At 36.2% G+C, this 142,016-nt stretch overlaps 3 protein-coding genes, 1 long non-coding RNA gene and 1 pseudogene across 7 annotated transcripts; 2 read left to right on the top strand and 3 right to left on the bottom strand.

Annotated features, from left to right (window-relative positions):
• Nucleotides 1–5,599: 5,599 nt before the first annotated feature.
• LOC127843699 (uncharacterized) lies at nt 5,600–8,065 on the bottom strand. Of its 2 annotated transcripts, none has more exons than XR_008032293.1 (4): nt 7,940–8,065; nt 6,424–6,559; nt 6,216–6,270; nt 5,600–5,688 (listed from the first exon to the last, which is right to left on the bottom strand). It is a non-coding gene; the product is annotated as an uncharacterized LOC127843699 (long non-coding RNA). The 2 variants fall into 2 exon arrangements; XR_008032292.1 differs by lacking the exon at nt 7,940–8,065 and adding an exon at nt 7,767–7,925.
• Nucleotides 8,066–15,381: 7,316 nt separating this feature from the next.
• LOC127845511 (dual specificity protein phosphatase 22-like) lies at nt 15,382–26,918 on the top strand. 3 transcript variants are annotated; one of them, XM_052376494.1, is made up of 6 exons: nt 15,382–15,464; nt 15,713–15,779; nt 16,221–16,337; nt 17,935–18,059; nt 20,910–21,081; nt 25,219–26,918. In XM_052376494.1, exons 2-6 carry the CDS (start codon nt 15,759–15,761, stop codon nt 25,624–25,626), a joined length of 843 nt encoding a protein of 280 aa, XP_052232454.1. In that variant the 5' UTR covers nt 15,382–15,464; nt 15,713–15,758; the 3' UTR covers nt 25,627–26,918. The 3 variants fall into 3 exon arrangements, with proteins under 3 accessions (XP_052232454.1, XP_052232456.1, XP_052232457.1); XM_052376496.1 differs by having other exon boundaries at nt 15,393–15,478; XM_052376497.1 differs by having other exon boundaries at nt 15,398–15,516.
• A 26,891-nt stretch (nt 26,919–53,809) lies between these two features.
• LOC127844161 (ribosome biogenesis protein bop1-B-like) lies at nt 53,810–98,676 on the top strand. The gene is made up of 18 exons (XM_052374187.1): nt 53,810–53,953; nt 55,070–55,225; nt 58,344–58,505; nt 58,842–58,993; nt 60,030–60,150; nt 64,187–64,288; nt 66,665–66,790; nt 67,355–67,465; nt 70,943–71,104; nt 71,910–71,990; nt 72,732–72,934; nt 81,431–81,534; nt 83,098–83,180; nt 83,804–83,989; nt 85,255–85,357; nt 92,972–93,056; nt 94,078–94,185; nt 97,325–98,676. Exons 1-18 carry the CDS (start codon nt 53,891–53,893, stop codon nt 97,476–97,478), a joined length of 2,262 nt encoding a protein of 753 aa, XP_052230147.1. The 5' UTR covers nt 53,810–53,890; the 3' UTR covers nt 97,479–98,676.
• Nucleotides 98,677–107,428: 8,752 nt separating this feature from the next.
• On the bottom strand, nt 107,429–109,080 carry LOC127844172 (iduronate 2-sulfatase-like; annotated as a pseudogene).
• Nucleotides 109,081–135,606: 26,526 nt separating this feature from the next.
• Nucleotides 135,607–141,606, bottom strand: LOC127844171 (uncharacterized). Its single transcript, XM_052374228.1, has 4 exons — nt 141,459–141,606; nt 139,858–140,053; nt 138,581–138,734; nt 135,607–136,602 (listed from the first exon to the last, which is right to left on the bottom strand). The coding sequence occupies exons 2-4, from the start codon at nt 140,044–140,046 to the stop codon at nt 136,538–136,540; spliced, it is 408 nt and encodes a 135-aa protein (XP_052230188.1). The 5' UTR covers nt 140,047–140,053; nt 141,459–141,606; the 3' UTR covers nt 135,607–136,537.
• Nucleotides 141,607–142,016: the final 410 nt, after the last annotated feature.

Genomic DNA, 142,016 nt, shown 5'->3' with positions numbered 1-142,016 from the left:
AATATTATCTTGTAAGTAAAGCTCAAGGTCTTCGTCAAATAAAGAAAACAAAATCGGTGACATTACCTCCCATTGCCTCAGTCCAACCGCATAACTAAAATAATCTGAGTAAGATGAACATGATTAAACACGTGACTTAACATTGGCATACATATCCTTCACAATTCTAAGCAATTTCCCTTGAATACCAGACTTAAACAATTTCAACCATAATTCATTGCGGTATATGCTATCAAAACATGTCGACGTATATAACATATAGACGTTTATCTTCATTTTAATAAATTTGTACAATCGACATCAATATATAAATAGCATCAACAGTTTAATAACCTTTCCTAACTCCGACCTGCGCATCCAAAATAATGGTATTCTCATTGCAAAAAGATTCAATACGTTTGTTTAAAATCGTGGTAAATAATATGGAAAAGCAACTCACTAAAGAAATCCCTCTATAGTTATTAACATTATTTACATCAACTTTTTTATGCAAAGGGATTATAATTCCTTCTTACCATTTATCGGGAAAAAACCGATACAAAAATACCGTTAAACATATCGCACAAATGTGCAGACAAAATATCACTACATTCAAGAAAATACTCATTCAAAATACAATCCCTATCCGATGATTTATTGCGTTTTAAATGTTTTATTGCATTTGTTACTTCTTCAACTGATATGGGTACGTCAAGTTCTGGGAATGCAGAATTTTCCATGCTAAAATCATTATTTAAACAAAAATCTTCGGCTTCTTGATTACAAACATCAGACATGTTACTACTTAGCTTTTCAAAAAGCTTTGTAAATTCCTCAAGAGATATTTTATTTTTTATGGCTTTGTTCTTTGTTTTAAAAAATCGCCAAAAGTCGCGTGGTTTATGCTTTCGTAAATTTTCAATATCCAGCATTTTTGTCTATAGCAAGAGGCTTTCTTCTTTCGGATTAAGTCATTATAATACCTCTTACTTGAACTCAAACGTTCTCTGTTCATAACAGTTTTATCTGTGTTAAAAACACGAAGGGCATCTTGGTACAAATTAAGTGCATTATTGCACTCTTGATCAAACCAATCAGCATTTTGTAGACAGTTTTTAACGTGGAAACTAGGATTTGTTTTATAAAAACATTGTTTAGAAAATAACGGGTCACCAACACTGCGAATTGTATCAGTAAATCTATTCAACATTTCATTAATTGATGTTCTACTTGAATAATCAATATGTTGAACAATAGTATTAAAAACAGGTAACATACAAATAATACCTGAACAAAACTTCTCTCGTAACGTATCATTCCATTTATAATTGACATCTGTATATGACTGATAAACAGGTGGGGCATTATTACATAATAACGAAAAATGCAACGGGGCGTGATCACTAAATACGTTAAAATCGTGCACGGTAAAATCTGATATATTAGAAAAACTGTGTTTGTTTTTCAATAAATAATCAATAACAGAAGAACCGTTATGTGAATAAAAAGTTTCTTTACAACTATTTCCCACTCTTCCATTAACAATACGGAAACATGTATATTTACATAAGTCGAGTAATCTTACTCCATGATTATTAAGTGAGCTATCTACTGAGGCCCTAACAAAGTCGTTATCTGGGTAGTAATCAGCATCGTCGTTAACCGTATTAATTCTATCATAAACAATATAACCGCATGTATTACCAACTCTACTATTGAGGTCACCAGCGACAAAAACTTTACCAAATCCAGAACAATAAGTAATATCATTTTTTACAATTTCGAACAAAACTACATTAAAGGTGTTTTATATTGGACTCTCATGTCCCCATATGTACGTTGCACATATATAAAATCATATGAAGTATTAAAAAATGTGTGGTCTAGTTTTATCCAGATAATAATATCATAATGATTTTTAACAATGACAATTCCATCGGCTAATTCTTCTTTAATATATATATATATAACAAGTTATTACGGAATATAACAAAGCAAATGATTTATGTTATCTGAAAAATCACGATCCAAAGTTGAAATAGTTTGAAATAGTAACATGAAATAGTGGTTCTCTAACATGTTTGTTTTAAATCAGATCCTGGTGTGAATATTAATATGAATGTATTAACATTTAATGAAAAACAGTTCACTTTTTTCATGTATCGCTTCTTATGCTTTTTGTCTTGCCGTTTGCTGACATACGTATACACAATGTGAACGATGCACGTATATTACCATATTTTTTGCAAGAATATATATTTCATATAAAACATGTAAAATTGCTAAAACAAGGCTTTTTGTATCATAACCTAAGAAATAAATTTGCGATATTTTACTCTAAGTATGGTGATTTAATTTCAAAATATAATGTTTCTTTAAAATGGCATTTAAATAATGGAATCTCCCATCCATCATTTTACGGAGATGTTTTGAAGCGTGTCCGCAAATTAAAATATGTTAAACCAAATGTTCATATTAAACTTTTCAATTTAATTAACTTGTTTTTATCAAAAGGATACGATGCATATGTACTAAAAAACACGTGTTTGATGGTTTTCGATTCACTATATCTTTCTTTCCTTAAAATTTGGAATCATTAGTGATATTATAAGCATTTTTTACTGTTGAATAAAATTGTGTCATTGTGTCGTATGAACAAATCTGCATGAAAACTACATTATAGGCATTTTTCACTGTTATATAAAATTGTGTCATTGTGTCGTATGAACAAATCTGCATGAAAACTACATTTGGACTCAAATCGTACATCTAATCATTTCTGTCATCAGTTGTCAAAACACCTATATACTGTTTGATTCCAATAATGTCGCTTTAATGGAATTACCATTTTTATTCATTTGCTTCTTAATATTAAATCACCTAAACTTGTTTTATTAGTAGCACAGCCCCATTAATATTTTTATTTAGTACTGCCCCTGGAATTTGTTCACGTCATTATGTCATTATGGATTTTTGTGACGTCATACGACCGACTTTCCCAGTTGTAATCAACATGCATAGGTCATTGGGTTTATAACGTTCCATTTTATTTATATTTTCTCTCTGATAGGCGTTTCTTGTTTGATTTAATTATTTTTATTTTTTTAGCAGTCACATAAAGAACCAAGCTATGTAATATGGAATTTTTACACCCATAATTGCTGCTTGTTCCTGTATTTGCGCGATGATTATCTGAGATATTAACTCCATGACGCTATATTCTCAAATCTTTTTCTATAAAGAAGGAATGTAGTTGACAATTGTTAATAGTTTTATTTGATCGTTCGTCAAAAAGTTGTAACTCTGTTACTCTTGTATCTTCAATGCAATTGAGTAATTAAATAGTAATTAAATTGAATGCGTTTTAATTCCCTTTTATTATTGTTTAATTTGAGTTACAATGCTATGACGTTAAATTTTATTTACACTTAAATGTATTATGAATATTGCTGGGCCAAGTGTGAGGTTGAGCGCTCTATAACCAGGTTTAAACCCCCAATGCTTTGCATTGACCGTTTCAAGGCGGTGACCCCAGCTTTATTCATATTTTGTGTTTATGTTGGTTTGTATTGTGCTGTATTGTGCTGTTTTGTACTGTTTGGGCAATCGGTCACTTGCCTTAAATAAAGGACCAACTAATTGTTTTAATGAAAATTCAATACTGCTCCAGCAGCTGGAGTTTCACTTCTTTATAATGTATACAAATCACATGGGCGTTGGTGGCAATAATACAATATTTTCTGTAGTCTAAGTCATTAGATCATTTTTTAACGTGATAGTGTTATTTGATGGGCAGCTTTGAATGATTGCATATTAAGAAAGATTGACCTTCAACCCACTCTATGTTGATAAAATAATTAGGCGACACATTTTGAAACATTTTAACGGTACAGTTAGTGATTTTAGCTCTAACGCGGCGGAGGTTTAGAGCTGTATTTTGAGATCTACGGCGTGCATTGTGATATGTACATCATGGATTTGGGGGTCTATGGTAGAGATTTGTGGATGTAGCGTGTATATTTGGGGTTTAAGATCGAGCATTCGGGGGCGATTATCCAGTGAAACATCTAAATGGTTATGGCTAATACGTGCATTTTGAAACTACTTTTATTTCATATTTGTTAAACATCATAATAATATAAACATATCTAATTGAGAAGTTGAAAATATGTTGAAATTATACCTTGAATATTAGTACATTTTGTATAAATAAACTCCAAAACATCATTTATTGAAATTCGTGGGTTAATTATTCTAATTGATTCTTAGACACATGCACGTGTAATGATTTGTTTGAATGTATAACCGGTAATCTTTCGTTTACATAGCATGAATATATTATTTGCGAAACTTATAAAACATATTCATAATTAAAACCACAAGAACGTGAAGTGGATATTTAAGAACCACTAAAGACATCTGTACTTCTGTCTGTCGATACCGACTTGTGCGATGGCATTATTCTACACTTTTTTAAAGGCGCATACCATCTTAGTGTTTAAATCAACGTCGCCTGTCTTTTTAAAGACATTTCTTGTTGTTGTTGTTTAAGGACAATTATTTGTTTAAACGTAGATCATTGTTTGAATATACTACTTACATAGTGGTGATGAATATGTACAAAATGACATTGCGTTAATTATAAATTCTGACATCTCATAAGTGAATAATGGTTTCAAAAACGTCTCTTGAATATATTTAAAAAATCAATTTTTCAAAATAAATTACCTTAATATGAAAATTAGCTTTAAAAGCCTGATGCACGATCAGCATCGCAACGCAACTGACAAGAATCGTCAAAAACCACATGGTCTATTTACTGACCTCTGCCGATTAAATAAATATTGACGAAAAACGAATTTCAAAGTTCTTTTATAACTTAGAGGTCAGTGACTGAATTACTAAACGTCGCAATTATAAAGGGTTGACGGTGGCTAGCGCAATGGTTGGTACACTCGCATCTCACCAAGGCGACCCGGGTAACATTCCGGTTCCCGGCAGCAGGTTTGGTTAGTGGTCACCATACCGGACAGATGGGATTTCTTCCGGGTACTCCTGCTGCCCCCCCCCCCGCCCCCACAACACAAGATCACAACAAAATGGAAAAAAAAATCAGCAAGAACGTTAAAGCTGGACATTGCAGCTATAAATCGAAATTCGTCTCAACGTTCGTGAGTCTAGTTATTTAATTTAGTAGGAGTGCAGCGGCACACTCCGGGTCCGCACAAAATGGAACCTCTAGCTCGGAACGTTCCTCATTAATTCGAAATACAACTTTGTCTTAATACATATAAAATGGGAATTAGAATATTTTGTGTTCAATCTCACTCTTAAATAACTCATGACATCGATCTAAACGCCCATATGTATTGGTAGTATGGTAACATCTAAACACGAAATAAGGCCTTTACATGAAATCAAACTACACGTAAAATAAATCTGTTAAATGTTAAACCAATGATCTTTATTATAGTGTTATAATTAGTTAAATCTGAATTACTACTGTGCATCGCACAACCACTGTACGTATCCTGGAACTTAAACTGTTACAAAACATCTCGAGGTGATAGCCAAAGGTCAAGGAAAGTATTTAGTATATATATTAAAAATCAACAAGATATGCATCAAATGATGTTTTACTGACGCAACATGTTACACGAATCATACATTTGAATACTATTTCTCTCTGCTTGTTCCTTTTGCTGTTTTCTGAAATGCAAATAATAAAACGAATAATTATAATGTTAATGAAATTTACACGTGAACGATGCCAATATCTTCATGTATAAACAAGTCGATTAACAAATTTGCCTATAGCTTTTGCACGCCATAAACGAATTTCGGCTGTGATCGATATTTATCACTTGTGGCATATTTAATAGACTTTTGTTTCAATTTGTCAATTCTGTGCATATTAATATTTGACTCAATTCAAAAGAAGATTGGTGCTGTTTTTAATACGAACAATAAAATTCATTAACAGGAAACGTTGAGACAGCAATCATTAATGCATGACATTGCTATTACAAGCATTCATAATAAAATGAAAAGAAAAGAAAACTTAAGTAATAAGGCTGGTACTACGCATGGTACCATTTCACTGATAAAACTAGTAACGTAGCGAATAAATAATACATTCAAAATTGACAAATACCGGTAGATAATTTGGTTGTGGATAGTTGCAATAGCAACATTATTGTAGCAAAAGTAGATTGTAAACTATAAATTGTCGTTACCTTGACGTTGCAGAGTCACACATTATATTGTCGCGTTTTCGTTCTTTGCTAGTTACTTCGGTGTTTGATATGAAAAATAAATAGTCTGAATGTCTTAATGCAATTGTTTACTGCGTGATTTGTAAATACAAGAGACATACTTGTACTTGTTTAAGAGAAGTTGTGTTAAGTAAATTAAAATTAACGATGTGTTGATGACAATACATACACTTTCATTCCGTACATTGAATGGTATTAATCCTGACCAGTCCGTCTCGGCTCTGCGGAACGACGTCCTCTAGGGCGAGGCATTGGGATCGGGCGTATAGGCCTAGGGCGAGGCAGACGACCGGGTCCATCCCTTGCTGTAGAAAGACGATCAATGCAAACTCTGTTCAGTGTTGTATAATCATTTCTATTACAATATTCAGAGAATTTTTGCAGTTTGGCGCTCAATTGCATAATAGTGCAATATCAACATTATAATACGAGTAAAATGAAACCAACTGTTATTATTATAACTAAATTATGTCTTCCATTGTTAACTCCTATATACCAATCTCGGCTTTATTTAATACGCAATGACGCTCGACGCAATACAGTCCGATAGGGCTATACATTTGTATACACTCCGCGCGTGGGTCTTAAAATAGTAAAACGGGGTTTCCGAAAATGGTATTAACGGTAGACGCTCATTAAATTATAGTCACAAACAATAAAAATCATAAGAGCGCGATCTTTTGTTAACTAAAATATACACGCATGCTTGGTTTCCTGTTTAAACGAGAGCATGTTCGTATACTAAAATGATAGTAAAACGCTGCCGCCTCCTCCCCTCGAAGAGTAATTTCAACCTCGACTTTTGGCCTCGGTTCACATCACTCTCCTTGAAGTGCAATATTTATTTTATCCATCAACCGCCTTTGATATTTATATAACATAATGCACACTTCATATGGAATACAATAAGTGTTCCTCAATATAAAAACAGTGTGTAAAGCATTTAAATGGTTTCGACATAATACAGAAAAAAATATAATATAATTATTAAGGCAGGTTATATATATTTTTTTTAATCTATTGAAGAGAGAAACTAAGAAGTTAGTGATTCGATTCTGAAATCTCTTCTTTATATAAAAACAACTTTTGACTAGATCTATTTTAAATATGTTTCACAAATAAGAGAAAAGTCTTAGTTAATGTAGCAATAACTATAATAGTTATTCCTGTAACAATTATATTATCCGTTCATCTGACGCAATGAACAAGCAAAACTTATGTATGCAGAGATAACTATTATTTGTTAGCGCTTAAAACCACATTAAATTTAAATAATTATATTGGTCGTACATCATCGATATTTGAAACCTAGAATCGCCCCTTTCTTATTGAAATGTCAAACGTTTAAACAATTATCAATACAAAATAACACTTTATGTTTATGAACTCCCAGATTTAAAAAAATGCGAAACGAGTTATATACTTTTTATTTCATATATGTATATCTAGTTGAAAACAAATTCTTAAATTACTAAAAAAGAATTAATCTTATCGTTTTTTCACTCAACAAACCTTCAGCAGCCTGCGGCATAATCAGTACTGCAGCGCAACAGAAAAGAATCAACGTCAAACACAATTTGTTCATTTTGACGTTTACAGCTTACAAGAAGTTGTCGAATGCGAATAAAGCGCCTTTCGATAGGTATTATATATATGATCAGAACGACAGACAGTGAGCCAGTTACCGTATGCCTTAAATCCGGGACAAATTTATCTGTCATCGTAAACAAGCAGCATTTTGTATGTTTTTACAATGTTTCGGCTTAAATCCGGATCCGTTTGACAAATTGAAGATTTTGCACAAAACCACCTATCACTGACAGCGAATAAACACCTTAAAATATACATGCTATTCGCTTTTTACCAAGTGCAAACCGTTTAACGTATTTCGAAATATCAAACGTACTTCTATCAAAAAATCCCATGACACACACTGACTTTATTTTACGTATTTCAATTGTTGACATTCACGAACGTAACGATATGTACACCAGCATTAATTGCGTATGCATTTTGTTGTGAAATGCCATTTAATGCTATATATAATTGTAAATTACATCGTACATAATACTTGTTTTTCATTGGCTCTACCAGTTCGCATGCATATGTAGATCCGTTGCTTTTGATATTACATTACTTACGTTAAAGGTAATGCCACATGGATTTAAACAAGACGACGTTATACCATGTATATGTCACATTTCAATATATAGATATCTTTAATTGAATATGTAAGTATTTCGGTTAATATAGCTCTATTATTAACAGACCCTTAAAGCTTACAAGCCAGTTTGAATTGCATGAATAATAACTCTTAAAAATTGGGTCTAAAAAAATACATGTATTACAAATACTACAGAATGCATGTTCCAAAAAAGGAAAATAACAAATAAACATTGTTGATTATTGAACAATTATAAATAACATTGAAATTGTTGACAAATTTACTTACCTTGCTATCACATTTAATCATAATCGGTCGCTGTTAAAACCCCGAATGAGCAAGCCCGTAAGGCATTAAATTCTCTTCAGCTCATATTTAGTAGAGTAAAAATCGATGTAAAAATAAAATTGTTTCTTTTTGAGGCGTTATTGTTACGTACTAACAGTGCGAAGTTTGTCGGTCTATCAAAACAATGGTTGAAACAATAAATCTCGAATTCTGTAAATAAATATGTAAGGTGTCCGCCAACAGATAACACATGCAGCCGTCTTAAGAGGCACTATGTCGTTTTCCATGATCTGTTATCTGTAAAGAGATGTTTATTAGATTCAGGTGTAAAAATCTTAATTCGCCAAACTCACGTATATGATGTATTTATAGTAAGAATATACACTGTATCAGATAATACACTGGCTAACATTAAAACTGTGCTGGACAAAAGTTTTTAAAAAGCTCATTGACAATTTAGACTTTAGCTATATATTGCATTAAAACGTTAACTCAACATGCCATTCTCCAAAACTTAAAGAACGACTACTTGATCAATACGTCCACTCGTGGTCTGTTATAATAAATTTGCAAAGGAAATATTACTATTATGTTAAATTTAAAAGCTTTATGCATTTGAAAAATATTTAGATTGTGTTGATAATGTTTGTCAAAGAAAAGCTAAGACACAATTTATAATAAGTGCTCACTCATTGAAAATAGAAACTGGTAGATAAATAATATTGCGATAGAAGACTTTAAATGCAAATTATGTAGCGGTTACATGGTTGAGTCTGAATATCACTTCTCATGTAGATGTAAGCGTAATCGTGATTTTAGAATTAAGTATAAAATAAACAAATCTTTTTCACTGTTTACAAGTACACATTTATGATGTCCAGCAATAGCACTAGACAATTCAGAGATAAAAATATTTTTATTTACAATACTGTATTTAAAAGAATACTTTTATAGTTTCTTTTTAATAAAGCCCAGAATGTAATCCATTTTATTTATGTATGAACTTAATAATGTGAAATGGTTTTTGTTTAGTATTTCATTTGTGTGATCGTCTTTTTTAATATCTGTTAAGAATGTGGCCAAATGTAAGTATAATTGCCGATTTTGTCAATAAACTAATACTAAATAATAAACGAAAAAGAAATAATAGATATCTTTAAATAAGATTCCAGATTTCAGGAGTTCATTTACAATATTTCCAGAAGGCTAATTGCCCATGTGGACACATTGAAGTACATTCAAGTAATAACAACATTTATAATTATCTAATGAGTACTATTTAGTTATGAGTAAGCGAAGTTGTTCAACATTGTACATACGGCATACATAAATAATATCAATCAATAATTATCTGAAGTTAATAATACATGCATTTACTAATCGCATAAAAGCATAGTAAGACTATAAAAAGAACAAACACAAAACTACTGAAACTACAGAAGAAATTGGGTAATACAAATACCATAGTGCATTGCATTGATTAATTTGTTTTTTAGAAAATGCAATACATGAGATTTAGAATGAACCGTGTTTCATACTAATAACATACCAAATTACGTGTTTATTTCGCAACAAAAACATATGATAGATGACATGCAAAGTGTACATCATATTATAAAAATTCATAAAGACACACATTTAATTCGATCTTTTTGTTAATTTAAGCACTATATACTTTTAATAGCGTATAAAATATATGTACATTTTATTTACATAAAAAACAAAAACAGAAGCAATTTACATATTTGTGCTAGTGAAAGAAGTCGATAACATTAATAGATAGACGACATGTATGGAATATGTTTAATGGGTAGATTTTCATCAAATGGACAGATACGTTTTTGTTAATCTAACTGAAATTGCGGCATGAACAAAAGCACTATGTTTCCTTAACACAGATTCACTATCAGAAGACATAAGTTCTATAAATGTGTGCATATTTGGTCTGTTTCTAAAATATGATGGAATATATTTACATCTTAAATCTGAATATAAGTTGCATTCAAGAACAAAACAAGATAAGTATTGATGCAAAGCATCAAAGGGCGTCGGGAATTTCAGTGTAAAAGGCACTCAATGAAGTTACATGGAACGATTTTTTTCTACTGTAAATATTAATATATTGACCGATTATTTTTTAAAAAAATAGAAAAAGATACTGGTATAACCATTATCTATGATTTTGTGTTATAACCCCTAAATAACCATTATTTATGAATTTGTGTTGTAACCCCAAATAGTTCATAGTTCATTTTATTTACATTGGTTTCCTTTTTTTACTGGCATCCGTGTTCAGTTTTCATTAATGGAACAGAACTGTGAAGGTTTTAAAAAATCTGCTTCATCTTGTAAGCGTAATTTCATATTTTTCTCAACTTCAAGGGGAGATGAGTCTGAACTTATTCTTACGTTGCTCATTTACGATAGGGGTTGAGTACTCATTGATATGAAAACACTGTTAAAGTTTTAATGTGTTTACGAACCCCCCCCCCCCAACCTCTCACACATTTATTTCATGGGCATAATAAAAACAAAAAATGGTTACAATAAAACAGCATATTTATTTAAACTAAAATGTCTACATCAAAACAAAAAGTTAACAGAGAACACAAATAAAATAATTTGATTCTACTGGGGCTTGAACCTTAGACCTTTCCCATGTGAAGCGAGCGTGTAACCACTACACTACGGAACCGCTTGAAAAATCACCTTCTAACTAAGATATTGATAAGTGACTGTAGTGTAACGGTTATCAATAAAGCAATAAACCGTGTAATCGCTGTCGTCTTGTAAAATTGAAGAAAATACGCGTTAACCAAAACTCGAACAGCAAAAGTCTGCGCTATTGTTAGAAAATCCACAAAATAAATATATTTTGATTATGTTTTGTTTTTATACAAAACCAGAAAGTTTCACCGGTTCGCATATTTGCCAAGTCCCTGTGATATTTTATTATTGCCCAGTCCCTATGATCAGTAATTAATTAAAAGAATTAGCTTTGCATTATTGGCAATAAATGTTGTAGTAAATGTAATAGTCGCAAATGCAGTACTTATTTACACTAATTTACACAAAAAATCACCACTATGCAAGATATTCTGACAACAAAAATATATATATTGATCCGTAAAATAACTTCTCCTCCCATAAGCGAAAAAAAACGTATTACATACTAGTCGCCGCACTTCAGTGCGACGCCAATGATATTCGTCTTTGAGGTGGTTACAGGTAATACATGCCCTATGCTCAACAGGTGTAGGATTGGGTTTAGACCATCTGCCACTTTCTATTCTTTATCTATGAGAAGATAATCGTTACCCAGATAAGCTAACTCTGTACTTTAATATTACATAATACTTTATATTACCAGTTTACCGATCGACCGTTCCAATTTTGAATAAAATTATATGTTAATCTTTGTTTAATAGCACCTAGAATTATAGTATCTTTACCGACATCCTGAAAATACCAAAGGTGGTTTGCGTGTGGCTATGATATTACTTAGTGAAAACATCATTTTGAATGATAAAATATCATATTATAACGAAAAATCAACTTTTCTGGAAAAACAAAAATTCACTATCAAATATATATATAACAAGGTATCCAACTCGAAATCACCCGAAAACGAGGTGCATCGCTTTGAACAGCCATTAATTCATCAATTCTGCAGCGATTTTCACGATCTTGGTCTTATTCAACGCCAAAAATGAATTTCCTTTCTGGAAATGTATATGTCTTGCAATATTTTTACAAATACAGGGTTTAATTGTTGATTTAGTCTACTCTAACAATGAATGCAAAGGTATGTTATGTTTCTAGTTGCGAGAGAATAGTAATCTTCAAATCCTATAATCATGGCCAATATATCACAAAGATTTATTATTAAATTTCCAAACTTCATTTATGTTATTATTATTTCTAACATTCAAATATTTTCTTTATAGAACCATTAATATTTTATTTAACATTATATGCTGTTACGTTACAAAATTTCTGAGCGTTATTTTCACAATAATTATATCATCTGCATAAAACACAAGAAAGAGTTTAAAATTATTTATATCTATACCATAAATACCACTTTCAGAAAAGAATTATTCTAAATTATTAAAATAAATAAATACAGGAACGGCGGTAAACAATCTTATTGCCTTGCACCTAGCAAACATTCGAAATCCCCACTCAATTTGTGACAATGTTTTACTTTATATTTAACAGTTGATTATAAAGATTATGTAGATTTTTCTGTATTGAACTCTTTGCTTCGTCGCCCTAGTTTAACGAGTTTTCTCGAACCACATGATCAAAGGCTTAACTATGTCCACAAATACACAATAAGTTGTTAATATAAGGTCAGTAGCTTTTGGTTGAAATTCCATGAAGTTAAATGACGTCTCACAAGTATACAAGCTAACGTCATTAAATATAATATGCATGTACCAATAAACAATAATGTTCCCCATTTATTACGTTGAATTTTGAGAAACAAAGGTATAATCGGTAAAATAAATTCATTACAAGGCTATTTAATGTTAAGTTAATATGGGCTCGAGTCATATGTTCTTTTTGTTGTGTTGTGTTTAAAAAGTAAATGTCTGTTATCTTACTTTTAAAAAAGATGTTAAATTCAAAACATATGTTTCCTTCTATATTGCAAAATGACGAAAATGTACAGCGTTCTCCGTGGTTTTAAGACTGTTTATTGTTTACTTGTAATGTTGACTTGAAAACAAAGATTCTTTAAACAACACATTTATCAATTCTTTTGTAAGCCGATTTGGTTTAGTAGACTCTTCATTTTGCATCTTCTTTGTGAGAAATATTCGGATGCTTAGTGAAAGTAAAAAAGGGTATTATTGCAGTTACGATTTAGCATATAAATTTCTTCTGGCTTATATAAATACACTATTTACTGGAATAATTATGTGTCTGGTTTATTTGGAAATCAAGTACCGGTTATCAATTTTACGTTCAATATTTATCAAAAAAAGTGGAATGGATAACTTTTTACAAGATGTATTCAAATTGATACAAAAGAGAAAATAATGTATAGCATACATTTCTGAGTAACGAAGTCCCCTGAAGAAAAGTACCATGGACTTCCTCTCAACGCTATTTATATTAAATACCTTTTAATTCCGTCAGTACCATTTGAATCATCCCGTGTGAAAGGAACGAATACTACTCACAAGTTTATTTGATTCGTGTGCTTAACACTACAAAACCTAAATCAATTTAATACCGAACTTACTCTAAGTTCTTTTCAAACACTTTACGAATTCGGACACCCTCTTTTAAGCAAAAATAATTATTGTGTGTGACTACAATTTTCGGACCCCCAGATTTGCTCAAACCTTATTACTATAATAAAACCGAGCAGAATAGTGTGAGTATCCACGGGGCCGTTATATGTGCGTTATTTGGATAAATAGATATAAGCTTGCTACTAGACAGTTTTCACTCGAAAATTAATGAAGTGATTATAGCAAGGAAACAAGTTCTTATTATAATATGTTTTATGTGTAAAACTATTCAGGAAAATCTTCATGATGTCAATAAGAACCAAATTTGTTCATTTTATTAAATATAAAAAAAATTAGCCATTTCATTCAGTATTGCCATATAGCAATTCACGTAGCATCTTCACCTTTTTATGTTCCTGCTTATATGTGACAAATGCACACATTTTATTTCGCCATATTTTGATGTGTTCAAGACAAATAAAAAAAAAGTTCTACTGTTATTTTGGGTGCAAATAAAAAAATCTGTATATAATATATAAAATATCATCGTTTTCTTTTGGTCAAAGTAAAGCGGTGGAGTATCTAACTTTTAGCAAAACAAAGTAAAACACAATGAAACACATCCTTTCGTAAGTATACTAAACGGTGTGGTTTATGCCATTAAACTCTATTATTTTAGTTGATGTTATGCATATAAATATGGAAACATCTAATTTATTCGTTTTATTGTTAGTGTGATTGTAAATATTCGGCCATGTATTTTAATAATATTTTTAGTATCCCAATTTTCGGACACGAACAAAAAAAATAAAACTATCCCGAAAACTGAGGAACCGTTGCACAAACGCGATCCTCGGTGAAATCAACACGTGAATTCGTCGAGATCAGGTATACACTGTTGTATGTGACTAAAATTCAAGGACGAATTTCAACAGAATACGATGTTAATGTACAGGAAGCTTGTATATATATATACGCTGTTTACGCCGCCCTTTTAGCTCACTAGGGACGCAGCTCACTCGCTTTAATAGCGATTGGTTCCGGTATCATGTACAAGGGGCGAACATTTTAGATCCGATAAAACATGTCCTACAGTTCTTATAGATCGTAATGATAAAATTATTGTTTCAACAATGGAAATGAAATAAACCTTTTTAATCTGTTTAGTCCTTCTAAAATCCGTGTTTTTATATTTTTCAACGGATGTCTGTTCATGGTTGAAATCATTAGCATGCTTTTTGTTATTTATTTTTCATATATCTTTTTGTTATTTATTTTTCATATATCTTTTTGTTATTTATTTTTCATATATTATAAGTTATTCCTGTTTCATAGTAATTTGTATATTTTCCTTCTTCCATATTTCAGAAAATGCGATCAACATCCGAATTGCCCTTGACAATTCTGACAAACACGACTTATCTCTAGCTTTGTCATTTTAGCGGGTTCGATGGGATTAGTACTCCCAATTAGGAACAATATTTACTTAACATGATAACATGTTGATTTAAAGTAAATAAGTTATCGTATGTCATTAACACTATTTAGTTTCTAGAATCAGTTGGTTAGCATTAAATAAGCCAATTGTTTTTTTCTTATAGAATATGTTTACTTTTTGGGGACGATATTAATGTGTTTTCTTTTTTTGAATACGATTCGGATTGACCAGGCAATTCGGATTTTTGATGTTATGAGTAAATTAATGTTCAAATGGTTCAGTTGTTATTGTTGCTAAAAAATGAAAGACTTTAATATTTCAGGAATTCTGCTATTACATGACGTAAGGAGATTTACTATCACAGCAGCATGGGGAATGGAATGAATAAAGTACGAAGTAGAAGTATCGAATTATGATTATATATTGTTTAAATTATATATTTGCTTAATTGTCCACCAACTGTTGTCTGCATCAACCTCATCCTCTCTTTGAGGGGTATTGACATGAAATTTATTTTATTTATTGCAGTATGATCTATATCTTTGTAAAAAAAATGTCAATCATGTCGATGATTTTCTTCAATTTATTGATTTTATAAATGTTAGAATTTTGCTCAAGGTCCAATTTCATGAATGATGATAAAAGTATTTAAAAAAAGAGATTTAAACTCAAACCCATTGAGTTGGTATACATTTTGATATTTAGAAAAAAGTGGCATCTTAACAGTTAAAACTGTATTAATTAATTTAAAAAATCCATTGATACATGCTTATAATCTATAAAAAAAAATACAAATGTAGTAATTAAAAACATTTCCATTAATTCTGCAGATTATCAGCGGGGTATATGTGGGGAATTTCCGAGATGCAAAAGATGTTGTACAACTGACAGACAATGGCATCACCCACATCTTGTCCATCCATGATAATGCAAAGGCTTTATTGGATGTAAGTGTATGCACATTGCAGCACCGGGCAATTAAAGACTAGGCATATATATTCAGTTATTTCAATTGAAGCAGAATCCGGCATTTTGATGCAAGCAAGTTGCAATTTTCTCATTTTTGACTCCAGCAAAAATTAGCCTCGCATAGTTTTGACACATTTGTTTTCCACAATCCAACTTAAAAAAAGAACCAGAAGTGGTCATTTATGGAAATAATAAAGCTTTTGTGAAAATTGTTTATTCATTATTATGATAAATAAGCTATGACGAAACCTTTAACATGCATTTAGGAACATTTCAAGTGACTGTATTTGGACCATTATCATTTTTATTTTGACCTCTCATTATTTCATACATGCCATAAACTTTCAGACCAATTCCTGGACATTGAGCTCAATTTTCAGGGACTTTTGCCGATTTTCCGGGACATGTATACATATAGCGGGTTTTTTTTCACATCGTAAATTGAGTACGTTACTTATAAATATGTTGTTAGCATCTAAATCGATCTTATGCATCGTTGATTATCACAGGCATTTCATTCATCTTTTCTTAGTGTATGATCTCCATCGTTAATTCGATCTTTTTTTGCCATGTTTGCAGAGTCACAATTTATTTTTTTTACATTGATGTAAGAGGCAGGTGCGCCTAGCAACGTTAAATCGTATAATATATCCGCCTAATAGGCGATTCGCATTTTGTTTAATTAGTGTACGTTATAATAACTGGTTCAATAATTAATAATCTTAAAGACGATAAAGTTACTCTTTTTTTTAATAAATTTAATATTGTGTACAAATAAATGTTTTCATATAGATCTGCAAACTGTTACTGAACTATGCATGAAATGCACAATTTCCACAAAGAAAACATCGATGTTTTCATCAAAAGTCTCCGAATTAACGGTCCACGATTTTATAGTGGAGGAGTACACAATACGGACCGATGAGTGTGACATAACAAAGCCACTGAAACTATAGATTGATAGTGACACAGGGTTATTCACTCATGACTAATTCACAACCCCAAGAATCAAATCAAGGAACAACTCCTTTGCCCTTATGCAGAGGGAAATTATAACGTAGTAACAATTAACAACCACATTAAACAATGCCGCCTTTTCGGTTTTACTGCAAACCTGAGACAATCGATATGATAACAGGACCCCTGTTAATTGATCGATTTTGACACGTAGCGTAGTCACCCATTCGGGTAGGCATTGTCATGGAGATGCTGCGGATTAGTGGGAACACCGACTCGAGGTGCAGTTAAGCATAAGGTACATGTATATATGGATTTTGTAAAATCCGGGACATTTGACAGATTTCCGGGACTGCGGGACACGTCCTTCATTTCCGGTACAATCCAGGACGTATGGCATGTATGCATTATTTTGAGGCCTTGGGTCAATTTGACTCCAGGTTTTCAAAATCTATTGAAATTCCTGATATTGTAAAACTTTGACATGGTTTAAATTAGACTATAATAATCTTTTGTTCGCCTAATTTTGTGTCTGTTATTCCTAAATCATTACTTGCTATTATCATATTTTAGAACTAGATGATTAATGATTAAGGATACTGTTTGATTTTGTTTCAGGACAAGGAGTATCTCTGCATCATAGCCAGCGACACACCAGACCAGTGTCTCACACAGCACTTTCCAGAATGCATAGACTTCATCCATTGTGCAAGACTCAAAGGGGGTCGTGTATTAATTCACTGGTATACAAATGAATTATTTTCCACTAAATGTTAGATTGGAAAGGTTGTTTTTCAAACCAATAACATTTTAGTATTAGTATTTTGTTTTTATGCCTCCAGTTCGAATGATCGGGAGTATAATGTTTTTGGCCTGTCTGCCTGTCTTTTTATCTGTCATTCTGTCCCAAAAGTTTAACCTTGGTTAAAGTTTTGCGATAACTTTTGCAATATTGAAGATAGAAATTTGATTATGATATTTGGCATGCATGTGTTTCTCATGGAGCTGCACATTTTGAGTGGTGAAAGGTCAAGGTCATCCTTCAAGGTCAAATATATGGCTTCAAAGCGGCGCAGTAGGGGGCATTGTGTTTCACAAACACAGCTCTTGTTATTGTAATATTATAAAGCATTCGGACTTATTGCAGTTGAATTACTGTTATTGCCTTTGAAAAAACAAAATCAGGTTCAAAATACATTTTATGTACCAAAATTTACACCAAAGATGTCTTATTTGTATTAATAAACAAAAAAACATTTGTATCACAAATGGAAATGCATTGATCACAATTTTGGCAAAATTCACCCTTACCCATGAAATTGAGCAGAAGTTAACCTAAAACTGGAAAAAAGTATAGTTGCAATTGTTGATTCATAAATAAAATTTGAAGATCAAGTCTTTTAATATAACTACATACATTTTGATTTTTACGGGTATTCCTTTTTTTCAGAAACTTTATGAACAATTTATTGCAACTTGAACAAATCTATATCTCTACACAAAACCAATTTTATTTTCGAATATCTGAAAGTGAAACCACCTGTTAGAAATTTTGGGGATTTTCTTTTTTAAACAAATGGTTAACACATTTTGGCTATAAACTAAGTCAGAAGAAGCTCTTAATACACATATGATGAAAAAAATCAACATATTCATGTGTTGTTGGCTAGGAACCTGAATTTTTTGTTAATCTGAGCATGAAGTTTTCAAAGTAAGTAATTGTGCTCTGTGGTCTGTTATCTTTTAGCGCATTACCTCACTTAAAGCCACATTTTTCTTCCAATCTTGAGGAAAGTTGGTCAGAATGATTATATAATTATATTGAAATAACTAAGTCAACTTTGAATCTGAGTCACATGCGTTTAAAGTTGGTCAAAGCTTAAATAAAAGGAAAACCTTGATACTGTGAAATCATTTATTTTCGCCAGCACGAAATTTCGTCATTTTTATAAAAATGACGTTTTCGTCAGCACTTAAATTCCCCAATTCCTGACTGGAAAAAAAATGCTTCAGTCAATATCCTGTTCAATAGGCATCATTTATGACTCAATCTTGATGAAACTTGGTCTGAATGTGTTTATCATTATTGAATTAAGACTGATCAGAAAAGTGAATCATATGCCTGTAAAAAACTAAGACACAAAACTATGTATCTCTTTATCACTCTTTAGTAGGGATGGAAGAGGTTAACTAGTTAACATGGGGATACGACCAATTATCTGGTTACATTTTCTGGAAAAAAAGTTTAAATTATGCATTTTTCATGGAACAATAAGTATGATTTTACGTTTTGAATGCGTTATAATGCCAACTTGTTTGTGGTTAAAACAACATGCTGTATGTTGACGCGATTGTTAATAACATCTCAACAAACCAAGTAACACAGCAATAAATCAGTTCCACTGTGGTTACAAACATGAGATTCATTTTGATAATAGGCACTATTGTTTTCTTTTACTTGTTAAATATTTGACTAGCAAACTGCGGGGAGTGGGGGCAATTACCGGTTGCGAAGACGTAATTGACTCATGTATCCAACTCGCCAAAACAATCGGTCGAGAAGTTGGACTGCTTGTTTTGATGGTTATTTAACCACAATTAAATACAGATTGCTTGCAAAAATAAAGTGTTTAGAAGTGTTTTTTAAAGAATTGCATTTGTAGTTAAAGGGATCTTTTCATGGTTTGGTAAATTGACAAAATTGAAAAAGTTGTTTCAGATTCGCAAATTTTCTGTTTAGTTATGATATTTGTGAGGAAACAGTATTATTTGCCATGGTCTAATATAGCCATTATATGCATCTTTTGACGATTTAAAGACCTAAAAAATATAAAGCGTTGCAACGCGAAATGATTGAATAATTTGGAGAGTTCTGTTGTTGTCGTTAAAATTTGTGAAACTACCAAGATTGCTTATATAACGTATCAAATACGCTTATTATGTATGCTTGGCAGGATAGGTCAATTGGTTAATGTGTTTTTACTTAAGGATTCCGGGGGTCACTGGTTCTAGCTCTGCTGCTGGCGACTTTTTTTTCTTTATTAAATTTTACTTTTGAATTTTTACTGGAGCTTTTAAAATTTATCAATATAAAGCATTTAATGACAAACTTCAAAACATGCCAAAAACTGTGAAAAGGCCCCTTTAAAAGAAAATTATGTTAACTTTTTTTTTTGTTTAATCAGGAATTAATAGTATTATTACTAATTTAGGTCACAAACGATGCCACCACTACCGTCTGAGGAAAGTTTTATTTAAGTAAGCAATTTATTAAACTCATTTAAGAGTCTTAAGGCAAAATGTATGACTCAATCTTAACAATATCTAGACCAAGATTGAATCTGGATCATGTCTTTGGTCTACAAAATATATCACTAGCTCTTTTGTGAAAAAAGTTGTTGCCAATCTTACGCTTTAATTACGACTCACTCTTAATGAAAATTAGCCAGAATGATAATCTTGACAATATGAAGACCGTTTTTGAATCTGGGATCATTGTGGTCAAAAACTAAATCACCTGGTCAAGTCTTCAGCAATGGGTGTCTGTGAACCGAGGCGGGGCATCATGGCTTTATTGTTTATTTCCCCTTCAGCCTGGCCGGAATATCCCGCAGTGTGACAGTTACTGCAGCTTACATCATGACGGTCACTAACCTCGGCTGGCGGGACGCAGTAAACTGCATACGTGGGGCCCGCAGCTGTGCCAACCCGAACTTTGGCTTCCAAAAGCAGCTCCAGGACTATGAGAATGAGGGCCTTAAAGAGGTTAATCTCAGAACACACTTGGTCATGAGATTTCCAATAAGAAAGAGGGAAAATGAATGAGTTTGCTTGGTTAAAAAAGCTGTTAAATGCGTGTGCATAAAGTGTCGATCCAGATTAGCCTCACAGGCTGATCAGGGATGACACTTTCCTCTTTTATGATATTTTTAGCTCATCTATTTTTTGAAAAAAAATTATGAGCTATTGTCATCACCTTGGCGTCAGCGTTGGCGTCGGCGTCCGGTTAAGTTTTGCGTTTAGGTCCACTTTTCTCAGAAAGTATCAATGCTATTGCATTCAAACTTGGTACACTTACTTACTATCATGAGTGGACAGGGCAGGCAAAGTGAGATAACTCTGGCTTGCATTTTGACAGAATTATGTGCCCTTTTTATACTTAGAAATTTGAAAATTTTGGTTAAGTTTTGCGTTTAGGTCCACTTTTCTCAGAAAGTATCAATGCTATTGCATTCAAACTTGGTACATTTACTTACTATCATGAGGGGACTGGGCAGGCAAAGTTAGATAACTCTGGCGTGCATTTTGACAGAATTATGTGCCCTTTTTATACTTAGAAAATTAAAAATTTTGGTTAAGTTTTGTGTTTAGGTCCATTTCATTATTTAAGTATGAAAGCTATTGCTTTCATACTTGCAACACTTACTAACTATCATAAGGGGACTGTGCAGGCAAAGTAATGTAACTCTGACTGGCATTTTGACATAATTATGTGCCCATTTTATACTTAAAAAATTGAAAATTTGGTTAAGTTTTGTGTTTAGGTCCCCTTTATTCCTACAGTATCAAAGCTATTGCTTTCATACTTGCAACACTTATTAACTATCATAAGGGGACTGTGCAGGAAAAGTTATGTAACTCTGACTGGCATTTGGATGGAATTATGGGCCCTTTATACTTAGAAAATTGAAAATTTGGTTAAGTTTTGTGTTTTGGTCCACTTTACCCATAAAGTATCATAGATATTGCTTTCATACTTGGAACACTCGCAAACTATCACAAGGGTACAGTAAAAGGACAAGTTGCATAACTCTGGTTGTCATTTTTACGGAATTATGGCCCTTTTTTGACTTAATAACTTTGAATATATGGTTAAATTTTGTGTTTTGATCCACTTTACTTCTTAAGTATCAAGGCTATTGCTTTCAAACTTCAAATACTTTCATGATATCATGAGGTTACTGTACCTGGCAAGTTGAATTTTACCTTGACCTTTGAATGACCTTGACTCTAAAGGTCAAATTATTAAATTTTGCTAAAATTGACATAACTTCTTTATTTATGATTAGATTTGATTGATACTTTGACAAAACTACTCTTACCTGATATACCACAATAGACTCCACCCAAACCATCCCGTGTGCCCCCCTCCCTCCCCCCCCCCCCCAAATTTTTTTTTTTTTATTTTTTTTTAAGATCATCTCACAAATGACCACCACACCCTCACACTATATCCCCCCCCCCCCCACCCCACCCCCAAATTTTTTTTTTGAAACGGTTAAAAAACAAATATTTATTTATATTATTTTATGTTTGAAAAACCGTCCAACCATCGCACCCAAGAATCCCTCCTTCCTTTGTGATTGAAAATGAGAGTCCCTTCACCTTTAAAAAGAAAATAGATGAGCGGTCTGCTACTGCAAGGCAGTGCTCTTGTTTATTTCAAGTAAGTCTCTTCTTAGAAAAAATCTAGTTTAGGCGGTAAGTGTCATCCCTTATCAGCCTTAAAGGACTGCACTTACTAATTTTGGAGGGCACTTTACGCACATGCATTTAATCCCCTTTTTACAGAGCACAGCTCAAATGATTTTTAGCTCTGCTGTTTTCGTAGAAAACCCGAGGTATTGTCATAGCCAGCTCGTCGTCAGCCTTTCGCTGTAGGCGTCGTGCTAAAACCTTAACATTGGCTCTAAAATCAAAGTGCTTCCACCTATAACTTTGAAACTTCATATGTAGATGCACCTTAATGAGTTCTACACGCCACACCCATTTTAGGGTCACTAGGTGAAAGGTCAAGGTCACTGACCTCTATTTATAAACTTTAACATAGGCTCTAAATTCAAAGTGCTTCCACCTACAACTTTGAAACTTCATATGTAGATGCACCTTGATGAGTTATACACGCCACACCTATTTTTGGGTCACTAGGTCAAAGGTCAAGGTCACTGTGACCTCTATTACAAAACTTTAACATAAACCCTTACATTCGCTCTAAAATCAAAGTGCTTCCACCTACAACTTTGAAACTTTATTTGTACATGCACCTTGATGAGTTCTACACGCCCCACCCATTTTTGGGTCACTAGGTAAAAGGTCAAGGTCACTGACCTCTATTATAAAACTTTATCATAGGCTCTAAATTCAAAGTGCTTCCACCTACAACTTTGAAATTTCATAAGTAGATGCACCTTGATGAGTTCTACACGCCACACCCAATTTTGGGTCACTAGGTCAACGGTCAAGGTCACCGTGACCTCTTAAAAAAATTAATATTTCTGACAAGCTTTCGCAGCCGAGCGTTGGCGCCCGTTATGCGGTGCTCTTGCTATAAAAGCAAAAGGCAGCTGTTATTTTCAACTATCTTGTTTAAAGTGGGATGTTGATTTTTCCATCTCTTAAGTCTTAATTAAAGCCTTGCAAAATCATTTAACATGTTGAAGTTTGATGTATAATTCTATTTGATGAACTATTAAAAAATTTCGGGGAAATAATTTCCTATATGTTTCTCTAAAGCCTGTAAGCAGAATACTTTTTAGCTCACCAGAGCATAGATTGTAAATATGCTCATAAAGCTCCGCCTGGCGATTCGGAGGTCATGGGTTCAATCCCCACTGCGGGAGGGTTCTTTAGATTTCCCCCATAGACCCCAAGTACTGGTTCTAGTCCCAGGAAATGGACTTGAGAGCGTTTGAAATAAGCCTTAGGCTGCCTATGCAATCTAGCTAAGATAGGTTTAAACTAAGAGCACAAAAACAAGGCATATAAGAATAGCAAATTCAATTAGTTTTAAAGCCTTTATTGAATTAAGGTGAACAAAGAAATATGTTTTTGACTGCATGTGTTTTTATATTTATAGTTGCCAGTTTGAGGTTATTTCCTTCCTTCCTTCTGTCACACTTTTGTTACTGTTTCTAATAGGGCCTTCAATACTTTACTGATCTCTTTCATATTTGGCATGTAGGTACTAGTACCTTGCATGTACCTCTACCTTTGGATAAGGCTTGAGGTCACTGGGTTTAAGGTTAAGGTCACCAAGGCTAATAAAAGATTTTCTGTCACGCTTTTGTTACAGTTTCTAATAGCACCTTCAATACTTTACCGATCTCTTATATATTTGCAATGTAGGTACCTTGCATGTACCTCTACCTTTTGATGAGGTTTGAAGTTACTGGAGTCAAGGTCATCTAGGCTAATAATAGATTATTTTCTGTCACACTTTTGTAACAGTTTCCCATAGAGCCTTCAATACTTTACCAATCTTTTTCATATTTGACATGTAGGTACCTTGCATGGAACTTTTCATGAGGTTTGAGGTCACTGGATTCAAGGTCAATGTCACTGAGGCTAATAATAGATTTTCTATCACGCTTTTGTTACAGTTTCTAATAGCGCCTTCAATACTTTACCGATCTCTTATATATTTGCAATGTAGGGTCCTTGCATGGACCTCATCCTTTTGATGAGGTTTGAGGTCACTGGGGTCAAGGTAACGGAGGCTAATATTAGATTTTCCGTCACGCTATTGTTACAGTTTCTTATAGCGCCTTGAATACTTTACCGATCTCTTACATATTTGCCATGTAGGTACCTTGCATGGACCTCTACCTTTTTGATGAGGTTTGAGGTCACTAGGGTCAAGGTCACTGAGGCTAATAATATATTTTTTAAAGGTCATACTTTTTTTCCACACAATTTAATCATATATCGACAAAACATCATTAGGGAGCATCCATCAGTTTTACTGATATCATTGTTTTTTAAGGATGTTCAAGAAGTCATTTTATTGTTAAAGAAAAGATATCAAAAGTGTACTATTTCATGCACATGTGTCAATACATGGACTAAGATGGGGGGGGGGGTTTCATGCAAAAATTCAAAAATCTTCAATAATTTCACATTCAGGCACGTGAAAAACTGAAAGAAAAATATCCAGACAGTGTTTTTGATGATGCCAGAGATTGTGAGATCAACCTGAAAAGCTTCCGCAACTACCTCCAGACAGGCCAGACGGCCCTTGGGACCGAGTTGTATTCCTTACCGCATCGGGCGTATGGGGAGAGGAGCAGACCGTGTCAGAAATCGCCAACTGTAGGTTCAGGTGCGCACAAAACAGACTCAGGGAACATGACCGCCCAGTCAGGTACTGGTACCAAGAAGGCTGTAGACACAGATGGTGATCCAGGCGACTCAAACTCAAATAGTGCTGGTTTTAGTCAGTCAGATGTGCAGAATGGATGTAAACGATTTGATTGCGCAGATTTAAAGCAGTCTTTGACTGTTGAATCAACAGCAAGTGAACAACATTCTTGATGAAATTATACTTAAGGTCAAGTAATGTTCTTGCAATAATATAAGGTGCAAATTCTTTAGATAGCATGTGATAATTAAAATTTTTAGGTCAAATATTGCGATTCAGAGCTTATTCAATTGAACATCACTGAGTAACTGTACCGAAAGTACTGGTATTAAAAATATAGATAAAATCAGCTCTTTCAGACAGGAACAGTAAGATAGATATGAGTCATGTTCTGAGAAAACTGGGCATAATGCATGTGCGTAAAGTGTCATACCAGATTAGCCTGTGCAGTCCGCACAGGCTAATCAGGGACGACACTTTCCGCCTAAATTGGATTTTTGCTAAGAAGAGACTTCATTAAAACGAAAAATGTCATAAAAGCGGAAAGTGTCGTCCCAGATTAGCCTGTGCGAACTGCACAAGCTAATCTGGGACGACTCCTTACGCACATACATTATGGCCAGTTTTCTCAGAATGCGACTCATTTATAAAAGAGTTTTCAATATCTTTGTTAATAATCATCATGACAGGGAGGATGTTAAATACAAAATCGTGTAATGAAATAATTGAAGCCAGAAAGGGCTATAAGAATAAGTAACTGTTTTTTAAGTAAGAAAGGTAACAACTTTCGGCTTTTGAGTAATGATTTATGTTTTATAAATATTTTACGTTTTTTTCTTTTCTGTACCAGTTCATCTTGAACTCAGGTGAACTACCAAGGGCACACATGGCTCTCTTATTTTACATGTGAAACTTATTTCCTGTCAAAGTAAAGTTATGATACTTTTAAGAATCTTTCATTTGTTGCAATAACCCTTAGAACAAAGTTTTTATACCCGAAAAACAAAGTTTGACATGGAGTATAAAGGAATGACTCTGTTGGTTGGTCCCTTTAGTTTTTGTGTTTGTTTAATGGTCTGTTTGCATGAAATATTCTTTTTTTTACAGCAAAGTACTTTCTCAAGCAATTTATTAAAAACTCCAAATATTTCAGCGGAATGAAGTGTAAATGTGTTCACGTTCCTGAATTTAGTGCCTTTTGCTAAGCCTTGAACGTTGATGCTTTTCCTGTAACAATGTTATGCTGGGGTGTTAAATCTTTATATCACTTTTGTGTTCAAGGATTTTTTCAAACAATGATATTTTGTAATTTGAACTTTAAAAAAAAACATGTATTGCTAATATTTGAATCTTTACTTTGCTCTATAAAAAAAGCATCAGTGCCTTACTTGTTGTGTTTACTTATTTAAGGTTCTAGTAAATTTTGTACTCTTTAAATCATGTGAATAAAGAACATCATATTTTACTGTTCACCTTTATTATTGGCTGTTTAACTATGGACCACTAAGTGCATGATTAGAAACACATCGTCAAGTTATATGGGACAAGTACATATATTTACAGAGTATACACATCGTCAAGTTATATGGGACAAGTACATATATTTACAGAGTATACAGATGCAGCTAACTTGAGCGCTGCAGACATTTCTTTCTGCCCAATTTGATATATGTTTAAAGCTGGTTAAATACAACAACATCATAAGCAGTATTAAATGACATAGAAACCTAACATAGTAACTGTCTATTTCTTTCAATAACCTTTCCAACTCCCATAAGAAACCATGATACATCGTTTGACAAAAGATAGAATAAGATAGAAACAGAGTTTACTTTTAAAGCATTTTACCACACAATTATATGCTTTGATTTAAATTTACTAGAGAAGATTTCCATGATTGAAATGCAGTAGATGGTATGCCATTCACTTGTTGTATATGCCTGTTGCTACTGTGCCTTCTGACAAATTGAAGGCATTAATCTCTCAGAATACTTGACGTATTGTACTGTTTGATGGCTTCCTTACAGAAGTGTGTACCTTTTGAAAGCTTCATAAGAGGACTGTATACCTGTTAAAGGCTTCATTAGGGAACTTTGAACATGTTGAAGGCTAATACGACTATTTACTATTTTAAAACATCATATGAGAAATGTGTACTTGTTGAATCTTTATAACAGGATATTGTACTATTTGATGTCTTCACAATACTTTTTTTGAGGACCTGAATACATTGCTTGCATACTGGCATTCAATCCAAATTAGGATATGATATTGACAATTCAACAATATAAGTTATTTTTGTCTGAAGCCAAAACCGACACGTATACTCACATACGTTGCAAAACCAAACTAGAAATGGCGCGGCAGCGGCCGACGCGTATCCCCACGCAGCAGGGGTCAGATCAAAATTCCAAATACATGTAGTGCACTGTCGCACATATGCTCATAGCCACCATGTGTTTAAGTTTCAAGGTTCTAGTGCTAATAGTGTAGGAGGAAATAGTGGCCAGGACGGACAGACAGATGAAAAGGCAATTTTGGGTGGTTGTGGCCTATGTGGGCCCTGGGGTCGATAATGTGGACATGGATGGTCGAGATAGACCGTGTTGTCATAAGAGATGTCCAGTATTAATTTGAAGTCAATTGGTGAATGAATTATGTTAAAACAACATTTTGAGTGGGGTAGGTCTATGTGTGTGTGTGGGGGGGGGGGGCGCCCCAGAGTTGGTAATAGGGCCAACAAAAAAAAATTGGGTACGAAAAAAAATTGGGTACGAAAAAATAAATTGGGTACGAAAAATTTTGGGTACCAAAAAAAATGGGAGTACGGGGAAGTAGTACCCGAGAACCTCTCGATAAATTTGGAAGAGGATGGGAACCAAGCGGCCTTTACCTTTATCAACGGCCCTGAGGTGGGTAATGTGGACATGGATGGTCAAGATAGACAGTGTTGTCATAAGAGATGTTCAGTATTAATTTGAAGTCAATTCGTGAATATTAATGAAGAAGTTATGTTAAAACAAATTTTGGATGGGCGTGGTTTTCCTTTATCTCCTACAGTATAAGCACTAGAACCTTGAAACTTACACTCATGGTAGCTATGAGCATATGTGCAACGGTGCACTATTTGGAATTTGATCTGACCCCTGGGTCGAAAGTTATTATCATGAGTCGCATGTTGTTAGTAAAATGAGTGAAATGGCCTCATTTTACCCCATTTTACCCCCATAACTTTTGACCCAGGGGTGAGATCAAAATTCCAAATAGTGCACCGCCGCACATATGCCCATGTGTTTAAAAGCGTGAGGATAAAAATGTGTCTATTCGACGTATGAACAAATGTACAAAAATAGTTGGGATTTTCTTATGGTGTCCATCGTTTATGATATACGAGGAGAACGTTTTCTGTTTACTTATGTTAGGTATTTTAAACTAAAACGAAAGTTTCAGTGAACAGGGGTTTGATTTTTCGGAGGATTTCCGCGGATCGTGTTGTCCTGGTGACATTTCCGCGATTCGCGTAAATTTGTAAAACACGAAACCGTCGGAGACGGGTGATGCTCCCCAAAGTTTTTTTGTCACAATATTGCACTATATATTCAGGTAAAAGGAAACGTTTTGAGGGGCAAAGCTTTGGACAAATTAAAACGATGAATGGTTTAGCAACTTAAAAATTTCAAAGGGCCATAATTCTAAATAAATCATCAAACCAGAACCCACAAATAGCATGCGCATCTCCTCAAGGTAGTTAAGCTTCCAATAAAGCTTCATTGAATTCCAGTCAGTAGTTGGGGAGAAATAGCCCGGACAAGAATTGCACTATATGTACAGTTTGTAGAAAATTTCAAAGGGCATAACTCTGTGAAAAATCATCCGACCATAGCCGGCTGATAATATGCACATCTCCTGTTGGTAGTGAAGCTTCCCATAAAGTTTCATTGAATTCCCGTAATAAGTTGCTGACAAATAGCTCGGACAAGAATTGCACTATATGTACAATGGAAAATTTCAAAGGGCCATAACTATGTGAAAAATTATCCAACGAGAACCGGCTAATAATATGCACATCTCCTCTTGGTATTGAAGCTTCCCATAAAGTTTCATTGATTTCCGGTCATTAGTTGCTGAGAAATAGCCCGGACAAGAATTGCACTATATGTACAGTTAATGGAAAATTTCAATGGGCCATAACTCTGTGAAAAAATCATCCGACCAGAACCGGCTGATAATATGCACATCTCCTTTTGGTAGTGAAGCTTCCCATAATGTTTCATTGAATTCCGGTGATTAGTTGCTGCGAAATAGCATGGACAAGAATTGCACTATATGAACAGTAAATGGAAAATTTCAAAGGGCCATAACTCTGTGAAAAATCATCCGACCAGAACCGGCTGATAATATGCACATGTCCTCTTGGTAGTGAAGCTTCTCATAAAGTTTCATTGAATTCCGTTCATTAGTTGCTCAGAAATAGCCCGGACAAGAATTGCACTATATGTATAGTTAATGGAAATGTTCAAAGGGCCATAACTCTGTGAAAAATCATCCAACCAGAACCGGCTGATAATATGCACATCTCCTTATGTTAGTGAAGCTTCCCATAAAGTTTCACTGAATTCCGGTCATTAGTTGCTGAGAAATAGCCCAGACAAAAATTGCACTATATGTACAGTTAATGGAAAATTTCAAAGGGCCATAACTTTGTGAAAAATCATCCGACCAGAACCGGCTGATAATATGCACATGTCTTCTTGGTAGTGAAGCTTCCCATAAAGTTTCATTGAATTCCGGTCATTAGTTGCTGAGAAATAGCCCAGACAAAAATTGCACTATATGTACAGTTAATGGAAAATTTCAAAGGGCCATAACTTTGTGAAAAATCATCCGACCAGAACCAGCTGATAATATGCACATCTCTTGGTAGTGAAGCTTCCCATAAAATTTCATTAAATTCCGGTCATTAGTTGCTGAGAAATAGCCCGGACAAAAATTGTGCACGGACAAACAGACAAACGCACACACACACACGCACGGACAGACGAAGCGGCGACTATATGCCCCACCCCCCCCCCCCAAAAAAAAATTAATAATTTGGGGGCAGCATAAAAATGGGGAATGGGTACGACCGATTCCGCTATTATATCTTTCCCGCTACTGAAATTCACTTTTTGATACCCATTTATATACAAGAATGACATTTATCATACCCATTTCGATACTGAAACTTTCAAATCTATATGCATTTATATACAAGCAAATTTCTGATTTCAATACCCATATCTATACTTAGATGCTCAAAACCATACCCATATCTATAATTTTAGTCGAAAAACACATCCCATAAAATCGGCACACCCCTATATACACATAGGAAGTTATCCTCCCCCCTATCTTAAATATTGCAAAAATTATCGCAAAACTTTAACTAAGGTTAAAGTTTTGGGACAGAATGACAGACAGACAGGCCAAAAACAATATGCCCCGATCATTCGATCCGGGGGCACACAAATGACAAGTGAACATAAACTAGTACCTGTGGAATGCATTTGCTAATAATAGGATCACAATAATGTAAAATATATAAAAGTATCCATAAAAAATATAACATAAACCAGTACATCTGGAATAAATTTGCTAAAGAAATGGAAAACAATACTAGATATCAAGTAACTTTCTTGGTAAATAACATAGTATGATAACATGTTACAACAAGAGCACCGCATAACGGGTGCCACGCTCGGCTGCAAAAGCTTGTCAGAAATAAATTTTTTTAGAGTTCACAGTGACCTTGACCTTTGACCTAGTGACCCAAAATGGGTGTGGCGTGTATAACTCATCAAGGTGCATCTACATATGAAGTTTCAAAGTTGTACGTGGAAGCACTTTGATTTTAGAGCCAATGTAAAGGTTTTAGCACGACGCCGGCGGACGGGGAACGACGAGCAGGCTATGACAATACATCGGGGTTTCTCCGAAAACAGCCTCACTAATAATAGGATCACAATAATGTAAAATTAATGTAATAAAAGTATCCAAAAAATATAACATAAACCAGTACCTCTGCGATAAAAAATGGTAAAAAAATGTAAAACAATACTAGATATCAAGTTAAATTTTTGGTTAATAACATATTATGAAAATATTTAACAATAATAGGTGTTGATAGATATATGTTATATTGGAATGTAACCGAATGTAACCGGTAGCCAGTCTACACAAGTTGTTATACAAGATTTATGTCCCTTTTGTAGTCTTCGTAATAAGGTAATCAACAATAGGATTACAATAATGTACAAATATACAAAAGTTTCCGCTTCAGCCTCTTTGCCAATAACTGTGCAGAGCATCCGTGCTTTTTAGGACCCATCCGTGAATACTTGACAATTATCTGAAATGCAAATCACAGCATAAATACACATTAAAAATAGGATAAATATTTATGCCCCCTTCGAAGAAGAGGGGGTGTATAATATTGTTTTGCACATGTTGGTCGGTCGGTCGGTCCACCAGATGGTTTCCGAATGATAACTCAAGAACGCCTGGGCCTAGGATCATGAAACTTCAAAGGTACATTGATCATGACTGGCAGATGACTCTTATTGATTTTCAGGTCACTACGTCAAAGGTCAAGATCACAGTGTCTCGAAATAGTAAAATGGTTTCCGGATGATAACTCAAGAAAGCGTAGGCCTAGGATCATGAAACTTCATAGGTACATTGATCATGACTGGCAGATGACCCTAATGATTTTCAGGTCACTAGGTCAAGGTCACAGTGACTCAAAATAGTAAAATGGTTTCCAGATGATAACTCAAGAATGCTTACGCCTAGGATCATGAAACTTCATAGGTACATTGATAATGACTGGCAGATGACCCCTATTGATTTTCAGGTCACTAGGTCAAAGGTCAAGGTCATAGTGACTCGAAATAATAAAATGGTTTCCGGATGATAACTCAAGAATGCTTACGCCTAGGATCATGAAACTTCATAGGTACATTGATCATGACTGGCAAATTACCCCTATAAATTTTCAGGTCACTAGGTCAAAGGTCAAGGTCACAGTGACTCGAAACAGTAAAATGGTTTCCTGGTGATTACTCAAGAAAAATTAGGCCTAGGATCATGAAACTTCATAAGTACGTTGATCATGACTGGCGGATGACCCCTATTGATTTTCAGGTCACCAGGTCAAGGTCACAGTGACAAAAAACGTATTCAAACAATGGCTTCCACTACAAATGACAGCCCATATGGGGGGCATGCATTTTTTACAAACAGCACTTGTTACATCTTATATGAACGAAAATGAACAAATTATTTATTTATTTTTTCTTTTTCGGCGCCAATTCGGGAGACACCGTCGGGAGACCCGAAACGGAGCTCCTTTTTTGCCCAAGTGTATCGATGAATTTCAGTAGTTGAATGTATATCCTTCAGCCAATCAAATAGCGCAGTTTATCACTTACAGTCAATGAAGAATGCAGTTTAGCTGGGGAAGGTTAGATTGTCTGTACACATGCCTGGGGGTTTATCACACAAATCGACAGCTGTTTATCATAGGCGCTCGATGGCAATGTTTTATTTATTTTTTGTTTTAGTTACCCGTTGTTTATTATAATGCATACATATACGTAATCAATAAAAATCTTTCGACAAAACGTCTTCTTAAAAAAAGACGGGATTTTTTAAGGGGGGTGGTGGGAGGGTACTAGAATCAAAGGCTACTAAGGATTATAATAAGAAATACATGTATAAATATGCTTTGTTTGCTTGATATTATATCTAATATGAACAAAAATGAACGAATTTTTATTGGCATATAACACATGCATGTTTTTGTATTTGTTCACTTCCGAAATGTGTATGTATTCATTAAGAGGGCCGATACTACTTATAGACATGCTCATACTGATGGCTTTGCATAATAATATTAAACTACTATTAATAATATGTTAAATGTGAATGTTAAAGGTTTTCATACATACATCTTGTTAATAAGTTAAAGATTGTGATTATTTGAATATCTGTTTTAAGGTTTGTCATTGCGTTATGCACGCAATTCGCGTGTAAGTCAAAAATATTCTACAAAATTTTCCTCCCCTCAGACTTCACCTCAATTACACCCCAGGCACTGATTCATTCGCCCCTACTGGCATGAAATTTATGCAATATTTTATTGCCGACAAAGGTAAATTCAGGTAAAAAACTGGGTAAGACAGCTGTGCCTGAGACATATAAGGAATGCAAGCAATACACTTTTGTATTGCTTTTACATAATTAATTGTGTCCTTTGGATGAAGTGCACAAGTCTGAACTTGAAGTTGTTGTTCAAGCCGATTGTCTTTTAAATTGTATCTATACAAAGATGTGGTGATTCATGAATAACTACTGATACATGTACTTGATGGGTAGTTTGTTTTCCATTGGGGTCTTAAAACTCAAAGCTGTTTTGAAAAACGCCCGTTATAAATCAAAGCTCCGAACGCGAAAGCCACATGGCTTATCAGGCGTTATAATAAAATGCATTTTCAAGCATTTCTACGTGAAAGATCGGTCTGAAAATTGGCATGCACATAGAAAATAGGTTTATAAGTATCGAGAAGTGCTTATTTTTCGCGATGTTAACAGTTAACGTTGTCTTATAGGTTACAATACACTAAATGATCGCTTCATGTAGGGCTGTACTCTCTGAAAAATATCATAGTTGACGGGAAGGCATGTTTTACACTTTTTACCATTATTCGGGTGTTATCTTGCCGAGATAATGGTAGGGCATGAATAGGTGTTCACTACTGAATCCCTGAAATATGATACACGTGAAGACTATAGTAAACCATTGCACTAGAAAAGGTTACATTCCACTAAGAAACGACCGAAAAAAAAAGTTGCAAAAACAGTCGATTTTGATTTGTGTCAAGTTCTTTCTTGCTTTGTACATGACATATCTTTTTTATTGCATAAATCGATTCCGCTTAGAATGGCCTTTAAGAAAAGGTATGGTTATGGGGGTCTCTATGTGCAAAATGTTGCATTTATTTTCGCTCAAAGTTGTCGCTTTTACATTGAATTATATAGGGAAACTATTTAGTGTATTAAGACCTAAACGCAAAACCAGGCCTAGTCACAAAGGAGCTGTATTTACAGAAAATCATCATTTTTTTAGTGGGATATGACGCGTTTTGGCAAATTTCACGGAATAAATGCGTCTGTTTCACGAATTTAAGGAGCATCGTGAGTCTTTAAGAAGAAAATACGTTTTCAGAGGAAAATAAGAAAAAAAGCTTTGAAAGTAATTTTAGTGATCATGAGTCACAACGTAACCAAGACAAGAGTGTTCAAAACGCTATAGCTTCATTAATAATCAAAAGCTATATTTGTTAGTTTTTTATTTTTTTATTTCAGGAAGGACGTCATCAGATACATTAGATATAACCAATGCGGAGATCTGCAGGTCTACAGTCTGCGAAATAAGCGCACGCCCGTTGGCCTGGGCGTGTAAATTATGGCTCGGGCCTATTAAAATTGCCATATCGTACGCCCGTCGGGCCAGTAGAAATTCCGTGAATCAATATTGTTTACATTTTTAAGTGTGATAAACGTCATTATTTTGTGAGTACTTCGCGAAGATTTCCGACAGAACTTCGTTCAACTTCGCCTAAAATACGAGATTTAAACGAGTTGCAATTGACCTTTCGACAGCGAGAGTGAAGCCACGCCCACCGATTTCAAGGGGGGGTCACTCCGCCGAAGTCCGTCATAAAAATGGCTACGCGAATCGGCCGCATAAGTGAACCAAAAAGGCCTCATGGTATACCAGAAAGGCCATACACTAGTTTTTATTATCATTGAATAGTGGTGCTGAATATAATTATCATATCTATTAAATAGTCAAAACTTTTTTATTAGTCTACTTAAAAGCCGTTAAATTTATCATCAAAGTCGGCAAAATTATCGCCAATTATCGCATACAGTATGAATTGTTCGTTAGTCACAATATTTTTCCTTGAGTAATAGATGTTTCAGTTTTTTAATTAAAAGCCGTTAATTTTTGCAACCGATGGCAACATCGCAAATGTGGCACAGGTAAGTAAATTTATTATAATAGAAGACGAAATACGTTTCTATTGAAATCCGATATAACACATTTCTACAATGCGTTTGGTCAAAATGACCCATGCGCATTGTTATAATCGTATAACAAAGTCAAAGTCGTCAAAAAAGTAACATACACAATATATTATTATATATTATTATTTCCTCGAAAACTATCTTCTGCAATGTTTAAAATATAAAAAGTTGAAAGAATTTTCATGTACAAAAAAACTCGCTAATCAGACCGGGTTTTCAAAGGGTCATTCACAGTTTGCGGCATCTGTTTTGATAACGGATTAGTAGAAAGCCCACATATGGTGTAAAATGACACTTATTGGCCCCTATTGATAATTACTTGCGCATTTGAAAATAGTTTCTTAACTTACATTAAATTTGGAAGACTTAAACCGAAAGAAATAAAAAATGTTTTATTCTATGTGATATTATTAAAAATAATAACTGATTGTCTTTATTATTACGATTTCATTAGCATTAAAAAAATCTAGCAAAGTTTATAATGTCTTATTTATTTGCCGACTGCATTAGAATGTCAAATTTATTTAACGTTGGCCACCTTTGAAAAATGGTTTTAAATGTTCCTTTCTAATTTGTCTATATAGAGGATAAACAAGTACAAAGTTATACTCTTTTTTATAACGTGTCCGTTGCAAAACTTACATTTTCTATTTTCGCGTAGTATCTTATTATAACGACTGTGTTTTGCTTTCGGGCGATCGCTTAATATGTTGAGATTAAGCTGTTCGTGTGGACGACCACAAAGACGAATCCAACGTTTGAATTTTTCAAGATTAGTACCCGGTTGAGGGAACGGAAAAAACGTACTTCCATCTTTTAACCGTTCTGGATACCTTGTGTCTGAATAACAAGTGCCATAACAGCACCTTTCAACCATTTTCTTTGTTTAAAACACAGAATTACGTATAAGCTTATGTGTCGGACAACGGCGAGTTTGACGGACAAAATGGCGGATAGTAACGGGCCTAATCTATGCTGTAATCTGATTGGTTAATAAGCCTGTCAATCAATCGGCTGTCGAAAGGTCAATTGGTCCATACATTCAACGGTCATTTTCGAGTCGTAACCCAGACCACGTGGTGAACAATTTAGACTGGTTATTTACTTTTGGCACACGTCATGCTGATGTACGCGGCTTGCATTTCCGGAATAAACATCGTTTTACTTTGTAACCTTGTTTGTGTATTTATTTCCAAAGTTGCAAGTCCCTACGCGCATAAGGCTGCATAATGCTTAAATACGTAGCTGGAGCGAAGCCTGGCAAGAAACTGCCCACAACTGATCGTAAGTCAACAAATGACTATGAAAAATCACGGAAACGTGAATTTCAAGAAAAGTGGTTAAAAATTCAGTAATGAAGGAGAAGCTACTTCTGTAAGACAGAGTTTAATAAGCTACGCTTAAAAACACAGCATAAGAAAAAAGTCAACATGTATGATAAAAGTATGCCATCTATGCCTTCACTTGTCATGTAAACTTCTGGAACATAACTATCAGGTTGCTTGTTTTACAGGATATGGTTTCTGACAAAGAGGATCTCCAGGATTGCAGTGATGATGAGATGAACGAAGAAGTTGTTTATCACATGTTAAAGACTTATAATTAATAAAGGACATAATTACATTGACTTTTTATATTGTGTTGCAATTGTTTTTGCAATAGGCTTTACAGTTAACATACCCTGGATACAATTTTACTTTTAATAAATTATCTGCTATTGATGAAACCCTTTACCAGGGTGTATATTTTAACAAATTTACTTTGGGCTAGTAATATTGCTGCTGGGCTACTTGTCTTTACCATTCCTGTAGCCCGAATGGCTAGTGGATTAAATGAACTATCGTGAAGACTGCGGTCTAACCTCTGGGACAACAGACAGCCGAAAGATGTGGACAAGTTCACTTAAAATCTGGGGCTCTTTACTTGCACAAACAAGGAGCTCTCTCATACTCTTTCCATACAACCAACTCCACAGCGATTCAAATCTGGGCTGTCCAGTCACAGTACCACTGTTGAAAAACCTAAAAGGGACACGATACGTCCCTCTCAGAAAGTAAGGACGTCTGAAATAGAAAGATGTCCGTATGCCAGACATGAACAGGACAAAGACAGTTCCTACAAGAAAGTAAGGACGCATGGAAAGGAAAGGGATACGGCACGTCCTTCACACAAAATACAGATGTCTGAAAGTGACAGAATGCGTCCTTACAAAAAGGCAAGTATGCCAAAATCGAGGACGTCAGATAGAGACCGAATACGTCCCTACGCAAAGGAAAGTATGCCTGAACCAAGATATTCAGAAAGAGACAGAAAACGTTCTTACTCAGAGGTATTTAAGACCAGAACGGATAAGAAACGTCCCACTGACAGAGCCCGGATACAAGAAAAGGAAAGGGCATGCCCCTATGTCAAGGTCAGGACACAAAGAAGGGACAGGAAGCCTTCATACGCCAGAGATACGACGAAAGCTATGGACATAGAAAGTCCCTCCAAAATTTAAAGCAGCTGAATAGGACCTAGAACGTCCCTTTCAAATAAAAGTTGATGCTGCTGCAAGGGACATAGAAAGTCCCTATCAAAAACCCGTTAAAGCAGCTGAATGGGACAAAGCACGTCCCTATGAAAAACTAGATGAAGAAGCTGAAAGGGACAAAGCAGATCCCTATCATAGATCAGTTGAAGCAGATGCAAGGGACATAACATATTACAATTCAATACCAGTTGAAGCAGCTGAAAGGTACATAGCAGGTCCCTATCATAGATCAGTTGAAGCAGGTGCAAGGAACATAACATATTACAATCCAATACCAGTTGAAGCAGCTGCAAAGGACATTACACGTCCTTATCAAAGACCAGTTGAAGCAGCTGAACGGGACAATGGACATCCCTATCAAAGACCAATTGAAGCAGCTGAATGGGACAATGGACATCCCTATCAAAGACCAGTTGAAACAGATGCAAGAGACATAACACATCCCAATCAAAGACCAGTTGAAGCAGCTGAAAAGGACATAGCACGCCCCAATCAAAGGCCAGTTGAAGCAGCTGAAAAGGACATAGCACGTCACTATCAAAGACCAGTTGAAGCAGCTGAAAGAGATATGGTGTCTCCCTATCAAAGACTAGTTGATAAAGCTCAATGGGACATCCCTATCAAAGACCTGTTAATGAAAATGCACGAGACATAGCTCGTCCCTATCAAAGATCAGATGAAGCAGCTGAAAGGGACAAAGCAGGTTCCTATCATAGATCAGTTGAAACAGGTACAAGGGACATAGCAAATCCCTATCAAAGACAAGTTGAAGCAGCTGAATGTGACATGGCTAATCCCCATCAAAGACTAGTTGAAGTAGCTGAATGGAACAAAGCTCATCCCTATCAAAGACCAGTTGAAACAGATGCAAGAAACATTACACATCCCAATCCAAGACCAGTTGAAGCAGCTAAAAGAGACATGGTACCTCCCTATCAAAGACTAGCTGAAACAGCTGAACGGGATGTAGCACGTCCCTATCAAAGACCATTTGAAGAAAATGCAAGGGACATTCCTATCAAAGATATGTTGAAGCTGCTGTAAAGGATATAACCCATCCCTATCAAAGACCAGTTGAAGCAGATGCAAGAAACATAACACATCCTAATCAAAGACCAGTTGAAGCAGCTGCAAAGGACATATCACGTCCCTATCAAAGATCTGTTGAAGCTGCTGTAAAGGAGATAGCACGTCCCTATCAAAGCCCTGTTGTAGCAGCTGAAAGAGACATGGCACCTCCCTATCAAAGACTAATTGAAGCAGCTGAATGGGACGTAGCACGTCCCTATCAAGGACCAGTTGAAGAAAATGCAAGGGACATAACACATTACAATCAAAGACAGTTGAAGCAGCTGCAAAGGACATAGCATGGCCCTATCAAAGATCTGTTGAAGCAGCTAAATAGGGAATAGCTCATCCCTATCAAAGACTAGTTGAAGCCGCTGAATGGGGAATAGCTCATCCCTATCAAAGACCAGTTGAAACAGATGCAAGAGACATAACACATCCCAATCAAAGAACAGTTAAAGCTGCTACAAAGGTCACGTCACTATCAAAGACCAGTTGAAGCAGCTGAAAGAGACATGGTACCTCCCTGTCAAAGACTAGTTGATGAAGTTGAATGGGACATAGCACGTCCCTATCAAAGACCAGTTAAAGAAAATGCAAGAGACATAGCACGTCCCAATCAAAGACCATATGAAGCAGCTGAAAGGGAAATAGCAGGGCCCTTACATAGATCAGTTGAAGCAGGTGCAAGGGACATAACACACAGCAATCCAATACAAGTTGAAGCAGCTGCAAAAAACATAACACGTCCTTATCAAAGATCTGTTGAAGCTGCTGCAATGGACGTAGCACGTCCCTATCAAAGAACAGTTGAAGCAGTTGAATGTGACATTGCACCTCCCTATCAAAGACTATTTGAAGTAGCTGAATGGAACCTAGCTCATACCTCTAAAAGACCTTTTGAAACAGTTGCAAGAGACATAACATATCCCAATCAAAGGCCAGTTGAAGCAGCTGAAAGAGACATGGTACCTCCCTATCAAAGACTAGTTGAAGCAGCTGAATGGGACGTAGCACGTCCCTATCGAAGACCAGTTGAAGAAATTGCAAGGGACATACCACGTCACTATCAAAGACCAGTAGAAGCAGCTGAAAGAGACATGGTACCTCCCTATTACAGACTAGTGGAGGCTGCTGCAAACGACATAGAACGTCCCTACCAAAGATCTGTTGAAGCTGCTGTAAGGGAGATAGCACGTCCTTATCAAAGCCCAGTTGAAGCAGCTGAATGTAACATGGTACCTCCCTATCAAAGACCAGTTGAACAGTGATTTTTTTACCTCTGCCTCCTGCGTCCTAGACGCAAAACAACTGCCGTAGACGCAAAGTTTAAGAATAGGTGCATCCAAAGGATGCATGCTTTTTTCAAGTAACGAGTCCGTCCGAAATCGTTTTTGTTATTATTGCACTTTCCGTTCGGGGTACAATGTAGGTAAACACGGTGTTCCGTCAAAATTGCACCGCTCGTAATAATCGGATAATCAGTTGCTTTGAACCAATGAAATTTGTCGTTAGTTAACTGTCTAGGGGTGAGCGGTGTAGTAGTAAAAATTTACATTGTAAGTGACGTAGCGAATATCGTCTGCAAAAATGGGTCCAAAGCGAAAACACAATAGCGAAGGCCAGCGGATTTTATTCCTTTTTTTTCAAAGCGATTCAAACGCATCTACAACGACAACCAGTACGACCGTTTCCAGCGAAGACCACATAATGAAAATCGTTCTAAAAAGCTAGAAAATAACAGACGGAATGGTAAAAACTGTTTAGCTGGCTTGCCTTTGACGAGTGCACAAATATTTATGTATTGTAAATCATGCACTGATGCTAAAAAGTTAAATGGCATGACAAAAAGTGCACCATGCACAAATTTTCAGCAATCAACTCTAACAAGACATGCTTCTTTACCCGAGCACAAAATGTTTATCGAAGCACCCGTCTTGCAAAAATACCTAAGTGTATGTTTAAATGCCTTGTGCGTGATAACTAGTCAGCATATTTGTAACTGCCAACATTACATGTATGTGTTATGCTCTTCCTTAGCTAATAGACCATTTAAAACCTGGTTACTGCTTCTCATTTGTTATGTTTGTGTTTTTTGTTGCTAAATTCATCAATGGACAATACTTGGGACTCACACTTTCAGTTTGGGACTCACACATTTTTAGTCCAGCGAGTCCCAGGACATATATTTAATTGTAAAAAGATCACTGGTTGAAGCAGCTGATTGGGACAGAGCACGTCTCTATAATAGACAAGTTGAACCAGCTGCAAGGGCCATGGTGAGTCCCTATCACAGACCAGTTGAAGCAGCTGAAAGGGACATAGAACTCCCTTATCAAATACCAGTTGAAGCAGCAGAAATGGACATAGCACTTCCCTATCAAAGACCAGTTGAAGCAGCTGAAATGGACATAGCACGTCCCTATCAAAGACCAGTTAAAGCAGCTCGAAGGGACATAGCGCGTCGCTATCAAACACCAGTTGAAGCAGCTGCAATGAAATAGCACGTATCTATAAAAGACCCGTTGGTGTGCATGGAAGGGACAGAATACGTCGCTCAGATAAAGCAAAATCTCCTGAAAAAGACACTACAGTATACGTCCTGCCACGACTCCTAGAATGGCTACTGAGGTCAGGGATATTAAAGTAAGGCCAAACACTAGTGCCACTGGCAGAAAGTTGCCGCCTCTTAAGACGACTGTGAGTGCGTCAAAGTGGCAACCAACTCGCAAGTCCAGAAGATTGACACTCATTTGCTAACTAGGAATCAAAGGAGAAAAGTTGTTAAATGTATCGTTCCTGGATGTCCTGTGGAACACAAGTATGCCAAACTACATGCATATCGGAATCATATTCCTGAAATATTCAACGAAAATCTTCCAGAAGATGATCAAGTGATTATCCAAACCCGCATCAAGGCGTTGGAACAGGTGATCGCATGGTTTAAGGGGCGTCCCGGTACTTTGGATGATATGCTGGAGTTTGTGAAAACGCAAAATTGTCTTGGAAACACTGAAGTATCGCCAAGGCTGTCAGTGGTGATGAACAAGTTCCGTGGCTGTACTGCTCCACTGGAGAGTGTTATACGGCCTGTGCGCTCGCCTTAACGAAAGTGAGCGGGAGTTTTGGAAAGGGTTTTAGTCTAATTCTCCAAAAAGAACACCAGAGTCCGAAAAACAGTGTTAACGCACTACAACTTTCAATTTGTATGTGAGTTATTATGAAATATTACTTCCCTCCTACGACCAAACCGGAGAGCTGCGCGAGATGGGGTAGGCAGACAATTATCACGAAACGAAGAGGAAATATCTGAATTCTACCTGTATTTAACGAGATTAAACAGTGTTTTTGTAATTGACAAAGGACTTAAGTTGTTCTCTCATAAGAAATACTTTATTTTAGTTTAGTACAATACGGTCACTTCCTAGGCGTAGGGCTTGCTCTTTTGCGACGCGGTTTGAGCGTCTGGTTACCACTTGGGAAACCGTAGTTCAATCCCCCTTTGGAGCTATAGATTTTTCACTTAATATATATATATAATGAAACATTGTTTACATTCTTAAAGTAACATTTTATTTTGATATTGACATTGAAAAAAATAGTTCCGGTGTGTTGGAAAAAAAGACCGCAATTGGGCGGGGAAATTTTCCTTTAATAGCTTTAGTAAAACCTTGTTAACACTCTAGAAGTTACATTAATTGTTCAATCTTCATAAAATTTGGCCAGAACATTTCTTCAAACTGTATCTGAGCTTAGTTTGTAAATGGTTCTGTTCTGGTAAAAAAAAACATGTCCGCCGGGTTATTTGGCAGATTCACTTTTTTCATAAGCAACAGCTTTATCGGCGTAGCTGTCTAAGCCAGCTTTTCACCTTACCTGACCTTTGTAAGTGTCCAATAAAATTTTCCGCGGCTAGATACGAATGAATACACTTCATTTATATCATTGGCTGATATGAGCATAATCCCCCACCATTGGAAACATGACCGCGTCTTTTCAATAAAGCGTGTAACAATGTTTTACTGCGTGTTCAGCATGAACAGTTTTATCTAATGAAAAGGCTTGATGGATAAAACGGTTTTACACCCAACTCTTGACATCATTACAGTATTGTGTGCCCCTTTATATTCAGAGGATTGTCAGCGCAAGAGAGTTTGTACTTAAAGGCTATGTTCTCATATTGAGTAATTACTACCATATTGCTGCCTGTGTGCTAGTATATTTTAGTTCATAAAAGTATCGTTTTTCTTATCCTGATATTCGTTTTGGCCTAACTATTTGTAATTATTTTCGAAACTTAACATAATACATGTAAAAGTATAACGTTTGAAACAAGCCGTCGTTCCAGCAGTGGAATCTTGACCTCACTTTAATGCATTGCATTCCAACCCGCAAGGTATTAGGGTCAGTTCGCGGCCAGTAAACTAGTCGTTATATAATATAGGCGCCTAGGTGAACTGTATTTAGACCAGAAATATGTTAAATTAAGATATTCGGCGACATAAGTTACCTATGATAGGTCAATCATAGATTCATAATGTGTTTTAAAGAATTTTAAGCATGAGCGCGATGATTCACGATACTGTTAATAACCAAATCACATAGCAATACCCGACACACCACTAAAACAAGTTTGTTCGAAGAACGCGCATAGGAATATTTAAAATATGTACGGATACTTTTCCTGTGGCCGGTTGACATGTATGTTTTAATTTCGCATCCATTATTTTGTTTTTCTGTTTTGTATCTATATAGATATATGATAAGCGATATATAATAATGTAAAATAAGCCGCAAAATCTCAGCATAACATCCCGTTCTCCGTGTGATGCAGCTAAAAACTGCATGGAAAAAGACATTCGCTCTTTGATCTCATTTATTAAACTCTTTCACCAAGTCCAACCACAATCAACGCCGTATATCTTTTTAGCTCACCTGATTGCTCAGGTGAGCTTTTGTGACCGGTCTTTGTCCGTCGTCCGTCCGTCCGTTAACATTTGTTCGTAAACACTCTAGAGGGCACATTTCTTTTCCGATCTTCATGAAACTTGGTCAGAAGCTTTGTCCCAATGATATCTCGGTCGAAACTGGGTCATGCCGGGTTAAAAACTAGGTCACTTGGTCATAAAAAAGAAAAAAAAACTTGTAAACACTGTAACATTTCATGCCCAATCTTCATGAATCTTTGTCAAAATGTTTGTCTTAATGATATGTTGGTCGAGTTCAAAAGTGGTTCTGGTCCGTTGAAAAACATGGCCGCCAGTGGGCGGGGCAGTTTTCCTTATTTGACTATAGAGAAACCTTGTAAACACACTAGAAGTCACAAATTTTGCCCAATCATCATGAAATGTGGTCAAAACATTGGTTTTATTGATATCTCGGACGAGTTCGAAAATGGTCCAGATCGGTGAAAAAACATGGCCGCCAGTGGGCGGGGCATTTTTCTCTAAATGTATATAGTGAAAACATGTGAACACTCTAGAAGTCACATTTTTGGCCCAATTTTCATGAAATTTGGTCAGCACATTTGTTTCTTTGATACGAGAGTTGAGTTCAAAGTTTTGCAAAATCATGAAACTTGGTGAAAAGATTGGTTATATATATATTTATATCTTAGATGAGTTCGCAAATGGTCCCGATCGGTAAAAATTTCATGGCCGCCAGGGGGGTGGGGCAGTTTTCCTTATGTGACTAGAGAGAAATCTGGTGATGGAACACTATAGAAGTCACATGTTTTGCCTAATCATCGTGAAACTTAGTAAATACATTGGTTTTATTGATTTCTCGGACAAGTTGGAATATGGCTCAGATCGGTGAAACACTTTTTAGGTCACCTTATTGCTCAGGTGAGGTTTTAGGATTGGTCTTTGTCCGCCGTCCGCCCGTCCACATTTGGTTTGTAAACACTCTAGCATTCACAATTCTCAAGCATTCTTTATGAAAGTTGCTGAAAGATCTCAGTCAAGTTTGATAATGACCAAATCACATAATTAATGCCATAATGATTGCCCTTAGATTGTCCAAATTTTCATTGTATTATACAAAATTCTTGTAAACATTCTAGAGGTCACACTTTTGTTTCAGATTTTATTAATCTTGGTCAAAATATTTATTTTTGTAAGCAAAGTTTGGTGTTTGATAAGGGGGGTCAACTCATAATTTAGGTCACCAGGTCAAATCTTACAAAAACAAAAACACTCCATACGCCAGAGTTTTGGTTCAATAATGATGAAACTTGACCAGGATGTTTTTCTGGACAATATCTAGGTCAAGTTTGACGTTAGGTAAAGATTGAATGAACCAACTCCTCTCAGGTGAGCGAAATAGGGCCATCTTGGCCCTTTTGTTTAAAGATATTTCTTGTTAACACTAAAAGTCACACTTTTAGTCCTTCTTCTTGACACTTGGTCAGAACCTTGTTTTTATGATATTTGGGCTGAGTTTCGAAATCGTTACTGGATAATGGGCAGTGTTCCTTACATGGCCAAAGTGAAACCTTGTTAACACTAGAATTCACATTTACTCCAATCCTCATGGATGTTGTTAAGTAATTTGTTCAAATGAAATCGATGCCGAGTTTGAAACTAGGTCATTTGGGAAAAAATATCATATGGGCAATTAAAGAAAAAGCTTGTTTAATCTAGAAGTCATATTTTTAGTCATGAAAGATTATTATCTTTGTTTCTCGTGTGAACTACTTGGGCCCTCTTGTTAAATTAGTGTTTTGACATGAATTTCGTTTTCTGTCAGAACAATACCTTTCTTATTTTCTTTTGTTTCGAAGAGGTAAACCTTGATTTATACAATATGATATTGAAAATCCCAGTCTCATTCAAATTTGACTTTTAATACAAATTTGATAATTGTAAGTAGTGTTTCTTATTTTACTAAAGAAATATTGTTAAGTGGCATCAACCAAAATTTCCAAATCAAAACTGATGCCATTTCAGCACGGATTGGATTATTTGTGTTGGACATGGAATACCTGTCTAAGGCATATCCGCCATGTAATGTTTGCCCATTACATTACTTAGAATTCTATTCAGTATTTTCTTTCACTTGACTAAGTATTAAACTAAGCCTGTAACGCAACAAAACAGTCAGCTTTTACAAAATATTTCTTAAGAACTGTCGCAGTAGATTTTAGTCTAATACATAGAGTATTTATATGTAATGATACGGTATATAATTACTAAAAGGAAGAAAGATCTTTTACAAAAGATATTCAGCGCATATAAGGAAATTTACGTTTCTTAATATTATATTTAAAACAACTGCCTAATTGGTGTTGTAGATTGTATCACTTGTTAGTCGTATATCCACACCGTGAAATGTTTGTTATGAAGTGCACACAATAGTGTTCGCCCTTACCGAAAAATAGGCCTCCTGCAAACTGTTCTTTCTAATTTGCAGCAAAGTTGCCGAAAAAAATGCTTTCTTGCAAACTTTTACCATGCAAATGAGTTTGCGACAACTTTATATGGTAAAAGTTTGCTGCAAATTTGCCGCAAAGTTCTTGCCATGTTCCTGCAAACTTCATTTGAATATGGGAGTTTGCGGTAACTTTGCTGCAAAGCTCTTGCAGAGTTGCCTCAAAGTTCTTGAAAACTTCATTTGCATACGAGACTTTGCGGTAACCTTGCCGCAAAGTTCTTGCAAAGTTGCTGCAAAGTTCTTGCAAAGTTGCCGCAAAGTTCTTGCAAAGTTGTCACATGGTGAAATTATATGTTCTGTAAATAGAATTTCAAGGATACAAATACATAGCTTTCTTTTGTAAATGTTAGAAATGTCATATGAATGCTTCACCAAACATAAAACTAAAACAGAAAAGTTTTATGGTTGATTGACTATTGTATAATTTTGATTAAGTTACAAACTATATTATATAAAGTTTTTGCTTCACACATTTAAACGATAGCAATAGCTTTCTTATACATGTCACTGAAAAAAAGGTTTAATATTTCGTGGCAGAGTAGTTATTCATAGATAAATTTAAGTATTGGTTACGATGCCATTTCATTTGATCACTGATTGTGCAATTGATTGTTACAACTATGTTGGTTTTGTAAGATAGAGATACGTTTGACTGACTTTATATGTCTTTTATGTGACTTTTTGGCAATCGGTCACTTGCCTTAAATAAAGGACCAACTAATTGTTTTTAATGAAAATTCAATACTGCTCCAGCAGCTGGAGTTTCACTTCTTTATATTACTGCAAAGATAAATTGTTTCATCATGTATTTATTATTTTAAATGTAAATCACCCACCAAAACAGGTATTTAAAACTGTTAAACAATATCATTATATTAAACTTAACATTATAAGAAAAATAATATAAACCTGTTTAATAGTTCAAAGCATTTTCAAAAGAGCCACTTCATAACTCACTGAATTCCTCCTTAACACTTGTTGACACACAAAAGGTTGATTTCCACATTCTACCTAATTGTTTAAGAATGTTCATCAAAGTCGATCAGTATTTTAGGATATTGTTAAAACTTAAACTTTAAAAAGTCCTAACTTTGCTTTCAAACTACATTTCAACCTAGTAACAGGCCCTGCGTGGGTCTATTCATGTTTACACATCCAAATTTGGCTCACAATCTGCAATGAACCTCAGAAGAGATCCCTTCCAGAAACGGAATGTTTGCTGCAACTTTGCGGCAAACTTTTTTTGCGGGAAGGTTTGCAAGAAAAAAAGTGCAGCTATTGTCCTCAATCTGCCATCTGAGTCGGCGTGAATTGTTAAGATTCTTGACTAAAGAGGAAACTTTAAAATCTGGGATAACGATAGAAAATTGTAGTATTATATACTAGTATATTATTTACTGTTACAAGTTGAAATATACAGTGACACGTGTGAGGTCAAAATTTAGATGAATTATTTTTTTAAGTCAATTTTGTATTAAAAACTATTCTAGAAATCCACTTCAAACTTGGACCCAGGACATCTGTCCACTTCATATTGGCAAGGCTGGCAACCCTATGACCTGTATTCATAAAGTAGTCTACCCTTGTTTTGACGTAGTACTTAACTATAATGGCCATTTTCAACTAAGTTGGATTCTCAAAAACTATCAAATCTTTCAACTAGAAACTTTCTGCACATTATAATTCGATGATCTATACTTCTATTGACTTGAGACGACAACTCAATACATACGGAATATTACGCTAGTCAATTGTTCCAAGACTTTGTATCACTCGAGTGGCTTGTGTGATGACGTATCACACGAGAGGCGAGTGTGATGCGAAATAGCACAAGCCACGAGAGTGATACAAACTCTTGGAATAATTGACAAGCGTAATATTCCTTTTATTATATACAACAACTAACGAAAACAGTTAACAAATGTATTTTTTACTTTAACAAAACTGACAAAACAATTACTAAAACGGTACGCCATAGTTTATTTAAGACGCGTATGAATACAGTTTATGTAAATTAACGTGTAAACATTCGAACCGGGAAAACACAGGTTTCCGATACGCTTACCTTAATGCCATCGTTAATCCAATTTCTATAACAATTAAGTTGACAACTTTAATGCGATGTTTATAACAAAAACGATTAAACGATATGCACTTCCACTTCTATCTTCCATGTCTTTATCGAAACTTAGTGTAAACCACACTATTTTATTGTATTCCTATCGAAATATACATTTATGCATGATGAACACACACTCCAAAATACGGTTTTTTACACATAGTTTACTGTTAAAAAACACCACGTCCGACATGTCCTTACAGAGTTTAGATAAAACTATTGTGTTTTGTCACAGAAATTACGTCACACGATGTACTACGTAATATATTTCGCAATATAAAATATTTCTATTTTCGGTGCGTGTAATGTGACGTCATTAAATGGGTCTAAGTAGTCCGGCTAGTATGGTAATACGAAATTGGAAACAGCGAGTAGCGTAATAGGGGAATTTTTATTTCAACGATTGATACAACCTGTATTTTGTTAAAAGCATTAAACAGGTATATTATAAATTCATGTATGGTGAGGAACGAACGACAACTCTGCTAGGAGAATGTTTTTAAATGTGAGCAAATTTTACAAAATAAACGATCATGTTCGGGTAATTCTTTAAATAAATCAGGAATAAACCAATATATACGTTAAATGTATTTATTTTGAATGTTTCATCAAATTTGATAGAGAAATCACGCTTTGAGTAACGTACACGTTGCGATTTCGGATATTTTCTAAATGATGACTTGTGTTTGTTTTATGTAACAAACTGGATACTGGTAAATTACTTGTGCTGCTTTATGCTTTAAAAAATATTTTGCCATTTTTAATCATGTTTATCGAAAAATCATCCATTTATATTAACATTTAATCCAAAATAAATCTTTAATTATGATGCTTTTATTTAAAAAAAACTCTAGGAGGTTGTTGTACTGATTTGCAGTGATAGAAAATGTCAGTGGCATATAAAAACAAATGCATTGTTTGCGAACATTAAATGAGTGACGTTACAGGGGCGGATCCAGGATTTTTAAAATTTGAATCCTGCACACTTTTTTGGTACCCGATTAGTTATTCAAATATTAGTTGAACTAATCTGACAAACATAGTTTGTTTTTATATTTTGACATTTCAAACTGTATTGGGATGGCGGCTTATGTAAGAATCGTAAAGCATCCGTCCCAGCGACGGCAAGTTTATTGAAATAAACATGATCTTAAAGTGATATTATGGGCATTTTTCACCGTTGAATTGAGCTGAAAAGTATGGCGCACCAAAGGGGTCGAAACTTTAACTTCTGCTCGAGCAGTAATTTGTTGGTCGAGCAGCATTTAAATGCTGGTCGAGCAGCATTTTTTTCTGCTGCAGCAGAAGTATTGACCCCTTTGGTGCGCCACAGAAAAGAATTAACAGGTCAAAAAAGTAAGTTAAAATGTGGTTACTGGCCAATTATCTGAAACTAATCTTGCTACCAGTTGTTAATAAAAAAAAAAATTATATTCGATATTTTACGTGACTCACCCAGGCCTGTAAGCCGAAATGATCCGTAAAACATAATTGTGTCTTTGTGTCTTATAAACGAATCTGCACTAAAACTAAATTTAGGTTCACATTGTACATGCATGATCAGTTGTCAAACGAAAGTACGGCTGATATTCAAATGCATTATTTTTCTCTTTCCGGAATTGTTTTAGTATGTTGATGCTGCATTAACAAATATAATTGTATATGTATTGAAAACACTAAAAATAAACAACGGTTGCGATAGACACCTATAAACTGTTAGATGCACCTTAACATTGCTCGGGTTAATGTATTATTAAGCAACAAGGTGAGCAAGATTTATCTACACTGGTTTTTGCCGAGTCAACTTTGATTGTTGAGGAATTATGGGGGCATATGCAACTTCAGCCCCCTCAGGATCTGCGCTTGATGTAATGCTTATTCACTTTGAGTACATCCAAAATCTAGCCACAATGAGTTGGATAAAATCCAATGATACCCCTGCCTAAGAGCAGATAATACTCCATGCTTTATTACTATTTATATGGACCTGATAATGTTGCTATCCAAAATAATAAAGAACATGGAGGAGGACTAGAAATCCTGGACATGTTTTGGAAAAAAATTATTATCAAGAATTGTGAAATCATTAATTAATGTTTGTTGTGGTATAATTAGCCGCACCAAGCTAGATTGAGCTAAAGCCTTTGAGACCAGTTATTTCAAATGATTTGGTTTAGGTAGCATGCCAATATCAAATAAGTAGGGTATATGTCGGCTATCAGGTCTTCTTATTTTATTTTTATATTGAAATATACTTATAATAGACATCCTCCTTTAAGTCCTTACAATTTACAATTTGTTTCCATTAAGTATTAAGAAGGTCAGGTTACCCAAACCATACCATTTATGTTTAGGCCTAACAAATGGCTGTTTTATTTTTATTTTTTAGGACACAAAATATTCGCAAGCTTTGCTAAATTACAATCAAACACACAATACTGAAATTCTTACTCTTAAACATCTGCATGAAAAGGCTTTAGATATGTTGCTATCTGGAAAGGACTGTTTATGCTCTCTTCCAACAGGATATGGGAAATCCTTGATATTTGAGCTTCTTCCTTTTATTGATCCAAACTGTTAGGTAGTGATATAAATTGAACCATTGAATGTTATCATGGCACAGGAAGCACAAAAGCTTGGTACTTAATCAATGTGTCTTACAAGTAAGAGTGACCTGACTGGTATTAAAAAGGATCAGTTAAGTACATTTTCTGCTATCCAGAAGACATTTTAGATAACAAAAAAATCATGGAAATGTTTAGGAATGAGGACTTTAAAAATGAAACAGATATTCCTAGTTGTAGATGAAGCCCATTGCATTTAAGAGAAGGGAGATGACTTCAGACGAGACTTTAAAAGGCTTGGTAATTTAAGATCTGTCTTCTGTTGTCGGGTGTTAGCTTTAACTGCCACAGTTACTTGTGTAGGCCAAAAGGAAATCATGAAAAATTTACTCATGAAAAACTGGGCAACTGTTTGTGCTGCTCCAACTATGCCAAATATTGTTCTCGCTGTCTTGAAAAGGCCCAGTGCAACATCCAAAGGGAACACTTCTACCTCACCCTATGACTTAATATTTGAAAAAAATATTGAATGAATTGAAAAATAAAGGGAAGGATTTCCCCCTCACGATCGTCTACTGTAAATCAATACAATGGATTGGCTACGGATATGAACTGGCCAGAGAGATACTGGGGGACCAGTTTTATGAAGGCGAGCAGCAATCAGAGCATGCCAGGGTGGTTATGTTCCACTCTTCTAAGGAAGACAGTAAGGGAAAGGTTAGTATCTCTTCAGCACATATACAAAAGATAATGCTTTAGGTGTGGGTAAATTACCAGGCAAGCCACATAAATTGTTTTAGTTGATTTAAAATCCTCCATTCTTTTTTAAAGTATTTTAAAATGCTTTAATTAAAAAGAAAACATTTTAGTTTGTAACGAATTGCAAAAATGTCTAATTTGTTCAAACAAGACAACCTTCATTTCTAGAACATTTCCAAACCTTGTTTGAGTTGTGTCATGCAAAAACCAACCTTTTGACCAGTGTAGGCCAAGATCAGCATGCATGCAAATGTGTGGGCTTACCAGGGCCTACAATGTTAAGGCAAGGCACTAAAAGACCTGATCAGTATGCATGGTTGCGGCAGGATGATCTGGGTTACACTGGTTTCAAAAGACACGTGGCAGGTTTTTGAAACAAATAGCTCTATTTGTGAAATTTTCAGCTCAAAGCCATGATCCTTGCTGATCTCCAGAGGCCACCTAGTGAATGTTGCATAAGGCTTGTATTTGCATCTGTGGCACAAGGTATGGGGGGAGATTTAAGACATGTCCAGCGTGTGATACATGCAGGGCCACCTTCAACACTAGAGAGTAAGATTTTCAATCATTTACACTGTTACAGTGAAAACACAAGTTTTTGCCATAAAAACAATCTTTACTCTTTTTTATATAAAGATAAAAAGTCTTGACAGCATAAAAGTACCATGCAATCACTTATGACTATTACCGCAAAAATTGAAGTCTGTATAAATCTTCTTAATGAATTAATGAGAAAAACATACAATCTTGAGGTTCAAAATTATGTATTGTTTGTATTTTTGTAATACATGTAAATACATATCCAGGCAAGATATTTTATAGAAGCACACGACTGACAATATCATATGACAATATGTCAAGTGTTTAATTAACCCAGTTTTTGATGGCAAGTGACCAATATCTAAACTTGATCTAGATATTTTAAAGAGAAGTACTCTGACAAGGAGCAAAAATGTATACTGTTTTGCGTACACAAGATACTCTTACTATTTTGTCCAAAATAAATGATCCAATAGTTTACAGACGACAGACAACTCTTAACAATGGAAATCCAGTCGCTTGCCATCAAAATAATGATAACGAGTATTATGCCAAAAATAAATGTGGTTTGGGTAACCCTACCTAGCCATTTTTTTTCCTGCCTAGATCTACCCACGGACTCTAGATGAGATGGTCAATATACGCTCCGTGATCTACTTAACTGTTTACGTTGTGAAAGGGGAAGGAACTGCAGACAAAATTAGGGCAAGAATTAGTCGTTTAAAGGTTACGCATGCGCAATTAATTTCCTTCTATATTACATATAAAATAGTTGAAGTTCGATATCAATTTTTACCATGATCAAGCAATGACCCACTACATCATCATACATCATTGGAAAGATAAATGCATAATCTTTTGAAAAAATGGATGTCATTAAATTCTATACATTGTAACTCAAAATATTCACCTTAGAATATGCAAACCGGTTTTGACAGCTGTGCAGGCGACCATTTTGGGCTCAAATAATACGACCTACTTTCAAAGCCGGGAACCATCAACAGAAAAAGTAGAGCACAAAAATGGCTTTTTTTCTTATTGCTTACAAATATAACTTCAAATTGATACCAAAACATTCCATTTGCAATGTATTTTACAAATCTATGCAGCATGCACTGAACAATGTTTGCTAAGTATCAAACCGATGTAACCCTAAAAACAGGAGTTCCGGTTTGGGGTTATGTGACCTCAATAAAACAGGTGCTTTCTAACCGTTGTGAATACTCTTCAATCTTCCCTTAGCACAATAACACGTTTTTACTTTTAAAAGCATATTATTTGTTAATGCAATGATTTCTTCAAAGAGGAAACTTGATGCAGTGAACAAAAATAATGACATACTTAATAGCGGCGTAAGGTTTTAGTTTATATTTCTGAAAACAGTAATGATTGTATTGACTTATTTTATTTTGTCACAAGTTTTCGTGTTTCATCAATCGTGTCGTTTTTCTGTAAATTGTAATACACATAAATAAATATCTGTCTTCCAGTAATTGTATTTAACATGTTCGTTAATTTGCCAGTCATCACGTATATTGTCTTTATATATATGCACATTAATGTAAGATGCATACATGCCAGAATTGTTCAGGTCCAAATCAGGACATTGTCATTTCATAAAATGTGGAGACATTTGACGAAAAAGCATGACACCTAAAACAAATAATCATGCCTCCTTTACTGTCGTCAGAAATCAGTATACTTCTTCTAGAACCTCAAAATGTCTGGCCAATGTTGACAATAAATGTGTCCAATAATTTTATGACCACAGCGTTCTCCATTTTCCGGAAGACACAGGCACTATGCAGATGTTTCCATAACATGAAATGTGGGGCATACCTCTATTTGACATCCATTTAGGACAGAGGCACTTGTAAATGGTGTAACATGATGTATGCCCTTCGAGCACTGTTTTTATTCAACAAGTTGTCAAATAAGTCTCAATTTAGATTGATGCATTATGTACAATCTATTTTCTATAAATCAGTTGACTGAAAATAGTGTCTTTGGACTTGATATAAACCATTAAATACAATAGCAGTCTGCTTTTTATTCACTACAATGCATCTATCGCTAGCAATTAGCAACTATTTCATAAAAACACCATGGTGTGAATGCCCAATTAAATCAATAATTTGCCCATAGCTTTCTGATATAGTGTCAAAAACAACACTTGTGCACTCGACAAGTATGATAATGTATGGTTTGTTAAAAGGGTGCAATAAAGGGATTTGCCATGGTAATTTTAAGCAAGACAGAGCTTGAATAGTGAATTTTATTGTGACCTTATAGAATTTAGGTCATTTTTTACGAATGTTGGGACAAATTATGTCTCATAGGGACGCCTGGAAAAACACCTCAAAAGCATGACTGTCCTGCCAAGATCGTGATGTCTGGCATGTATGTAAAGTTGGCATTATTGGTCATTACTTGACAATGAACTACTCTCAATTTTTATCAAAATAAAGGTGGACCTGTTTGTAAATGAGCCACCTGATGAGGAAGATGTATCAGATCAAGATGAAGACTCCAGTTCTTCTGACGATGACAATGTAAATGATGATGGAGATTCAGACTCAAGCCAGTACTCTGGGTTGGAAGAGGAGGTGGCATCGTCTTCCTTGGTAGGCTATTATATGAGTCGCGTTCTGAGAAAACTGGGCATAATACAAGTGCGTAAAGTTTCGTCCCTGTGCGGACTGCACAGGCTAATCAGGGATGACACTTTCCGCTTTTATAACTTTTTTCGTTTAAATGAAGTCAATTCTTGGCAAAAATCCAATTTAGTAAGAAAGTGTTGTCCCTGATTAGCCTGTGCTGACTGCACAGGCTAATCTGGGAAGACACTTTACGCACATGTATTATGCCCAGTTTTCTCAGAACACAACACATATTATCTGTTTTTGTGGCATCTTTTATGATGGGGCACCATGGCGGAGGGCTAACAAATCTGTTGTTAACTTAACTTAAAAGTAAAAGGCAGCTTTATTTTGACTGTGATTTTAATGTGAAAGATGCATCAAATAAAAACTATTTGGACCATTTTTGGAATGTACATGTAATACATGTTCAATATCTAGAATATAAGACCTGGCAAAATGTTTTAAAGGAAAGTGTGTGGGAGAGGCCTTTACTTTTTGTTTGATAGAACGCAAACATCAGGTCCCAATTTTGTCAAAGATGCTAGTTTTAAGCAAGTATAGCATTTTCCATCAATGTGTCTGTATTTATTCTCTTCTTAACATTAAGAGACCGAATCATCAGCAGTGCTATCCACAATTTAATTTTTAGTTCAGACACCTTAGTGTTGTTCCCAGGCCGTTTTAGCATTGCGCGTCGCCATGCTCTTTTTTGTAGCGCCACCCTGCCTCCTTTCAAAGCCATTTAGCGCCACGCTGCCCTTTCCAAAGGCTGCCGCTCTGCCCTTTCATGAGCAACCGCTGTTTTCCGCCCTTATTGATAACATCTTAATTGCCCCTTGACCAATTTTCTACGCCGACTAGTATCAGATTATAGCCCCAAGGCAGCGAAGATTTGTGCAGTCGTGAATTAGTTATGCGTGAATAACGCGGTGTCAATATCAATCAATAATGTCAGAGGCTATGTTATACCAAGCTCACTAATCAGTCATTGATGTGTACTCCTCCACGATTAAATCGTGGACTGTTACTTCGGAGACTTTTGATGAAAATCTGGATGTTATCCTCGTGGAAATTGTGCATTTCATGTGCATAATTCAATTATATCAAAACATATTTTTACGCATATTTACATTTAAAAACACAAACAAATTAATTCTTTATCATTATCGTCTTTAAGATAATTAATTATTGAAATAATTACTGAGACATATAATTAAACAAAATGCGAATTGCGTATTAGGTGGAAGTATTATACGATTTTACGTTGCTATGCACACCTGTCGCTAAATCATTTTATCAAGATGGAGGACATACAGAATAAAATTGTGACTCTGCAAAAATGGCAAATAACGTCGCAAACAATCGAATTTACGATGAAGATCATACATTTAGAAGGAATTAATGAAATGTCTGTGGTAATCAACAATGCATAAAAATGTTTTAGATAGCAACAACATATTTATTTGTAATTACTCAGTGGATGAATGTCACGGAAACGAGTGTTTGCGTATTGTTAACTTAGCAATCAATTTACTTGCAATGTTAAACATCTGACAAGAGTATCGTTAGAAAATGGGATAAGACAAACATGGTTTCATTTATATGTTAGTGCATCTGTGTATAATCAGATTCATATGCATATATTGCTTAATTATGTTTGTCATGCTGCACTGTGTATTGAAACAGCATGGTACTTAAAGGGGCCTTTTTACAGATTTTGGCTTTTTTTTTAACTTATTCATTAAATGCTTTATATTGATAAATGTAAACATTGGATCATAAAAGCTCCAGTAAAAAATCAAGAAAAAAAATTAAAAAAAGGAAAAGAACATTGCCCGGAGCAGGTTTCGAACCAGTGACCCCTGGAGTCCTGCCAGAGTCCTGAAGTAAAAACGCTTTAGCCTATTGAGCTATTCCGCCGTGTACACATTCATGACGTATTTTATACCTTATATAAGCAATCTTCGTAGTTTCACAAAATTTAACGACAAAAACAGAACTCTCCAAATTATTCAATCGTTTCGCGTTGCAACGCTTTATAATTTTTAGGTTTTAAAATCGTCAAAAGATGCATATAATGGCTATATTAGAGCATGGTTAATGTTCAGTATTACTGTTTCCTCACAAATATCATAACTAAACGAAAACTTACGAATCTGAAACAACTTTTTTCAATTTTGTCAATTTGCCAAAGCGTGAAAAGATCCCTTTAAATGTACATTGCAAGGTTAATATATTAATATAAATCAAAGTAAGTTTAATACATCAATTACCATTAAATGTGCTTGTTTATATTTTGTTTTTTTCCACCACTGCCTCTGATGTGATTACATGTTTCTTCCTTATTCAGGTATTCACGGAACATTTATGCTCTTTTTTGCCTAAACTGCGCGCTAAAATGCCCTTTTTGAAAGTAATGCGCCATGCCCTTTTGCCCTCCTGGGAAAAACACTACACCAAGGGACTATTGCAGGTGTGTTTGGGAGGGGTGCGCCCTCCATACTTAGATCGTTTTTTCACTTATCATGTCAAATGATGTTATTAGGTGTATTATTTCTCTTAAAGAAAAACAGCTATAAAGTGATTCATTGATAGCAATCAATTTTTACTTTGAGCTCTTTCCTGCATAGATATGTGAAATGGCAACTGGATTGATTTCTCAATACATCTGTTAAAACTTGATTCAATCTTTTATTGCATACTTATGAATACACCCTTCTCTGTCCTTTGCCCTAATAAAAATGCTAAAGAATTTCATTAACACAAATGTTTGCTGTTTTTCTTATATTTTCTTAAATATGAAGTGATTTTTGGCATATCATTATGTAAATACTAAAAGACTTAATGCATATATGTCAAACTTTTCATATAGGCCAGAATGGCTAGCTGCAGTTCCTGAAAAAGTACACTTACCCATACTGGAACATTTCTAGAGCTATGGGGACTGACACTCAAAATTCAAGGGCACCTGGGAGGGACTTTATGATGGCCTGTGGAAAGCAAGGTTGAGGTGTCAGGCTGTACAATTCTAGTACTTAAAAATTGCATGGCATGCTGCTTATTTATTTAAAAAAAACGTTTTTAAATGCCTTGTTTTTAGGATGACAGTTCTGACGAGGAAGAACAGGGGAGTGATAGTGATGATGATGATGATGGCAAGGACTTAATGCCGAGTGATTCAGTTGACAATATTGCTATAGGTACTAATGCAAAAGAACCAGCTGTTGTGGACGAATATGAACAGGATTCTTCAGATGAAGAGGTATTCAATGTGAATGCATTGATTCTATGAAACAATTGTCATGTTTTTAATCAGAATGCATATGAAAAATAGCTAGTTTTTTAATATACCCCATCAAAGTTTTTAGTGTAAAATTCCCTCAATAGAAGGGCATTTGCCCTCTTCCCCAAGGAGTGAGAATATTCCCTGATTTAAAGAACATGGTCAGACTTACATTCTCCATGCATTGCTCAAGCAACACATGTATAAACAATTGAACTGTTAAACTACTTTGCTTCAAAAGAGAGGTGATACATGTTAAATAAACAACTCTTGTTAAAAATACAATCTTTCTTACTTTTTTATCTTTGTGTGTAGGACATTCGCAACACAGTAGGCAACATCCCAATGGAGTGGTACAAGAACTACAAACACATCGGCTATGACATAGAGGGGAGGAAACTCATCAAACCCGAGCATGGAGACAATCTTGATGACTTCCTAAACAAGGCAGATGATCCTAACTACTGGTAGGAATTATTGGGTATTGGTTATGCAAAGGTTCCAATAAAACAAATCCCATAAACCATACACTGGTCTACAGAACTTTTTGATTTTGCTCATATTCTCAGTTTGCTTTGGTTATGAACGTTCAGGTCTGTTTGGTAAAAGCGCCATGTCTATGTTTGTATATTATTGGTTAAGCCAAGGTTGACCTTAGCACAAGCCCAATAAATGTCAAACTTACATGAAAAAGGCAATAATAATTGAAGCTTTAAAAAAATACTTAATTTATTTAAAGTGGAATAAACCCTTTTGAATTTCTCCGATTTCAAATGCTGATTATCAATAAATGAACATATATTTGTAACATCAGGTCAGTAGAGGTATTTTGCCTCATTGAAAATAATATTAACATTTTTATGCCCCTGAAGGAGGGCATATAGTGATCGCACTGTCCATCACACTTTGCATTTAGGTTTCAAAAAATGCTCATAACTTCTATTTCGCTTCGGATGTAATCTTCATATTTGGTGTGCATGTGTATATGGACAAGACCTTTGCATACGCACACAAATTTTGACCACTTTGACCTTGATCTTAAACCCCTATAGGATCCGCGATAATGTTTCAAAATCTGCGTTTAGGTTTAGAAAAAAGCTCATAACTTCTATGTCGCTTCAGATGTAACCTTCATATTTGGTATGCATGTGTATATGGACAAGGCCTTTCAATATGCATACAAATTTTGACCCCTTTGACCTTGAACTAAGGGTACGCATTTTCCCAATCTGTGTTTAGGTTTCTAAAACTGAACATAACTTCTATCAAAACATTTTGGAGGGCATATGTCATCCTATGGAGATAGCTCTTGTTTGTAAATGTATGACAAATCCTTTTTAATTGTCATTTTGCCAAACTGTTAACGGCATATGTGAGCAAAAAGTTGACTGGACAGAACATATGGCTAAATGGGATTTTCATTCAATACAGAATTGGTACTCTTTTTAAACTACCAAATAGATTGCAGCAAGTTGTAATTTTTGGTGCCTTGTCCCATGTCAGGCGTACAGTGCACAACAGGCTGACAGGACAGAACATTGTGCTGAGTGAGGAGGATGTACAGCTGGTACAGAACCTGCTGGGTAAGACCCACCCCACCCAGTCCACCGAGGAACAGTATGCGGTATGTGGTCTCACAGGACTCTTTATTTTAATTCTTTAGTGCTGGAACCGAATTGTGAAGGCCTTTGCAAACAGTTTGGATCCAGATGAGACGCCACAAAACATGGCATCTCATCAGTATTCAAACTGTTGCAATTCTTATAGTATTCTTTGAAAAAAAATATTTAAAAATGCTAATTTTAGAAATTCAGCAGACGCCATTTTAGGAGACAAAAAATGTCCCAGCATGCAAAGGGTTAACATCAGCCTTGCAGTAACAAGGCTCTCATCTGTGAACATTACGGTATTTTACAAACGTCCTTCAGACATCTTAAATTGTATATGATTGCTTCATGTCCAGAAATACAGATATCACAATTTTTTAAAAATTTGAACTTATTTATTTATAATACTAAATATATGTGCAAACCTTGCCCCAGAATTATGCTTTGGCACAGGACGTCAGCCAGCACTTGAGCAGGGAACTTGGTAGATTGATCATCCTGCCTTGTTTTAAGCTCACCTGAGCACAACGTGCTCATGGTGAGCTTTTGTGATCGCCTTTTGTCTGTCGTGCTTCGTCAACATTTTGCCTTGTGAACACTCTAGAGGCCACATTTATTGTCTGATCTTCATTAAATTTGGTCAGAACATTTGTCCCATTGATACCTTAACTGAGTTCGAAACTGGGTCATGCTGGGTCAAAAACTAGGTCACTAGGTCAAAAAAAAGAAAAACCTTGTGAACAATGTAGAAGTTACATTTGATGCCCAATCTTCATGTAACTTTGTCAAAATGTTTGTCTAAATATATGTTTGTTGAGTTCAAAAATGGTCTGGTCCGTTGAAAAACATGGCCGCCAGGGGGCGGGGCAGTATTCCTTATATGGCTATAAAGAAACCTTTTGAACACTCTAGAAGTCACAATTTTTGCCCAATCATCATGAAACTTGGTCAAAAAATTGGTATATCTCCGACGAGTTCGAAAATGGTCCAGATCGGGGAAAAAACATGGCCACCAGGGAGCGGGGCAGTTTTCCTTATATGGCTATAGTAAAAACTTGTTAACACTCTAGAGGCCACATTTATTGTCCAATCTTCATGAAATTTGGTCAGAAGATTGGTCTCAATGATATCTTGGATGAGTTCAAAAATGGTTACGTTTGCTTGAAAAACATGGCTGCCAAGGGGCGGGGCATTTTTCCATATATGGCTATAGTAAAACCTTGTGAACACTCTAAAGGCCACATTTATTGTCTAATCTTCATGAAATTTGTTGAGAAGATTGGTCTCAATGATATCTTGGATGAGTTCAAAAATGGTAACGTTTGCTTAAAAAAACATGTCTGCCAAGGGGCGGGGCATTTTTCGTTATATGGCTATATATGGCTAGAGTAAAATCTTGAGTCCACATTTATTTTCTGATCTTCATGAAACTTGGCAGAAGATTCATCCCAATAATATCTTGGACAAGTTAAAAAAATGATGCCCGTTGGTTGAAAAACATGGCCGCCAGGAGGCGTGGCATTTTTCCTTATATGGCTATAGTAAAACCTTGTTAACACTCTAGAGGCCACATTTATTTTCCAATCTTCATGAAACTTGGTCAGAAGATTTGTCCTAATGATATCTTGGATGAGTTTGAAAATGGTTTGTTGCTTAAAAAACATGGCCACCAGGGGGCGGGGCATTTTTCCTAAAATGGCTATATAATGCTTTGTAAAACCTTGTTAACACTCTAGAGGCCACATTTATTGTCCGATCATCATGAAACTTGGTCAGATGATTTGTCCCAATGATATCTTGGATGAGTTCGAAAATGGTTCCGGTTGGTGGAAAAACATGGCGGCCAAGGGGGCGTGGCATTTTCCCTTATATAGCTATAGTTAAACCTTGTTAACACTCTAGAAGCCGTATTTATTGTACATTCATCATGAAACTTAGTCAGAAGATTTGTCCCAATGATATTTTGGACAAGTTTGAAAATGGTTTCAGTTGCTTGAAAAACATGGCCACCAGTGGGCGGGGCATTTTTCCTTATATGGACTTATGAATCTTCATGAAACTTTGTCAGTATATTTGTTTAATTGATATCTTGGATGTGTATGAAAATGGTTCTGGTCTGTTGAAAAAGGTGGCTGCCAGGGTGTTCACTAGTCATGAAAGTTGGTAAGAACATTTTGTTCTAATGACATATTGGGCTGCACAGAACAGGTCAGTTCCTTTGAATCTCAGGTGAGCAACTTTGGGCCTTTCAGGCCCTCTTGTAATTTGTTATTGATAAATGCATTTTTATGCCACTGGTAGGGTGGCATATAGCAGTTAGACTGTCTGTCGTGCATTCCAATTCCCGGACTGTTTTTCAAAATGCTTCAAGATATTGACAAGATAGTAAGTGTGTGACTTGACCTACATGACTTACAGATGAATTGTGAGTTTTGTTCTGGTCTATTGATTTTTGACGTAGTTATGGGCTTTGGACTTTACCTACATGACCTATAGATGAAGTGTGAGTTGCTTTCTGGTCCATTGAATTTTGGCAAAGTTATGGGTGTTGTACTTAGAATGTTGTACTTAGAAGTTTTCTCAATAGTAAGTGTTTTAAGGAGTTTTTTACGCAAGGCTTTCAGATATAGCGCTGATTTTCGGTATGTGAGTCTTCCTACGTGACATATGGAGCATGACTTTTGCTCTGGTCAACCGACCTTTGGCGAAGTTGGACAAAACAATTTTTTCTAGAAAAGTTGCTGTGCAACTTCAAAGCTCAGCAGGGGGCATGTATTTAACAAACGCAGGACTTGTTATTTTTTTCTCTTATGCTTACTGTTATTATTGATTTATAAAATTCACACATTTTAACTCTTATGAAAAACTTATAACGAAAAAAGTTGTAATAACAAAATAGAAACTTGTAATAACATATATGCACATCTTGGTGATTGTTGAGCTCTACAACTTATCTGGAAAATCACAACAGGTCTGAACACATTGACTGTCAAGTTTTCACAATGAATGACTGTACATAGGCTCTATGCTTACAATAAATCACAGATACATGACATGTGGCTTTACAGGTTTGAGACAAAAGTGTTGTGTAATGATCATCATTATCTCTGTCCCATTGAAGTTAGTCCAAATAGTTCCTTTCTTTATTATTTTTTAAGAAGATTTTGATATTCAAGCACATGGTTACACCAGATTTGGATGTTCACCCACATGGTTACACCAGATTTGGATATTCAAGCACATGGTTACACCAGATTTTGATATGCATGCACATTGTTACACCAGATTTGGATATTCAAGCATGTGGTTACACCAGATTTGGATATTCAAGCACATGGTTTCACCAGATTTGGATATTCAAGCAAATTGTTGCACCAGATTTAAATATTCAAGCACATGGTTACACTAGATTTGGATATTCAAGCACAATGTTTACACCGGCTTTGAATATTCAGGCTTAGTGGCACACCTGGTTTGGAAATTAAGGCACTTTAGAAGGACTGTGCCAAAAGGGCCTGGGGAAAATTCTGAAGACTGTTTGCTCCTTGTAAACACAAAGGTCTTGCTGTGAAAATTATTGGGTATTTTTACAGCCTCATAGATTGTGTTGGTGGACTGGTTCACAAATTATCAGGTATTTATCATGAGCTATTATACAGTTTGTGTGTTCCCATAGGCATTAAGCACATGCCATTTAACACTGTGTTCCCATTATGCTTTTATCAAATGCCAGTTGTCACAGTCTGTGTGTTCCCATTATGCTTTTATCAAATGCCATTTTACCCAGTGTTTTCCCTTTATGCTTTTATCAAATGCCATTTTACCCAGTGTTTTCCCTTTATGCTTTTATCAAATGCAATTTTACCCAGTGTTTTCCCATTATGCGTTTATCAAATGCCATTTTACACAGTGTTTTCCCATTATGCGTTTATCAAATGCCATTTTACACAGTGTTTTCCCATTATGCGTTTATCAAATGCCATTTAACACAGTGTTTTCCCATTATGCGTTTATCAAATGCCATTTTACCCAGTCTGTGTTTTCCCATTACAGCCGTGGGTGGACTGGTTCTCCAGCGAGGTGATGATCCACCCACTGTCCAACCGACCCGAACACAAGAGGAGCTTCATTCCCTCCAAGTGGGAGAAACTTAAGGTCAGTAAACCACATGTTTCCAGCATAATAATGACTAACAAGTTTTTTTCATAATTATAATAACGAAGTAAAGGGGGCTATAGTGGAATCACCTGTCTGTCTGTTGACACCAACCTGTCAGAAGAAGGTCTCTGTCACTTTGTACATATGTGCCATTTATATCATCGTAGATTAAAGTTAGAAAATGTATTCCCAGCTTCAACTTAGACATTCCATACCATCATGTTGCTTAAACTTTTCTGACTCAGAAGCAAAGTGGAAATGGCTACAATGTATGTGCAAACAGCATTAAACCAGAACAGCCTGCGAGTACAGGTTTTTTTTTCCTTTTTTGTGACCCGCTGAAAAACGGCCCTTTCCCCTCAGCAGGTAAATTTTCCCCTAGATTTCATTTCGCCAAAATTTTTTTTTTTTTTACTTTTAATACATAAGTTAACCTGATCTTTGTGACCCACTGAAAAACGGCACTTTCCCCTCAGATTTTTTTTCCCCTCGGCAGGTAAATTTTTCCCCAGATTTTATTTCGCCATTTTTTTTTTTTGTTAACTTTTAATACATAAGTTAACCTGATCTAGTGTAGAAAATAGAACATATTGCATAATTAAATTATCTGTTGCCTTGAATTTGTTTTAAAAAAGAGTAAAATATGTTAAATTGATTATTTAAGACTTTCTTTATTTTCCCCCAAATCTGGCATTTTGCGTGATTTCTCCCTCAAAATCCGGCATTTTGCGAGATTTTTTTCCCCTCTAAAAAGGCCAAGCCTTTTCCCCAATATCAGATAAAAAAACCTGTGAGTAACTCGCAGTTTGTTCAGGTTTAATGCTGTTCGCTACACTCGAGTATCTTAGGGTTGGAAATGAAGCCTTTCAAACTTGAATATATTAAGAAAGAACATGAATTTAATTTGATTTCCTAAAGGACTTCAAATTGGTCAAAGTGGGTTTCTGAACAATAAATGGATATCACAACATGCAGCACAGAATTCATTTATTATACCCCCACAAACGAAGTTTAAGGTGGTATAAAGGAGTGAGCTTGTCGGTCTGTCGGTTGGTCCGTATTAAGTGTCCGCTCTCTAGTTCAAGTAGTTTTCATCCGATCTTCACCAAACTTGGTCAGATGTATCTAGATGATGTCTAGCTCAAGTTCGAATATGGGTCATGCCGGGTTAAAAACTAGGTCATGGGGTCACTTAGTGCGTTTTAAACATTGAGCATGGTGTCCGCTCTCTAATTCAAGTAGTCTTCATCCGATCTTCTCCACACTTGGTCAAAAGTTGTGTCTAGATGATGTGTAGGTCAAGTTCAAACATGGGCCATGCCGGGTAAAAAACTACATGGGGTCATTTAGTGCGTTTTAAACATTGAGCATGGTGTCCGCTGATTTTTGTGAAGACAACATGCAAAATATTATGTGTCAATGCGGCATGTGGGGGTATTCGTCACGTCTGTGACAAAGCTCTAGTTGGCCATTGTTGTGACAAATTCTGGTAATATAGTGCGATATTTTTGTTCAGAACACATAATTAAACTAGAAATGGCGCGGCAGAGGCCGACGCGTATCCCCACGCCGCATGTTTGACCCAGGGGCACCAGGGTTGGTAATGGGGCCATGCATAGTTGAGATTGACCATATTGTCATAAGAGAAGTTCAGTATCAATAAAAAGTGAATCTGTGTAGAAATGAAGAAATTATAGTAAAAGGGAATTTTGGGTGGGCGTGGCCTATGTGGGCGGGGCGCCCCAGGGTTGGTAATGGGGCCATGCATAGCTGAGATTGACCATATTGTCATAAAAGAAGTTCAGTATCAATTTGAAGTGAATAGGTGTAGAAATTATAGTAAAATGCAATTTTGGGTGGGACTGGCCTATGTGGGCGGGGCGCCCCAGGGTTGGTAATGGGGCCATGCATAGTTGAGATTGACCGTATTGTCATAAGAGAGGTTCAGTATCAATTTGAAGACAATCGGTGTAGAAATGAAGAAATAATAGTAAAATAACCTAAAAAAATGAGTAAAATCTCTGGCCCGGCCCCACCCCAACCCCCATAACTTTTGACCCAGGGGTCAGATCAAAATTCCAAATAGTGCAGGGTCGCTCATATGCTCATAGCTACCATGTGTGTAAGTTTCAAGGTTCTAGTGCTTATAGTGTAGGAGGAGATAGTGGCCAGGACGGACGGACAGACAGACAGACGGACAACCGGACAGACGGCGGAGATAACCACAATATCGCCACGCTTTTCAAAAAGCGTGGAGATAACAATTTCATAACGTTTCCAACTTTTCTCAAGAACAAAATAACCTGAACATTTGCTGTCTTACTTAACAATTTATTTTGTCTTGATATTCAAACCTGCTGTCTGTGTCTAAAGGTGGGTCAGATGGTTCACGCACTGAAGATGGGATGGATGAAGCCATCGAAGACACAGGAAGAGCAGGAGAAAGAAGAAGAGGAGCAGGATGACAAGTTCTACATGATCTGGAACGAGGATGAGGAAGTGAGTACCGAATTTTACCTGTGTTTTCTGATTCCCTCAGTAGTTGGCCTTTTGGATAACGTCTTGATAGGCTTAAATATTTGTTGTGTATGTTTTTGGTGGCTTATTTGGTATTGTCACCTTACATTAAAGTGAATTGATGAAAATGCTAATTTTCTATAGCACAATGTCTGCTTTGCTACAAGGATATTGCAATTGATTATGAAACAAAAGCAAACTTTTCTCAAGTATCTGAACTTTTTAGATCAGTTTTAAGATATCCTTTTAAATGACTCACATGCTAGTTCAGACTTCTATGTGGAGATAAAGATGGTAAAGAACATATGTTTGTTGCGGCTATTATATCAAAATACCTGTTTATTCAGTACATAGTATCCCTGCCAGAAAGTACTGACCTTAAACAAATACATTCCCTTTAACTATTCCTTTTCACATCCTGTATTCAGACATGCCATTTATATCCCACATTGTACACTGAGTATTAATCCGTCATATCTGCTTAAACTTTCTGTATGAGATGCAACAGTGTCGCACTTAAACCTTTAAATGTAACCAACTTTTCAGACAGAGATCAGCAAACGGTACCGGCAGCACATACCTGCCCCCAAGACTAGTCTACCTGGCCACGCTGAGAGCTACAATCCTCCACCGGAGTATCTCTTCACAAAGGAGGAGGTAAGCTTTCAACTCCTGAGTACTCTTCACCTAGGATGAGGTTAGCTTTCAACTCCTTAGTACTCTTCACATAGGATGAGGTTAGCTTTCAACTCCTTAGTACTCTTCACATAGGATGAGGTTAGCTTTCAACTCCTTAGTACTCTTCACATAGGATGAGGTAAGCTTTCAACTCCTTAGTACTCTTCACAAAGGAGGAGGTAAGCTTTCAACTCCTTAGTACTCTTCACATAGGATGAGGTTAGCTTTCAACTCCTTAGTACTCTTCACAAAAGAGGAGGTAAGCTTTCAACTCCAATACTCTTCACAAAGGAGGAGGTAAGCTTTCAATTCCTAAGTACTCTTCACAAAGGAGGAGGTAAGCTTTCAACTCCTAAGTACTCTTCTTAAAAGGAGGAGGTGAGGAGAAAGCTTTCAACTCCTAAGTAATCTTCATAAAGGAGGATGTAAGCTTTCAACTCCTGAGTACTCTTCGCAAAGGAGGGAGTAAGCTTACAACTCTTTAGTTATGCTCCCCCAAAATTGTTTGGTGGGAGCATATAGTCTCCGCTTCGTCTGTCTGTCCATGTGTCCGTCCATCCGTGCACAATTTTTTTCCGGGCTATTTCTCAGCAACTAATGACCGGAATTCAATTAAACTTTATGGGAAGCTTCACCAAGAGGAGATGTGCATATTATCAGCCGGTTCTTGTCGGATGATTTTTATGTCCCCCACTATAGAAGTGGGGGACATATTGTTTTTGCCCTGTCTGTTGGTTGGTCTGTTGGTTGGTAGGTTGGTTTGCGCCAACTTAAACATTTGCAATAACTTTTACAATATTGAAGATAGCAACTTGATATTTGGCATGTATATATACTCATGGAGCTGCACATTTTGAGTGGTGAAAGGTCAAGGTCATCCTTCAAGGTCAAAGGTCAAATATATGGGTCAAAATCGCTCATTTAATGTACACTTTTGCAGTATTTCAATTTCAAGATAGCAACTTGATATTTGGCATGCATGTGTATCTCATGGAGCTGCACATTTTGAGTGGTGAAAGGTCAAGGTCAAGGTCATCCTTCAAGGTCAGAGGTCAAAATTATGTGGACAAAATCGCTCATTTTATGAGTCCTTTTGCAATATTGAATATAGCAACTTGATATTTGGCATGCATGTGTATCTCATGGAGCTGCACATTTTGAGTGGTGAAAGGTCAAGGTCAAGGTCATCCTTTAAGGTCAGAGGTCAAATATATGTGGCCCAAATCGCTTATTTTATGAATACTTTTGCAATATTGAAGATAGCAACTTGATATTTGGCATGCATGTGTATCTCATGGAGCTGCACATTTTGAGTGGTGAAAGGTCAAGGTCATCCTTCAAGATCAAATATATGGGTCAAAATTGCTCATGTAATGTCACTTCTGCAATATTGAAGCTAGCAATTTTATATTTGAAATGCATGTGTATCTCATGGAGCTGCACATTTTGAGTGGTGAAGGGTTAAGTTCAAGGTCATCCTTCAAGGTCAAACGTCATATAGGGGGACATTGTGTTTCACAAACACATCTTGTTCACAGAGATATGGCCCTTTGAAATTTTCCATTAACTGTACATATAGTGCAATTCTTGTCCGGGCTATTTCTCAGCAACTATTGACCGGAATTCAATGAAACTTTATGGGAAACTTCACTACCAAGAGGACATGTGCATATTATCAGCCGGTTCTCGTTGCATGATTTTTCACAGACTTATGGCCCTTTGAAATTTTCCATTAACTGTACATATAGTGCAATTCTTGTCCGGGCAATTTCTCAGCAACTAATGACTGGAATTCAATGAAACTTTATGGGAAGCTTCACTACCAAGAGGAGATGTGCATATTATCAGCGGGTTCTGGTCGGATGATTTTTCACAGAGTTATGGCCATTTGAAATTTTCCATTGTACATATAGTGCAATTCTTGTCCGAGCTATTGCTCAGCAACTTATTACGGGAATTCAATGAAACTTTATGGGAAGCTTCACTACCAACAGGAGATGTGCATATTATCAGCCGGTTATGGTCGGAGAGTTATGGCCCTTTGAAATTTTCTACAAGCTGTACATATAGTGCAATTCTTGTCCGGGCTATTTCTCCCCAACTACTGACTGGAATACAATGAAGCTTTATGGGAAGCTTAACTACCTTGAGGAGATGCAAATGTTATTTGTGGGTTCTGGTTAGATGATTTATTTAGAGAGTTATGGCCCTTTGAAATTTTTAAGTTGCTAAATCATCCATCGTATTATTTTGTCCAAAGTTATGCCCCTTTAGACGTTTCCTTTTATTTGAATATGACTTGACTTGACTTGATCCTGAGTTTATTTGTCATCTGCTGCCAGGATTAGTCCCAGTAGCTGGGGTAGGCAGCAGGCGGCCAGAGCGTCTAACCCCTGATTTCCACGCTCCTCTGTTCTGTGGGTCTGTGTTCCCCATGCCACAGGTAGGCAGGTCATCCCTGACACAGTCAGACCACGATTTTCTTGGTCTTCCTCTACCTCTAGCACCAGGAATGGCCATCTTCATGATAGGGTTGATGCAAGAAGTGGCACGTTCGACATGCCCATACCACCTCAGACGTCTGGCTCTAAGTGATGCAGTGACTTCTGGTATCCCTAGTTTACCATACAACGTGTCAGTGTCGACTCCGTCGTCAGGTTTGACGCTGCAGATCCAGCGGGCCATTGCTCTGTTGTTTCTACAAAGTCGTTGTAGATCAGAAGCGGATGGTGCCCACGCTTCACTACCATGTAACATGGCAGACCGGACACAAGCATTGAACACTTTGCCACGGGTTTTAAGGAAAACATGCTTCGACGTCAGTATTGGTAGTAGCTTCTTAAACTTTCCCCAGGCAGTGCAGCATTTGGTGATGATGGCGCGTTCGCAGCCTCCCCCATAACATAGCGTGTCACCCAGATAGCAGAAGCTGACCTCAACATCCAGCAGTGAGCCGTCGACAACCACCTGGGTAACTGGTCTTCCATCAATTGGACGTGCCTGGTCCAGGCATCTCGGACATACATAGTCCGGGATGCTGGTGATCCTTAACTTGATGCCACTGCACTTTTTGTGTACCCACAGTTTGCACTGGGTGCACTCAATGGAGTTCACTCCCACTCCACTCCTACATACCGCACAGGTATGAATATATCGCGCAATATTGTGACAAAAAAAAACTTTGGGGAGCATCACCTGTCTGAGACGGTTTCTTGTTTGTCTTTGTTGATTAAGGAAGAGGAAAGCTTTCCATTTGTATACAGATGAATGGGTGATAAAAAGGTTACATTGTCAATAAGCTTATATCAGTTATGATTGGTAAGCCAACGGCAATTAAATTTTTACGTTAAGACAAATGTAAGCTACTAGTTAAATATTCTTAGCTTACTTGTGAGGCTAGATTGAAACTGTCTTTTAATAAAATCAAGCAAGCCACATTTTGATTGTGTTGTGTAGGAGCAAAAATGGCGAGACCAGGAGCCGGAACAGCGAAGGATGAACTTCATGCCTCAGAAGTTTAGCAACCTGCGTACTGTGCCGGGCTACAGCAACTTCATTCGCGAAAGATTTGAACGCTGTCTTGACCTGTACCTGTGTCCACGACAGAGAAAGACAAGGGTAACTTCTTAGTTGTAGCATATTGTTTCTAGCTTGATCATGAAAAAAGATTATATAATAAAGATGTGTTGCTTAAAGCTGAATTAAAAATAACCAAAATACGTTTATTGGTACTTTGTAAGCCATACTGATTAGACAGGAGGTGAAACTAATATTAAGGATGTGATGGGCTTCCCCAATGCATTCAAAACTTTTTGTAGTACAGAGTTCATACGGAGGTCAGTTTTCTCAGAAAGCATAGGGAGTCCACCACAAATTGAAGACAAAATAGGCAGTCAGGCTAATTGGAATGCTCATCCCAATTAGAGATAAATCTCTTAACCTCCTGATTTTAAGGTGGAAACCATGTCCATTTTACCATTTTGAACAATCTGCACATCATGTTGAGAAATAAAAAAGTTTCAATTCAGAAGTGTTATTTATAGACACGAAACGTCTCAACATGTCCATAAATTGTGACAGGTTTCCTGCATAATTATATTCATCGTTTGAAGCTGTATACATATATATTTTAACCCAATATTGAAGTCAAACTGATGCATGTTATTGTCATATTTATTTCTAGGGTGGGATACATTTATAGTCTCTTAGAAAGTTATATTTAATTAAAGACCTTTCTTACTATATTCATGTTTGTAAGGCTTTATCTCCAAACCTTAGATTCTGATGAGCATCAAACAGCATAAAACCTGAACTGACTGCGAGTTACTCACAGGCTGTTCTGGTTTTATGCTGTTTGCACATAAATATTTTCACTTGGCTTCTAAGTGGGAAAGACTTAAATCCCTATATTCTTCTGTTATAGATGAATGTGGACCCAGAGGATTTGATACCAAGGCTGCCCAAACCTAAAGATTTACAGCCATTCCCCACCACTCAGTCTCTGGTAGGAATCTGTCCCTCTCAGGGCCTGATAATTGCTTTTAAATTGTGTTGAACAATCCATGTAACATCTGTAAAATGCCATGCATCAAAGAAACATTGTATGTTATGATTTTGAATTAGATGACATCTTCCTGAAAGTGTAAGATGAACAATTACATTACCAAAGCTTTGCTCAGACTCATCGAACCAAGACTGGTGGCATGTACCAAATTGTGAAATAAATAATCTTGCTTATGTTAATCTCTTGGGAGAAGGCAATGGTGTAAGTCTGTCTATTTAAAACTGATGATCTGAGCAAACCTGGTTCATAAGCTACCAGTGCATGACTGACCTTTACACAGATGTTCCAAATTTTAAACTGTTTGTTATATTACCATGGTTAAAGTTTGGGGACAACTTTCTCTTTCTTTACTTCCATTTAATCAGAGGTGAATGTTGAAATCTGAAGAACTGGTGAATACTTTGCTGATATAAGACAGTGTGATTGTGGATTACAAATCAGTGTGTAATAATTTACCAGTGTAATCATTTACCTATGGTTATCTTTTAAGATTCTAAGCCCAGGTGCTTGTTTTTACGGTTTCAGTATCAGGGACTACCGAATCTCCTATTGGCACACTAAAAGGTTTTGGAAAGAGCTATTTGATACATAAAAGATATGATTCATTAATTTTTACTTTAAATGCTCTGTATACATACAACACTAATCCTGTTTGCATTAAGTTTCGATATCTGACTACAGGTCTACTTGGGCCACACAGACATGGTCCGCTGCATCTCTGTGGACCCGTCCGGTCAGTGGCTGGTCAGTGGGTCTGATGACTGCTCTGTCCGTTTGTGGGAAGTGTCCACTGGGCGCTGCATGAAGACACTCACAGTGAAGGAGAAGGTCAAGGGCATTGCATGGAACCCCAACCCAGCTGTGTGCCTGGTAGCAATAGTGTGGTGAGTCAACCCAGCTGTGTGCCTGGTAGCAATAGTGTGGTGAGTCAACCCAGCTGTGTGCCTTGTAGCAATAGTGTGGTGAGTCAACCCAGCTGTGTGCCTGGTAGCAATAGTGTGGTGAGTCAACCCAGCTGTGTGCCTGGTAGCAATAGTGTGGTGAGTAACCCAGCTGTTTGCCTGGTAGCAATAGTGTGGTGAGTCGCAACCCAGCTGTGTGCCTGGTAGCTATAGTGTGGTGAGTCGCAAAGCTGTGTGCCTGGTAGCAAAGTGTGGTGAGTCGCAACCCAGCTGTGTGCCTGGTAGCAATAGTGTGGTGAGTCGCAACCCAGCTGTGTGCCTGGTAGCAATAGTGTGGTGAGTCGCAACCCAGCTGTGTGCCTGGTAGCAATAGTGTGGTGAGTCAACCCAGCTGTGTGCCTGGTAGCAATAGTGTGGTGAGTCCCAACCCAGCTGTGTGCCTGGTAGCAATAGTGTGTTGAGTCAACCCAGCTGTGTGCCTGGTAGCAATAGTGTGGGAGCTGTGTGCCTGGTAGCAATAGTGTGGTGAGTCAACCCAGCTGTGTGCCTGGTAGCAATAGTGTGGTGATTCAACCCAGCTGTGTGCCTGGTAGCAATAGTGTGGTGAGTCGCCTGGTAGCAATAGTGTGGTGAGTCGCAAAGCTGTGTGCCTGGTAGCAATAGTGTGGTGAGTCAACCCAGCTGTGTGCCTGGTAGCAATAGTGTGGTAAGTCGCAAAGCTGTGTGCCTGGTAGCAATAGTGTGGTGAGTCGCAAAGCTGTGTGCCTGGTAGCAATAGTGTGGTGAGTCAACCCAGCTGTGTGCCTGGTAGCTATAGTGTGGTGAGTCCCAAAGTTGTGTGCCTGGTAGCAATAGTGTGGTGAGTCCCAAAGCTGTGTGCCTGGTATCAATAGTGTGGTGAGTCCCAAAGCTGTGTGCCTGGTAGCAATAGTGTGGTGAGTCGCAAACCCAGCTGTGTGCCTGGTAGCAATAGTGTGGTGAGTCGCAACCCAGCTGTGTGCCTGGTAGCTATAGTGTGGTGAGTCACAAAGCTGTGTGCCTGGTAGCAAAGTGTGGTGAGTCGCAACCCAGCTGTGTGCCTGGTAGCAATAGTGTGGTGAGTCGCAACCCAGCTGTGTGCCTGGTAGCAATAGTGTGGTGAGTCGCAACCCAGCTGTGTGCCTGGTAGCAATAGTGTGGTGAGTCAACCCAGCTGTGTGCCTGGTAGCAATAGTGTGGTGAGTCCCAACCCAGCTGTGTGCCTGGTAGCAATAGTGTGTTGAGTCAACCCAGCTGTGTGCCTGGTAGCAATAGTGTGGGAGCTGTGTGCCTGGTAGCAATAGTGTGGTGAGTCAACCCAGCTGTGTGCCTGGTAGCAATAGTGTGGTGATTCAACCCAGCTGTGTGCCTGGTAGCAATAGTGTGGTGAGTCGCCTGGTAGCAATAGTGTGGTGAGTCGCAAAGCTGTGTGCCTGGTAGCAATAGTGTGGTGAGTCAACCCAGCTGTGTGCCTGGTAGCAATAGTGTGGTGAGTCGCAAAGCTGTGTGCCTGGTAGCAATAGTGTGGTGAGTCGCAAAGCTGTGTGCCTGGTAGCAATAGTGTGGTGAGTCCCAAAGTTGTGTGCCTGGTAGCTATAGTGTGGTGAGTCCCAAAGCTGTGTGCCTGGTAGCAATAGTGTGGTGAGTCGCAAACCCAGCTGTGTGCCTGGTAGCTATAGTGTGGTGAGTCAACCCAGCTGTGTGCCTGGTAGCAATAGTGTGGTGAGTCAACCCAGCTGTGTGCCTGGTAGCAATAGTGTGGTGAGTCGCAAAGCTGTGTGCCTGGTAGCAATAGTGTGGTGAGTCCCAAAGCTGTGTGCCTGGTAGTAATAGTGTGGTGAGTCAACCCAGCTGTGTGCCTGGTAGCAATAGTGTGGTGAGTCAACCCAGCTGTGTGCCTGGTAGCAATAGTGTGGTGAGTCCCAAAGTTGTGTGCCTGGTAGCAATAGTGTGGTGAGTCCCAAAGTTGTGTGCCTGGTAGCAATAGTGTGGTGAGTCGCCTGGTAGCAATAGTGTGGTGAGTCATCCCAGCTGTGTGCCTGGTAGCAATAGTGTTGTGAGTCATCCCAGCTGTGTGCCTGGTAGCAAAAGTGTGGTGAGTCGCAAACCCAGCTGTGTGCCTGGTAGCAATAGTGTGGTGAGTCCCAAAGTTGTGTGCCTGGTAGCAATAGTGTGGTGAGTCACAAAGCTGTGTGCCTGGTATCAATAGTGTGTTGAGTCAATCCAGCTGAGTGCATGGTAGCAATAGTGTGGTGAGTCCCAAAGCTGATTGATACTTTGAATTTGTTGAAATGCAAATAACTTAAACCCTTTCCCTCTCAGAAGCAAAGTGACAATGGCTATGTGCAAACAGCATAAAACCAGATCAGCCTGCGAGTAACTCGCAGACTGTTCAGGTCTTATGCTGTTTGCTTCTCTTCAGTATCTAAGGGTTATATTTCAATGTTACTTTCTAAGGGCCCTTCCAGTTAAGCATATATCTCACCCCAGGACGGCAAAATAAAGAAATTCTGTTGGGGATGGGTTTCTTCATATTTTGCTTCTGAAGGGGGGTGTTATAACTTATATTTTACTTCTGTTGGGCGGCATCATTTCTATTTTGCTTCTAACCCTATTTGCCAACTTTAAATGGACTACATTACAGCTCACGCGAAACCAACAAAGTCCGCGGCTATCCCGCGGAGGAATACGGACAAAACCCCTCCCGGATAAAAACCCTCCCGTCATTTTCATAGGGGGCGGACGAAAACCCTCCCATGAATAAACATGGGCGGACAAAAACCCTCCCATGAAAAAAACGGGGGAGGACAAAAACCCTCCCATGAAAAAACGGGGGCGGACAAAAACCATCCCGTAAAAGAAATTTAACACTGACAAATGTAATTGTTTCACTTAGTGTTGCATTCATTAATCCGACAAAATTACCCATTGTGTGTTTTGTGTATTGTGTTTTCAGGGGTGTAAAATTGTTGAAAGAAAATGTGTATCCATTAACTGTAAACATACCGCAATTGAATGCAATACGATTAAGTGCAACGTTTAATCGCGTCATAGCACATTCATGCAAAAAAGCGTGCTTTCCGGGAAGTTTCTGAAACCTTTGCGAAAATGAAAGTAAAAATCTGTTAACAACTAACAATTCGTTAGCATGTAAATAATTTGTCTTATTTACTTATTGAATTTATCTTTGACTGTAACGTTTTCAATTGCATTGTTGCAGACAATTTATAAAGCATACTGTTTTGTCAAATATGTCAATGATTCGGTTATTTAGGCCCACTAATAAGCTAATCATAACAATGAACTAGTTAATGGCATACAATAATATATATCAAAATAGCAAATTGTGAATCTGCATCTACGAACAAAAACCCTCCCGTTAAAGCAATTAAACACCGACAAATGTAATTGCTTCACACATTGTTGCATTCATTAATCCGCAAAATTTACTCAAAATAGCAAACTGCGAATCTTCAACTACTTTTAGTTTTTAATAAGTTTAATCACAGAATCAATAAAAAGCAATTAAACGCCGACAAATGTATTTGCTTCCCACATAATTGACGTCAAATGGGTGTAAAATAACAGCATTTCAATTCGGAATTAGTCAATATATAATGTTATGTTACCTACTGAAGTGAAGTCACTTTTACAAAAAATAAATATCTCGGAGAACCGACAACAAAATACAAATGTCGGAAACGACATTCGGAATGACCGATTTCGGATTAAAAATTCATAAATAATCGTTGGTACTTGAATTCGTGGCTCAGATTTCACGGGATGGTTTTTGTCCGGTCCCGTATTTTCATAGGAGGGTTTTTGTCCTTCCCCGTTTTTTTCATGGGTGGGTTTTTGTCCGTCCCCGTTTATTCATGGGAGGGTTTTCGTCCGGTCCCTATAAAACTGACGGGAGGGTTTTTATCCTGGAGGGTTTTTGTCCGGCATTCTCCCGCGGACGGATTCTTTTGCTTTCGAAATTTCTCCGCATCCACAACGAGTATTCACTCCGCATCATGCCGAGGCACTCGGCGATAATTCGCGGAGTGACACCACGTCTGTTTCTGCCTCGGCATCGATCCGCCGAATCACGCCGCGTTTTAACACGCGGCGATTCGCCGAGAAGAAATATTTACAAATATTGATTGTATACTATAACAAATGTTAAATAATTTTCAAATTAACCAATGCAAGAATTTCAAATTAACGAATATAAGAAACAGATACAGATGATACCCGATATTTTAATTTCTACGCGATTGTTTAACATTTCGTTGGCTTCTATGCATACTTCATACAATTACAATAGGATGTCATCTGTCAAAACAATGATTTTGTAGGTCAGTAACCATATTGAAGAAATTTACACAGTTTAATCTCGGAAACGAGACTTGCTTTAAACATGGAATAAATCGATATCTATTTGCATAAGAGTTGCTAAAATACACAGACGACACAAATATAAATAATGTTGACAATCTGAATAAAATCAAATGTTGGTTTATTTTTAAAATGATTACTTTCACTTCGTCCCGATTTCCAGAAAAAGACTTGTACATGTGCGTCTAAATGTAAATTTACACATGGCTTAAGGCGATGTATGCGTGTGCAGTGGGAATACCGCCGTCCTGATTGGGCTGCGATTTAATAAAATAGTAGCGTGTAAACTTGATTTGATGGAAAAAGGCAAACTTTTTTCTTTACAATTTCTTGAGCAATGTTGAACGGATTATGCTTTTGAAAATGGAAGCCGTGATCATTCGGAATTATCGTTATTTTAAATGTTTCAAACATAGTTTTTTACACTTGACATTAGGCGGTGATCTTTTGATTTTGGTGGCATTCTGTTTCATTTCGGACCCATGCAATTTTTATGCCCCCCTTCGAAGAAGAGGGGGTATATTGCTTTGCTCATGTCGGTCGGTCTGTCGGTATGTCGGTCTGTCGGTCCGTCCACCAGGTGGTTGTCAGACGATAACTCAAGAACGCTTGGGCCTAGAATCATGAAACTTCATAGGTACATTGATCATGACTAGCAGATGACCCCTATTGATTTTGAGGTCACTAGGTCAAGGTCACGGTGACCAGAAATAGTAAAATGGTTTTTGAATGATAACTCAAGAACGCATACGCCTAGGATCATGAAACTTCATGGGTAGATTGATCATGACTTGCAGATGACCCCTATTGATTTTGAGGTCACTAGGTCAAGGTCACGGTGACCCGAAATAGTAAAATGGTTTCGGGATGATAACTCAAGAACGCATACGCCTAGGATCATGAAACTTCATGGGTAGATTGATCATGACTCGCAGATGACCCCTATTGATTTTGAGGTCACTAGGTTAAAGGTCAAGGTCACGGTGACCCGAAGTAGTAAAATGGTTTTCGGATGATAACTCAAGAAGGCATACGCCTAGGATCATGAAACTTCATAGGTAGATTGATCATGACTTGCAGATGACCCCTATTGATTTTGAGGTCACAAGGTCAAAGGTCAAGGTCACGGTGACCCGAAATAGTAAAATGATTTTCGGATGATAACTCAAGAACGCTTTTGCCTAGGATCATGACACTTCATAGGTAAATTGATCGTGACTCACAGATGACCCCTATTGATGTTCAGGTCACTAGGTCAAAGGTCAAGGTCACAGTGACAAAAATCGTATTCACACAATGGCTGCCACTACAACGGACAGCCCCTATGGGGGGCATGCATGTTTTACAAACAGCCCTTGTTCAGATCACAATCTCTGTGCTTTATTACTCGAACTTGTTAGTTACTGACCACGCGTGCTACTGAATATAACCATCCGGACTGTGTATTATGGCCCATGCAAGTGGCTCCGACCCGTGTTCATGTTAGATAAGCACGTGCACTATTTAAGAAATAGAAAACCTCACTGAGGGCCCTATGGCAGAATAGTGACCAGCCAGGAAGCCCCAAATAGTAGAATAGTGACCAGCCAGGCTGCGCCAAATAGTATATGTACCGAAGGTTGTTCATTGGGCGTTGCAGAGGAATTTTAACTGTACACGACATTTGTGTGCAGTCAGTATACAATACAACAAGACTATTGCCAAGCAATATATGTCCACTACCGGCTCCACCATTGTCAGATATATTTTTTCTATATTTGCCATAGCAACCAGAATTGTTGACGTAGGAACAAAATGAAATGTCGTGCATAATGCCCATATTGCCATCTATCCATGTTTAAAGTTTCATGAAAAAATATAAAGAACTTTTAAAGTTATCGCAGGATCCAGAAAAGTGTGACAGACTCAAAGACTGACGGACACACAGAGCGCAAACCATAAGTCTTAATTGTTTCAATAATGAAGGAACTGAAACAGCGAAACGGTAACGATACAGCGTGTTTGAATTATATTTTATTAAGAGGAAATGTCAATGCCAAGTAATTCGCAAGATATCCCGGTAATTTAGTAACAACGAAACTTTTAATGGAAATTAAAATTAATGATCTCAATGTTGTACCCGCTATGAAATGTTTATTTACAAATAAATACACCCACGCTAATTTTCTCGCGCTTTTTATCAGGACAAAGAAATTCATTTAATCCACGTGCACTATGTATGTGTGGCTAGAATTTGTAACCGAAAATAGATGTACATGATGCGTGCAAACCGTGTCAGGTTATTTACCCATGTTGGAATACAACTGTCCTGATTGGGCACTTATTTCATGAAATCTTTAAATGGAAACATATGCCGAAATTAATTTGATACTTTCGAAAATTGGTAACGTTTGTGTTTATAACATTCTTGAGCCCTCTTATCGTCATTATTAACCAGAATTTGCTTTTAAAAATGGAAATCAGGCATATGCGGGATTATCGAGTAATGGATAAAGACGGGAGAAGTTGCATGTATGCGATTGAGACAGTTGAAACATATGTATCGGGGAATCGAGAGACTTGGGTAAAATACGATTATTACAATCAGCTATGAGTTCTCCATGGCTTCAAACTGTTAATTGCATAATCAAACACGCAATTGTCACTGCAGGTGCGGTATCCTACAGTAAGGTGCGAACACAGTTTTGTTTTATACGCGTCGTTTTAAAAGACAGACAAAATCTGTCACGGGCATGGGTGTGAAAAACATGTTGAAATTTGAAAACAACAATGCTAACAATCCCATATTGTTCTACAGACAAATTAATTTTATTTTTTGGGGAGGGGACAGGCTTTGATTGTTTATGTCCGAACGTGGTTAATCTACAGTTAATAAACAATATGATTCGGAACTTGTAATTAGTTTCCATCAAAGGTAAATTATAGTTAATAAGATTGTTCGCTGAGTGACTCGGCGTCGTATCACAAACAATTTCCTCCATGTTAATGCTGCCCTAGAAGTGCTTTTAAAATCAAAACGGAAGTGACATAAGCTTCAAAAACAACACCATTTTCCTAGGTGTCATTGAAGTAGTTGGCATGTCGGACCAAAAGTGGCCAATTTTTATTTGATAAAAAATGTATTTAATAAATATACAATATGCTAAAATACAACATGATTTGAAGAAGGGGACAGAATAATCAGAACCCCAATGAAAAATGCTTTGCAAACTTTATATTTTGGGCTATTGAAATTCACATTAATAAAAAAAACTTCTAAAGGGGGTCCAAATAGCAGAAAAGAATATTCTAAAGGGAGTTCTTTTTTTTGTAAAATTAACTTCTGAAGGGGGTTGGTTCATTTTGAAAGTGCCTTCCTGGGGGTGGGACATATGTTTTACTGGAATAGCCCTAAGGGACTACAAATGCGTCAAAATACGTTTCTAAGTGGTAAAGGGTTAACTGGAAATTCTCAAGGTGTGTAAGTCAAAATCTCCAGCGTGAAGAGTGTAATTTATTTGAAGTCCCTAGCTGAATTGTCATTGAGTTGTAGTTTGTTTCAGATTAAATTCAAATTACCTGAATTGGAAATTGTCAATGTTGTTCAATCAAGAGGTTGTAGAATGGAATTAATTTAAATCTCGAGCTTAGATGTTGTTTGATATGTGAAATTCAAATAACCTGAAATGGAAATTCTCAAATTTTTTGGTTTAGTTCATATATGCAGTTTGTAGAATAGAATTCATTCTTTTAGCTCAGTAGCTTTCTGCATAATTGACACTTGCAAAAATATGCTATATCATAGAACCCCAGCCCTGTTGTCTGCTTCATAGCCTTGGTGTGGTGGGTGGGGAAATCGGGTTCATCTTATCAGAGATCTAAAGACGGGTTTACCTATATTAAAAGAAACATTTTGGATGAGTATGTTCCTGAAATAAAGAATACTCAGGACATGATAGACTGACTAACAATAAGTAGTCTTAGATGTTGGTGGTACCTATGCTTTGCAAAAAATCAAAAAGATGTTGATTGTCATGTTAATGAAATTTACTTGCAATCCTTTGTAAATCATTTTACATGAATTACTTAACTTTATTGCAGGGAGAAAACAGTGGTGTTGTTGAACCCTGGTGTGGGGGACAAACTTCAGCTCTCCAACACAGATAACATGCTGGCTTCACAGACACAGGCCGAGTCTTCTGCAGGTAGGACATTCTGGGATTTGGGGTAACTAGGCCATAGTATGGGCCACTGACCTTCGTGCACTGGTATGCTGATGTCTTGGAATGATGATTTTTGTATACGGATGTAAGGATAGAACTTATAATTATCCCCACGCTTTTTGAAAAAAAGGTGGGGATATTGTGGTGATCTCCGCCGTCCGTCCGTCCGTCTGTCCGTCCGTCTGTCCGTCCGTCCTGGCCACTATCTCCTCCTACACTAAAAGCACTAGAACCTTGAAATTTACACACATGGTAGCTATGAGCATATGTGCGACCCTGCACTATTTGGAATTTTGATCTGACCCCTGGGTCAAAAGTTATAGGGGTTGGGGTGGGGCCGCGTCAGAAATTATCACTCATTTTTTTAGGTTATTTTACATTTACTTCTTTATTTCTACACCGATTCACTTCAAATTGATACTGGACCTCACCTATGACAATACGGTCAATCTCAACCATGCATGGCCCCATTCCCAACCCTGGGGCGCCCCGCCCACATAGGCCACACCCACCAAAAATTTCCATTTACTATAATTTTTTCATTTCTACACGGATTCACTTCAAATTGATACTGAACTTTTGTTATGACATTAGGGTCAATCTCAACTATGCATGGCCCCAATCCCAACCCTGGGGCGCCCGCCCACATAGGCCACACCCACCAAAAAATTCCATTTACTATAATTTTTTCATTTCTACACGGATTCACTTCAAATTGATACTGAACTTCTCTTATGACATTAGGGTCAATCTCAACTATGCATGGCCCCATAACCAACCCTGGGGCCCCGCCCACATAGACCACACCCACCCAAAATTGCCTTTACTATAATTTCTTCATTTCTACACCGATTCACTTCAAATTGATATTGAACTTCTCTTATGACAATACAGTCAATCTCAACTATGCATGGCCCCATTACCAACCCTGGGGCGCCCCGCCCACATAGACCACACCCACCCAAAATTGCCTTTTACTATAATTTCTTCATTTCTACACCGATTCACTTCAAATTGATACTGAACCTCTCTTATGACAATACGGTCAATCTCAACTATGCATGGCCCCATTACCAACCCTGGGGCGCCCTGCCCACATATGTCACACCCACCCAAAATTGCCTTTTACTATAACTTCTTCATTTCTACACCAATTCACTTCTAATTGATGATGAACTTCTCTTATGACAATACGGTCAATCTCAGCTATGCATGGCCCCATTACCAACCCTGGGGCACACCTAGGTCAAACATTCGGCGTGGGGATACGCGTCGGCCTCTGCCGCGCCATTTCTAGTTGTGATATATACTGATATGCAAGCAATATGTTAAATAAATTAAATTAATTATGATATACCAGTGAGCGCTGAGGTTATGTTTTCCAAACGTATTGGATTTAAATAAGCTGTTCTTTGTTTTGTGCATCAAAAAATAGTTTTTGTTCAGCAACAAAGAGATCAACCTTTTTACAAGCATCATAATTAGAGCTTATACTGTATACAAATATTTTGCTAATGAAGGTTTTACTCTCTATATGGTGATTAGATTCCAAGGTTGCTGTGTCGTGGAGTGTATGTGAGGGCAGTGAACACGACCAGGGGTACCGACTGAAGCTGACACATGCACATGTGAGATCATTTATCTGTCCTGTATGGATGCTCTATTGAGGAAATTCAAAAACTTCTTTAAAAAAAATAAAAAATATATATGAAGTTATGCTGTCCTACACTTATACAGTTATACTTCAGTGAAAATATTAACATAATATATACAAGTATAATAATGAACATATGATAATTATTGCCAGAATCATGATAAAGGGATTGTATTTATCCTAAGTGTTGTACACTAACAATTAAAAACCATGTCAGAATCTAGTGAGTCTCTGTAACTATGTTAGAAATGCAGATTGGCACGTCAGACTTGAAGGTGACAGGCAGAAAAAATGTCTCATTATTTCCCCACAAAAGAATCATAAGAAGGGGTATGTTGGGGTTGCTCTAAATTTTGATTGGTCCATTCTGTCAGTTCACAAAACATGTTTGGAGTTTGTTGAGCGAAACTATTCAACCTTTCTTTTTGGATGTAATTGAAACTTAAACAAGATTCAGAAGTGTGAAACCCAGGTATCAAGAGTTATTTACCATTGAACATAGTCACCATGCTACTGCTGCTGTATTAGTCTTGTGTGTTACAAGTTGCTAGTTTTCCAGAGATTTCTTCAATCTGAATAATTCTCTTCCTCTAACAGGATGTATCCCAGTTCACGTGGCACTCAAAGGGTGACTACTTTGCCACGGTCATGCCCGACGGTCAGACGAGGTCTGTTCTGATTCACCAGCTGTCACGACGCAGGTCACAGAACCCGTTCTCCAAGTCAAAAGGAAGCGTGCAGTGTGTGCGCTTCCATCCGCTAAGACCTTTCTTGTTTGTGGCAGTAAGTACCACTAGGAGGGCGTGAATTGGGTTGCAGTGGACTCTTTTGGACAAAAAATCTTTGAAGCATTAGTGTTTGATTGTTTGTAAATATTTCTGTGGATGTTAAAATTTTAATATGGCAGTTTTTAATAACTGATATGTGAGTTTTGTGCATGTAAACTGCTTATTATGCCTCCCTTCAAAGAAGAGGGGGTATATTGTTTTGCACATGTCGGTAGGTTGGTCCGTCCACCAGATGGTTTCCGGATGATAACTCAAGAACACTTAGGCCTAGGATCATGAAACTTCAGAGGTACATTGCTCATGACTGGCAGATGACCCCTATTGATTTTGAGGTCACTAGGTCAAAGGTCAAGGTCACAGTGACTTGAAATAGTAAATTGTTTCCGGATGATGACTTAAGAAGGCTTACGCCTAGGATCATGAAACTTCATAGGTACATTGTACATCACTCGCAGATGACCCCTATTGATTTTCAGGTCACTAGGTCAAAGGTCAAGGTCACAGTGACGTGAAACAGAAAAATGGTTTCCAGATGATAACTCAAGAAGGCTTACGCCGAGGATCATGAAACTTCATAGGTACATTGATCATGACTCGCAGATGACCCCTATTGATATTCAGGTCACTAGGTCAAAGGTCAAGGTCACGGTGACTCGACACAGTAAAATGGTTTCCAGATGATTACACAAGAAAGCTTACGCCTAGGATCATGAATCTTCATAGGTACATTGATCATGACTGGCAGGTGACCCCTATTAATTCTCAGGTCACTAGGTCAAAGGTCAAGGTCACAGTGACTCGAAACAGTAAAATGGTTTCCTGATGATAACTCAAGAATACTTAGGCCTATGATAATGAAACTTCATAGGTACATTGATCATGACTGGCAGATCTATTTTCAAGTCACTAGGTCAAAGGTCAAGTTCACAGTGACAAAAAACGTATTCACACAATGGCTGCCACTACAACTGACAGCCCATATGGGGGCATGCATGTTTTACAAACAGCCCTTGTATTTGTTATGCTTTCCTAGAAAAAAAGAATAAGGTTTACTATATGCTGTTAAATGAATGGAAATCCCGTGTACACAAGGAGAAACCAAGCAAAGAGCTTGTTTAAGTAAACAGATGATGTTATAGATGTTAAACGAAAGGTTCTGTTTGGATAAGCCGAAGAGCTTTAACCATATTCATAAAGTGAACACTGAAGTCGGTTTAATTTTCTAAAATATATGTGTTAATGTTGTTCTGTACATTTCAGACCCAGCGCTATGTCAGGGTCTACAACCTCTTAAAGCAGGAACTCAGTAAGAAGTTGCAGGCAAACTGTAAATGGGTGTCCAGTATGGCGGTGCATGCAGAAGGTAAGCCAGGGGTCACTAAGGGTCATTGTGGAATGGTATCTGCCTTCAGTTTATCCACGTGCTGTCTTTTAAAAGCATCATTATGTTTTGCTGTGTAAATGTTCCCATTCTATACATAGATGGTGATGTCACTATGTTATTGTCACCTCTATACTGAGGCGCATCAAATTCCCCTGGTTTGGGGAATCATCCTTCCGCCAAAGTAGTTAATAAAATTTCGGAGGAGCATATAGTTGCCAGTTTGTCCTTCAGTACTTCTGTGCGTCACACTTTTGTTACAGTTTCTCATAGCGCCTTCACTATTTTACCGATCTCTTACATATTTGGCATGTAGGTACCTTGCATGGACCTCTACCTTTTGATGAGGTTTGAGGTCACTGGGTCAAGGTCACCGAGGCTAATAATAGATATTCCGTCACACTTTTGTTACTGTTTCTTTTAGCGATTTCACTATTTTACCAATCTCTTACATATTTGGCATGTAGGTACCTTGCATGGACCTCTACCTTTTGATGAGGTTTGATGTCACTGGGTTCAAAGTCAAGGTCACCAAGGCTTATAAAAAAAAGATTTTCTGTCACACTTTTGTTACAGTTTCTCATAACGCCTTCAATACTTTTTCAATTTTTTGAGCCAACCAGATTTCGTTTTTCGGCGCGCGAAAAGTGGTTTTGAAATAATAATATATCCTATCAACTTGATCATATTTCTTTTGATGACAACAAGGGCATATCACATATAATATAACATGCAGTTTTCAATATAGAAATAATTATTATGGTACTTTTCAAAGTACAAACATAAGTCAATTGTACATGTACACTTAACAGTGGAGTAAGTTGTCCCAAATTTGAAATCCTGAAAATTAGGCCGGGGGTCTTAGAACCAGGAACCCAACATATGTATTCGGCATTCTATTTCTTCTATAAAGAACTCCGGAAATAAATTTAAATCAGCGAAAAATAATGTATCCGATAACGACAGTCCGAAAAATTGTACGCGTTCTGCACTTGAAATAAAATTTGCATATCGTTTGATTGCAGAAAATGAAAATTGGTAGCCTAGCAAATACGTAATAAATATACCATTTGGTTGACATTTTTCTTTACAATAGCATAGCTTGTGAGTAAAACAACTTAATTATCTCCTTTTATTTCAAACGATAACGTCGATAATCGTCAGAAAGGTGTAACATCATCAACATAGAACTAATTATTTAATGATCATCCTTTAATTCAGATCGATAGTCCGTAGACAGGTCTGAAGTGATCGGCTGAGAAATTATTTATTGTTGCTCTTGTCATTCGTTTATCTTTAAATACGACGTTTGCCAGCGGCCGATTATTTGTTGGCAGATAATAGATTTTCTGTCACACTTTTTTTACCGTTTCTCATAGCGCCTTCAATACTTTACCGATCTCTTTAATATTTCCTCTACCTTTTGATGAGGTTTGATGTCACTGGGTTCAAGGTCAAGGTCACCGAGGCTAATAATAGATTTTCCGTCACAGTTTTGTTGCAGTTTCTCATAGCGCCTTCAATACTTTACTGATTTCTTTCATATTTGGCATGTAGGTACCTTGCATGGACCTCTACCTTTTGATGAGGTTTTGAGGTCACTGGGTTCAAGGTCAAGGTCACGGAGGCTAATAATAGATTTCCATCACACTTTTTTACAGTTTCTCATAGCGCCTTCAATACTTACTGATCTCTTTCATATTTGGAATGTAGGTCCCTTGCATAGACCTCTACCTTTTGATGAGGTTTGAGGTCACTGGGGTCAAGGTGAAGGTCACCGGGGCTAAAATTAGAATTTTTTTAGGTGGTAATTAACACATAGATTGACAAAACGCATCATCGGGGAGCATCCATCAGTTTCACTGATATTCTTGTTTTATTGCGTGTTTAAAATGAAATGTTGTTTTAAGAAATGTTATTTAATGATGTTTTAATTAGGGATGTCAACGAATATCCGAATATTCGGTCCCGGACCGAATATTCGGATACTGTTTTCCGAATCGAATATTCGGAAGAAAAAATAAAAAATCGAGTAATTTCAAAGACTTTGTATTCGTACAATTTGTTTCAAACCTTGTCAAAAAAGTTGTTCCTCGTGTCATAATGTTTATTCCGGTTGGCGCGATAATGCGTCGCTATGGTGATGACAGTATACCGGTCATAAATCCCGCTAACAAAGCCAGACACTTTGTGTCAAAATTATGATAGGTGCAAAGCGCGTCGGCAATCAAAACACCGACCTGCACTTGATCCAATGACTCGAATTACATTTAAAATTATCAAAGATTAAATGAGTAAAGGAAAAGCCAACTTTGTGTAAAAAACAAATAAGACCGTATGGCAATTTAAACACCGACCCGTCTTGATCTAATTACTCGAATTACATTTAAAATGATCAAAGATTAAATGAGTAAAGAAAGAGCCGACTTGGTGTGAAAAACAAAACAGATCGTATGGTTATAATCACGTTGTCCAATCAAAAAAGCTGTTAGAAAATAATTTACTCAACCTCTAATGAGTATTTGCGTATCGTATGGTCCAAACATTAATTAATTACTCAATATTCAATCAGGTATTATACTTAAAGAAATGTTTTTGGTATTGCACCCTCATTTAATTGAAAATATTAGAATTGCTACACGCATAAGGTAAATATCTGTCCCAGCAAAATGCCACCTACGCCTTCCGCTGCTTGGAAGTATTTCACGACATCATCCGATAAGAAGTCGCCGATCCAAGTGTCTTTTAAACGTGGCAACTTTAAAAGACTGACTGTTTAGTCTGTTAAACAGGTTCAAAGTGTGCTGTGGCTATGTACATAATTCGTTTAAGTTCAGCTTTCATTCAATGTAGATCTAACTGTTTTGTCGTATAATTATTTTGTCGTCATGTAATATTATGTTTCTCGTTCTATTGTTGATGTACGATATTAATAGTTTAAAAACAGTTTTTGTCATTCAATTTTAACAATAAAAAGTAATCAACAAAATCAGCTTCGAATTAGCGACGGCAACGCTGTGTCAATATTTAGTCACTTCCGTTGAACTTCCGGTAAAAACGAAAGTAGAATTCATGGAGTAATGGTACGGTAAACAAAGTTGACTTTTTTCCAACAGATGTTGACCGAATATCCGAATATTCGTTCGGAAGGGTGACCGAATATTCGAATACCGAAATCGGTATTCGTTGCCATCCCTAGTTTTAATGTGATTTTGAATCTCTATTAAGACTGAAAGCGATTATCAGAAGCATGATTACCTGACCTACTTTCGCTTTCACTTTTCACTCATAAAAGAAGTGCTACCCACAATATCTTGGGCGTTAGTACACAGGTCAGTAAGACCAGTGTGTACACAATGATTTGTTCCAAGAATTGAATGTGAACAATTGATGACACCAGAGTTAAAATTTATTTTTAAAAGAATATATACTAGAAACAGATTTTTAATTACTGCTTATTGAAATCTGTTTATCCATAAGAATTGTGGCCATAACTTGTCCAGACTTTAACTTTGTCATTCATAGTGCAATTTGAAAATAACATAATTCAAATAAGTACCATGATTTGGCGACATACGGCATGTACCACCTGTATCTCTACCTGGAAGATTAAGGTCACACTTTTTGCAATAAACAGCTGTTTAGGGCTGGAACTTTGCCATTCACCGTGCATTTTTAGCTAACCTGTCACGAAGTGACATGGTGAGTTTATGTGACCGTGCGATGTCTGGCGTCCGTTGTGTGTGCGTGCGTCCGTCCGTCAACAATTTGTTTGTGTAGACAGTAGAGGTCACAGTTTTCATCCAATCTTTATGAAATTTGGTCAGAATGTTTATCTTCATGAAATTTGGGGTGGGATTGTATTTGGGTTATCTGGGATCAAAAACTAGTTCACTAGGTCAAAAACTAGGTCACATAATAGGTCAAATAATAGAAAAACCTTGTGTAGACAATAGAGGTCGCAGTTTTCATCCAATCTTTATGAAATTTGGTCAGAATGTTTATCTTGATGAAATCTGGGTTGGGATTGTATTTGGGTCATCTGGGGTCAAAAACTAGGTCACTATGCCAAATAATTGAAAAATCATCAACAATTTGTTTGTGTAGACAGTAGAGGTCACAATTTTCATCCAATGTTTATGAAATTTGGTCAGAATGTTTATCTTGATGAAATCTGGGTTGGGATTGTATTTGGGTCATCTGGGGTCAAAAACTAGGCCACTAGGTCAAAAAACTAGGTCACTAGGTCAAAAACTAGGTCACATAATAGGTCAAATAATAGAAAAACCTTGTGTAGACAATAGGGGTCACAGTTTTCATCCAATCTTTATGAAATTTGGTCAGAATGTTTATATTGATTAAATCTGGGTTGGGATTGTATTTGGGTCATCTGAGGTCAAAAACTAGTTCACAAGGTCAAAAACTAGGTCACATAATAGGTCAAATAATAGAAAAACCTTGTGTAGACAATAGAGGTCGCAGTTTTCATCCAATCTTTATGAAAATTGGTCAGAATGTTTATCTTGATGAAATCTGGGTTGGGATTGTATTTGGATCATCTGAGGACAAAAACTAGGTCACTAGGTCAAATAATAGAAAAACTGTCAACAATTTGTTTGTGTAGACAGTAGAGGTCACAGTTTTCATCCAATCTATATGAAATTTGGTCAGAATGTTTATTTTGATGAAATCTGGTTTGGGATTGTATTTGGGTCATATTGGGTCAAAAACTAGGTCACTAGGTCAAATAATAGAAAAACCGTGTGTAGACAATAGAGGTCACAGTTTTCATTAAATCTTCATGAAATTTGGTCAGAATGTTTGTCTTGATGTCTTTACTTGTCATCTGGGGTCAAAAACTAGGTCACTATGTCAAAAACTAGGTCACTAGGTGAAATGATAGAAAAAACTTGTATAGACAATAGAGGTCGCAGTTTTCATCCAATCTTTATGAAATTTGGTCAGAATGTTTATCTTGATGAAATCTGGGCTGGGATTGTATTTGGGTCATATTGGGTCAAAAACTAGGTCACTAGGTCAAATAATAGAAAAACCGTGTGTAGACAATAGAGGTCACAGTTTTCATTAAATCTTCATGAAATTTGGTCAGAATGTTTGTCTTGATGAAATCTGGGTTGGGATTGTATTTGGGTCACCTGGGGTCAAAAACTAGGTCAATAGGTCAAATATTAGATAAACCTTGTTTAGACAATAGAGGTCACAGTTTTCATCCAATCTTTATGAAATTTGGTCAGAATGTTTATCTTGATGAAATCTGGGTTGGGATTGTATTTGGTTAGTCAGGTGAGCGATTCAGGACCATCATGGCCCTCTTGTTTAAATAACGCACCACAAATTACCATCATGCGTATACCACACTTTGCGTTTAACATTGGTTCAGTTACATTAAGATCTCACTTAGAGGTCAAATGTTAAATTTTAGGCCATGAAACTGATTGTCTGGACTGTATTTTTATGTCCCCCAATATAGTAGTGGGGGACATATTGTTTTTGCCCTGTCTGTTGGTTGGTTGGTCTGTCTGTTTGTCTGTCTGTCTGTCTGTCTGTCTGTCTGTCTGTCTGTCTGTCTGTCTGTCTGTCTGTCTGTCTGTCTGTTTGTGCCAACTTTAACATATTGCAATAACTTTTGCTATATTGAAGATAGCAACTTCATATTTGGCATGCATGTGTATCTCATGAAGCTGCACATTTTGAGTGGTGAAAGGTCAAGGTCATCCTTAAAGGTCAGAGGTCAAATATATGTGGCCAAAATCGCTCATTTTATGAATACTTTTGCAATATTGAAGATAGCAACTTGATATTTGGCATGCATGTGTATCTCATGGAGCTGCACATTTTGAGTGGTGAAAGGTCAAGGTCATCTTTCAAGGTCAGAGGTCAAATATATGTGGCCCAAATTGCTTATTTTATGAATACTTTTGCGATATTGAAGATAGCAACTTCATATTTGGCATGCATGTGTATCTCATGGAGCTGCACATTTTGAGTGGTGAAAGGTCAAGGTCATTCTTCAAGGTCAGAGGTCAAATATATGTGGCCAAAATCGCTTATTTTATGAATACTTTTGCGATATTGAAGATAGCAACTTGATATTTGGCATACATGTGTATCTCATGGAGCTGCACATTTTGAGTGGTGAAAGGTCAAGGTCATCCTTCAAGGTCAAATATATGGGTCAAAATTGCGCATGTAATGTCACTTCTGCAATATTGAAGCTAGCAATTTTATATTTGAAATGCATGTGTATCTCAAGGAGCTGCACATTTCGAGTGGTGAAGGGTCAAGGTCATCCTACAAGGTCAAACATCATATAGGGGGACATTGTGTTTCACAAACACATCTTGTTGTCATTTATAATGCAGTTTAAAAATCACTTACCACACGTGACTGCCATGAGTAGGCAACATGTCCTGGGTAACAACGGTCTTGCTCAAAAGTCACACTTATATTAAATTTGGCCTCAAATCAGTTTGTCAGGACTGTGACTTTGTCATTCATCATATAATTTTTAAGTAACAAATCACAAATAACAAATTCTGACAAAAACAACTTGTTTGTACTGTAACTTCCTTCTTCATTTTGCAACTTTAAAACTATTTACCACCAATTTTTAGCGAGGCTGTTTTCGGAAAAAACCAGAGCTATTGTCATAGCCAGCTCGTCGTGTTGTGTCGTCCGCCGGCGTCATGCTAAAACCTTAACATTGCCTCTAAAATCAAAGTGCTTCCACCTACAACTTTGAAACTTCATATGTAGATGCACCTTGATAAGTTCTACATGCCACACCCATTTTGGGTCAAAGGTCAAGGTCTCTGTGACCTCTAAAAAAAAAAATCTGACAAGCTTTTGCAGCCGAGCATGGCACCCATTATGAGGTGCTCTTGTTACCATGTTGCGACTGTGTGTCATGTGAAACAACCGTCTGCCTACATGAGAAGTTGAGGTCAGACACACAAGTCAAGGTTAGAGTTGGGAGGCTGTAAAACAGCTTGCCAAGAATATCACTTCATCTTGCTATTTTGAAATATTGAACCATTGTGTTTCACTTGTCACACATTGGGCTTGACATCATGCCTACAGGCATCTAGTATTATATTTTGTTACTTTGTTGTGCATTGGTTTCTGTGTGGAGCCCTTGATTAAATATATCTATGATATCAAATAATATTTGTGTAGTCCTGTAAGATATTGTATTTTATGCCCCCGGATCGAAAGATCGGGGGCATATTATTTTTGGTCTGTCATTCATTCATTCATTGTGTGTGTCCCAAATCTTTAACCTTGGTTAAAGTTTTGCAATAACTTTTGCATTATTAAAGATAGCAACTTGATATTTGGCATGCATGTGTCTCTCATCGAGCTGCACATTTTGAGTGGTGAAAGGTCAAGGTCATTCTTCAAGGTCAAATATATGGCTTCAAAGCGGCGCAATAGGGGGCATTGTGTTTCTGACAAACACATCTCTTGTTTACTTAGATCTTTTCAAATGAACAATTTTAACAAATGCTAATGTTTCTGAAAATTTACATGTGAACTATGACTAGTTAACTGACACTTCTTGTTGTCACTGTACAGGAGACAACGTGATACTGGGCAGCTATGACAGCAAGATGAGCTGGTTTGACCTGGACCTGTCTACAAAACCATATCAAACCATGAAGTATGTATTGAGTTTAGTTTTAACATTTTTATTTTAGATTGATTGATCAGATTGAAAGCCAGAGTAGGGGATAACCTTCCAAGTTCATTCCTGGGTAGAGCCAAGTACTGAGAGCTAATAGGGGGACATGTTGAGAATTCTCCCAATTGGAACAGGATCCATATCAGGGACCTCCCACTTGCAAGGTTGACACCATATCCACTGCATCAGTGCGTTCGTGTATTGTGGGTGTTAAGATCTGTGATATTTGCCTAAATACATACACTGGAGTGATTCTAAGTGGGAAGTAGAAAAGAGGCGTTTGCAAGTATTTGTAAAGAGTGGTTGATAAAAACAGATTTTCCACAATATACCATGTGGCCCTTTTGAAACTGCACTGAAAAAACTGAGAGTGATTTGCATTTATATATATACACCAAGCATTGTTTGCTTTGAGTATACTGGAATCAACCTGTCAGTTGATTGTTTGGTCATTTTGTCTGTCCCACTGCACATGCGTACTTTGTATCGTGAACTTATATCTCAATTTTCCGCTGTCAACATGAAATTGTATAGATATGTTGAAGTGTCAGGAGTTATTTTTGTTTATGTTGCGATATTCTTTTGAGACTAATGTATATACATTTTACAAATACTCCCCAAGTTTTGAACCTGCTGGATATGCGGGGTATCTGTCATCTTAAATGACTGTTCTAGTTTAAAAAGTTATATTTTGAAATACATGATAAAGTGAAAATATCAATATACCAAATGTCGCTGTAATTTATGAAGTGCTTTTGGCATTGATCATTTTAACAGTTCATTTTGGGGGGGAAACAAAGCTCAAACCTCATTTTCAAACTTTACAAAAACATTGGATAAATCCTATATTTCTGTACTGACATGACATTATTTCATATTGAAAATATTATTTCACCAAATTATGTCATGTGAATGTTCAGTCAGATAATATATAACCAGTTCAATCTCTCAAAATATATTCCTAAATATATGTAAAGCATGGTCTGAAATGCATTTCCAGGCACCACAAGAAGGCCATCCGACAAGTGTGTTACCACAAGAAGTACCCTCTCTTTGCCTCAGCCAGTGATGACTGCTCTCTCATCGTCTGCCACGGACGAGTTTACAAGTAGGTGCTTAGCAACCATGCAGTGAGCTGTGTCAACCTTTGTAACCTTTTATGTATGTTTCAGGTTTTCAAATTCTTTTTAGCTTACCTGATTGCTCAGGTGAGATTGTGTGACCGGTCTTTGTCCGTCGTCCGTCCGTTAACATTTGTTTGTAAACACTCTAGAGGGCACATTTCTTTTCCGATCTTCATGAAACTTGGTCAGAAGCTTTGTCCCAATGATATCTCAGTCGAGTTGGAAACTGGGTCATGTCGGGTCAAAAACTAGGTCACTAGGTCAAAAAAAAGAAAAACCTTGTAAACACTGTAGAAGTCACATTTCATGCCCAATCTTCATAAAACTTTGTCAAAATGTTTGTCTTAAGGATATGTTGGTTGAGTTCAAAAGTGGTTCTGGTCCCTTGGAAAACACGGCCGCCAGTGGGCGGGGCAGTTTTCCTTATTTGGCTATAGAGATACCTTGTAAACACTCAAGAGGTCTAATTTTGTGTCCCATCTTCATGAAACTTGGTCAGAACATTTGTCCCAATGATATCCCGATCGAGTTCGAAATTGGGTCATGCTGGGTCAAAAACTAGGTCACTAGGTCAAAAACTAGGTCACTAGGTCAAAAAAAGTAAAACCTTGTAAACACTGTAGAAGTCACATTTCATGCCCAATCTTCATGTAACTTTGTCAAAATGTTTGTCTTAATGATATGTTGGTTGAGTTCAAAAGTGGTTCTGGTCCGTTGAAAAACATGGCCGCCAGTGGGCGGCGCAGTTTTCCTTATTTGGCTATAGAGAAACCTTGTAAACACACTAGAAGTCACAATTTTTGCCCAATCATCTTGAAAGTTGGTCAAAAGATTGGTTTTATTGATATCTCGGACGAGTTTGAAAATGGTCAAAATCGGTGAAAAAACATGGCCGCCTGTGGGAGGGGCATTTTTCTCTATATGTATAAAGTGAAAACATGTTAACACTCTAGAAGTCACATTTTTGGCCCAATTTTCATGAAAGTTGGTCAGAACATGTGTTTCCTTGATACGAGAGTTGAGTTCAAAAATGGTTCCGGTCAGTTGAATAACATGGCTGTGAGGGTGGGGAATTTCTTATATTTATATAGTAAAAAAAGCTTGTGAACACTCTAGAAGTCACATTTTTTGCCCAATCATCATGCCACTTGGTGAAAAGATTCGTTTTATATATATCTCAGATAAGTTTGCAAATGGTCCCGATCGGTAAAAAAACATCGCCGCCAGGGGGGGGGGGGGGCAGTTTTCCTTATGTGACTAGAGAGAAACCTTGTGATTGAACACTATAGAATTTACATTTTTTGCCTAATCATCGTGAAACTTAGTCAATACATTGGTTTTATTGATTTCTCGGACAAGTTGGTAAATGGCTCAGATCGGTGAAACACACTTTTTAGCTCACCTGATTGCTCAGGTGAGGTATTAGAATTGGTCTTTGTCCGTCCGCCCACATTTTGTTTGTAAACACTAGCATTCACACTTCAAAAGCATTCTATATGAAAGTTGCTGAAAAATCTCAGTCAAGTTTGATAATGAGCAAAATCACATAATTAATGCCATAATTATTGCCCTTAGATTGTCCAAATTTTCATTATATTATACGAAATCGTTATAAACACTCTAGAGGTCACAATTTTGTCTCAGATTTTATGAATTTTGGTCAAAATATTTATTTTTGTAAGCAAAGTTTGATGTTTGGTAAGGGGGGTCAACTCAAAATATAGGTAACCAGGTCAAATGTTACAAAAACAAAAACACTCCATATGCCAGAGTTTTGGTTCAATAATGATGAAACTTGACCAGGATGTTTGTCTGGGCAATATCTAGGTAAAGTTTGACATTAGGTAAAGATTGAATGAACGGATTCCTCTCAGGTGAGCCAACTAGGGCCATCTTGGCCCTCTTGTTTAGTTAGTTGTTCAGGATATTTTGAAGGATATCTACCACTTACAAATTTATTTTTTACTGTGTTATCAAATTGACTTTGTACTGTGCTGGTTGATTGAAGCCAGTTCAGTTGATTTTGTGAAGTGATATTAACAACTTTTTTTCTGCTGATCAATGAAAGTGATCATTTTGAAAGCTGAAATTGGAAGTAGAGTCCAACCTGACTTAGAGGCAACCTGGAATAAGCAGTTATTGTAGATTCTATCCAACTTAGCTTTATGGTCACCTGATGTTAACTGCCAGCAGCCAGGATATTTTACCCTTTGCCACTTATGTACATATTTTCATGCATTTATAGTCCCTTGCAAAGTTAGATTTAATTAAAGACCTTTCTTAATGTATGCAAGTTTTAAAGGCTTCATTGCCAAACCTTAGATACTGATGAGCAGCAAACTGTATACAACCTGAACAGACTGCGGATACTGGCAGGCTGTTCTGGTTTTATGCTGCTTGCACATAGCCATTTTGACTTTGCATCTGAGTGGGAAAGCGTTAACACAAAAAGCCATTTGTATGCTGTGTTAAGGGATCACGAGGGGGTCATTTCGAGATGCAAAAAGTATACACTCCATTCAATTGTTGCTGTCGCTCACCTCTGATGTTATAGTGTCTATTGGGCTGTAAAAGAATCTGATAGTAGTACGTTAACTGCCTTTGATATTAAAAATGCAGCCAGCTGTGAGTAAATATGATAAGTTTAGATGAGTTTGTGTTTGTTTTAATGAAAATGATTAACAACTATCTTAAAATTGACTAAAGCAGCCACCTGTCTACAGCAGTCACTTGGACCACTTCCCTTGTCTGGCTTCCGTACTAATGTTGGACTGTATTAAACCTTATACTGTAATTGAAGTTGCTCAACGCTTGTCAACAAGTTTGTAAACAATGTTTAAATTGTTAATGATGTTTAAAGTTATATTGGTTTACTGGGAAGGGGTTAGATTGCGTTGAGGCAGAAACAAGCAATCGGTGGTTTCCGGTCAATATTTTATCCTAGAAATGATCAATCTTGATTGAACTTTGCATACAGCAAGCTTGCATGTAGACCGTGCTTATGGTTGTATTTGGGGCTCGTCAGGTAAAGGTCAAGGTCACTGTAAATGGCATAGAAGGGAATATCTGATACCCATTGTTTTGTCAGTTATAGCAATGGAGTTTTGTGTGTGTGTGTTTCAGTGACATGCTGCAGAACCCTCTGATTGTTCCTGTCAAGGTCCTGAGGGGCCACAAGGCGGAGAAAGGGGTGGGCATCCTAGACTGCGTCTTCCACCCTTCACAGCCCTGGATATTCTCCGCAGGGGCTGACACCACTATACGACTTTACACTTGATGATGGGGTCTATGTTGCAGGGACTGATGCCACTATTCGACTTTATACTTGATGATGGTCTCTATGTTGCAGGGGATGACGCCATTATACAACTGTACACTTGATAGTCTCTTTGCAGGGGCTGATGCCACTATATGACTTTACACTTGAAAATGGTTTCTTTGTTGCAATTGAAACAGTCTTAGATAGTAGTTATTTGTTGACATTACGTTGTTATGGCTTCTACTCTGTTGACATTACGTTGTTATGGCTTCTACTCTGTTGACATTACGTTGTGATGGCCTCTACTCTGTTGACATTACGTTGTTATGGCTTCTACTCTGTTGACATTACCTTGTTATGGCTTCTGCTCTGTATGACTTGCCGGTATTATCCTGACACAGACCTGTCAGTGTGTTTGGATCAATATGAGCCGCGCTCTGTGAAAAGGGGGTTTAATGAATGTGTGCAAATTGTCGCCCCTGATCAGACTGTGCAGTCCACACAGGCTTATCATGGACGACACTTTCCGCCTAAACTGGATTTTTGCTAAGAATAGTCAATCTGTAAACAAAAAATATAAAAGCGAAAAGTGTCGTCCTTGATTAGCCTGTGTGGACACTTTAACGCACATTCATTAAACCCCCTTTCTCAGAGCACAGCCCAATATGTATTCATAAACAGTTATGATCAATGCATTATTCTCCATACATATTGACATAAATTAATTAAAGCTTACGGCTCTGAATGTACTGATATAGCATCAACTTGTTAAATACATGTTCAAGTGAAATGAAGTGCAAATATAGAACACACTTTAATCGCTTATTTACGGTAACTTAAGTAGAGCATTTGGTAAATTTTGGCAATATTCACTTGTTGAATTATGCTGACACAACGTTGATATGATAATTCAATGACTTCATTCTGTTTGTTGGTTAAATAGTTTTTACAAGATAGACAATTATACACTTATAGTTACTAGGAAGAAAAATGCACCTGGTTGTTACAATTCGAGATTTTAGTCATGAATAATAATGGTTAGCAAACCTTTATATGTGCTTTATGTGTGTGTCACTATGAATACTCAATCTTTGAAATGTAACACATTTTCAGCTTTTAAGGAGTTTTACAATGAACAGAAGTCGTTCATTGTTCATATGTAAAGTAAAGATATCAATGTATAAAAAAAGTATCCAATAAATGTGAAGTGAAAGTTGTTTCTCATTGTCTTCTGTTGTTACCAAGGAATATGCCTGTCATCAGCCGTGTTTGGGAGGTTGAAATAACCCCTTGTTTAAATATTCGCAACTTTAGTAGAACGTAGGTATGAACAAATCTAAGGCCCCACTGGGTGTGTATTTCAAAGGGTATGGTCTTTCTAGGTATGAACAAATCTAAGGCCCCACTGGGTGTGTATTTCAAAGTTTATGGTCTTTCTGCGCCTGAGGCTGCATTAAGTGAGGACCTGGAATGTACCCCAGCATTTCTACATACCGGTAGTTTGCCTACAAGACTCACGAAAGTTGGTTACGAATATCGACTTATAGCTGCAATCTCCAGTTATTTAGTTGTTACGTTTTATTGTGTGGGGAAACCCCACCTGTCGGGTATGGTGACAACAAACTCGCATGCTTCGGAAACGGGTATTGAACCTGGGTCGCTTAGGTGAGAACCGCACTGAAAATTATGCTACACAATTGTAAGGCCTCAATGAATAATGATGTGCCACACAATATGACATTTTGTTAGTGAACGCACAGCAGATAAAAATTGTTATTTTTTAGCACCTGTGCTTTTGTCATTTATCAACAACGACTCCGTAAACGCACTAGAACCAAAAATATTGCTTAATCGTCATGAAACTTTTCGGATCAAAATTTTGGTCATTATATCAAATTAAGAAATAAGCTTATGAATTCTCTCCTTGTCACCCCATGGTTAAGATTTTAACTTCATGTGACACCACATATGTAGCTGCGCTTACGTATTTAGATTGTGATATTTTTTATTCCGTTAAGCGACCTAGGGGCCATCAATTATATCGTGTCTTTATGAAGAAGTATATGAAATTATTCTCGGTTTGATAAATACGGTATAGTATGGTTTAATACGTGTTATTTAGAAGAGAGATTATGGTAATGGTTTAGCGCGAATAATGCACGGGTTTTGTTTGCATGTTTTAGCGCGAAAGCGCACGAGTTTTTCGTTTTGGGGTATATATGATTTGCACATCTATTGAGTCGCCATTCGAGGGTGTATTTGACAGGCAAACGTTATGGAGCAAGACAACGAAATGGTGATAAAGTAGTTTAGGCGTTCATTTGCGAAATACATAGTATTCGGAAGGAGATTTTCGATGAGAGAACTGATTCTCTGCTAGAAGCGGAATGGTGAGCTGGAACTTCGAACAAAGGTCATACTTGATGGTTCTGTTTATTGTAATAACACGGACAACAACATTCCGATTGAAATTAACACAGGTTGTGTTCATTGTTAACTTTTATGATAAGTATATTCAATAACATGCTCCATATTTTTATTTGTACTGTTGTTTTTGTTTAGTTCCAACTATTCAGATACATCAATTGATTTGATTATTTGGTAAAAATGAAACTATTTAAGTTCAAAAAGAGGTCGCAAATGTCATGGTCTGGTAGGATTATATATAGGTAAGGCCACATAGTGTGTCACTCCAGGTTGTTTTGAGAGCAGAGTTAGATCACTCTCCATCTTGTTTTTACGAACACCTTGCTTTATTTTTGTTGTTTTTAAGATATAACCCCTTATATGGTAATACATGTGTTTCAAGTTTGTTTATGAGTTCCAAACGTATGATTCAACAAACGATTTATAACAATTAACTGCCGTTTTTCCTTATAATTCAGCACGTTGGTTGTGTGCGATATATGACGTGGTATGATAATGAGCGGATGAAAATTTATGCGAACATATCTTTCAACTATTCAGGTTTTCCAATTGTGAATTAAGAATGTAACAGCAAAATCGATATATTACGGAAATATATTTTCTATTCATCTATGAAACAGCTATAGAGACTTGTCTTGTGAACTTTTTCGAAACATGTTTGTGTTTTGCATATATTACATCTCGTTCGCTGGATATTGAAAAAACAGTTTATATGTTATTGTTGTATACAATTAAAAATTTATCTAAATTGAATTAAACATTAAGAGTTATTATATTTTTCATAATAATTTAAGACGTTAAGTTTTCCCTGCAAGGTTGGTGTCAATAACGGTGCATGCATATGTGCTAATTAATTTACGATATTTTGGATAAACTGTGGTATAAATTTGGTTTCAAAAGAGCGGTGACAATAAGACTGTTGATTTGAAACTAAGATGAAAGGCATTTATCGGTTTTGTTAAATTTAGTTTCGTCATAGTTAAATGCATTTTAAAAGATTAGGTACTGTAATGATAACAAAAGTAGACCGGATTTATTTGCATTATATGCCATTTTGTTTTCGTGATAGTTTTTGTTCTTGTTTGGTGGCCTGTTGGCTTGATGTGTAAAGACATTTTGCTTTTATGATGTTTGGCCGTTTTTTGAATGCCAGTTAACATGTGTAATTTGCTTATCGTTTTGGTGAAAGCCAGTTGACCAGATGTGGATAAACCCAGTTAGCGCGTGTAGTTTGTTAACCAAATTTGTTAAAACGTGCGTTAACATTTACATTTTTGTTTTTATTTAATGTTGTTATGATTGTACTGTTCGTAGGGTATTATATATATTGGAGAACATTAAATGTATGTTATTAAGGGCCAGATTGGCGTATGTAAATTAACCGGTTGGCTCGGGTTGTCCGTTGACAGTTTGTTGAAGGCAGATTTTTTTTTCAGATGCGTATAAGCCAGTTTGCTTGCGTGTCAGTTCACTAAAATGTCTCAAAACACATGTTGAAATTGCATTTACACATGTTTGCGAAGTTTATTTTTTCAGTAGTTGGACAGTTCGAAGAATAAATAATGAATAGTGTAACATTATAGTAAGAGGGCAGCTCGAAAGGTATAATTTGTTGTTTTTTTGTGTGTAATTATGTGTTAGAAAATAACTTGTTAAGATTAATAATGATGATTTTATTGATGATGATGTTATTAATGTTGATGATGATGCTAACGTTATTGATGAGGAGGAGGAATATTTGACATTATTTTGTGAATGGATAATACTACATTTACGAATTTTGGGTGAATGAAATTATTTTAGGTTTGATAAATACCGAATTATGTTAGTTTATACATATTATTTAGAAGAGAAAGAGAGTATGGTTATGGTTTAGCACGAAAAAATGAATGAGTTTCTAGGTTTTGCGTTTAATTGAACAATACAAGTAACGGTTCAGCAACAGGGATTATTCTCAGAAGGTACAGGCATTCCTTTTAGAGTCACAGAAATTCAACTTTGCATCAATACCGGTTTTCTTTGCAATTTGTTTGATGGGTTAAAATTCCATAATTTGACAAGTTTTCCAGCCGACCAAGTACCTATAGCTTTGTATTTGAGTGTGTTGAGCATTTTGTTATTTTCAAATTAGTAAATCAAAATTAATACGGTGTTCTATTATATCAATTGAGCTCATGCTATTTCCATGGAAATTTGAGCCAGGTTTCGATCAGTAGCTTAAAGTATGTCTGTGTTGGTGAATTGAACCTAAAAACAAATGTCAAGTCGGTAGTTTTAATTTTAAGAGCAGGACATACGTATTGATTGTGAGAACATTAGAAATATGTGTTTGGTATTTGTGCATGTCTCTTGTGGTCATTGGACCAAGTTGTTTAAGGCCAATTGGCCTGATTTGGAAAGCCAGTTGGCTTGTATGGTCAGTTGACCGTTTTTAAAGCCAGTATATATGATGTGTGAAAGCCTGTTGGCTTGTGTTGTCAGGTTACCGAACTTTCTTAGAACGAAAGTCTCATAGAATTAACAATATTTGCAACTTTATTGTTTGCAGTGCAGTAACTGGACAGTTCAAATAATATATTAAGTATTGGTGAACATAATGGTATGGTTTATTTAATATGTTATTTTTATTACTAGGATTATTATTATGATGTATTTTATTTTTGTTTTAATAATATTATTAATTGTATAAATATTGTTTTATTATTTCTGTTTTATTCTCTTTTTTTATTATCTAATTGGCCGGTTGACAGTTTGTTGATGGCCTTGGTGCCTGATGAGTATAAGCCGGTTGGCATGTGTGGTCAGTTGACCGTTTGTGAAGGCCAGAGTATGCCTGATATTGATTAGCCAGTTGGCTTGTGTTAGTTGACCGTACTTTCTTAGAACGCATGTCCACATGGAATAAACAATCTTTGCAAGTTTATTTTTTGCAGTGCAGTAACTGGACAGTACGAATGGTATGTTAAGTATTAGAGAAAATAGAGGTATGGTTTATGTAGTATTTTATTATTATTATTAAGATTATGATAATGGTGTTTTTTATTTTTGTTTTACTAATTATCATTAATTTTAAAAATATTGTTTTATTATATCTGTTTTATTCTCTTGTGTATTATCCGAGTGGTCAGTTGACAGTTTGTGAAGGCCAGAGTGTGCCTGTTGTCGATTAGCCAGTTGGCTTGTGTGGTCATTTGACCGTTTGTAAAGGCCAGAGTGTGCCTGTTGTCGATTAGCCAGTTGGCTTGTGTTGTCATTTGACCGTTTGTAAAGGCAAGAGTGTGCCAGATGTTGATTAGCCAGTTGGCTTGTGTAAGTTGACCGTACTTTCTTAGAACGCATGTCCACATGGAATAAACAATCTTTGCAAGTTTATTTTTGCAGTGCAGTAACTGGACTGTGTCAGTTCGAATGGTATATTAAGTACCGGAGAACATAAAGGTATGGTTTATTTACTTTGTTATTATTATTATTAAGATCATGATTATGATATTTTTAATTTGTTTTAATAATTATCATTAATTTTGTAAATATTTTTTTATTATATCTGTTTTATTCTCTTGTGTATTATCCGAGTGGCCAGTTGACCGTTTGTGAAGGCCAGAGTGTGTCTGATGTTGATAAGCCGTTTGGCTTGTGTGGTCATTTGACCGTTTGTGAAGGCCAGAGTGTGCCTGATGTTGATTAGCCAGTTGGCTTGTGTGGTCATTTGACCGTTTGTGAAGGCCAGAGTGTGCCTGATGTCGATAAGCCAGTTGGCTTTTGTGGTCAGTTGACCGTTGTTGAAGGCCATAGTGTGCCTGTTTTGATTGAATTATTTTTATTGCTTTTACAAATGTTGGTAATTGTATCTTTTCAGTTAAAACACAGTTCGAGAGGTATATAACGTGGTGGAGAATATTTAGGTATTCATTTTATGTTTTATATTATTTGTATTCTCTCTTTGTTTTATTCGAAAGTCCTGTCAAATACAAGCACTCACTCCTATTGTGTCTTTGATTTATTATTTGTATGATAATGATGATGATATAGGTTATAAAGATGATGAGATTTTAATAGTATTTTGAGAAAAGAGAATAATAAATTTACTCATAACTATGAGTAAATAGCTTTAAGGGTCAGACGTGTACATGATTTTCCACTTTTTTCTAATTCCTTTCCATATGTCAATAAACAATTAACGTTTAAAAACAACAAAATGTTTGCTAAAGATTATAATGATCGAATTTTTACCTGAAGAAGTGCCCAATCAAATTTATTGTGATCCGTCTAGTTATAGCATCCATTATTGTTGTTCATGCCATCACTCACAGATTTGTATTATCCTAGATGTCACATTTGTTCGCTCAATTTTGTTCAGAATGTTGCTATACTCTAGCAGTCCCACGTATGACTCGATCTTGATTACACATGGTCAATCGCTGTCAAAAACTATCAGCAGTTCAAATCCTATATAAAAGTAACTAAAATCAGTGCAAGCAATTTAAGTTCAGAATGAAAGCTTGATGAAACATGGTCAACATATTTATCCGGCAATATTATGGTGAAGTTTTTTTCCTGAATTTTGGCCTGTATTATCAATCCAATTCTTAGACTTTAGGCTTAGAATACTGAATATTTTCAAAATGTAATGCTTTAAAAATTGTTAATTGAATTTGTTAAGTCTATTCTGCATATGGAAAAGTGTGTTTATGACATATACCGATATACCATTAATACACTATATATTCTTACTCTGACGTAATATGCCTTAAACTAAAGTAGATTAATTGGGCTCAAGTCTATGGAATGGTGAATACGGGTCTATGTTCAAGTCTATGAGTCTAATCAGTCTATGGGTTGGTGAATACAGTTCCAGGTTCAAGTCTGAGTCTTTGGGTTGATGAATACGGTTACAGGTTCAAGTCTATGAGTCCATAGTTTGGTGAATATGGGTATAGGTTCAAGTCTACGGGTTGGTGAATACGGGTCCAGGTTCAAGTCTATGGGTTGGTGAATACGGGTCCAGGCTCAAGTGTATGAGTCTATGGGTTGGTGAATACGGGTCTAGGTTCGAGTCTATGGCTTGGTGAATACGGGTCCAGGCTCTAGTCTACAAGTCTATGGGCTGGTGAATACGGGTCCAGGCTCAAGTCTACAACTCTATGGGTTGGTGAATACGGATCTAGGCTCAAGTCTTTGGGTTGGTGAATACGGGTCCAGGATCAAGTCTATAAGTCTATGGGTTGGTGAATACGGATCTAGGCTAAAGTCTTTGGGTTGGTGAATACGAGTCCAGGTTCAAGTCTGTTAGACTTTGGGCTATTGAATACGGGTCCAGATTGAATTCTTTGAGTCTATGGGTTGGTGAATACGGGTCCAGGTTCAAGTCTTTTAGTCTATGGGCTGGTGAATACGGGTCCAAGCTCAAGTCTATGAGTCCATGGGTTGGCGAATACGGGTCCAGTTTGAAGTCTTTGAGTCTATGGGTTGGTGAATACGGGCCCAGGCTCAAGTCTATGAGTCTATGGGTTGGTGAATACAGTCCGTGTTCAAGTCTAAGAGTCTATGGGTTGGTGAATACGGGTCCAGGTTCAAGTCTATGGGTTGGTGAATACGGTCCATGTTCAAGTCTAAGAGTCTATAGCTTAGTGAATTCGGGTCCAGGTAGCCGAGTCAAATCTTAAAACAACTTAACTTTTTTACCACTCTTAAAGCCACATGTATGATTAAATCTTGATGGAATTTGTTTAAAAAAGTATCTTGACACTATCAAGGCCTAATTCGAATCATGGTCAAGTGGAGGGGGGGTTATAGGTTACCGGGTCATTTATAAGAATAAAGTTATTATCACTCTAAAAGCCACGTTTATGACTAAATTTTGATGAAAAGTTGTCAGAATTGTTATCGTTCAAAGGTCTACCAAGCAAAAGTAGATCAAAATGTAAATCCTAGAAAACCCCTGGTTTGAATTCTTTATGCCACATTTATGACTCCATCGTGATAAACCTTGGTCAGAATTGTAATATTGGCAATATCTAACCAGGTTCAGAATCAAAATTTAATAAATTGCAATAAAACACCATGCCACCGGGTCAATTCTTAGAAAAACTTGTTTTCACTTAAGAAGCCTACAGTTAGGTGATGATTAAATGTTGATGAGACTAGGTCACCAAATCAAATCTTAGAAAAAAGCTTCAGCTACTCGTGAAGATATTTATTTCTCTAATGACTCGATCGTTTATTAAAATTGGTTATCAATAATTATTGTCTATAAATTAGCGTGTAATTTCGTTCGCGGGTTTTGGGACTTACGAGCCTTGCATATTTTTAACCAGGTTTTCCGAAGGAAAAAACTGGTTATTAGATTGGCGAATGCGGGCGGGCTGGCGGGCTGGCGGGCTGGCTGGCGGGCTGGCGGGCGGGCGGAACAAGCTTGTCCGGGCCATAACTATGTCGTTCATTGTCAGATTTTAAAATCATTTGGCACATTTGTTCACCATCATTGGACGGTGTGTCGCGCGAAATAATTACGTCGATATCTCCAAGGTCAAGGTCACACTTTGAGTTCAAAGGTCAAAAATGGCCATAAATGAGCTTGTCCTGGCCATAACTATGTCATTCATTGTGAGATTTTAAAATCATTTGGCACATTTGTTCACCATCATGGGACGGTGTGTCGCACGAAAGAATCACGTCAATATCTCCAATGTCAAGGTCGCCACTACTAAAAATAGATTTTTTTAAAAAACAAACTTACAAAGGGGGTTAATTTTGTTTGTTCATTTCAAAAGTTCAGTTTGAGTTTTCTCCCTTTATCAGATTTTTTTTCACAATGAAAACCTGGTTTTGTGACAATTTTGTCCCCTTTTTAAATACGAATTGATTGTTGTTGTTTTTTATATTCGTCGTTTTCAACAGTTTTTTAGTCATATGGTGCATTAGACTCAAAGTTTTCTTAGGATATCTGCTTGACAAGTATTGCGTGCAAGCACTTATGAAACTAAATGACAACTGCTACGTTTGCAGAGGTATGGAGAATGACCAATACCTACACAAGTTATTTGGTCGGTAATCGAGCCCGCGATATAAGGATTTGAAGCCCAGTGCTCTAACAACTTAGACATATAAGTTGTGCTCTTAAAAAAATGGGCATAATGCATGTGCGTAAAGTATCGTCCCAGATTAGCATGTGCAGTCCACACAGGCTAATCAGGGACGACACTTTTCGCTTTTGACATTTTTCGTTTAAATGAAGTCTCTTCTTAGCAAAAATCCAATTTAGGCGGAAAGTGTCGTCCCTGATTAAACTGTGCGGACTGCACAGGCTAGTTTGAGACGATACTTTACGCACATGCAATATTCCCCGTTTTCTCTGAACTCGACTCATTTAAGTTGTGCGCACAGGAATGACTGGTATATCTTGTTAATATCTACGCCGTGATAATATGATGTGAATTGTCTTTTTGAAATACGATGACAGTGTTGTAGTATGATGTATACATCAAATAACTTATTAATCGTTAAGATTAGAATAATAGTAAATAAGAAAATATACAAACGAGAAAGTTTTACCGCATTTATTTTTTAGTATGAACTGATGTACTGTTTGATTCATCAAATTACAAATTTTATGAAGTTCATCCCACTATTGTTGGGTTATTGATTGACGGGCTTACGTGACGCCAGCCGGCATGTAGTCGAAAGGCCATGCTTTTCACCAGATCTGCATTAGCGTGGTCGGACGCTACGTTATGATTCTCGTCGGGGTCCGTCTGGTGATCGTACAGTTCCGTGCCGTGATTTCTGGTCCAATCCGGCTTAAAGGTTTGGTTGTTGAAATCGACCCACTCCGTGTACCGGTAACGATCTGAACGCAGTGAGTAACCCATGATTCTAGCGCCGCGCGGGTACTGCGAAAACGCAGAGTGTTTCCACGCAGCTGTTGCGTTATGGACCAGCGGCATAAAGCTCTCACCTTCCGTACACGTGAGCACGTTCTGTGAATTCTCGGGACAAACGGGAATCGGTGGTAAACCGACCGCGTCAACAAGCGTCGGAAACAAGTCCACAAATTCCACCAGGCGATTTGTAATGATTCCGTTGTCGGTGAGGCCGGGGATCCGAATCATCATAGGCGCATGCGCGGCCAACTCGAAATTCGAATGCTTCGTCCAGATGCCGTGCTCTCCGAGCTGGTATCCGTGATCGCCGAGAAGAGAAACAACAGTGTCATTGGAAAGCCCTAAGCGTTCCAGTTCATTTAAAACGACGCCAACTAACGAATCAACCCACGATATCGCTGAAAAGTACGCTCTCCTGAGCTCGCGCGCGACATTATCCGGCAGCGTCTCATTTATGTTCCCGTGATAGTTTAAAGCTGTAATGTCCGTGTAACCGTTAATCAACTCCAAACTTGACCACCATGCGATGCGCGGCATGTTGGTCGGTGCGTACGGATTGCTGGGAAGATGAACTGAACTAGCAGGGTAGTATTGCGAAAACCTTACCGGCGACACAAACGGCAAATGTGGCCTAGATAAACCTACAGCGAGAAAGAACGGACGTTCCGCGTATTTGCCACCCGTTGCAAAATCCTACAGAGCTCTTACAGCAGCCTGTGCGATTTTTTCATCTACAAGCGGGTCGTTCGCGAGCTGGGAATCGTTTAGGTACATATGACTTATTTTAGCCCCTTCGTAGCTCGATGGTCGCGGCTGAACGTACGGCTCCGTCCACGAATAAGGGGCATCCTCATGACTATTAAGAACCGGGTGGAATATTTTACCCATACCGGCGGTTATCCTTCCGTGGTTTTTGAAGTACTGTGGTATAGTCGTGAAGTTCCCGCTCTTTTTGCGCCAGTACGTATCCAGATCGTAAACATGCGTCGTATCCGGTCGCCGTGACGTAAGGAATGACGTTCGGCTTGGACTACAAATCGCCTGCTGTACGTACGCCTTTTTCAGGAGCAGGCTTTTCCGCGCTAGAGCGTCGATATTTGGCGAGTGAATCTGAGGGTCATCACGTGACGGGAAGTCTGTGCCTTGGTAGCATCCTAAATCCGCCCTCATATCATCGATCGTAATAAATAACACGTTTTTTGGTCCAGTTTTCGGCGCGGCGCATGTTATGGACACCAAAACAGTTAATAAACATAAAACCGATACGACCTTCATCTTCACGTGGTCTTATTACAATAGTACTTACTAACTGGAACGACCTACCTTATAATCAATAGATAATTATGCAAAGGCTAAAATGAATGATAAAATGTCCCTGAGAATAAACCGTGAGCAACGGTGGCGTAGATGGGACATACGTTTGTTTTAATTTTCTTTATAAGTCTTAGTAAGTCGTGGGAACGAGTAAGAAAGACGTGGGAACGAGTTAGAAAGTCGTGAACACAACAAAGCCAAGTCGTTGGAACAATTAAGTTACTCATTCGAATGGCAAAACTGATTCGTGGGATCGACACGAAGTCGTAAGTCGTTAACGTACGCATTTCCACAACTTACGAACTACGACTTAGTTATTTCGTTCTTGCTACTTAAGTCGTTCCCACGAGTGACTAATTAATATTACATGCAATATGATATAAAACAAACAAATTTATGTCAAATATGGTTCACCGTTGTGATAGGGAGTCCACACCAATGCCAAGGCCACGATTTGGTCAGCGAATGCCGCGGATAGAAGAGAACGGTACACTGTACAGACCGAAATGGAATTCTGTAAACTGTGATACCTTCTATGTACAATTGTAAACGATGCATTCGTGATTTTAGATTTCCGATCATTTCGTCTTCATGTACTCGGTACACGATTTTATCGAGTGGTCATTATTAATGCCCCCAAAATGGGCAAGTAAAGATTCGTGCATTCGTACCAAAGTTCCGAAATTACCAACGTCTAAATGTATCAGTTTTAGGTTTTCTTAAGCATGAAGTATATACGGTTGGCTAGTGTTGTCAATTGATGTTGGGCGTTGAGAGTTATGCGGTAAGCATCGAAAACGTGGATGGTACGCATCGATAAATGACCACCTGTATGTAAACCACATGTGGCTGTCAAACTGATAATGGCATTTTCCATGATGCTGGAATAAAACATAAACTATTAAACATTATCCGCCTATATATTTAATTGAATTAACGCGCGAAATAAACACGGACATGTCTGTGGATGATAAGTAAGTCTTCGGTAGGTAGTTTTTAAGTCCGAGTGTCCGTCTTGGGTTTTTATATAATAATAGGATAATCGCAGCCATTTCTTTTTTTTGTTAGGAGCCAGCCTGGTCTTATTAAGCGAGATTAACGCGTCTATATTTGATGGGTATGTCGGGCTTGCCATGATTGGTATTTTGATGGGTCTCTAATTTTAGCGGGTAAAGCGCACCGATATCGCTGCCATTTTTGGCGGGACTCTTATCTCTGCGGAAAAAAACGATTTTTTTTTTGTTCGCGCAGCGGACAGCTAATGTTACTGCCATACAAATGAAGTAGGTCTGCTCTTAACTACGCTAGTATCGTTTGTTCTACTACGCTAGGAACGATAACCATCGCATCTGCCTGTTTATACTTCACCACTGGTACACTGCGGACTGTGGGTGTGTGTATGTAATCAATAGTGTTTAACAGCTTGTCCGACGACATTGGCCAGTCTAGTGTTAAACTAATTGTGCGACGACTTTGGCCAGTTAATCATTGAAATCTGTACATATTAACTGCTTTCGGGGAAAACGGGACTTAATGCATGTCGAATAAGATTAGCCCGTGTACACTGATAAGCCTGTGCAATGCGCACAAGCTAATCAAGAACGACACTTTCTGATTTGATGGTGTTTTTCGTTTAAAGAGAGTCTCTGGTACTGGGTTGACAATTAATGCATGTGCATTAGGCCCTGTTTTCCCAAAATGAGGTTTAAATTATCTTTTTTATTAATGATTTGAAAAAAAAGATAAAAGTGATAATAACTTCAAAGTAACCTCGACATGTGCTTTAAGACACACTCGTAATAAATTTGAATGGGCTGTGATCATTTCAAACTTGCAATATAAAAAGCTTTAACATAATTTTGAAAACTGAGTTGCGTCTAAGATTATGCAATAGCGAACAATTTTAGTACCTTCAGCGCTTTGATTTTGCATTACCTTCGCTTATAATCATTTTTTAAAGGCGATGTATTTGTAAACGCAATATAGTCAAACAATGACCGTCAACTGAATTGCGGGCTTGATGAGAAATGTGTGTTATTGCTTAATGAACGACGAAAAGTAAAACTGACTTTTAGCTGGATTAAACGCCAGGGGAAAAGAGGTGTTGCTACTTTTGGAATGTTTAATACTTTTTCCATTTTTAAAGAAAGTTTCTTCGTTTCTCGATGGAAAACCGTGATGGAGTTGAGATGTCTGCTTCTGACTTAAAACTAAACAAAAACCGATAAAAAAGTTTATCGTCTTTTCATATGGTCCCAACAAATTATAATTGGCAACCGCTCGTGTATAATATACAGGGAGAGAATAGATGCGTGTTTTTATTGCTCAATTTCATTCTGCAAAAAAATCAAAAAAGCAATGAACATTTATTTAAATGAACATTTATTTAAATACGTCTTCAAACTGTTTATTCTTGCAAATGGTTTGTCATCCAAATGTTTATCCGTTTGAGCATTATACTCATGTTTCTCGGAGACCCAGAAAGTCGCAACATTCCAATCTTCAAGGTGTCCTCATACGCAAGGAACTGAACATAGCAAGCATATATTTATTCAGTTATTGCAAGATGGCGTGCTCTAACGGTTAGAAACACTATGATTTATAAAGGAATATCATGTTTGTAAGACCTCATTGTTTAACAGACTGCAGAAAAAATCATATCGTAAATGGATGACTGTGTACAAACGATGTCACAAAGAGCAAAAACACTCTGGATCAGCAGACGATTTATTTCATAAATCAATCTCTGGGTTAATAGTCGCCATCTTTCGAACTACTTTCAAAAGTACAACAACAACAATAACAGTAGGAGACAATTTTTATTGCAAAAAGTTTAAAAATTGAGTACATGTGTCGCGGTTGTTGAGTGGAATAGTGTTATTTTCAACTGTGTACGAAGCATGTGAACTGGTAGTGGAATAACCGAATTGTTGGTGGAAATGGAATTTAGAAATATCTAATAATTCATCATTTTTCATGTCACGATCGTGTAGAATTATCATCAGCATCATTTCTGTGGAACATTGCAATATTCAAAATACAAGTGTTTCATAGCTATGGTGCTTTTGACATAGTTCACTAACCATCGAGACTGAAATGATTCATGCACACAGGTAAAGTAAATAATTGAATTTGTGCAGAATGTTTATTTTTTACAAATTATTATTTAATTTAACCACGGAGTGTATATTGACAGGAGATGAATCGAGTATTTGACCCTTACTGTAGTAAATTCAATCTTATGCAAAAACTATTCATCCGATTTTATTGGTTTATACGTTATCTTGTTGCTTATTAATTCCTCTTTCAAAAAAATATAACTTTTAGTATATTCCCGTTGTTATTAATGGATTTATAGCGAGTTAAACACAAGAAATACACATTTTATGTTTTACCACCGCGCGTTTTAACGTGTTGTGGCTATCGATCTTTTACGATTAGCGTACAGCGAAGTGCCGAGGTTATACATTTTGATGTACCCACTCAAGTCTTTTGTTAAATTATAGTTTCATTTCTCGGCCGATTTTGACAAATTATATATCATTAGAAAGCTTACGTTACGTAGTAAACAGATATATCAATATATATTAAGTTTTTCTTCTGATTTCGACAGCCCGGCGAGTTATAACTTAAACTTTTGCAAATATCATACCGTTTTGGAGTTTTAGAATCTAGATTTACGGTTGACATGTTCGTACTTAATACCAATTTGTAGCGTTCATATTTGGAGTTCAGTTTTAAAAATTACATCTTGCTTAGGAGAATAGAATTCTGTATACGATAGAAAAAAAAATTGTTTAAAAACGAAAGTAATTAAGGAATGAAGGCGGGAAAATGTAGCGCGCGTTCCTAACGCACTGAACTGATGCTACGGTCTTGGCGATTATGCTTTTGTTTAGAAACCGGCCATTTAATTTCTTTTGCCATCTTATTATATTTTTTAGGGAATATATTGTAGTATTTTGTTCACGAAACATATCAATAAAGCTTATTATAAATGAATCTTAATAAATTAACGATTTCAGCTCTTGTTTATAACACAGAAAGGGTGTAAAATTTATGATGAAACAGCGTATATAGCGGACCCTCTCGATATTATTCGGCTTTACATGCATACTTGAAATAAAATGGGTGTCAAAAACATTCATCGTTTGCTGTTTATTATCAACAAGGTAATTATGTATAATTATTTGAAATGTTATTTACCTTAAATTATCAATTTATTAAAGATTCTTGAAAATCACGGTCCGTGTTACGCGGGTCATTTCGTATTTTGACATCAGGGCATCATGTCCAACTATTGAAAATCAGATTTTTTTCACCAGGACGATGACGGCTTGGATTTAGACAGGCAGACAGATAGTTTATTCAGACTTAAACAACAGTACATCGTCTTCAACTCAAATATATGAATTATTTTAAGACGAATTGTTAGGTGATTACACATATAGCAGTGATGATTCTGAGAATGTTGCCATGTTTTTTTATCCGTGTAATCTAGAGTCCATGGTTTGAGCATTTTTATCGCGGTGTTCAATAAAAGATATCTCAATAATCTTGTTTATTGATAGATCTGTGGTTTTATTGCCCCTGTGTTCAGCACAAGCCAATTATCTCGTTATGATCAGATACTGTGCCGACCAATACTAAATAACACTATGGTGTCATACGCCACAGCAGGGACCTATACTTGTATATTGGTCCCTAACCACAGGTGGCAATGTCTGGTCAGTTTACACTTTTTATGATACCTCCATGTCTTCTCGTGGTATTAGTGGTCATTTCTTGGAGTAATGTAACGCCAAATACTCAATTTTGCGTTTATAAGATATGTAGCGTATTGAAAACATTTATAGTCATCTGCCCATACAGATTGCCATAAACTAAATACTGTATAGATGTCAGCCAGCTAAATCACAATAATTATAAGTGCTTAATACCTATACATGTACATTTTAAACATTTAAAAAATATAATACTTAACATTAAACGTATTTAGCGGGTACCGGTAAAAAAAACTCCGTCATTTCGTAGTCCTATAAAGAGTGTATGGTAGTGTACGGAACAACATAATTAAAAACAGCATTCTCATTTGACCCCAACGGGGTTAAATAATCTTTCCGAAAAATACAAATAATACAGAGTTTTAATTTAGAATTCTATATATTTGTAACTCTGTTAACTTATAAAGATATTTCAATATACATGCATAGACAGTTGACCGTGATTTTCAAGAATCTTTAAATAATTTTAATTAATTGATAATTTATGGTTAATAACCTTTCATATAATTTTACATAATTACCTTTTTGATAATAAACAACAAACGATGAATGTTTTGACACCCATTATATTTGAAGTATGCAAAGCCGAAAAATATCAAGAGGGTCCGCTATACATTTGTATACGCTGTTTCATCATAAAATTAACACCCTTTCTGTGTTATAATCAAGAGATGAAATCGTAAATTTATTAAGCTTCATTAATACTTAGCTTTATGGATATGTCTCTAGAACAAATTATTTCAATCTTTTTCATAAAAAATATAATAATCATGGCAAAGGAAATTCAATGGCCGGTATCTAAACAAAAGCATAATCGCCAAGACCGTAGCATCAGTTCAGTTCGTTAGGAACGCGCGCTACATTTTCCCGCCTTCATTCCTTAATTACTTTCGTTTTTAAACAATTTTTTTTTCTATCGTATACAGAATTCTATTTTCCTAAGCAAGATGTTATTTTTAAAAATGAACTCCAAATATAAACGCTACAATTATGTATAAAGTACGAACATGTCAACCGTAAATCTAGATTCTAAAACTCCAAAACGGTATGTTATTTGCAAAAGTTAAAGTTATAACTCGCCGGGCTGCCGAAATCAGAAGAAAAACTTAATATATATTTATATATCTGAAAACTACGTTACGTAAGCTTTGTAATGATATATAATTTGTCAAAATCGGCCTAGAAATGAAACTATAATTTAACAAAATACGTGAGTGGGTACATCAAATTTATAACCTCGGCGCTTCGATAGAAGATCGATAGTTACGACACGGTCACGTGACTTAGACACAACAAGATATTTGGCGTAACGGTCCCGTTTCATATCCGTGTAATCTAGAGTCCGTGATTTAACCAATTTATTTTAGATAGATTGCACTGAAACTCAAAGTCTAAAGCTTAGTAAGACACCAAAGCCAGTTTTCTGAGAAGAAACAAAACTTGTTCAGAGTATAGCAGGCTAATGCGGCCTCTGGTTTATTTATTTGGCCTCGGCCTTTAACCTGGGTCGCTTTGATTTCAGGTGTTAAGCCCTCATATCAACAAGGCTTTCTCGACCCTATATGTACTTATTCATATTGCTTAAAGATTTTGAGAACCCTCGCTCAGTGCCAGTGGGGATAAAACAGGGACCTTCTTATAGCTAGATGAATGCATCAAATATGCCAGCAACACTTTATAATCAATAACTTTATAATCGATGATTCTGTTCTTTTAACTACATTACTAATTTACCAAAACAATATGAAACACATTTTTATGCTCCCAAAGGAGGGCATATAGTGATCGCACTGTCCGTCTGTCTATCCGTCACACTTTGCATTTAGGTTTCGAAAAAACGCTCATAACTTCTATGTCGCTTCAGATGTAACATTCATATTTGGTATGCATGTGTATATGGACAAGGCCTTCCCATACACACACAAATTTTGACCCCTTTGACCTTGAACTTAGGGTCGGCGTTTAGGTTTGGAAAAATGCTCATAACTAATATCAAAGCGTTTATCGGGGGCGTATGTCATCCTACGGAGACAGCTCTTGTTTTTGCTACTGTCCTCTGCACAAACCATGATATATCTGCATATATGCATCCAACCAAATCAGTAAAACTATTTGTCACTTAATTACAGTAAACTTATTGCATGTTAACTTTTCAACAATATATATATATATATATATATATATATATATATATATATATATATATATATATATATATATATATATATATATATATATATATATATAATTATATATAACAGATCTTGAAAAAAACACACATCAAACTTCAAATTGTTTTAGTAAATTATAGGCTTTAATTGGTATTGTGACATTGACAACACTCATGCATGCGACTATACAATTAAACAACTATGGAACACATTATTTATGAGAAATTCCAATACATCAACATAACGTCTCAGATTTAAGGCAGATAATCTAGTGCTTTTTTGCTGCCATTTTTACTATTACACATTTTTTCATTTTATGTTATGATGCATTGATCTTGTTTCTAAATTAACCAAGCAATCATGTTAAACTTTTGAAGAAAGATGTTGTCTGATAAATATTGATAATTTGAAAATATAATCACTACAACGTGAACAAAATTCAGTTGAATACTGTGACCAACGAAGATTTGCCAAAGAGCAATTCAGATCATGATTTAAATTAAATACAAGTAATATGAAAGTCTGCCTATTGGATCCCAGTTATGACTTATTTGTCAAATTTGCACATTAATTTGCCCTTGGCCATGTAGAATTGGGGACTAAATACCATCAAGTCATGTAAAAAGGAGCAGGGTATAGCACGCTGCTATTGATCTCTTGAGCTTTCACATGAATTTTACGGGTAATTTTCATACAACAAATGATATTATATAGTGTAATGATAAAGCATTGTGAGCACAAATTATATCTTTTACTAGTGGTGCAAAAATCAATTAAGTGTCACATTTCAAAGAAAATTTATATAAAAAGGTATTATTAATTGTTAAAACGTTATAAAAGTTATTTCTATTCACTAAAGCATTTAATTACAAGAACAAGTGCATTTTATGTCCATTACAATACATGTAACAGTATTGGCATTGTATTTATCTGCATTTGATGTGCATTTAATACACTTAAAAATGCAGACCAGACACACTTCTAACAGAAACAAATGTATTTTTTTCTGCATTTTTCCAGCATTAATACTCTTCAAGTGTATTTTTTATCATCCCAAATACACTTTACCAGGAAAAAGGTATGTTAAAATACATTTTTAGTTTGTTTTAAGTATATTTTCAAATGCATTAAGACACTCTTTTGCAAAAAATGTTAAACAAAAACTTAAAAATATTTAATATACTAAAGTGAAGTAATAATTAAAGCTTTGTATGAGCATCAAAAACAGTGTCAAATTCATACCAGTGCCTATTTAGTAGCAGTAGGCCTTATATGGTCTACTTGTGGTAGAAATAATTCATTTTGTATAATACAACATGCATAAATTAAAAAATATAGCTGCCCATACAGTTCAATACAATGTTCAATTAAAGTTCTACACTATGCAAAGTTGAAATATGACATCAAGCTTGGAATAATCTTTTCAATAATGTATAATATGCTGTTTTAATTTATAAGTGAAATAGACATTTGCATATAAAAACTGATTTTAAATCAAAACTAAATGTTTAATTTGATTTTTAGCTCCACTGGCCAAAGGTCCTGTGTCCATCGTGCGTACCAAGTTTTTTTCAAATTATGCCCCTGGGATTAAGTTTGACCCTGCCCCGAGGGTTACAAAATTGAACATATGCTTATATAAGGCCTATTTTGTGAAAACTTCAAAAATCTTCTTGTCCATAACCATCCGGCCTAGGGCTATCAAATTTGGTATATAGTGACATCTAATAGTCCTCTACCAAATTTGTTCAAATTTAATCCCTAGGGTCAATTTTGACGCTGCCCCGGGGGTCACAAAATTGAACATATGCTTATATAATGCCTATTTTGTGAAAACTTTAAAAAAAATCTTGTCCATAACCATAAGGCCTAGGGCTACACAATTTGGTATGTAGTGACATTGTATAGTCCTCTACTTAGTTTGTTCAAATTATGCCCCAGGGGTCAAACTTGACCCTGCCCCGGGGGCCACAAAATCAATTATATGCTTATATAGTGCCTATTTTGTGAAAATTTTAAAACTCTTCTTGTCCTTAACCATAAGGCATAGGGCTACCAAATTTGGTATGTAGTGACATGTAATAGTTCTCTACCAAGTTTGTTCAAATTATGCCCCTTGGGTCAAATTTGACCCTGCCCGGGGTCACAAAACTGAACATACGCTTATATGGGGCCTATTTTGTGAAAACTTTAAAAATCTTGTTGTCCATAACCATTGGGCCTAGGACTACCACATTTTGAATGTAGTGACATCTAATAAACCTCTACCAAATTTGTTCAAATAATGCCTCTGGGGTCAACTTTGACCCTGCCCCAGGAGGTCACAAAACTGAATAAACGCTTATAAAGCGCCTTATTTGTGAAATCTTTAAAAATCTTCTTGTCGAAAACCATTCGGACTATGGCTACCAAATTTGGTATGCAATAACATCGTATAGTCCTCTACCAAGTTTGTTCAAATTATGCCCTTTGGGTCAAATTTGATCCTGACCCGCGGGTCACAAAATTGAACATTATATACGCTTATATCTTGCTTATTTTGTGAAAACTTTAAAAATATTCTTGTCCTTAACTCTAGGACCTAGGGCTACCACATTTTGTATGAAGTGAGGTATAGTAGTCCTCTACAAAGTTTGCTCAAATTATGCCCCTGGGGTTAAATTTGACCCAGCCCAGAAGGTCACAAAAGTGTACATGTGCTTAAATAGGGCCTATATTTAAGTATTTGCACATGCAGAGAAATTTGTTTCAGCCTTTTTTTCAGCAGTGGAGCGATACAGGGCCATCATGGCCCTCTTGTTTAAATACTCAAAAAATGAAACCGTGTTCATGCTTGCAAAATCAAAGCATACACATGTATATAATGTGTTATAAATTATAAATTAGTTAAACTTAAATTGATTGACCATCGATAAAAAGATATAATAATATATATATATATATATATATATATATATATTATATATATAGATATATATATATATATATATATATATATATCTATATATATATATATATATATATATATATATATATATACTTGTAAAACTAAAAATTAAATATGTATGTTTCTATTACATCATTTAGGACTTATGTTTTCAGACAAAGTAGAGTGAAGCTTAAAACAGTATCCAATTGTAACAGTCAATTTTGGGAAAATCAACCTTATAATTATTTTCTGTGATGGTCAATGTCATAATTGGTATAAAATGTATATTGAACTGGAAGTTTTCTTTATTTTAAATGATAGCATTTGCTTGGTCAGCCATAATTGTCACAATCAAGTGGTCTTTTTACACTGTAGTTTTCTCACTGACTATGGGTTTGTTCTGAGAATGAGCCACACAAAGTATCGTTGGGGAGATGAGTTGTCAATTTTATGTTTATCAGTCTTTCATAATCCAGTTAACCTGTAAAAAGTGAATTTGTAACTAATAATCACACAATATACACAATTAAAATTGTATGCATTTAGATTTATTTAGTACTGCACATTAATCATTTTCCAAAAATATGTAGCAACATTATATTATATAATGCTGCAATACTAAAGTAATTTACTAATTAAAGGTCGCTGATGTGTAATGGATGTGGTGTCCACCTAATGATCTGGAGGTCACTGGTTTGATCCCCAGTGTGGAAGCATTCTTAAGAAATCTCCAAGAGACACCCAAGTACTGGTTCTAGGCCCAGGAAAGGAACTCAAGAGCATTTCACATACATGTATGTAGTTAGTACTTTAAATTTAATCGAACTTAAAATTGGATAAAAATTAAAAACTGAAACCCTTATTAATACATTTTATTTTGAATCAAGCAAATGTGGAAATTCATTAAAAATAATGAGAAAAATTTAAAAATTCTACTTTAAAGTAATCATGATAATTTAGATTATTTTCAGAATATTTAATGATGATAATGATACAATCATATATTACCTAAATGATAACAATAAACATGTAATGTTAATTTATGAAAAAAACGTTTTAATTTTATCAATATCATGGTAATTACAACTAGATACAGGCAATTAGATCAGAAACGTGTATTAATTATATTAATGATCAACCCAGACATTTGTAGTGATTTATGGTCACTATTTTGATTAACGTTCTATACATGACCTGTCATAAAAGGTATTTTTTAGCCAGTACTACAACAGGCAATGATAGTCTGTATTGCATACATATTCCACCGTCTATTATAGATTCGCTTCCTCAAACTGAACAAATATTTAATGTTTACATCGCGAAACGTAATGCATCTAGTTTCACTTTCGGTTTGGTTGGTTTTGTAAACACCGTAATTTCATCTTAAAAATTGGATGATACGGTGATTAAATAATAATGGAAAAGTAAACCACTTGGATAATATGTCAAAATGCAACATAAATGAACGTTAATAGTGCTATTAATATCAAAGTTTCGGTAAAAAGTTTGGCGCTAGTTCAACGCGCATCGTATACAGCCTCATAACAATAGACTGACAACCTTTTGGGTAGTAAAGTAGTAATACAAGGCAATATGGCGACCGTTAGCCACGAGGCCTATCTTACGGAGGAATCCGAGATAGCCGATGTATCACGATTGAGAGCAAAAACTAGTAATTCTTTCACGAGGGCTACATTTTATCAAGATAAATGGCTCAAAAATCGGTCAGGAAACCGTGAGCGTGTACGTCGCTTTTGGGACAGAGTATTCCATAGATAGTTCTTCACTAATTATAAACTGATTCGAGTGGTATCTGCGTCTGCAGTGCGTTCATTGTGTCAGGATTTCAGAGACGGAAATGTACACGACGGTGCAGAGTGTTCGTTTCCATGTTCATTATCAGTGAGAAAATACGTAACAATGTCCCTAAATTGCGACCTTCTGATCCCACTAAGACGTTACTTGTATGTACGTTTGTTTAAATGCCCAAGAGAACAGGTTTAGAGGCATCTAGCGATTGTGTATAAACATAGTTAGAAAGTAATGTCAATATCAGAATAGGATGCTGATAAAAATTCGTATGGTGAAAACAAGTTATTATGCCTCATCAAGTCTTAATCGTCATTTCACTTCGTGAACAATACATTTTATTATAAGATCTTTGACACGTTTTAGATGATGACACAAACCAACATCCGAAATTCATCATTACATTGTTTTATTATAATAATCAAGCTTTCAAACAGAAAAAAAACCACTAACAATGAGAGGTTATTTCAATATAAACATCACAATCGGCCAGTGGCTGTTGATATTAAGCAGCATAACACTTGACGGTTTAATCTTCATAATCAATGTACGCCCCCATTTTATGACTCCTTAGTTTAAATACAGCGTTAAAGGAATATTTACAACAAACATAAGTTTAAACTGAACATTTCAAGAAGTAAAAAACTGCTTTCGCGTGTTTACATAAAGGCGCGTGTTATTACTAAAAATGTTTTGGTAAATAGCCACATAAATACTCAGAATCAACGAATAATTCGTAAAGTATTTCGGATATCGTCGCTGGAAATTCACAGGGAATATATTGTCACACACAAAATAAAAACGTGCATTTTGTATCTCGGCAAATCTATTTTACCAGACCACATAAAATTATAGCGTTTGAATTTTGGCTATTGCTGTAAGGAACAATGATTTGTATGAGTTAACTTTAGTTTTTCGAAATATTTTACGAAATATTCGTTGATTTTGAGTGTTAATGGGCTTTTAACAGGCTTGTGATTCCTGATTCCTTACGATCCTTATAATTACATAAAATGGTTGTAATGTCTCCGGATAATTGATATTACTAGAGATGCTCGCAATTACTTAAAGGGGCCTTTTCACGTATGGGTAAATTGACAAAATTGAAAATAGTTGTTTCAGATTCGCAAATTTTCGTTTTAGTTATGATATTTGTGAGGAAACAGTAATATTGAACATTTACCATGCTCTAAAATAGCCAAAATATGCATCTTTTGACGATTTAAAACCCGGAAAATTATAAAGCGTTGCAACGCGATACGAATTAATAATTTGGAGAGTTCTGTTGATGTCGTTATATTTTGTGAAATTACGAGGATTGCTTACATAAAGTATAAAATACACTTAATGTTGTATCTGGCAGGATGGCCGAGTGGTCTAAGTCGTTCTTACTCCATGACACCAGGGGTCAGTGGTTCGAGCCCTGCTGAGGGTTACCTTTTTTTTCTTTTTTTAAATTTTATTCTTGATTTTTTACTGGAGCTTTTTAGATGCAATGTTTACATTAATTTTATCAATATAAAGCATTTAATGACAAATTTCAAAACATGCCAAAATCTGTGAAAAGGCCCTTTAAGATGTTTGCAATTATTAAAAGTGCTTGTCATTCTTTAAGATTCGTGTCATTACTTAAGATATTTTGGGTTTACTTTACATGCATGTAATTAACTGAGAAGCTTTCCATTACATAAGAGGTTTGTTATTTCTTAAGATTTCTGATATCTTGTAAAAGTTGTATGATTCTTTAAGATATTTCTAATATATCCAGATTATCGTCTTTACCTAAGATGCTCCTTAAAATGGTTGTCTTTTATTACGGTTACTGTTCTTTATTCAGTGCCTGTTATTACTTGAACCCTTTGCATGCTGGGAAATTTGTCGTCTGCTAAAATGTCGTCTGCTGAATTTCTAAAATTTGCATTTTCATCGATTTTTTTTCAAAGAATACTATCAGAATAACAAATAGTTTGGATCCTGATGAGACGCCACGTTCTGTGGCGTCTCATTTGGATCCAAACTGTTTGCAAATGCCTTTACAATTCGGTTCCAGCGCTGAAAGGGTTAACTTCTTGTTACTACATACGACATATGTGATATCTTCAGATGCGCATTTTTACTTTAGTTGCAGGCAATTACCTAAAATATTCTTAGTGTGTTGTGACCTGTGCAGGTCAAACCAAAACGGTTATCTGATAAAAAAATAACAATCTTTCGATAATGAAATTATGCAATCTTATAATTTATATTTTTCAAAAAGTGCTATATAATGATTATCTCATGTATTTTGTTATTAACCCTTTACCACTTAGATACGTATTTTGACTCATTTGTAGTCCCTTACAAAGTATTAAAGACCTTTCTTACAAGATTCAAGTTTTAAAGGCTTCATTTCCAACCCTAAGTCACTGATAAGCAGCAAACAGCATAAAACCCAAACAGACTGCAAGTTACTCGCAGGCTGCTCTGGTTGTAATGCTTGTTGCAAAAGCCATTTTCACTTTGCTTCTTATGGGGGAAAAGGTTAAGTGGGATAACAATACCCTGGTCAAGTCAATGGACTCCGAAAATGTCACAACAATATGCTGACGTATTGATAAAAATGGAATAACAATGATGTTTTTTTTTTGTTTATTTACAAGGTGCTGGATAAACACCATGCTTTTTTTGAACTTGTGATTTTGTGAGTCGTTCGTCATGAAATGCGCATTGTTAGCACACACAGGCAATACTTATTGCTTAATTTTCATAAAACTTTGTGTAGGCTAAGAAATTAAGTTATTTAATAAAATTGAAAAAGCAAGATTTTTAATTCTCTCGCTATGGTTGTAGGCGTAAATTTACTTCATATGACAACAACCATTAATGTATTTACGTGCTTACGTAAAGCTGTTATGCTACGCTTAACTCCATAGAGTGACCAACGACCTTCAGATTTAAAGGAGTTCATAACCGCAATACTGTGCTTCATGCTTCCAATTTTTCATAGGAGAACATCATTGGCGTATAATTGGCAATTAAAACAAACAGAGATAAAAATGGGTTAACACCAATTTTGTTACATGACGTCATCATTTGACCAGAACTTTTCAAATGTAAATTAAAAATAAAGAGTGGTAATGCATAAATATCTATTTTTTACTTCAAGATAAGATCAGGAAAAGCTTTTGTGACCAGTCTTTGTATGGTATACATCTGATGACCAGTCTTTGTATGGTATACATCTGGTGACCAGTCTTTGTATGGTATACATCTGGTGACCAGTCTTTGTATGGTATACATCTGGTGACCAGTCTTTGTCAATGGTATACATCTGGTGACCAGTCTTTGTATGGTATACATCTAGTGACCAGTCTTTGTTTGGTATACATCTGGTGACCAGTCTTTGTATGGTATACATCTGGTGACCAGTCTTTGTATGGTAAACATCTGGTGCGTCAACTTTTAGATTTTATAAGGGCCAAATGTTTCGCTCTATACAGTTGAAATTTGGTCAAAATGCTACCACTCTAGAAGTCATACATATGACCCAATCGTTATCAAAATTCTTCAGAGTGTTATTTAGACAGATCTAGGCCAAGTTCGAATATGGGACAAAAGTTGTTAACAACTAAATCAGCGGATCAAATGTAATAATTGTTTTATAATAAACATATTTGTTTTATAATAAACATATACATGGCTTTACTTTTAGCACAATAAATAAAACTTTATCAGCCTTAAATATAGATACAAACAAATAAAACTTTATCAGCCTTAAATATAGATACAGACATTGAACGTTCACCGTGAATTATTTTTTGCAACATCCATTTAAAAAGGGCTTAATTATGACTTTGAAAATACAAAGAATACATGCATCATTATATATAATTTTTCTATAAATCGTTATAAAAACTACACAGAATACAATTTAATACATCATCTCAATGTGAGAGATAATAAATGGCACGTGTATAACAACACTTTTATTATTAACAATTAAAATGTATGTTTCGGGTATCACTCATAATAATTCATCACCCCACCCACCATCTAACCTTTGTATATTTTCTTATTTGCATATGTAGGTTATTGTTTCATTTTCAAAAAATATGTTTGTACATATTTGGAATAATTTGACAATTATATCCAGAATCAACACATATTGTATTATGCTTATAACTTAAACGCCACAAGACGTTAGTATCTAGTATGTATTAGCTTTTACGCCATTGTAAAAAAAATAAGGTAAAGTGGAAACGATCATATATCCTTAATCAGTTTAACGCCTACTTACCGGTTTTGTTGAGAAGCATATCGGCGTGGCGTAGTGGATATGATTTCCGCCTAGCAACCGGGAGGTCACGGGTTCGATCCCCATTGTTTGAGCGTTCCCCCCGTAGACACCAAGTACTGGTTCTAGTCCCAGGTAACGGACTCGAGAGTGTTTCAAATAAGCAATAGGCTTTAGATACAATCGAGCTTAAATAAATAGGTTTAAACTAACAGACGATATATGAAAAGCAAGTATACATGTATTTCCAACATGTTGAACAATTACATAGTAAAAATACGCCTCAACATTCAGTGTGCAACTGTGAATAGATTATCAAACGCTTTCTTTTACACAGGACCTCTAACAAATAAACAAAACAACTATTTGTAAGTACTATCAATAGTCAGATGAAAGGGCAACCGCAGTCTACATGTATATGTCACACAGTACCTGAAACTAGATATGATGCAATGACTTAAGCAATCTGTTCTGTTTTAAAAGAAATACAATTAAACTCCTATTTCTCTGGCCAAAAAGACCCTTTAAGTATATTTGAGCGATATATGCAAAAACAAATGACCGATGTATACAATATTTAAAAAAAAAGAAAATACTTTGCTTAATTAGGTTCAATTTCATTATGATGTTAAATACAAATTCAGATTATGATACAATACTTCGTTTGACGTGATCGTGCTATATCAGCCGCATAGTGCTGCAAATTTGTTACGCTTTATAACATCTAACTGGCCACAACTCATAAACAGAGGGTTTTATATACCAAAATATTCGCCAGGGTCTGTAGATTTCAGAACAAGATATCATTTTTCTGGAAAGTGCTGGAGGGCGAAGACATCCAAGATGGCGTCCAAGATGGCCGCCGTTTTATGATTCAATTACTAGTGAAGATGAATTTAATAAGTCTAGTGAACACCTATATGTACTGACTTCAATATCTGAAAGAAGTAATCGATTGATCTATTGAGTGTATTGCGTACGTATAAAATATTTGTACACTATATTAAACATATACATATACTTCCCAATAAAAGGTTAAGTTATGATAAACATCATTCTCCCTTTTCCAGCTTTCTTTTATTTTGTTTTTAGTTTTTGTACATGCTGCCAAGTCGATATCACCACAGTCCTCACCTTCAAGATGTTCGAGGCAATGTGAAGAAGCTTTTACTTTTTCTCCCATATCAGCTCAGCTTGGATAAGATTCCGCAACAGCAGCACCTTTAGTCCAAGTATTTTGTTTCAGTATCAGATCGATCAGAAACGTCCGATGAGTATTCCTGATATTCATCCCTACAGGATGTACATTTCTTATCATCTACGTGTAAAAAACTAACGTTAGACTTGTTCTTCATTAAGATCTTTAGCGGCGAAGCATTAGTGTTTGAATGTGCAGCGAAATAAAAGATACCAAGCTTCAAATTAATGTCACTCTCGTCATGCTGGTTTGCTTTTGCTTCTTTAAAGACATTACAAGTTGAGATTACTTGTATAAATAACCTGAAATACAAATAGAAAGAAATCGTTGTGATAATCCATCAGACATGATAATTCACTTTGATTTGACGCTCAACCTGTGCTATGTAATGATATGCATCAGAAAACATGTTCAGATATTTGCCAAGACATCTTGTATGACGCTTGAGTTGTTCGGGATGTGAAATGCAGAAAGAAATTCGTGTACAATTTTATGAAGGAATGAGAGAGTTGATGACTCCCTGGTAAGTGTAGAACATTCTCTCTCTCTCTCTCTCTCTCTGTTATGATTCCTGTTTTGAGGGCAAACGCCTTTTGTTTTTTTGGACCTAAACTTTGACAATTCTTTGTCACTAAACACAACAGAACGTTCCCTGCAATCTGAAAACAGCAGACAAAAAGCAGTTTGGGATAGAAATTTTAAGCTTAATGTTGGCCTGAAGACAAACGTTGTTTTGAAAACACGAAACTTGGAATGGATCCAAAATGCATGTATCTGCTTCCGTTGCCTTTGTTAAGAGACATTCACGTAGAACACTGTATATTTCGCACAACGACCGCTTCAAATGAATATCTTCCACCCACGAACATACCATAACGCTTAAAATCATTGGAGACAAAATCAGTTCATTAGATTTAAGACTATTAATGAAAATTTTGCGCGTTTCTCATACAGTTCATCTTCGCTTACAAGGCGAGTCAGAAGTAGTTCGCTAAGCTTACGTGGATCCAGCACGCTTTCCAGTTTTATCAATGTGCCCATTTCCGAGTATTTGATGTATCTTATCTTCATTTTACACACTCTCGTTGTCGTAAGCACAGAACACTGTCGGTAACTTTCCAGCAAAATTGGCACAGACTCTTTCCCTTTTGTACCAATCCATTCATCCCAGCCGTCAAGTATCACTAAATATTTTTATTAATCGCAGTTGGTACGTTATGCCAGAGCATGTTCATGTATTAAATATTTTAATGATCGTAATCTAATATTAACAAAAAAATTGCTAAAACAAGGCTTTTTGTATCATAACCTATGAAGAAAATTTGCTAAATTTTACTCTAAGTATGGTGATTTAATTTCAAAATATAATGTTTCTTTAAAATGGCATTTAAATAATGGAATCTCCCATCCATCATTTTACGGAGATGTTTTGAAGCGTGTCCGCAAATTAAAATATGTTAACCCAAATGTTCTTATTAAACTTTTCAATTTAATTAACTTGTTTTTATCAAAAGGATACGATGCTTATGTACTTAAAAACACGTGTTTGATGGTTTTCGATTCACTATATCTTTCTTCTAAAATTTAGAATCATTAGTGATATTATAGGCATTTTTCACTGTTGAACAAAATTGTGTCTTTGTGTCGTATGAACAAATTTGCATGAAAACTACATTTGGACTCAAATCGTACATCAAATCATTTCTGTCGTCAGTTGTCAAAACACCTATATACTGTTTGATTCCAATAATGTCGCTTTAATGGAATAACTATTTTTATATATTTGATTCTTAATATTTAATCAACTAAACTTGTTTTATCAGTAGTACAATTTTGCAGTAGGCCCCATTAATAGTTTTAAAATTAGTTAAGAGTACTGCCCCTGGATTTTTTTCACGTCATTGTGTCTTCGCCTGTCAATTACGTCATAACTCTTTCTCTGTTCCTGGGTACATGAATTTTTTGACGTCATACGATCAACTTTCCAGTTGTAAGCTATATGCATATGTCACTGGGTTTATAACGTTCAATTTTATTTATTTTTTCTCTCTGATAGGCGTTCTTTTTTATTTAAGTATTACTAATTTAATTTTTAGCATTCACATAAACAACCAAGCAATGTAATATGGAATTTTTACACCCATTATTGCTGCTTCTTCCTGTATTTGCGCGATGATTATCTGAAATATTAACTTAATGACGCTATACTCTTAAATATTTTTCTATAAAGAAGGAATGTAGTTGACACTTGTTTGTAGTTTCATTTTATCGTTCGTCAAAAAGTTGTAACTCTGTTGCTCTGGTATCTTCAATACCATAGAGTAATTAAATTGTAATTAAATTGAATGCGTTTTAATTCCCTTTTATTATTGTTTGATTTTAGTAACAATGCTATGACGTTAAATTTTATTTACACTTAAATGTATTATGAATATTGCTGGGCCAAGTGTGAGGTTGTAGTGTTTTTCCCAGGAGGGCAAAGGGGCATGGCGCATTACTTTCAAAAAGGGCATTTTAGCGCGCAGTTTAGGCAAAAAAGGGCAAAAACGTTCCGTGAATACCTGAATTAGGGAGAAACATGTAATTGCATCAGAGGCAGTTGTGGAAAAAATATAAACAAGCACATTTAATGGTAATAGATGTATTTAACTTACTATGATTTATATTAATATATTTACCTTGCAATGTACATTTAAGTTCCATGCTGTTTCAATAAACTGTACAGCACGACAAAGATAATAAAGCAATATGTGCATATGAATCTGATTATACACAGATCCACTAACATATAAATGAAACCATGTTTGTCTTATCCCATTTTCTAACAATAATCTTGACAGATTTTTAAAATAACATTGCGAGTAAATTGATCGCTAACAATATGCAAACACGCGATTCCGTGACATACATCCACCGAGTAGATAACAAATAAATAAATAATGTTGTTGCTATCTAAAACATTTTTATGCATCGTTGATTATCACAGACATTTCATTAATTCCTTCTTAATGTGTAATCTCCATCGTTAATTCGATCGTTTACGACGTTATTTTCCATTTTTGCCGAGTCACAATTAAATTTTGTATATCCCAGTGTGACCCAAATTCGACGATGTAACGGTTACATGAAGCAATATTTAGCAAATAATGAAAGAAATAATGAAATGTTTGATAGCACAAAATAATAATTTTAAACTCGGCTGTATTACTTTGAAATGATTCCAAGACAATAATCATCCATTTAATCAATACAAATAGAACATAGTCGAATTTAGGTGTCGTCGAATTTGGGTTGCGGTAGGATAGTCCGCCATGTTGATAAAATGTCAAATGATGTAAGCGACAGGTGCGCATAGCAACGTTAAATCGTATACGCGATTCGCATTTTGTTAAATTAGTATACGTCTCAGTAATTATTTGAATAATTAGATCTAATTATCTTAAAGACGAAAACGTTAAAAATAAATTTGTTTGTGATTTTAAATGTAATTATGCGTAAAAATATATGTTTTGATATAACTAAATAATGCATGCAATGCACAATTGCCACGAGAATAACATCGAGTTTTTCATCAAAAGTAATGATTTTATCGTGGAGGAGAACACATTGCGGACCGAAAAGTGCGCTTGGTATAATATAGCCTTCGGCATTATTAATTGATACTGACACGGGGTTATTCACGCATGACTAATTCACAGCTTTGGAGCAGTCAGAGACCTACCTATAAATCGAGCACTCTAATAGATTATATATATAGTCGATTAGACGTTGACGTCTCGCGAGTAAATCAAGCACAGTCGGAGCGTCACAGACAATCAAGGAAGCTGATTTTGCGGACCAAGTTAGATCGTAAGGCAATAAAGATGTTATCGATAAGGTCGCGTGGCGAAATTTGCCTTTGAAAAAAAGGGCGCGTGGCGAAATTTGCCTTTGAAAAGGGCAGGGTGGCGATCCCGGAGGGCGGCGTGGCTTTTCGCCACGCTAAAATGGCATGGGAAAAACACTAGGTTGAGCGCTCTATAACCGGTTTCAACCCCCAATGCTTTGCATTGACCGTTCCAAGGCAGTGACCCCAGCTTTATTCTTATATGTGTTTATGTTGTCTTGTATTGTGCTGTATTGTGCTGTTTTGTACTGTTTAGGCAACGGTCTCTTGCGTTAAATAAAGGACATGTATGTAATAAGAATTCAATACTGTTCCAGCAGCTGGAGTTTCACTTCTTTATATTTAAACGCGACCCAGTTTGATACCCAACCAGATTGATTTACAAACACTTATGAAAAGCCATTGAGTTATACAAATGAGTCGCGTTTTGAGAAAACTGGACATAATGCATGTGTGTAAAGTGTCGTCCCAGATTAGCCTGTGCAGTCCGTACAGGCTAATCAGGGACGACACTTTCCGCCTAAATTGGATTTTTGCTGAGAAGATACATGTACTTCATTTGAACGAGAAATGTCATAAAAGCGGAAAGTGTCGTCCCTGATTATCCTGTGCGGACTGAACAGGCTTATCTGGGACGACACTTTACGCACATGCATTATGCCCAGTTTTCTCAAAACACGACTCAAATTAACAATGTGGAGTCTCGAACTCAAACAGTTCAAATTGGATACAACTTGGTTATAATCTATGTGGGCATATAATCTCGGCCAAGCTCGATATGCTTTCCATCCTGATCGCCTAGAGTACTTATGAATTATAGCCCTTGAATTATCCCAACTTGCCAGAATAATGTTATTTGGTCTCTAAGTAAAACGATGTGGTTTTCTTAATTAAATTTTGTTTGCATTAACCAATCTCATTGAAACTTTAGATATAGCAAATTTTAATGGCGGGCGACCTAGCCTGCGATTTTATCCCATCGCATTTTGGGGCCAGTCACGGGCGTATGTTGTGATAAGTTGTCATGAGTGTTTTAATATTTACTTTTCTTCAAATGGCCTGTTCAGGAGTCATGGTAAAAACAGAACAATAAGATATGATACGTAAAGCCTGTATCAGCTGAGTGCCGATCTAGAACAATGAGCATAGATTTAAAGAGGTGTATAATTGACACTTTCAACTTAAAGGCACGTTACAATAAGATTCACAAAGGAAATAAAAACCATACTTGAGCCTCGCTCTGGGAAAACGGGGCTTAATGCATGTCCGCACAGGCTAATCAGGGACGACAATTTCTACCTAGAATGGATTTCGTTAAGAATAGACTTCATTTAAAAGAAAACTTCTATAAACGCGGAAAGCAGAATTCACAGGCTAATATGAGGGTTTACTTTACGCACATGCTGGCCCCGTTTTCCCAGTTTTGCCAGAGCAAACAGTCTGTGCTCTATCAACGCTGCCTTCCTCCACCGGTACCTGGATATAGCGGAATTCACCCGAGACTCGATATTGAAAATGTCGACAAAATACATTCCAGAGAAAGAAGAGATAGTGGACTGGTTAACGACTGAAGACACCAAGAAAATAAACTTTATTTGAGCTTTTCTGGCAGGGGGCTCTAAAATATAATTTGTGACGAATTATATTTCAGTAAAGCATAAATATTAAAGAAAAATATGGACACAGCAATGAAAGAATCCAAAGATTTTTAAATCATCGCGGCATTTGTATTGAATGAGTTATATTCCTCGTCCATGAGTCAACGCTGGTATATATGTATTCATACGTTGGTTTTGAGGTGATATCATCCTTCTAAAAGATTATGAATAGATATTGTTTCAATTAGCTGTTCGATTGCTTCTGATTTGAATCTTATTATTGTTGTTTTTTTGTAGTATTTAACTTAACGGTTATGGAAAAGGAAACGAAATCCCCAATTTCAAGTGTAAGTTGAACTTTATAACCGGGCAACTGGAAATATTGTGCTCGTATTTTTTAGAGAAAGTTTTTCACGAGATGAAAATGCATTCACAGCAAAACTGGGTTACGAATCATTTGCAAAAATCTTGGAATGGTTCCTGAAATATGACAAACGATCTCTGGAACTTATCCACGCCCGTGATACAGACGTTTCAAATACAAGAGTTAGACTATAAAAATCCATTCAGTCTTTATATGAGTTTTGTTTGTTACAAAGATTAGGTGAGTGCATCATTTTCATAAAGATCATGTACATATGATTAGATAGCAGCTCATTGAGGACATTATTTTTGTCTGAGCACACAGCATAAGTTATGACCATTCAAGGACCAACGCCTGTTTTGACCCTTATATAATATTTTCAACTGCGTGAGGCCTTGCCTTGCCGTATCCCAAAATACACATCTGACAAATATTCGCATTTATGTTGACTGCAGATATAAACCTTTATCCGATCATCCCTTATTAAGTTGACTTTTGCCTGAAGAAAGAAATGTTCAGCCCTTCTCACTTATTGTTTCATCAAAACGGCCAAGATTTTCCTTTCTATCCATTGTTTTTGTTGCTTTTTAGTAAACGGTATTTAACATATAAATGATTAAATCACACATATGTCAGCGTTTGTTAATTTAAAATGAACATTTCTGGAATAGAGAAATCCGAATTTTCAAGTATTAAGTACTCATAATTTTTATGAGAATCTCTGAAAATACTGAATATAGCATATCAGTGTCCGCACTTGGGATAACTGTATGTCGAAGGTAGCACTTAAGTAATTTTGTCCGAAACGTAAAGACTCCGTTGACAGCAAATACCGGTACGATTTGCAAATTCATCTTATATCCTACTAATTTTTCCCCCGTAGATTCAACGCGTCGAATCAATACTTAAAAGATGGACGCAAAACGAGGCGTCGAAAACAATTAACGGGGTCTCGACGTCGACCTAATGGCGGATTTAAAATTAGAAAACAAACTTAGCATTGGCAAGTCCAAAATTGGCATTAACATATTCTCAGTATGGTCTCTTGGGACTCATCGGAGTATTGCTGGTTCGAGATTCTTTCTAAATTCTCTGAACATGAGCAATTTTGTAGGGGGGGGGGGGTGATGGATACATGCATTCTTTTTTTAAATAAGGACTCACTACAAAGCATTTGATTCAATTGATTATAAAGTGATAATGATAAAATAATTATTGATTTTTTTGCAGCAAGAAATTTAAACTCAATAGTTTCTGTAAGCCAATGTATATATTGTATGTGTAATGCAAAATACCCTACAACTCAATATTGTCTTATATCTGTATTAACATTCCGATAAAATATGCATAAAAACTCGGGTTTCGGCAGAAAAATTAGAATTTTAAAAAGAAAACAATACATTTCTTCCATGCCAAGGAGCATGTGCAGTATAATTTCCAGATCTGAATTATAGATATAATAAAGTGATTCGCTTATTCTACAGTTGTTTTCTGATAACCATTATTTATTTGTTTGCCATACTCTTATCTAATTTTCACCGATAAACATGGTATTGAATAATCAGAAATAATGTTTATTTTAAGAGAAAATCGCGAAGACATCGGTGGACTGTAGAACACATACTAGAATTGTATCTGGTCTATTTCACTGAAGTGAACCCTTATAGATAAAATATGCGGCGTCAGGGGTTATACTTTGTAACTATTATGAAGAGCTTTTGTTAATACTGACTGCAGTGAATTAGTTTAAAGAAGTATGTTATATATGTTGTAGTTTGAGGAAATCACATAGTTTGGTAAAAAAAAACAGGCCCATGCCAATAAACCTTATCACACTTTTTTAATTGATTGTACATCGCAATGAACAAAGGGCATTACACAAAGAAATAAGCTGCAAGTCGTACTTAAGTAGCCCGATTGTGACTAAGTAGAGCCTAAGTTGTGGGCTTTGCAGATTTATTATGAACAGTAATTGTTTATGTGTTTATTATGTACATTAAAGAGTTGATTAAAATATTCAATAATATATGTGCATTTATATTTATACCACCGCAAGCCATGTTTGACAGGCAGTATATTGGAGTCACTTCGTCTGTCGGTCTGTGAGTTGTTTTGTCGATTCCTCCGCATAAAATTATACAAATTTTATGGAACTCCTTTTACATTCCACATGTTATTGAATAAAGACTTTACGCATGCCATCACTATAAGTCTCGGTCTGCAAGATACAATGTCCACGTGCGCAGTTGTCATTTATTTCTGGGTTTTTTCGGCGTCAGCTGAATACGCCAGCTTTTCACCTTAGCCTGACCTTTGTTAGCGTCCAATAGAATTCAAATAAAACTTCCCGCGGCCAAGTACAGATGAATACACTTCATTGACTGCATTGGCTGATTTGATAATACCACTAGAACATTGGAAACATGTCCGCGTCTTTGTAACACTGTTTTACTGCGTGTTCAGCATGAAACAGTTTTATCTCTAATAAAAAGGCTTTATAGATAGAACAGTTTTACACTCAATCTCGACATCAATACAGTTTGTGCGTACATCTTTTATTTTCAGAGGATTTTCAGCGCGAGAACGTTGTGTACTTAAAGGCCATGTTCTCATATTTAGTACTGACTTCCATATTCCTGTCAACATGTTATATGTAAAAGTATAAAGAGCAGTGGAAGCGATGCCTCACTTTAATGTGTTGCATTTCAACCCGCGAGGTATAAGGGGTCAGTTCGCGGTTAGTGTGTTTGATTGTCAGAGTTTATATACAGGTCAGACCTTCTGTGCTGTTCGGAGTTCGCGGTCAGTTATATAATAGTTATATAATAAAGACGCTATAGCGTGAACTAGGTGAACCAGAATTTTCTTTACCACCAGAAAGATGTGAAATGAAGATATCCAGCGATATTATTTTATGGCATGTCAATAATAGATTCTTAATGTGTTTTCAACAATAACATGATAAATATTATTTTTAATTAATTAACAAGAATTATTCCATCATATTTACTAATGTATTATTGCAGCATATTGACTAATGTATTAAGTATGAGCGCGATGATTCTCGATACTGTTAATAATCGAATCAAATACACGTAGCAATTCCCGATAAACCACTCAAACAAGTTTGTTCGAAGAACGCGCGTATACATATTTAAAATATGTACGGAGACTTCGCGTGTGGCCGGTTGACTTTGGTTTTCTTTTTTGTATCTATAGGTTTATGACCAGCAATATGTAATAATGTAAAATAAGCCGCGAAAACTCCGCGTAACATCCCGTACTGCGTTTGATGCAGCTAAAAACTGCACAGAAAAAGATATTAGCTATCCTTGATCTCATTCATTTAAATCTTTACCTTCCATAAACTCCAACCACAATCAACGCCGTATATCTTTTTTAAAGATATTTCTTGTTTCTCTTGAAATTAGCTATGCTTATGGCTGCTATTCCTGAGACAAAGCAGCGTGGGGGAAGTATATTAAGTCATGTCAGTTGAAACAGAAACAAAAGTTGTTTAGCTAAAGATTTATTTAATCACAGCAAAGATAGACATACAAAGTAACACACTTGCAAGTTCATTTATCAATTAATTATTAATCAGTTTAAATAACGCAATATGGTCTCGACAATCATAAATTGTTAAGATGGTATAATACATGAAAGTATAAATTTACCCGTTTTTTGTCAAATCCAGGGAATCTTAAAATTAATTTATGTGCATGAGGATTGATATATACGACTGCAAAATTAACGTGATAATGTGTCTTTGCAAATAACGAAAGCGTGTTCATCTTTAAAAAAAAACACAAATGATTAAGTGACTTATGTGAGACTAAACATTATTCATTTGAAACGCATTTAAGAGTATATACAACGTAGACTTTGAATTGAATTACGGATGTATGCTTACACAATAGCCTACTGCTAGCAACAACTGTCAAAATGTCTCATGAAAATAGTAAAACGTTGTTTATATTTCTGATTAAATATATATAGAAACGTGTACATTGATAGTGAAAGCAGGAAAATCAGAATACATATATATATAAATCTCGTTATATGTCCAAAATGTGCATCTCTTACGTAACCCCGGCAGTTTGGCTTGTTTTTACCAACATTTATATTTTTGTTTCGAAATAAGCAGACATTTGGTTATAATTAACTCTTTTAGTGCTGGAACCGAATTTTGAAGGCCTTTGCAAACAGTTTGGATCCAGATGAGACGCCACAGAACGTGGCGTCTCATCAGAATTCAAACTGTTTGCTATTCTTATAGTATTCTTTGAACAAAAATCGAAGAAAATGCTAATTTTTGAAATTCTTCAGACGACATTTTTGCAGACGACAAATTTCCCAGCATGCAAAGGGTTAAACATTCTGTATGAGTTAATCGTATAAAAGCAACTTTCACACAATCATTGACGCATAGTTCATCGCCAGTTTAACATCCTTCAACATATTTATGCATGTCCTCCTTGAATTCGTCTTTGTCCACCTGACCGTCACCTGCAAAAGAGGTATAACGTTATAATCAAGAAAAATGCATGGCATATTCTGGAGATCAGTGTATGATTTAAAGTCAAGGTCGAAGTAGTGTAATGGATATGGTCTCCGCCTAGCAACCGGAAGGTCACGGTTTCGATCCCCATTGTGGGTGCGTTCTTTAGATCTACCCCAAAACCACCAAGTACTGGTTCTAGTGCCGGGAAACGGACTCGAGAGCGTTTCAAATAAGTAGTAAGTACTTTCTATGCAATCGAGCTTAAATAAATAGGTTTAAATTAATTTAAAGTCGCCCGCAGTCGAGCAGTATGTTAATTTTGCAAAAAAGTTTCAAATGGTTATCTTAACCATCAAACTAAAACGACTTTATAAAGGTATATAAATGTTGTAGAAGCTTATATGATCCTCGCTATAGGAAAAGGAGATTTAAGGAGATTTAATGCATGTGCGTAAAGTGGCGTCCCAGATTAGCCTTTGCAGTCCACACAGGCTAATCAGGGACGACAATTTCTGCTTAAACTGAATTTTCGTCAAGATTAGTCTTTCGTTAAACAAAAATTTCAATTAAAGCGGAAATGTCGTCCCTGATAAGCCTGTGCAGACTGCACAGGCTAATCTGGGACGACACTATTCGCACACGCATACAAACCCATTTTTTCACAGAGCGCGGCCCATATATTATTTGAAACTTCAGCTGCATCAGCAGAAGATATATATTATAATAGCATCTGGCTTATATTAATTGGAAACAAACTATAGCCTAACAGTATTACAAACGACACATTTAAAGACGTGAAACACAAATGCATATCAACCACACACTCATGAACAAATCTGGGGCCACCGCTCTGAAGCGGACAATTCACGGCATGAGGGGCTTTTAATTAATAGCAGTTCAAAGAATACATTTCAATTCAATTAAAATTAAACTACATTATGGTCAAACCAGAGCAACAGGCATTACATGTTTGAGGCACGATGAAATTTAACTTACAAAGTACCAAGCGCATCTCGCCTTTGATTAAAACGCTTAAGAATCAAAACATCATTTTATTAAATGGTAAGATCATCTTCATGCATTTTCAGTACTAAGCAGCAGTAATGGTCCTAAAAGGCCCAAAACATATGGTTATGTATACTTAATTTAAGCTATATACATAGCATTTCCTAAATTGTGTTAAAGCAAACATCTTGAACTTCAATTTAATAGTAATAAGTTAAAAAATAACGAAATAAATGTATTAGTCGGCCATGACGGAATGCAAACTCGCACTTTGTTGACGTCAGACGACGACCTGATGACGTCCTAATTTTAAACGCTTAGATATTTAAAATGATATGTTCATCATAAAAAATATTGCTCGAATCTGTCCAACAATTGTGTAACAACATTAAAGAGCTGAATTTCGAGTATTTAAAAAAAGATTAACAACAAATAAACAATACTGAAGTTAATATTGCCACTCTTCGATGTTTTACACTGACCAGTTAAAGGAAATATACATTGCTTAATTCAATACATGTACAGGATATGTTATGGTATATCATAATGAAAGCACAACTTAAATAGTCGACATAGGATCCGCTAGGAGGCGCATTATTATACATAAAATAGTCCAATGCGACCGATCTGTGTAACATGTGTTTAATTGTGTATAAGAGTTTGAGTTTGTGTAAATAAGCCTCGCCCTGTGAAAATTGGGGTTTATTGCATGTGCGTCAAGTGTCGTCCCTGATTAGCCTGTGTAGTCCGTACAGGCAAATCAGGGACGACACTTTCCGCCTTAACTGGATTACATGTATTGTAAAGAATAGTCTTCCTTTAAACGAAAAATACTATAAAAGCGGGAAGTGTCTACCCTGATTGGCCTGTGCGAACTGCACAGTCTTATCTTAGACGACACCTTACGCACATGCATTCAACCCCCGTTTCGCAGAGCGAGACTCATATTAGGTTGAATCATAAACCAGAATAACTCACCGGAATCGTCAAGCACCTTTCCCAATTCTTTTGTTTTTTCTCCTTCTCCAAAAATCGCTTCGAGCTCATCCATTGTTATCACGTCATCTCTGTTTGCATCGTAAATCTCGAAAACGCACGGATCTGCTTTAATATCCACTTTGAAACGCTCCCCCTGCAACGTTAAATGCTTTAACAGGTGTATACGAACACAGACACAAATTGATTTAATCACTGCCTTGTTTCAGTTGCAATACAGTTGCTTTTACAAATGCTGCTTATTATTATGCATATATAAAATCTTCATGACAACATGTATTCTTGATCACTCATCAAAGCAATGTCTTTGTAATTGATCGTTATCATCAGGTTATGTAACAGTCTTGAATTTATAAACTTTAACATTCGGTTACTTACTTTTCAAACAACTGACTAATACAGGAATATGTTAATAATCATATAAAGGTCAGAAAATATGTAATATGTGTATTTCGTTATGTTTGGATATATAATTGACAGTATTAAACATTGTTTACCACGAATACTCATTCGTATAAACAAAAAAAAATCAATATCATTACTATACCAATCTCTTCATTGTACAAAATCCTTTCTTACAATATTCGAATGTTTCTGGACTTTCTTTCCGATTCGTGTATCGCAGACACTGTGCAATTTACACAAGGCACCAAGCTTGATTTAAAGGTTTTGACATAATTTATTTATTTATTATTTAGCTAGAGCGCTGTACTACAAACCCGAGGATTGCGGGTTTGATCCCCGGCGCGACCGCATAACTTATGTGAGTCGCGTTCTGAGAAAACTGGGCATAATGCATCTGTGTAGGGTCGTCCCAGATTAGCCTGTGCAGTCGACACAGGCTAATCAGGGATGACACTTTCCGCTTTTATGACATTTTTCGTTTAAATGGAGTCTCTTCTTAGCAAAAATCCAATTTAGGCGGAAAGTGTCGTCCCTGATTAGCCTGTGCGGACTGCACAGTCTAAGCTGGGACGACACTTTACGCACATGCATTATGCCCAGTTTTCTCAGAACGCGACTTATGTGGTGATTATTCATGGCATCCTTTCTACGGCCATCACACCCTACCTTTATTTCAAGTAGGGTAGTTGTCAATTACTTGTTTGTGTACTTTAAACTGGGAAACCAGATATCATAGGAAAATGCGAGAAGGTTATCTGACAGCTGTGCTTTGACTGAAATACTGTTGGTAACGGCGAAAATTCCAAACAAACAAACAAACATAATTGACCAAACATAACTTGATTTAAACTAACCTCAACGCTTCTCCTTCTTCTTCCAACGACGATAATCGCAATGGTACCGGAATACGGGTAACCGTAATACCCCCACTGACGGCGAGAGAGATCTAGTGCTCCACTGTCCTCTTTCGTTCTTGCACGGAAGCCAAAAGCATCACAAGAGACGCATGCGAGGGCAATCGCTAGAATCAGCACGTACAGCATCTTTGTCCTGCAAATCGTTTAAATATATACACATTTACTGATACTATTACTTTTGCTTTGCCTAAGATACAAGTATATGTCAGGGTATTATTCTTAAGGTAGTGTAAAGACTAATAAACTCCAGCGTTTTTATACGATCTCAACTGACGTTATCATTCATAATAGAGTGCACTCAAGTAAATACGGCTTCATTCGGGAAAGTCGGCGTTTTATTTCGGTTTTCGTCGGAAATAATATTTTTTTAAGATTGTAAGTATACTTAGTTTCGTTTTGAAAGCTGGCTGTTCAAAAAGTGAGAAATGATACATTTACATTTAAAATATTGAAAACAAAAAGTTGGGATGAGCTTTCTAAACCTCTGAACAAACCTTGAAATGTAAACATGTAAAACAGTATTTTTCGTTCAAATAAGACATTAGATGGGTTCGGAATTGGATTGTAATCGGGTTATAATAATTACGTTCTACTTAATTTGCATATATGCACTTATTGTGATATCAAGACAATTATGATTGTTATATTTTATAGTAATATTTTGTTCCGCATTGCATTATGCGCAGTTGGGCATGTGTACATATCCTTTGTGATCATAAAGAGGTAAAAATAATAAATGAAAAATTGCCAATGTCAGGGTGGAGAATCGAAGCCCATTTCGTAACAACAAAAACAAACAGTGTTTTCTTTGATTCGGAAACGAACGAAAACAAGTAACCATCACACGCTATTTATATATGCGTATTTTATGATTTATATAACATATATTTTCCAGAAATAACTATTGAATAAATCAAGAACAGAGTCAAATTTTACAGCTTCGGCAAATTTATTATTTTATTTATAAAATAAACAACACGAAAATGCATTTCTTCCGCTCTGATTAACTATACATATACGGCATGTATTGTTATTTTTAACTTAAAGCATTTACTGCTTAATAATTAATTCTGACTTTAAAAACATTAAATGTTCAAAAAATAATACGATGTGGTACAGCTTCAAAAAAATAAAAGACCCACCACTGTCTTAAATTGTATGCAAATGTTATATGGTGGGTAAAATTAACCATTAATACATTCCCCAAAATGATCAAATGTGTTTAATATTTAATTCAAAATGTGCATTGTCTTAGTACATAAGTTCTTTTAAAACATGCATATAATAACAGTTCTATGAATAGTTTATATCGTTTACAGACCAAAGTGTGCGACCTATAAAATAATCTGCGTCAGTTGCCTTTATTTAATAATTCAATGCTACTCGATATCCTTATTAAATTATTTCTCAAGTAAATTACGCTATTTGTTATTACTAACAATTGCATTAAACGACATGTTTCAATACTTATTTCGCATTTAACAAAATTAAACAATACCATGTATAAGCCAAACAAGAACACAATGTATAAGTTTTACCTTTGGTTTGAATACGCTTAGACGTTGCCTTTTGACTTACTGAGACCGCTCGTCGAAGCAGAACTACCGATGGCTGTAGACCTCCTTTGCCTTTCCTTCTCAAGCGTCTAATTTTATAGCAAGTAGCCCGATGGAATCCATGATTTTACCCGGATTTTACCCGGGCAAAAGCTTACGTAATTGCATCCGATTGGTTGGTAAGATAATCACCAGGTACGGCAGACGCATGAGGATAACCTCAATTTCAGCCACTGAAATTAATAGATTTAAACGAATAATAAGAATGTAATCGAGATCGGTAGCATGGAGCCTGCGTGATCTGAGGAATTCACATAGAATGTGATGCCACTACAATTATCTAAACGTGCCTATATATGGTAATATTTGAATTAGTTTGCAAACACTAAGATATACTGCCATACAAATTCTTTCCGCCCTGCTCATACTCTATAACTGTTCAAATTTTAATCAGTAATTGTATTAAAGCCCATGTGGATTTTAAAACTAGTATATTAAATGTCAAGGTGTGACGGTGCCTGTTATATGCGAGCATCTCTT

Source organism: Dreissena polymorpha, chromosome 9 (assembly GCF_020536995.1).
Source record: "Dreissena polymorpha isolate Duluth1 chromosome 9, UMN_Dpol_1.0, whole genome shotgun sequence".
Taxonomy (NCBI): Eukaryota; Metazoa; Mollusca; class Bivalvia; order Myida; family Dreissenidae; genus Dreissena; species Dreissena polymorpha.
The sequence above is the reverse complement of the archived record's forward strand: the minus strand, read 5'-3'. Positions and strand labels throughout refer to the sequence as shown.

Bases quoted from the DNA above. Each gene is read 5' to 3' on its own strand.
- LOC127845511 (XM_052376494.1), top strand. From the start codon at position 15,759: ATGGGGAATGGAATGAATAAA. The intron at 15,780-16,220 runs GTACGAAGTAGA...TTAATTCTGCAG, and splicing joins TGGGGAATGGAATGAATAAA to ATTATCAGCGGGGTATATGT. The intron at 16,338-17,934 runs GTAAGTGTATGC...ATTTTGTTTCAG, and splicing joins ATGCAAAGGCTTTATTGGAT to GACAAGGAGTATCTCTGCAT.
- LOC127844161 (XM_052374187.1), top strand. From the start codon at position 53,891: ATGATTTCTTCAAAGAGGAAACTTGATGCAGTGAACAAAAATAATGAC. The intron at 55,226-58,343 runs GTAGGCTATTAT...CCTTGTTTTTAG, and splicing joins AGGTGGCATCGTCTTCCTTG to GATGACAGTTCTGACGAGGA. The intron at 64,289-66,664 runs GTCAGTAAACCA...CTGTGTCTAAAG, and splicing joins CCAAGTGGGAGAAACTTAAG to GTGGGTCAGATGGTTCACGC.
- LOC127844171 (XM_052374228.1), bottom strand. From the start codon at position 140,046: ATGCTGTACGTGCTGATTCTAGCGATTGCCCTCGCATGCGTCTCTTGT. The intron at 138,735-139,857 runs GTTAGTTTAAAT...TTAACGTTGCAG, and splicing joins GAAGAAGGAGAAGCGTTGAG to GGGGAGCGTTTCAAAGTGGA. The intron at 136,603-138,580 runs GTGAGTTATTCT...CCTCTTTTGCAG, and splicing joins AAAGGTGCTTGACGATTCCG to GTGACGGTCAGGTGGACAAA.